The sequence below is a fragment of the Notothenia rossii genome, assembly GCF_949606895.1.
Source record: "Notothenia rossii genome assembly, chromosome: 1".
Taxonomy (NCBI): Eukaryota; Metazoa; Chordata; class Actinopteri; order Perciformes; family Nototheniidae; genus Notothenia; species Notothenia rossii.
In genome coordinates, this window is record NC_136912.1 from 63209970 (window position 1) to 63318913 (window position 108944).

General features: G+C 40.6%; 5 protein-coding genes and 3 long non-coding RNA genes across 15 annotated transcripts; 4 read left to right on the forward strand and 4 right to left on the reverse strand.

Annotated features, from left to right (window-relative positions):
* The first annotated feature begins 315 nt into the window (after nt 1–315).
* LOC307040565 (uncharacterized protein) lies at nt 316–7873 on the forward strand. 3 transcript variants are annotated; one of them, XM_079683531.1, is made up of 18 exons: nt 316–578; nt 1364–1622; nt 1752–1884; nt 1986–2060; nt 2229–2624; nt 2812–2916; nt 3025–3257; nt 3337–3515; nt 4105–4198; nt 4280–4515; nt 4733–4847; nt 5249–5366; nt 5447–5538; nt 5992–6109; nt 6207–6308; nt 6407–6580; nt 7046–7222; nt 7450–7873. In XM_079683531.1, the coding sequence occupies exons 2-18, from the start codon at nt 1554–1556 to the stop codon at nt 7770–7772; spliced, it is 2739 nt and encodes a 912-aa protein (XP_079539657.1). In that variant the 5' UTR covers nt 316–578; nt 1364–1553; the 3' UTR covers nt 7773–7873. The 3 variants fall into 3 exon arrangements, with proteins under 3 accessions (XP_079539657.1, XP_079539658.1, XP_079539659.1); XM_079683532.1 differs by having other exon boundaries at nt 1511–1622; XM_079683533.1 differs by having other exon boundaries at nt 7424–7562.
* A 5019-nt stretch (nt 7874–12892) lies between these two features.
* On the reverse strand, nt 12893–14905 carry LOC307013289. Of its 2 annotated transcripts, XR_013800923.1 has the most exons (3): nt 14764–14905; nt 13890–14502; nt 12893–13002 (listed from the first exon to the last, which is right to left on the reverse strand). It is a non-coding gene; the product is annotated as an uncharacterized lncRNA (long non-coding RNA). The 2 variants fall into 2 exon arrangements; XR_013800924.1 differs by having other exon boundaries at nt 12893–14502.
* Nucleotides 14906–23878: 8973 nt separating this feature from the next.
* On the forward strand, nt 23879–65431 carry LOC307019328 (meprin A subunit beta-like; the record flags this gene model as incomplete). The annotated part of the gene is made up of 15 exons (XM_079650125.1): nt 23879–23890; nt 37169–37196; nt 37479–37529; nt 37621–37664; nt 38258–38336; nt 38427–38544; nt 39569–39747; nt 40152–40370; nt 45002–45151; nt 55663–55878; nt 56377–56633; nt 60314–60524; nt 60602–60778; nt 63170–63426; nt 63563–65431. Coding segments are annotated over 15 exons (2031 nt in total), but the record flags the coding sequence as incomplete, so codon positions are not given.
* Nucleotides 47786–49920, reverse strand: LOC307032916 (uncharacterized protein). Its single transcript, XM_079671194.1, has 2 exons — nt 49658–49920; nt 47786–48791 (listed from the first exon to the last, which is right to left on the reverse strand). Exons 1-2 carry the CDS (start codon nt 49826–49828, stop codon nt 48210–48212), a joined length of 753 nt encoding a protein of 250 aa, XP_079527320.1. The 5' UTR covers nt 49829–49920; the 3' UTR covers nt 47786–48209.
* Nucleotides 52201–55419, reverse strand: LOC307032961. Its single transcript, XR_013806391.1, has 2 exons — nt 54283–55419; nt 52201–52384 (listed from the first exon to the last, which is right to left on the reverse strand). It is a non-coding gene; the product is annotated as an uncharacterized lncRNA (long non-coding RNA).
* On the reverse strand, nt 65071–82528 carry uhmk1 (U2AF homology motif (UHM) kinase 1). Of its 2 annotated transcripts, none has more exons than XM_079671091.1 (9): nt 81528–82523; nt 80964–81084; nt 80030–80216; nt 79329–79526; nt 78937–79031; nt 77696–77772; nt 77510–77608; nt 77303–77391; nt 65071–75140 (listed from the first exon to the last, which is right to left on the reverse strand). In XM_079671091.1, exons 1-9 carry the CDS (start codon nt 81832–81834, stop codon nt 74994–74996), a joined length of 1320 nt encoding a protein of 439 aa, XP_079527217.1. In that variant the 5' UTR covers nt 81835–82523; the 3' UTR covers nt 65071–74993. The 2 variants fall into 2 exon arrangements, with proteins under 2 accessions (XP_079527217.1, XP_079527218.1); XM_079671092.1 differs by lacking the exon at nt 65071–75140 and adding an exon at nt 76352–76934 and having other exon boundaries at nt 81528–82528.
* LOC307032866 (uncharacterized protein) lies at nt 77714–105801 on the forward strand. Of its 4 annotated transcripts, none has more exons than XR_013806382.1 (10): nt 82907–83897; nt 97344–97711; nt 101259–101603; nt 101739–101856; nt 101933–102024; nt 102133–102250; nt 102582–102698; nt 102816–103007; nt 104398–104597; nt 104766–105801. XR_013806382.1 is itself a non-coding variant. In XM_079671145.1 (9 exons), the coding sequence occupies exons 3-8, from the start codon at nt 97610–97612 to the stop codon at nt 102686–102688; spliced, it is 882 nt and encodes a 293-aa protein (XP_079527271.1). In that variant the 5' UTR covers nt 77714–77837; nt 79389–79550; nt 97344–97609; the 3' UTR covers nt 102689–102698; nt 102816–103823. The 4 variants fall into 4 exon arrangements, 1 of the variants encoding a protein (XP_079527271.1); XR_013806384.1 differs by lacking the exon at nt 82907–83897 and adding an exon at nt 96505–96816; XM_079671145.1 differs by lacking the exons at nt 82907–83897; nt 104398–104597; nt 104766–105801 and adding exons at nt 77714–77837; nt 79389–79550 and having other exon boundaries at nt 102816–103823.
* Nucleotides 91544–93446, forward strand: LOC307018668. Its single transcript, XR_013802471.1, has 2 exons — nt 91544–93126; nt 93347–93446. It is a non-coding gene; the product is annotated as an uncharacterized lncRNA (long non-coding RNA).
* Nucleotides 105802–108944: the final 3143 nt, after the last annotated feature.

Genomic DNA, 108944 nt, shown 5'->3' on the forward strand with positions numbered 1-108944 from the left:
CTTTTCTGAAATGCTGTTGTGTTTTGTGAAATGTTGTTGTGTTTTGTGAAATGCTGAGGTGTTTTCTGAAATGCTGTAGTGTTTTCTGAAATGCTGTAGTGTTTTCTGAAATGCTGTTGTGTTTTGTGAAATGCTGTGGTGTTTCCTGAAATGCTGTTGTGTTTTGTGAAATGCTGTGGTGTTTTCTGAAATGCTGTTGTGTTTTGTGAAATGCTGTTGTGTTTTGTGAAATGCTGTTGTGTTTTCTTAAATGCTGTAGTGTTTTCTTAAATGCTGTAGTGTTTTCTGAAATGCTTTGGTGTTTTCTGAACAGCCTGTCCTCCTACAAAAAACGACCAAATAGGTCGATTGTTTAAGCAGTGTTGATCACGATATTACGACCCATAGCCACGTAGCTTTCCCATTATTCATTTCTAGCAGCAGTTTATTACAACCTTTTGTCACGTTTTGTCACGATCGTAATCCCGTGAACTTTAACCTTGCGCATCAATAAAAGTGCGACGAGCCAAGAAGATGAAGATGAAGAAGAAGATGAAGAAGAAGAAGGATTGTTAAAGAGCGTCAGAGCTTTACAAGTGGTAAATCTGATTTCTGTATTTCATTTGATTTGTTTACGCTTTTAATTAATCCTGTCGTTTTTCTACTAAGCATGTTTAACCACGATATTTCAGTTTTACGTTTTAGGGCTGGCCCGTGGCGGTGGCATAGGCAGTATAGGCGAATGCATGTTGTTAGCAATAGCATGGCTGTAAAGGTTAGCGCTTAGCGCTTAGCTTATATGCGCTAACAGATATGTATTGCAATATAAGAAGGTTCGTCTACAACAAGTTGTAGGGAGAGTTTTCTCCTTCGCACAAAAGGAGCTAAAATCTTGCCTAAAAACAAAACCCTTGGTAGCACGTGACATAACACATAACAATGGCAAAAGTATGTATATTCAGCTAACCATACCAGGACATGATATGAACGTAAACAATGCGAAAGGAAATGGCACTTTAATAATAATAATAATAATAATAGTTGACATTTACATGGCGCTTTTTATAATGCACACACTTTTTCTTTCTTCGAAATGTCACCTAACATGTTGCATTAATGATAGTTAGGGTAAGTTCAACACTTGAATATCATCAGGTCATAGTTGTTTTACTACTTTAAACATTCGCTAATTCAACTTAAGTTTTGTGAAAGCATCACATCTAGTTAAAAAGAGAAATATATTTCCCTGTAATTACTGATTTACCTGGGACTTGATTGATTTTGGTGCCTGTAGTTTTTTTTTGGCGAATGCTTATTTATGAAGCAACAATTAAATTACATGGTAGCACAGCTAATCTGAGTTCATCTGTTTGGTTTTTTTCAGGTCATCTATCAATTCAATTATATGAAGTAGCCTATTATCATAAAAAAATCAACGGTTCTTTTCAGAGCCATATTCCTCTTCCTACTCTCTTTCACCCCTCTCGTTTTCTTGTCTTTTGTTTTGTTTTTCTCCCTCCCTGTATGTCAGTTCATCCTTTGTTTGTTGTTGCCCTTTTTATCCTCACTTAAAAATGTCATCCAAGCAACTGAATGAATGGCTAGAGATAGGGAATGCCCTCGCAGATGAGTTGGCAAATAAGGCAAGTACAACATTATCCAAAAATGTATTATAACATTTACTCAAATGATAACAGACACACACATTACAAAGATGTGTGTGCAACAATTAAGGGAAATATATAATCTCTTTTATATATTTATATATTAAGATACCAAAGAAACCAAAGAAACCGAAGATACAGAAGATACCAAAGAAAATAACGCAAGGATCAAATGTTTCCTGGAGGAAGAGGGACCTGGATGGGAACATTATAGCCCAACATTGGAATAAGAATCGATCTGGTCTGTAAAATATAATCTAGTTCTAGTGTTTCATTAAGTTTTAATGTCGTTGGTCGGTCCTCAATAATGTTTCCCATAAATTCGTACTTTGTTTTATGCAGTTAAACCTTCCAGCTCTCAGAAGTCCCCAGAGGTCGAGGAGACACATGAGATTCCTCTACAGGTCCCAAGTCTTGGTATGCACAATGAATTCTTAAATTATCCTTCAACTTGAAATGTAGGTAATTGTTTGTAGTATGTAATAGCTTTGTTCATGATACATTGTAAAGTGAAAAGCCATGTATGGAATATCTTTTTTAAATTAAACTAAATTCCATGATTTGTTTTATATTTTGTTATTTTAGATCAACATCTTCAGACACTGAGAAACCTGTTGGGTTCTCTCACTGTCCCTGCATCATCAGAAGAAACACCCACTGCATCAACATGGACCCAAAGACAGTTGAAACGTGAACAAAAATTCAGAGCTGCAATGCCAGAGCTCCTTAATTTGAAATTGGCTGCAGAGATTGTCACTACACGTTCCTGTCTCCAATGCAAAACTGCTGATGCTGTGGTCCGGTGCTTGGACTGTGTTCCACCAGGAACTCCCTTTCTTTGTCCGGCATGTGACCCTATTATCCATGGTAAACATGTCTTCCATGACAGGGAAGCCATGTTTGATGGGTTTTACAGACCTATTCCTCCCACATCCTTAGTGGTTGTGGATGAAAGTGGCCAATATGGACTCTGTGAACAAGGTGGGTTCAAATAAGGTATTACATATTCCCTTACCATGGTTTCCTAATGTGCACTACATATACAGCGGCATCATTTTCACCATGTCGGAAGTTTGCTTTAACAGTTAAAATGTCTCAATTTGTATTGACTACATTTCCTAACATGTCCTAACATGCATATGAATCTCTGAAATTGTCTTTGCTGCAGTGTGTCTGCTTCCAATTCCTCCGCCATCCCAAATCTGCTTCTGTGGTCCAAGCCAAGATTTCACCATCATCCCAGGAAAGCAGACCGTGTTGGTGACTATCAATGGTTTGTTGCCACCAGAAGACGATCAAGCAGAAATACAGGATTACTATTATACTTTTGTCCTACATTGCATAGATAGCTGTCAAATTGCACATTTATATTTTTTCTCAGGTCCATACAACGTTCGTCTGCCTTCTGTGTGCTGCCCAATTTGTTCCGCCAAATGGTCCCCGAGCATAGGTGACTTGCTGGGATACAAATACTGGCCAGCAACCGACAGCTGCAAAATTATTTTTAACTTTGATGTGTTCACATCATTCGAGCAAATGAAATTGGCCAGCCCAGCATTATCCCAGCAAGTATTTATAAAAATGCTTGAACATCGATCGTTTTCCACAGGAAGGGTAAGAATAAAATGTGGTTTTCAAGATTTTTGAATACCAAACTTTTAATTAACCAAATGAATACCATTCTTTTTTCCAGACAGGCAGAATCTGTAGCGATATCTTCCACAGAGTCTTTCGGGAGTTTGCCTTCTGTAATTACAGACAAGAAGATCTATGCCTGGTGGAGCCCTTTAAATGCCCAGCATGCACACCTGACATGCTGGCTATTGCTGTAGATGGCAATAGAAAGCATTATCGCTTCAAGAAGTCCAGAGGGTCAGTGAAATCATATTCTCATTTTAGTTGTTGTTTTATTGACTAAGCTGAATGTCTTTGCTGAAATGTCTAACTTTCCCCAACTCTGCAATTTCTTTTTCCAAAGTTTGTAGACCATCAGAAAACAATAGTTGGTTTGAAATTACACATAATTATATAAATCCAATTCATAAAAATTATTATATATGACGCCTGTAAAGTTAACTCAACTTTAAAATGTTAAATGGTTGACGTTAGTTGGATATGTTGGAGCTAAGAACCAGTTTTGGATATAATCGCTTCATGAAAAATGTATTAAATTGCCCAGGAACCTTTTTCTATGCCTTCCTCTGCCCTATTCCATGCCCATCAATATAAAGGATGTACTTTTATTTTTACCTTTTTACAAGAAGTCAGTAAACTTTTCACTAATGTTAAATAATGGTGGCAAAAGACTTTACACAGAATTACAGATCAAATTCACAAAGACCTTTTCCACATTTATGAAAATGTTATGGCAAAAGCAAATTGGCCACATTAAATAGAGGACACAATCAAACTTATGTATGTATGATAATGTTGCTTACAATGTCTTTCTCGAATTTCGCAGGACAGATGAACCGTCTCTATTTGATGGACTGTTCATTGCCCAGGACAGTAAAGTGTCTGCCTTTGTCGACAAAATCAGGAGCCAGATGACGATTGTAAGAATCTATTCAATCCCTTAACCCTTTATTTATTTTTCTTAGCACAGGGTTAAATGTAACAGATTGTGTCTATTTCAGAAAAGTGGTCGTGATGTTTGTGGACCGGCAACATTCACAGCTTGCAGAGAAACCTCACACAAGTCCAGGGCCAAGGTGGATGAGGAAGGACTGCAAATAGCTGTGTGCAGACATGGCATCTTACTACAAGGCCTAAATCACTACCGTGGTGAAATATATGCCTACCCAATGTTCCTGCAGAAGGAGCTGGCTGAAGTTGCGAATGCAAGATTCTTTTGTATGGATGTTGCCTGCAGGTAGTTATAACTATTGCAAAATTGGAAGTGTTTGTGGGAAACGTGTTATCTATTTAATTCTTGCACATCCAGTAGATGTAAAGCAAAAAAAACATTCATTTGGATAAATGCTGATGTTGGTTACAAGGATTGTACTGGTAATTTTAAGGACCTGGTTTATCTTTTTACTATTATGCCATCATGCAACTGGAAAAGCTAATTGATTTTGTCATTACAGGTACTGGCCTTATTTGGAGAAGATGGCAGCAAAGTTGCCTGAGCTCCAACCACTTACAGAGATGAAACCTTTTCTCTCTGTAATGCACGCCAAGGCCCACACAGGCAAATGCGAGGTACAGTATGCAAGTTAAACATTTGTGTCACTAGATTCAAATGTTTTAGAAATTGTAGTGCACATAAGAATATCATGTAGTATATTCTATTCAAGCCTGTGGAATAATTGTAATAGTTACAAATGTTGACAAAATTGTTACAAAACAGACTGTCACAAGGATAGGCTTCCAAAACCCATTATGTTTATTTTAGTAAATATATCCGCACTGTAGAAATAATGAATGAATAGAGCTTCAAATAACTGCAGTTGTGACATTGTAGTTCAAAGCATAATTCAATATCAGAACATTTTAACTTTCTGAAATTGCTCCTGACACTGATGATAACTAAAGATGTACAGTACAAGAAATTATAATATTGAACTAAATAGCTAGATCTCATTGTTTATGATTCTGAGCAGGTGAAGTGGGGTGGCAGAAGCCAGGAAGGTGCTGGAAATACTGTCGGCGAGGAAGTGGAACAGGTTAACAGCTTCCTCTCAAGGGCAGCTCTGACAACAAAATACATGACCAAATCAGGTTGGTAGAGGAAAACAAATAGTTTTAAGTAGTGCCACATTGTAAAGCTCATATGAATTTTCATGTTTTTGTGTTTACAGCTAGAGCAGATATGATAACCGTGCTGGCTATGCAATGGAACCACAGGAAGGTGGAGAATCTCCACAAGACACTCTCAAAGAGATTTGTCAAAGTAAGACGTCCATGCTGCATTTCAAAATGTATATTAAGACTATCCGAGTTTGTTGTTGTAGTAATTTAACACCATCCTTAGCTACATGTTGTTGAATTGAATGTATTCTGCAATAATTTCATTATGATGGTGCTGCCATGGCACACTGTTCTGCCAAGAGAGTCTCTGTTCTGTTTGTTTTTAATAAAGCACTATAGGTTGATTCATCTGAATTTCTGGATAATAATAATAATAATAATAATAATAATAATAATAATAATAATAATGTTAATCCTGCTTGATCTTGAAAAAAAAGGGACACTAAGGTGATACTTGCCAACCTTGAAGAGAAGGTGTTTAGCATTTCATGTTGTTGTCTGGTCAGTTAATGTGCATAAAGGAATTCAGTAAAAAACAACCTTCTCAACCAACTGGAACGCATATTCACTTTTTCCTTTTAAACATTCTAACCAGACTACACAGAGAGCACAAACTGAAGTGGACAATCTTGAGAGTCTCAAGCAAGAGCTGAACATCTCCCTGGAGGACACGGAGCAGTGGGTGTTGGAGGTCAAGCAATGGGCAGCCACTGGTATGTTATATGATCACTGTGGTATAGATTTGGTTCCATATTTCCAAACATTTGGCTTCATGTTTTATGATTACACCTTGTTGTTTCTGTTTTCAAGAGAAACATGGAGCCCAGAGTAGCCAAGAGGAGCTCCAGAGAGAAATAGATGAAATTATTTATTCCCTCCGAAGAAAGAAACACGACCTCTATCGACAAAATGGTATTTATTATTACGTTATCTAGAAACAATATTTGTTTCTTGTTGTTGTTGTTTGTATTATTAATATTAGTTTATTTGTATTTTGTTTTACTTTACAGACAGCAACCAAACAAGGCAACGCAAACGGAGAAGACTGACAGAGCTCAAGAAGAAACTCAGAGAGAGGATACTGCAGTACAACACCATTGATGCCTGTTCAGAGAAAATTGACACAGAAGCAGCATGCGGTCTGTCTGAGGATGTCATTCTGCCCTGGGAGGCGCAAGGAGATGGTAAGAAACAACTTGTTTTTGTTTGCCCTAGATATTCCATAAATTCAGTTGAAGTACTAGAATACAATCACCAATGTAACACAGAGCTATCAACATAGGTGTCACAAATCATCATGATCACAACAAATCATTTAAAAATAATTATATTGAAAGGTCTGTATGATGTTGCCCTATCAAGTCTTAATAGTCTAGTCTCACTGGGACAGGCATATCTATGGAAACAGTAAAACCCTTCCTGACCACCCTGAACTGCATACTAATGTTGAATCTCAAGACATACTGAATGTAATTCTGCCAACATAGACAGAATTGAAAAAATTCAGCAAGCGGCGAGGTTGAATTTTTTTTTACCAGATTTTAAGGTTTTGGTCAATTTAATTAAAAAAGATTGAATACAAACTGATATTATTTGTTTTATTAGCCTTACCATTGTGGTTGTTATATTTTGTGTTTTTTCCATTATAGTGGTGAACCTGCGCACAAAGAGGCGACTTTTTGACCAGGTTATGCTGGTCAGGCGTATGGAAGAGGAGAAAGTCATCATTGTGAAGGAGATGACCCAGCATTGTCAAAATCTGAGGCAGGCACTGGACAAACTGGACCGCCTCCTTCATCAGACAAAAGACGACATCAGAAACCAAAGTATGTTCCACAAATACCGATTTATAACATTTGCCACTGCCCCCCTCCCAGTGTCAAATGTCTATCACTGAATAGCATCTGTAATGATTGCATTTTTTCTGAATCACAAATCTTTTTAGCTAATATACAGCCTCGGAGTTAAACATTCAAATTGCTTATATGGAACCAACATCAATGCTAACTAAAAGTTGCCTTACATAGACTGTCATTTTGTCTTTTTATTTTAGTTTCTCCAAGCGATATAACAGAAGAGGGATACAGGGGACTGCACTGCTGTATTTTACACCATCAATATCTTCTGGAGCAGAAACTGAGCAGAGTCACCAGCACCTACAGCTGTATTGGCTCGGACTCGTCTTTTCTCATGATGGAGGAAGACATTGAAGACGGTAATGAGGACGACGAACAGGACGGTGATGAGGACGGTGGTGAGGACAACGAACAAGACGGTGATGAGGACGGTGATGAGGACAACGAACAAGACGGTGATGAGGACGGTGATGAGGACAACGAACAAGACGGTGATGAGGACGGTGATGAGGAAAACTAACAGGACGGTGATAAGGACAACAAACAGGACAACGAACAGGACTTAAAAAGTCTATTGTGTTGTATGCATGTCAACGTATTAAAACGAGTATTACGATTTAATGGCTTGTTTATTACCTTTTTTTTTATATGATCCTGCTTTGCATTTACTATGTCTGGTATTCAAGTAAATGCCATTAGCAGTTATCAGTCACCTTCAGATCCGAGTTACCTCGAGGGCCAGAGGTTCCCCACCCCTGGTATAAGGTTTTGGTGATCACCCTTATTATCATCATGTCATTTAATCATGATCTGTTTAATTAGCCAATGCTTACATCCAAAGAATGTGTCTAGACTTTACTCCTACAGACACACACTAACAATACAAATTGAGCTAAGTAATACACTCACGAGCCACTTAATTAGGTACACCTTGCTAGGATGGGTTGGACCCCCATCTGCTTTCAGAACTGCGTTAAGTCTTCATGGCATAGATTAAACAAGGTACTGGAAGCATTCCTCAGAGATTTCACTCAATATTGACCTGATCGCATCACACAGTTGCTGCAGATTTGTCGGCTGCACATCCATGACGCAAATCTCTCGTTCACCATATCCCAATGGTGCACTGTAGGATTTGGATCTGATGACTGTGGACTGTGACATTTGAGTAAAATTCATTGTCATGTTCAAGAAACCAGTTGGAGAATATTTGAGCTTTGTGACACGGTGAGTTATCCTGCTGGAAGTAGCCATCAGAAGATTGGTACACTGTTGTCATAAAGGCATGGACATGGTCAGCACAACCCGGTATCACGGCAAGACGTGAACATGTGACGATTTACCATGATGGGAGACGTGAAGCTGTCACGATTTCGTCCCTTCAAACGTGACAATTACACAGTATTGTTAACGTGGCCCAACCAGTGGAGATATACCCGGAAATGCCAAGCAAATGCTACCCCGACGGTCGGTTGTTATTATTATCAATATTAATATAATAATGATTTCATTTGTAATAGTCACACTCAATTTCGCCAATTTTCTGTTGCCCCAGCTGGTCGGCACCTCTTTTAGCAGATACAAAGGCTATATTCATTTATTAAATCGATGTGTGTGGATGTGGAATTAACGGACGTGACGTTGCACGATTGCGTTACCAGGCAACAGCTTCGGTTCATGTTAATTTATAAACTCTTCAACTCGAACCGTAGTTATATTTTAAAACATTTTAGAAAGCCTCATGAAATATTTTAATGTACATTTTAATTTAAATGTGAAGGAATGTGTGTATAACAAAATACATCCGTCAAAAACAATACCGGAAACAGACGTAGGCAAGATCCTCGGTTATGGCTAGAAAGGATCCTTCTATTGTAAATATGACGTCACGTTCTCGTTGTAACTCTCGTTGTAATCGGAGCGGCTCGGAAACACATCTACAGCAGTAACATGATGCAACATACACATTAATGCAGCAGCAATATTAATAGAGAAACATCAGACATAATAGTAAAACACTGCAAGGGAACATTTTATTGCACCAGGAGCTATCTTGGGACTTTTACTGCGACAACGTTGACTTGCCTGTGAATAAAAAATAAACCATAGTGTTGGTGATCTACAGTGTTGTCATTCTTCTTTGAACACCAGCAAGACCGCTTTTCAACGATCACACTCCCTGTCATTGACATAATTAATAGATAGTTTAGCTTCTCACCATCATTTGCTGTGGCCAACTGATGTTAACGATCCTAACTGAAAGGCTGCCTGCCAAACGTAAACATTCAGCCACGTGACATTCAGCCGAACTCTCGCGAGAGTTTTACACAAGACGGATCCTTTCTAGCCATAACCAAGATCCTCAGCTCGGTGATTCATGGTTTAGCCGCAATGCACGTTGGGAAATGGTGTTTATACGATGTGAAATCCGAAAACATTTTAAAAAATAATAATAATACTTTATTCCGAGTTTGCTTGCTTTTCTCTTTGGAGCTAATCACATAACGGCATTGTAATACATGGTTCGGCTGCATTACATATTACATATCTGCCGTAGTTATCTATTTATAGAGCCCTGATGAGAAGACTTCTATACAAACAGGAAGAACTGCCGCCAAAACTGAAAACGTGACGTGGATCACAAATATATCAGCCATTTAACAACATCTTAGATTTATTTTCACACAATATGTCTCCTTGCAATATCAACAGTAATTCGGCTGACTTTTATATTGGATCCAATTGGTAGATAGGCAGTATTTACACCATAACGGTGCACAGCTGATAAACGGGCACCTAGTGGTTAAAGCATGTTATTGAATTTTATTATTATTATTAACTAACAGAATAAGAGACCTGACAGGTGATGGTCAGACGTTGACCTGGCTGCACAGTCACAGAAGCTGGCTGTGTCAACTGTTCACACTTCACACCTGTACAAATACAAAAAAAAGTTATATGACAGATTATCCTGTTAAACAGCAGTATAATAAGTGTTGACTCACTTCCAGCTGCCAGCAGCAGCAGCAGCAGCAGAGAGAACATGATGATGATGACTCTCATTTCATTTAATTTCAAACCTTTATTTATACAGGTGTATCCCATTGAGATCATTGATTTCTTTTTCAAGGGAGACCTGCTCAAGTAGGTTCCACACGAAACATAAAAACATAAACAGAACAACAAAAGGACATCATACAGCACCATTTACATAACTATCCACATAAACAGGTACCAATAGCTTCCGATTGAGTAGCATCCAACCGAGCTTTAAAAACATTTAGTGGCACCAGATTGCTCAGTTTCCATTTAATTTGCAGACTATTCCAAGACAGAGGAGCTGCGCATCTAAAAGCTGTCTTCCCTAAGACAGTCCTAGCAGTTGGCACATTTAATAAAACCACAGCATTCGATCTCAGGCAGTAGCCACTTACAATTTTCCGTGAGATCAGGGAGCAGATATAAGATGGAAGTTTCCCTAACATGGCTTTGTATATAAAAATGTACCAGTGACTGAGCCTCCGTACAGTTAGTGAAAGCAAACCAGCCCTTGCATACAGGGTACAGTGATGGGTTAATGCTTTACAGTTTGTCACAAATCTCAGTGCACTGTGATACGCAGCATCTAACTTGACCAGGCAATTGGCAGGTGCATTCATATAGATCAAATCACCATAGTCCAGCACAGGTCAAAAGGTCACAGTGACTAGCCTTTTCCTGGCCTCAAGCAGAGAAACAGGACTTGTTCCTGTAGAAGAAACCTAGGCTAACCCTCAGCTTTTTAAGCAGGTTATTGACATGAAGTTTAGAAATGTGAGACAATCATCAAGCCAGATACCAAGGACTCTGAGAAGACGTGAGCTCCTGATCCCCTTTAATCTCCACTGACAGTCTCTTGTGAAGGCCTTATAACTGTATCACAATGGATATTACTGAGTTTGCATAGAACCAAACGTGTTCACGTGTGAATGTGAACATTAATAGAATATCACCTCCCATCTTCAGAGCAATCTGACTATTATAACATTAGCGTTAAGAAAGCTTAATTAAATATCTGCCACAACATAAGTAACTGGATCAAAGTAACAGTACAGTCCGCGGCATCACATCATAATGTATCATATATCTCCTTATCTGAGTCAGCTGAGCCGTATCTGGCCGTGCAACACTTACAGTGTCACATACTGTATGCAGAAGTATTATTTTAAGCAACACATTACGAAACACTCGAGTCAAATGTAATTAAAGTCAGATCGTGTCTTAGACGGGGCATATCATAAACCTGTTAATGTACGCATTCAAACACTTTTTCTTTTACCAGCTGTGTTCACCTTGCAGGTGCAGCTATTTGGCTTTTATCCTGGATAAAGTGTTTGAGTCATGGATGTTTAAAGTCTTCATATTTGTCTAATTATATAGTTGACTTTTCATTCAGGAAGTATACGCGCTGCGCTGTCAGTACGCTTCTCCATGTTTGTGATTGGTCGAATGCTCCAAATACTACCCCTTTTATGTGAACGCGCACCTAACTAGATAGGCACGGCTGGCTTGAGCGATCCACTTGATAACCCGTGTCGTAGTGCCGTTTAGCGAGAGGGCGTATGTTTTGGATTAGGCCAACCGGCTAACTCAAACATATCCAGGTTAGGTTGAACCAGTTTCGTGGTATACCCCCCAGGTCTTGTCCTGACTGAGCACAGGCACCTGTAGCCTTGGCTACTGTGCTCTCAGTGTTTTGTCTCCCTGTTCCTGCCTATTGGCGTCAGCTGATAGAGGTGTTGGTTTTATCTTGTTATGCACAATGTTGATTCTTCTCTCAGAACTAGCTAAATATGGGTCTGGGGTAGAGATCTTCAGAATTGGTTTGGCATCTTTTGTGTCAATTCGTGGCACACAACATGTCTTGTGAATAAACCATCAGTTTGCCATCAAAGTTCCTGCTCTCCTCGTGTCTCTCTGACTCCTGTTTCCATTGCTTCAGAAGTTTCCATCGCATATGAAAGATTTTCACATGTTTGTAAATTATTTTGGTTTCAGTGTGTGTGTTTCACATGGGTGAACAGTATATTTATATGTTATGGAATGAAATACAATGTCAGATTAGGGGAAAGTTAGGGGAGTGCATGTTAATGTGTCTGGAGGTGGCGTGTTCCAAAAGTGTTTGGGTTTGTCTGCCGTGTGTGGGCTGCGTTCCATTTCAAATTGCCGCCTGTACAATGTATGCACCAGTCTGTGATATGCCGATGTGCAGGCCCGCCCCTCCATACACGCCGATCACACAGACTGCGTCTGCCTCTCGCCCTCATCTTGTGGAGGGAGCCTCATCTGATGCGCAAATGCGGCGCAATTGAGCGCGCCACAGTTTCTGCTGCGAGGCTCCACTAGCTGTAATCGGCTTGGTGTGTCCAGGGTTTACACACCACCCCCCCGTCGACGCTCGCGAGGGCCTCATCACATCACAGCCCTGCCGATGTGATATAATGTATAGGACCTTTTTCCTCATGGGTGTCATTCACAACAGACCAATCATGACAGTTTTAGAGAATGAGTTTGTATGGATACACTTAAAACATATTTGTATTTGTCTTGGCTTCAGCTCACTGATAACATAAGAACACAAATAGGCACAACACTTACATAGATGTTTTTTTATATGTATTTTATTACTCCAAAATAGAAAAAAAAAAGTCAGCCATATTTAACTGGAAAAGTTTTCCTTTGGCTCCCAGGAATTTTTCCACTTCGCCCCACTGTAAAACAGAAACAGTCAATCAATCAATCAATCAATCAATGTTTATTTATATAGCCCAATATCACAAATGTTACATTTGTCTCAATGGACTTCACAGTTTGTACAGAATATCAGTATGACAATACTGACACAGCAAAAAGTATTACTTTTTGGAATATGTAGTTCTACAGTATGTTGACAATGCTATTTCAAATGAGAAGATATACTAAGTCACTCAAAAATATCATGATGAAAGTGCAGTATAATGTATATATTTATATATAACACGTACATCATATATAATACAAGGTACATTTTTTATTTCAAAGTCAATGTTTCATTTGACCAACTCTTTGAATTTGCTGTCTTATCAATGCCCAAACATACAGCACTAAACTTAGACAACTGCCTGCAAGACTGCACACAGAAATAATACTACTTATTACTACTAACTATACTTATAGTATAATTGTTAAGAACAAATGTAACAAGTCAGTAATTACAAAAGAGATCAAATACCATCCAGCCTCACATATCAATCATTTAACCTTTAGTGATATTGATCAATGATAAACTCTATTGTATATTTTAATTTCTATTTCAATGTAGGCTACTTCCCTGCTTATGTGTTACAATCAGACAGCGTTTCTAGGGCGCGATGTCTGAATGACGAAGGGCAGAGAACTTGGATGTCTTACTTTATGGCGCAAACGTCTGATAGAGCCATTGATGACATGGCTCCCCACCCCCATGTGATCAACTAAATTCAATTTACTGCTGAGGAACCCAAAATGTTTAAGTTAGTGATCTCAGGGTTGATGAAGTTGGTTGGTAAGACTACTTTGTGGCCCCTGTTCTGCCAGACCCATCAGCTACACTGAAGGAAACTTCAGATTAGATACATACCATCCAGAGCAAGACTGCCACTGCACCAACACCTCGGTATGGCCCTGAGTAAAGAAACACAGATTTTAGGTAAACTTCATTTTTTTCAAATGTCATACATGTAAATACAAAAAGTCCAGTGAAATCAAATGATAATTTGAAATAATAGTAGGTACGATTAACTCAAACATATGAAGGACTGTAACATAGTCAATAGCATTTTCCCCATCAGTTTAATATTTTGGAATACTATTATTATTTAAAAAAATATTTGTACTGCCAAGAATAGGAATTCACCTACAAAGGATTACAAGAAAAAATGTAATATATAAATAAATGGCTGGACATGATGCATTAATGCGACATGAAGCATTACACAAGTACCTCAACCTTAAATTAATAATAAATTATTGTTACTGTAATTTCAATATTTACATTAGCAGTCATGCTTAAGACTGAAACAGTCCTTTTAAACAAAGTATACGAAAATCCAATAAGATAAGACTTGGTTCCACGGAAACATTATTGTCATTGTTTATTTATTTAAAAATATTTTCTAAACAAACCTCCCTGATTCGTTCCCTCAGTAGTTTTTTGTAGGGGAAAGTGTCTGACCCTTGATGAATGGGACATTCTGCAAGGAATTAAAAGATGGTAATAAGTTGAAGTTCAGCAATAACCTCCTAAACATTGCCTAACATCACATTGTGCTCAATTAAACTGTTCAAAATGGCACTGAGACTTTTGATACTGCAAAGTCTTAAACAAAACAAAAGGTGGTGTATTCTAATTGTACCGATGATTGTTTTCTCTCTCTTTAACTAATTCAATGTGCAAAATCAAACACAGTTTCAGTCGATGTAAATAAGATAATTACTAATTAACCCGCACATACCATTAATTGCCACTTTATTCCTCGTTGGTCTTCTTTTCTGTGAGGAAGACACTGAGGAGAGAGCAGGAGTCAGCCCGGAGGAGAGAGCAGGAGTCAGCCCGGAGGAGAGAGCAGGAGTCAGCCCGGAGGAGAGAGCAGGAGTCAGCCCGGAGGAGAGAGCAGGAGTCAGGCCGGAGGAGAGAGCAGGAGTCAGCCCGGAGGAGAGAGCAGGAGTCAGGCCGGAGGAGAGAGCAGGAGTCAGCCCGGAGGAGAGAGCAGGAGTCAGGCCGGAGGAGAGAGCAGGAGTCAGCCCGGAGGAGAGAGCAGGAGTCAGGCCGGAGGAGAGAGCAGGAGTCAGCCCGGAGGAGAGAGCAGGAGTCAGGCCGGAGGAGAGAGCAAGAGTCAGCCCGGAGGAGAGAGCAGGAGTCAGCCCGGAGGAGAGAGCAGGAGTCAGGCCGGAGGAGAGAGCAGGAGTCAGCCCGGAGGAGAGAGCAGGAGTCAGCCCGGAGGAGAGAGCAGGAGTCAGCCCGGAGGAGAGAGCAGGAGTCAGGCCGGAGGAGAGAGCAGGAGTCAGCCCGGAGGAGAGAGCAGGAGTCAGCCCGGAGGAGAGAGCAGGAGTCAGGCCGGAGGAGAGAGCAGGAGTCAGGCCGGAGGAGAGAGCAGGAGTCAGCCCGGAGGAGAGAGCAGGAGTCAGGCCGGAGGACACAGGAGTGAGGAAGAGAGTGAACTCAGTGTCAGCCTCGGTGGTAAGAGGTACAGACAAGTCTGATCCTGGGTCTGCGGCCATTTCTGCCTGTGTGGTTGAAGGGCCCTCAGGTTCAACTGCCAAAGTCACTATTGAGAAGAAAAAAAAGTAGACGCATGGTGAATAAATGACCAAGTATAATCCGCCATATACATTTATAATCTGAGTAATTACAGCTAAAAATGAAACAGCGGAACATCAGTGATTCTGTGTTACAATGGCGTTTGTTAGCAACCAGGAAATGACACCAGTAAGGACAAACAGATGAGAATGCTGCGTGGGGTCTGGGTGCCGTGTTGGCGGGACGTTGGGGGGCTCGCTGCTCCGCCCTTTGAGGCTCGAGGAGCAGACAGTGTGAGCTGGATTACTGGTGTTGTTTCCTGGTTGCTGCGTGGGGTCTGCGAGACAGCGAGGAACTCAGCCTGAGCGCACACACACACACACACACACACATCCAGGCTGTGAGTGTGAGTGCGTGTGTGCGTGAGGAGATCCACGGAGCCTCGGCTGAGAAAAGATAAGGCTGAGTGTGTGTGAGCCGGTACGTCACTATGCCCGTTACATCACTATACTCAGGAAGAATTTTTTTTGAAAAAGAGCAGCATAGACAGGTATTTTCTGTGTTAGAGTTTTACTCGCTACAGGGTGTACTTTGAGGGTTTGTGACTCTGCAGACCGTTTACATGCAGGAAAAGCTTCATAACACACAAGGGGACGGGTAATAACCAGAAAAGCATGAGATGGGCCCTTTAACTGACAAAACAAGACATAACGACATATTTTTACTACTTGGTAAACAGTGATTCACATTTTTTTACATTTAAAACCAGATAACTGAGCAACTAATTTACAAAAAATGTTAACAGATACATTGCTGAAATATAGCATGCAGATTTGTATACTTTACCATTAATAAGGCTTTCGTAAATCCTCTTTATGGTAACAAGTGCATTGTTACCATCTTCTGTCTCGATTTGCCATGGACAGATGCAATCGGCCGCAAAACCATTTGTGCCTCTCTTGGCAAGAAGGAGGATGGGACGCCGATCTAACATTTTCCATTTGTGGAGCTGGAACACAATGGACTCAAAAAAACAAGAAATATTATGTACACAACAGCTCTAAACATTTTCACACACCTAAAGCTATTATAACTCCATTTATTTTGCATAAGTGAAAAATGCACTGATGTGATACGTGTGCACATTGAGGAAGGCACCCCACAATTAACCAGGTGTGATTTTAGACCCCTTTTAGGGGAGCCCCTAAAAAAGAACTGTAAAAAAAAAAGAAGTTTATCGAGCTCGGGTTCACTTTGAGTTTTTTTTACATGGGCATAGTTCTTTTTATATGGGTTAGGGATGCCAGCGATTATTCTATTTTTCGAATATTCGTTATAGTCTCCATAATCGAAAATTATTTTTAAAATTCGATTTTATTTATATATATTTTGATTATTATTTATGTTTTTCTTTTTTTTCCTGGCTTAGTTTCAATTCGGCGGCGAATAATCGATTAATATTCACCAGGGCTGTCCGATTTTGATCATGGTCAGTTTCTGGCATCCCTAATATGGGTCCATTTAACTCTCACATTCAGATATCTGAATAAGCTACATTTAGCTTTGAAACATGTCAGCAAGCTATAACCTATATCATTTCAGGTTCAAAGTTCTGCATTAACAGCACTTCAGATGTAAAGCTGGTGTTACAGGGGAATTTTGAAATGACTGTTCGAACACGGCTCAAAGTCAGAGACTCTGGTAAGCTTAATGAAAGTGCTTTTAAGGGCCTCTTTATTAATACTAACTCTTTCCAGGTAGGGATGGGGCCGATCCGATCCAGTATCGGTATCGGGTTCCGATATCAACGTAATTCACGTATCGGAAATTTCCGATCCATACCCCTAGATTTCCGATCCACACATTATGCTGAAAAGATTCTCCGTGCACGGTTCTGGTATGTTGCTTTGCTACTGCAAGATGTGGAATGGATTTCCTAAACGGGGCCATCTCAGTGATCACAGTAGCCTAGGCACGCCCCCGTTCAAGAATTCCATGCCATAGTTGGTCTCTGGCCGGGTAATTAGTGCTAACTATTTTGTTGCTAACTATCAATATGTCTGCTGTATGGCAATACTTTTCTCTCGATTCACTGCAAAGCAATACAGCAACATGTAATGTTTGCAAAGCCGTTATATCCAGAGGTGGACGCTCCGTTGCGACATACAATACTACAAACCTAATAAAACACCTGCAGAAGCACCACCCTAAAGAGCACGATGAGTTCTTAGCCGTGAGGGGGCTGAAAGCACAGACTAGCCGTCAGGAGTCACTTCTACAGTCATTCGAAAGACAAGGTAAACTCTCACCAGACAACGTGAAAGCTAAAGAAATAACTGGGAAGGTACTGAACTTCATCGTACTCGATGACCAACCATTATCAGTGGTCGAAAATGAAGGTTTTCGCGGCCTGATGGAACATTTGCAGCCAAGATATAGTTTACCATCGAGGAGATATTTGTCAGAGACTGCGCTACCTGAACTTTACAACCGAGTGTCAACCAAGTTAGCCGACAAGTTAAAGGGAGTCCCAAATCTGAGCTTTACGACAGACATTTGGACGTCAGATGTCTGCCCAATGTCACTGATAAGTCTTACAGTGCACTGGATTGACCGCGAGACATACAGGCTTTGTAGTGCCGTGCTCCAAGTAAAGAAGTGCAGAGGCTCCCACAACCGTGCAACAATCGCAGCATCCATTACAGAAATGCTAAACAACTGGGGGATCCCACTGGAAAAGGTACATGCTATTCTGCGAGACAACGCGAGCAACATGAAGGCAGCAATGCAAGACATGTCCGTTTCTAACCTCGGCTGTTTCTCTCACTCACTGCAGCTCGTTGTGAATGAGGGTCTCATATCACAGCGCAGCGTTAGCGACGCCTTGGCAAACAGCCGAAAAATCGTAGCTCACTTTAAGCATTCACAACTTGCACAGTCTCGCCTGGAAGACCTGCAGCGTGAAATGCAAGCGGGAACAGCGACGAACCCTTCTCGCCTGGTTCAAGATGTGCAGACTAGATGGAATAGTTCCTATTACATGATCAAGAGCATCTTGAAAGAGAAACGACCCCTCTGTGCCTATGCTGCCGACCACAACTTACCAGCAACACTGTCAGCCAACGACTGGGCTTTGCTTGAAAAAACAGCGACTGTGCTGGAGCCCTTCGAGGAGTTAACCAGGAAAATCAGCTCGGCGACCTCCACTGCAGCCGAAGTAATTCCAGCCGTCACAGTTTTACAACGCCTGCTCGCAGAGAATACCAATACCGACAGCGGCATCAAAACAATGAAAAGTACGCTTCTCCAAGCTGTCAACCGGCGTTTCAGCGACATCGAAAGTGAGCCACTCTATGCTCTTGCCACTTTAGTGGACGCTCGATACAAGGACAGGTAAGGCATTTTTTGTTGCAATTTAATCAAAATGCTGCTGAATCAAGTGTTAACATATTCCTAACTTTAACGTGAATATTTCTTAATGATATTAACTTAATGTAAACTAAAAGTAATTGGATAACGGGGAAGTGTGTGTGTGTGTGTGTGTGTGTGTGTGTGTGTGTGTGTGTGTGTGTGTGTGTGTGTGTGTGTGTGTGTGTCTGCCTGCATGCCCAGCTGTATAACTTGTACTCAATGTTTCTTCTTCTGTGTGTGTGTGTGTGTCAGATTCTTTACAAGTGGAGAAGCTGCCAGGAGGGGGAAGGCTCTCCTGATTCAAGAGCTGGAGAAGATGGAGCAAGCACTCACTGATGATGCTGGGACAACGGTGGCTGAGCCAGCTAAGAAGATTGCTTGCATGGAAGCTGGGCCAAGCACTGGTGTTCCTCCAGGCAAAATGAAAAGCAGCTTCAGCAGTCTATATGACAAAATTTTGGAGGAGCATGATGAACCTGCAGGAGGTAGTGGTACCCAGACTGCGGTCACACAAATGCAGATGTTCTTAAAGGAACCAACTATAGGTGAGGCAGACAGCCCTTTTCAATACTGGGCAAACCACCATGCTCGGTTTCCCCTCATTGCTGCAGTTGCCACAAAGTTCCTGAGTGCCCCTTCAACCAGTGTGGAAAGTGAAAGACTTTTCAGCACAGCATCCAATATCGTGGATGAAAAGAGAAATCGCCTGACAGCAGAGCGGGCAGAAATGCTAATCTTCCTAAAAAAGAACCTGACAATGTTTAAGTGAAAGTGGTTGATCCTGGCCTCACTGTTATTTTATGTGTTATGTTATCTCAGATAGTGCTGCTGCACTTCATTTGTTTGTTTTGTTAAGACAATGTTTTACCCATTATGGGTTGCTGAGGTGAATAAATATTGAAGGCCAACTTGAAATCCTGCTTGCGTGTAGTTTGTTAACAGTAAAGATGATGATCATGTATGTCCTCATAAATGTAAGGGCTATTTTTTGGAGGTTTAGTAGGCTACAACTTCTACTTAAGTGCTTCCTGTGCCAGTATACTTTGGTCTATCATCAAGTGGCTGGTATAATTTGAAAGATCAAGACTGTTATCAGAGATATCGGAATAGTATCGGTATCGGCAGATATCCAAATTTAGTTATCGGAATCGGATCGGAAGTGAAAATATGTGTATCGGTGCATCCCTATTTCCAGGTCTTGATTGTCTTTCAAGCACTATATTAATATGGGCTGGTTTTGATTCTGTGACATTCTTGGTTTTACCATTTATTCAAAAATGTATATAATATTTCATTTATTTTACTTTTGGAAACCATAGTCACATAATTATGTGTTTTTCATACTATGAAGTTCCAAAATAAAATATAAAACACCAAAATGCAGGTTTTTTTGTAAGATATAATTAGAAAAACATGTACATTGAAGCTCTGATTCTAGGAATAACCACTGGCCTGAACTATGTTACTTCTGGTTAAGAAATAATGTTTTACTAAAACTGGGTGCTTGCAAGTACAAACACTATCTAACATCAGTTCGAAAAAATGTGTTATGCCTTTACAGATTTAAATACAACGGTGACAACAATTTTGCTTAACACATTACATGAAGTGCAGTAGGCATGGGCGGTATCATTTTTTTCATACCGTCATACCTTGCTGACATCATACCGTGGTATACGGTATAAGTCCCAATTTAAGGGGTAATTTCTCCCCAAAAAATGCTTTTTACTCACTATATCAACAGCCAGCCCCACCAAAAATATTTTCCACCAGCCGCCACTGACGGTATGACTTGGGTCGACTTGAGTGAGGTGGCGTTCGGCGGCAAATAGATGTTTCGAACGGTATATTATATGTTCGGTGTAAAATGCAGCCCGAGCCGGTAGACGCTCGCAAAGTGCCGCGACGTGCGCGCAAGTGCAAAACAAGGGCTGCATACATGACACATTGTGCAAATGGCACATTTTGAGATCGGATACAGGACGCGTTTGTAGATGTCCGACGTTGTTTCCATAATGAGCTAAGTTAACAATATATCATCATACATAAACATTTTCCGGGAGTAAATACTTGACTTATTGAATAAAGTTTGCTATATTCACTAACTAGTTTGGCAATATTATTCCGTGCATGTGTTAAAAACCTTATTTCCATTTGATTCATTGGATTACTCGTGTGAATGTTTAGCACGTAAATGCTTTCGTTTTTAAAACCGTCCGACCTCGACTACAAAACCATCAACCAGTTGCATAGGATTAAAAGATGTCAACACTCACTCACCCCGTCTTAAACATTCCCAAAGAAGTGCCTCTGTCTCTCGTTGTGCTGGATGAAGTCACTGGCGACGAGTAAACCCAAAATAGTCCCAAACAGGCGCAGAGGCATTTTTCTTTTTTACTAGTTGTCCGAGTTCGGGGCCGGCAAATGCTGCCGCCATCTTGCTCAGCTCAGCTCTGTGCTGAGCTCTGAGAGCGGGAAAGACGGACTGCCCTCCCATGCCCTCTGCTGGCGCGTGCTGTGCATTACAATCAATGTCGTCCCTGTCAAAACTCCGTGTCAGTGTAATAGAATGAAACGCATCTGTGATTTGGCGCACAGTCTGTGACGTCACGGTATTGAAAATCATACCGACGGTATTTCGAAATACCTTGGTATACCGTAATACCGCCCAAGCCTAAAGTGCAGTACTCGTGCACTAGTCTGTACTTCTCACATAAACTTAATTAAGAAATTAGGATTATTTAAAAAAAGTAAATGAGGGCGACTGTTGGAAAGTATAAATCAATTAAGTAATTTAACAATTTGTATAAAAAGATTAAGATCAGGGATTATTTACACACTTTTTTATGATAACTGACATCTGCAAGAGAAAAAAGCTTACCAGTAAATGTGTCGAGTCATACACTTTGTGGACACTGTGGTTTTTCTTTTGCGTGGCCTTCCACTCCTGTGCAACCTTTTCTTTTTGCTTGGAGAGTTTCTCTTTGTAGGGTTGGATGGCACCACATTGTTTGCATTTTTTACTTGCTACTCCTATGCTTTCCCTGCATGTCTGGCACACTTTTTGAGTAGGCATCTGTAACAGAAACACAGATAATGTCAGGGAATACCAAAAATAAGAATACTATACTACAAATGTTTACAGGATTCATGTATTTTATTATATCGTGAAAAATCTTGTTAAAACAATGAACTCATGTTTTTTTTATCTTTTAGATAGGATGAACAAAAATCACAAGAGTAAGGAAAACAATGTTATACAGAGTCAGTCACATGTTTAAAGTGACTGTTATGGACAACCCTAATCTGTCAATATCTGGTTGATCCAAAAGTTGATGCTCCATCATCACAGAAAATAAGACTAAAATCATCATTACCAGGGGTGTATTGCTAATTCTATAAGTTCTGCATGCGTTCACGCGCAGTTGTGGCTCGTTTTGAAGCTTATGTAACTACTGTCAATTAACACTCCAGCCAGAATCAACAAAGAATGGTCATTTATTAATTCTGCATTATTGAATAAATGTGTGATTCTTACAGTAAATGCTGCACACAGCTGCGTGATAGTTAAGTGATCAGTGAAGGACCTTTATAAACTAACTCCCTCCTGCTGAGGTACAAAGGTTACTATATAAAAAGTGTGCACATTTATTTAGTATCCTATCCATGTGAATATGTTTTAAGTGGGGGTGGACCTCATGTCCTCTAGGGGGGTCCGGAGGCCCCCGGGAAGTTAAATGCATCAATCTTGTGCACTTTGAGGGCAAAATTAACTAAATCTATGGATACATCTGTCAACACCCATATGAAACTTAACTGTATACATTTCAATAATTAAAAAAAAAGATAAGAATAATACTTTTTTTAAATGTATCTTTGTGCATATTTATCTATTTACTGTTTTTTTTTTTTATGCATTTGTTGTATGTCCAATAGTATGAATTGTAATGATTTCATCGATGTTTTAGATTCATTCGATTTTTTTTAGGGTGCTGTGTGACGTTGAACCTGCTACCTGCAACCTGTGACCTATGAACCTGTATTTGTATACTACCAAAGGAGCTATTGAACCTAAGAACTTGAATTTCCGACTCCTATTGTGGAACATTACAATAATATAAAAGTGTGCCTTGGAAATATGTATTTCCATATATGGTGACCAAACTGTTTCAGACCCACTGAGATAACTTAGACTAAAGTTAACTGTGTAAACATTACATTAGGTACATTAGCCTCTTAGCCTATCCGTTATCATAGCTAGCTAGCACCAGATGCTAACAACCATCCCCGTTTTAGGTGCCGGAGCGGTGTTCCGGCAGTATTACACCCCTGGTCACTCTTCACTTAATAGATAAATAGTATTTAATATAGTTATAAAGAATGTGACGTGTGATAACATTTGGATCAACCGCATGAACCGATGGATCACATAACTTCCATGCTCACGTTAACGTTAGCTGATTCTACTTTTGGCTAATTTAGCTTTGCTATCATTATTCCTAGGTAAACATAGTAATCTTTGTCACTATACTAGACGACAAAATAAAACAACATAATACATATCCCAAAATGAATATATTTTTGATATCTGACTACTCACGTTTATTAGCTTGTCTGGGAAATAAATGGATGTTGTCAGTGATACAGTAACGAGTCCAAAACCCCGGTGAGTTAGCATTTTACCACTTCCGGTTCCCTCGCCTCAGAACCAATGAGATTTCTCCATAGGATTTAGGAAAATAGCTTGAAATAAGGTCTGTGGTCGACACAAATTTAAGAGACGGATCACGTTTTGTTCTACGACAGACAGCCGTGATTTTTGAAGAGTGTACGTGTCTGAAAAACGATGGTTGTTAACGGAAGTTGTCGAGGACGTTGTACGTCATTACGCCGCCTCCCGTTGATTTAAAACGCGCCCGTGGGTCGTAAAGGTATACAGGCTGACGCACCCGTTGATTGAAAACGCTGCTCTGGGTCGTATTAATGGGTCGGAAAACAAGGAAAACAATCGACCTATTTGGTCGTATTAGTTGGAGGACTTGTTGTTTCTGAAATGCTGTAGTGTTTTCTGAAATGCTGTTGTGTTTTGTGAAATGCTGTTGTGTTTCCTGAAATGCTGTGGTGTTTTGTGAAACGCTGTTGTGTTTCCTGAAATGCTGTTGTCTTTTCTGAAATGCTGTTGTGTTTTGTGAAATGTTGTTGTGTTTTGTGAAATGCTGAGGTGTTTTCTGAAATGCTGTAGTGTTTTCTGAAATGCTGTAGTGTTTTCTGAAATGCTGTTGTGTTTTGTGAAATGCTGAGGTGTTTTCTGAAATGCTGTAGTGTTTTCTGAAATGCTGTGGTGTTTCCTGAAATGCTGTGGTGTTTTCCGAAATGTTGTTGTGTTTCCTGAAATGCTGTGGTGTTTTGTGAAACGCTGTTGTGTTTTGTGAAATGCTGTGGTGTTTTGTGAAATGCTGTGGTGTTTTCTGAAATGCTGTAGTGTTTTCTGAAATGCTGTTGTGTTTTGTGAAATGCTGTAGTGTTTTCTGAAATGCTGTGGTGTTTTGTGAAATGCTGTGGTGTTTCCTGAAATGCTGTGGTGTTTTGTGAAATGCTGTTGTGTTTCCTGAAATGCTGTTGTGTTTTGTGAAATGTTGTTGTGTTTTGTGAAATGCTGTGGTGTTTTGTGAAACGCTGTGGTGTTTCCTGAAATGCTGTTGTGTTTTCTGAAATGCTGTTGTGTTTTGTGAAATGTTGTTGTGTTTTGTGAAATGCTGAGGTGTTTTCTGAAATGCTGTTGTGTTTCCTGAAATGCTGTTGTCTTTTCTGAAATGCTGTTGTGTTTTGTGAAATGTTGTTGTGTTTTCTGAAATGCTGTAGTGTTTTCTGAAATGCTGTAGTGTTTTCTGAAATGCTGTTGTGTTTTGTGAAATGCTGTGGTGTTTCCTGAAATGCTGTTGTGTTTTGTGAAATGATGTGGTGTTTCCTGAAATGATGTTGTGTTTTGTGAAATGCTGTAGTGTTTTCTGAAATGCTGTGGTGTTTTCCGAAATGTTGTTGTGTTTCCTGAAATGCTGTTGTGTTTTGTGAAATGCTATGGTGCTTTCTGAAATGCTGTTGTGTTTTGTGAAATGCTGTTGTGTTTCCTGAAATGCTGTTGTGTTTTGTGAAATGCTATGGTGCTTTCTGAAATGCTGTTGTGTTTTGTGAAATGCTGTTGTGTTTCCTGAAATGCTGTTGTGTTTTGTGAAATGCTGTTGTGTTTTGTGAAATGCTGTTGTGTTTTGTGAAATGCTGTTGTGTTTTGTGAAATGCTGTGGTGTTTTGTGAAATGCTGTGGTGTTTCCTGAAATGCTGTGGTGTTTTCTGAAATGCTGTAGTGTTTTGTGAAATGCTGTGGTGTTTTCTGAAATGCTGTAGTGTTTTCTGAAATGCTGTGGTGTTTCCTGAAATGCTGTTGTGTTTTGTAAAATGCTGTTGTGTTTTCTGAAATGCTATGGTGCTTTCTGAAATGCTGTTGTGTTTCCTGAAATGCTGTGGTGTTTTCTGAAATGCTGTGGTGTTTTGTGAAATGCTGTGGTGTTTTCTGAAATGCTGTTGTGTTTTGTGAAATGCTGTGGTGTTTTCTGAAATGCTGTGGTGTTTTGTGAAACGCTGTTGTGTTTTGTGAAATGCTGTGGTGTTTTGTGAAATGCTGAGGTGTTTTCTGAAATGCTGTGGTGTTTTCTGAAATGCTGTGGTGTTTTCTGAAATGCTGTTGTGTTTTGTGAAATGTTGTTGTGTTTTGTGAAATGCTGTTGTGTTTTGTGAAATGCTGTAGTGTTTTGTGAAATGCTGTGGTGTTTTGTGAAATGCTGTGGTGTTTCCTGAAATGCTGTGGTGTTTTCTGAAATGCTGTAGTGTTTTGTGAAATGCTGTGGTGTTTTCTGAAATGCTGTAGTGTTTTCTGAAATGCTGTGGTGTTTCCTGAAATGCTGTTGTGTTTTGTAAAATGCTGTAGTGTTTTGTGAAATGCTGTGGTGTTTTCTGAAATGCTGTAGTGTTTTCCGATATGCTGTTGTGTTTCCTGAAATGCTGTGGTGTTTCCTGAAATGCTGTTGTGTTTTGTGAAATGCTGTGGTGTTTCCTGAAATGCTGTTGTGCTTTCTGAAATGCTGTTGTGTTTCCTGAAATGCTGTGGTGTTTTCTGAAATGCTGTGGTGTTTTCTGAAATGCTGTTGTGTTTTGTGAAATGCTGTGGTGTTTTCTGAAATGCTGTGGTGTTTTGTGAAACGCTGTTGTGTTTTGTGAAATGCTGTGGTGTTTTGTGAAATGCTGTGGTGTTTTCTGAAATGCTGAGGTGTTTTCTGAAATGCTGTGGTGTTTTCTGAAATGCTGTAGTGTTTTCTGAAATGCTGTAGTGTTTTCTGAAATGTTGTGGTGTTTTCTGAAATTCTGTTGTGTTTTGTGAAATGCTGTGGTGTTTTGTGAAATGCTGTAGTGTTTTCTGAAATGCTGTAGTGTTTTCTGAAATGCTGTGGTGTTTTCTGAAATGCTGTAGTGTTTTCTGAAATGCTGTAGTGTTTTCTGAAATGTTGTGGTGTTTTCTGAAATGCTGTAGTGTTTTCTGAAATGCTGTAGTGTTTTCTGAAATGCTGTGGTGTTTTCTGAAATTCTGTTGTGTTTTGTGAAATGCTGTGGTGTTTTGTGAAATGCTGTAGTGTTTTCTGAAATGCTGTAGTGTTTTCTGAAATGCTGTAGTGTTTTCTGAAATGCTGTGGTGTTTTGTGAAATGCTGTGGTGTTTTCTTAAATGCTGTAGTGTTTTCTGAAATGCTGTGGTGTTTTGTGAAATGCTGTAGTGTTTTCTGAAATGCTTTTGTGTTTTGTGAAATGCTGTTGTCTTTTCTGAAATGCTGTTGTGTTTTGTGAAATGTTGTTGTGTTTTGTGAAATGTTGTTGTGTTTTGTGAAATGCTGTTGTGTTTTCTGAAATGCTGTAGTGTTTTCTGAAATGCTGTTGTGTTTTGTGAAATGCTGTTGTCTTTTCTGAAATGCTGTTGTGTTTTGTGAAATGTTGTTGTGTTTTGTGAAATGCTGTAGTGTTTTGTGAAATGCTGTTGTGTTTTCTTAAATGCTGTAGTGTTTTCTGAAATGCTGTGGTGTTTTCTGAAATGCTGTAGTGTTTTCTGAAATGCTGTGGTGTTTTCTGAAATGCTGTAGTGTTTTCTGAAATGCTGTGGTGTTTTGTGAAATGTTGTTGTGTTTTGTGAAATGCTGTTGTGTTTTGTGAAATGTTGTTGTGTTTTCTGAAATGCTGTAGTGTTTTCTGAAATGCTGTTGTGTTTTCTGAAATGCTGTTGTGTTTCCTGAAATGATGTTGTGTTTTCTGAAATGCTGTCGTGTTTTCTGAAATTCTGTTGTGTTTTCTGAAATGCTGTTGTGTTTTGTGAAATGCTGTAGTGTTTTCTGAAATGCTGTGGTGTTTTCTGAAATGTTGTTGTGTTTTGTGAAATGCTGTTGTGTTTTGTGAAATGCTGTTGTGTTTTCTGAAATGCTGTAGTGTTTTCTGAAATGCTGTTGTGTTTTCTGAAATGCTGTAGTGTTTTCTGAAATGCTGTAGTGTTTTCTGAAATGCTGTTGTGTTTTCTGAAATGCTGTAGTGTTTTCTGAAATGCTGTGGTGTTTTGTGAAATGATGTGGTGTTTCCTGAAATGATGTTGTGTTTTGTGAAATGCTGTCGTGTTTTCTGAAATTCTGTTGTGTTTTGTGAAATGCTGTAGTGTTTTCTGAAATGCTGTTGTGTTTTGTGAAATGCTGTAGTGTTTTCTGAAATGCTGTGGTGTTTCCTGAAATGCTGTGGTGTTTTGTGAAATGCTGTTGTGTTTTGTGAAATGCTGTTGTGTTTTGTGAAATGCTGTAGTGTTTTGTGAAATGCTGTAGTGTTTTCTGAAATGCTGTTGTGTTTTGTGAAATGCTGTTGTGTTTTGTGAAATGCTGTAGTGTTTTCTGAAATGCTGTAGTGTTTTCTGAAATGCTGTTGTGTTTTCTTAAATGCTGTAGTGTTTTCTGAAATGCTGTTGTGTTTTGTGAAATGCTGTAGTGTTTTCTGAAATGCTGTTGTGTTTTGTGAAATGCTGTTGTGTTTTCTGAAATGCTGTTGTGTTTTCTTAAATGCTGTAGTGTTTTCTGAAATGCTGTTGTGTTTTGTGAAATGCTGTAGTGTTTTCTGAAATGCTGTTGTGTTTTGTGAAATGCTGTTGTGTTTTGTGAAATGCTGTTGTGTTTTGTGAAATGCTGTTGTGTTTTGTGAAAAGCTGTTGTGTTTTGTGAAATGCTGTAGTGTTTTCTGAAATGCTGTTGTGTTTTGTGAAATGCTGTTGTGTTTTCTTAAATGCTGTAGTGTTTTCTGAAATGCTGTTGTGTTTCCTGAAATGCTGTAGTGTTTTCTGAAATGCTGTTGTGTTTTGTGAAATGCTGTTGTGTTTTCTTAAATGCTGTTGTGTTTTGTGAAATACTGTAGTGTTTTCTGAAATGCTGTTGTGTTTTCTGAAATGCTGTTGTGTTTTCTGAAATGCTGTTGTGTTTTCTTAAATGCTGTAGTGTTTTCTGAAATGCTGTGGTGTTTTCTTAAATGCTGTTGTGTTTTGTGAAATGCTGTGGTGTTTTCTTAAATGCTGTTGTGTTTTCTTAAATGCTGTTGTGTTTTGTGAAATGCTGTTGTGTTTTCTGAAATGCTGTTGTGTTTCCTGAAATGCTGTAGTGTTTTCTGAAATGCTGTTGTGTTTTCTTAAATGCTGTTGTGTTTTGTGAAATGCTGTTGTGTTTTCTTAAATGCTGTTGTGTTTTGTGAAATGCTGTAGTGTTTTCTGAAATGCTGTTGTGTTTTGTGAAATGCTGTTGTGTTTTCTTAAATGCTGTAGTGTTTTCTGAAATGCTGTGGTGTTTTCTGAAATGCTGTAGTGTTTTCTGAAATGCTGTTGTGTTTTGTGAAATGCTGTTGTGTTTCCTGAAATGCTGTTGTGTTTTGTGAAATGCTGTTGTGTTTTGTGAAATGTTGTTGTGTTTTGTGAAATGCTGTTGTCTTTTCTGAAATGCTGTTGTGTTTTGTAAAATGCTGTAGTGTTTTGTGAAATGCTGTAGTGTTTTCTGAAATGCTGTTGTGTTTGGTGAAATGCTGTAGTGTTTTCTGAAATGCTGTGGTGTTTTGTGAACTGCTGTAGTGTTTTCTGAAATGCTGTGGTGTTTCCTGAAAGGATGTTGTGTTTTGTGAAATGCTGTAGTGTTTTCTGAAATGATGTTGTGTTTTGTAAAATGCTGTAGTGTTTTGTGAAATGCTGTGGTGTTTTGTGAAATGCTGTGGTGTTTTGTGAAATGCTGTGGTGTTTTGTGAAATGCTGTTGTGTTTTGTAAAATGCTGTAGTGTTTTGTGAAATGCTGTGGTGTTTTCTGAAATGCTGTGGTGTTTTCTGAAATGCTGTGGTGTTTTGTGAAATGCTGTTGTGTTTTGTAAAATGCTGTAGTGTTTTGTGAAATGCTGTGGTGTTTTCTGAAATGCTGTGGTGTTTTTTGAAATGCTGTGGTGTTTTCTGAAATGCTGTAGTGTTTTCTGAAATGCTGTTGTGTTTCCTGAACTGCTACGGTGTTTTCTGAAAGGCTGTGGTGTTTCCTGAAATAATGTTATGTTTTGTGAAATGCTATGGTGCTTTCTGAAATGCTGTTGTATTTTGTGAAATGCTGTTGTGTTTCCTGAAATGCTGTGGTGTTTTGTGAAATGCTGTGGTGTTTTCTGAAATGCTGTGGTGTTTTCTGAAATGCTGTAGTGTTTTCTGAAATGCTGTTGTGTTTCCTGAACTGCTACGGTGTTTTCTGAAAGGCTGTGGTGTTTCCTGAAATAATGTTATGTTTTGTGAAATGCTATGGTGCTTTCTGAAATGCTGTTGTATTTTGTGAAATGCTGTTGTGTTTCCTGAAATGCTGTGGTGTTTTCTGAAATGCTGTAGTGTTTTGTGAAATGCTGTTGTGTTTTGTGAAATGCTGTTGTGTTTTGTGAAATGCTGTGGTGTTTCCTGAAATGCTGTTGTGTTTTGTGAAATGCTGTGGTGTTTCCTGAAATGCTGTTGTGTTTTGTGAAATGCTGTGGTGTTTCCTGAAATGCTGTTGTGTTTTGTGAAATGCTGTGGTGTTTCCTGAAATGCTGTTGTGTTTTGTGAAATGCTGTGGTGTTTCCTGAAATGCTCTAGTGTTTTGTGAAATGCTGTGGTGTTTTCTGAAATGCTGTTGTGTTTTGTGAAATGCTGTGGTGTTTCCTGAAATGCTCTAGTGTTTTGTGAAATGCTGTAGTGTTTTCCGAAATGCTGTTGTGTTTCCTGAAATGCTGTGCTGTTTCCTGAAATAATGCTATGTTTTGTGAAATGCTATGGCGCTTTCTGAAATGCTGTTGTGTTTTGTGAAATGCTGTTGTGTTTCCTGAAATGCTGTGGTGTTTTCTGAAATGCTGTGGTGTTTTCTGAAATGCTGTATTGTTTTGTGAAATGCTGTGGTGTTTTCTGAAATGCTGTTGTGTTTTGTGAAATGCTGTTGTGTTTTGTGAAATGCTGTGGTGTTTTGTGAAATGCTTTAGTGTTTTCCGAAATGCTGTGGTGTTTTCTGAAATGCTGTTGTGTTTTGTGAAATGCTGTTGTGTTTCCTGAAATGCTGTGGTGTTTTGTGAAATGCTGTGGTGTTTTCTGAAATGCTGTTGTGTTTTGTGAAATGCTGTGGTGTTTTCTGAAATGCTGTAGTGTTTTCTGAAATGCTGTTGTGTTTCCTGAAATGCTGTGGTGTTTTCTGAAATGCTGTGGTGTTTTCTGAAATGCTGTGGTGTTTTGTGAAATGCTGTGGTGTTTTCTGAAATGCTGTAGTGTTTTCTGAAATGCTGTGGTGTTTTCTGAAATGCTGTAGTGTTTTCTGAAATGCTGTTGTGTTTTCTGAAATGCTGTGGTGTTTTCTGAAATGCTGTTGTGTTTTGTGAAATGCTGTGGTGTTTTCTGAAATGCTGTGGTGTTTTCTTAAATGCTGTGGTGTTTTCTGAAATGCTGTAGTGTTTTCTGAAATGCTGTTGTGTTTTGTGAAATGCTGTTGTGTTTTCTGAAATGCTGTGCTGTTTCCTGAAATTCTGTTGTGTTTTCTGAAATGCTGTTGTGTTTTGTGAAATGCTGTGGTGTTTTCTGAAATGCTGTGGTGTTTTCTTAAATGCTGTGGTGTTTTCTGAAATGCTGTAGTGTTTTCTGAAATGCTGTTGTGTTTTGTAAAATGCTGTTGTGTTTTCTGAAATGCTGTGGTGTTTTCTTAAATGCTGTGGTGTTTTCTGAAATGCTGTAGTGTTTTCTGAAATGCTGTTGTGTTTTCTGAAATGCTGTTGTGTTTTGTGAAATGCTGTGGTGTTTCCTGAAATGCTGTTGTGTTTTGTGAAATGCTGTGGTGTTTCCTGAAATGCTCTAGTGTTTTGTGAAATGCTGTGGTGTTTTCTGAAATGCTGTTGTGTTTTGTGAAATGCTGTGGTGTTTCCTGAAATGCTCTAGTGTTTTGTGAAATGCTGTAGTGTTTTCCGAAATGCTGTTGTGTTTCCTGAAATGCTGTACTGTTTCCTGAAATAATGCTATGTTTTGTGAAATGCTATGGTGTTTTCTGAAATGCTGTGGTGTTTTCTGAAATGCTGTAGTGTTTTGTGAAATGCTGTGGTGTTTTCTGAAATGCTGTTGTGTTTTGTGAAATGCTGTTGTGTTTTGTGAAATGCTGTGGTGTTTTGTGAAATGCTTTAGTGTTTTCCGAAATGCTGTTGTGTTTCCTGAAATGCTGTGGTGTTTTCTTAAATGCTGTGGTGTTTTGTGAAATGCTGTGGTGTTTTGTGAAATGCTGTGGTGTTTTCTGAAATGCTGTTGTGTTTCCTGAAATGCTGTGGTGTTTTGTGAAATGCTGTGGTGTTTTCTGAAATGCTGTTGTGTTTTGTGAAATGCTGTGGTGTTTTCTGAAATGCTGTAGTGTTTTCTGAAATGCTGTTGTGTTTCCTGAAATGCTGTGGTGTTTTCTGAAATGCTGTGGTGTTTTGTGAAATGCTGTGGTGTTTTCTGAAATGCTGTGGTGTTTTCTTAAATGCTGTGGTGTTTTCTGAAATGCTGTAGTGTTTTCTGAAATGCTGTTGTGTTTTGTGAAATGCTGTTGTGTTTTCTGAAATGCTGTAGTGTTTTCTGAAATGCTGTTGTGTTTTCTGAAATGCTGTGGTGTTTTCTGAAATGCTGTTGTGTTTTGTGAAATGCTGTGGTGTTTTCTGAAATGCTGTGGTGTTTTCTGAAATGCTGTTGTGTTTTCTGAAATGCTGTGGTGTTTTCTGAAATGCTGTGGTGTTTTCTTAAATGCTGTGGTGTTTTCTGAAATGCTGTGGTGTTTTCTTAAATGCTGTGGTGTTTTCTGAAATGCTGTAGTGTTTTCTGAAATGCTGTTGTGTTTTGTAAAATGCTGTGGTGTTTTCCGAAATGCTGTTGTGTTTTGTGAAATGCTGTTGTGTTTTCTGAAATGCTGTGCTGTTTCCTGAAATGCTGTTGTGTTTCCTGAAATGCTGTTGTGTTTTCTGAAATGCTGTGCTGTTTCCTGAAATGCTGTTGTGTTTTCTGAAATGCTGTGGTGTTTCCTGAAATAATGTTGTGTTTTGTGAAATGCTGTGGTGTTTTGTGAAATGCTGTTGTGTTTTGTGAAATGCTGTGGTGTTTTGTGAAATGCTGTTGTGTTTTGTGAAATGCTGTGGTGTTTCCTGAAATGCTGTTGTGTTTTCTGAAATGCTGTTGTGTTTTGTGAAATACTGTGCTGTTTCCTGAAATGCTGTTGTGTTTCCTGAAATGCTGTGCTGTTTCCTGAAATTCTGTTGTGTTTTCTGAAATGCTGTTGTGTTTTATGAAATGCTGTGGTGTTTCCTGAAATAATGTTGTGTTTTGTGAAATGCTGTGGTGTTTTGTGAAATGCTGTTGTGTTTTGTGAAATGCTGTGGTGTTTTGTGAAATGCTGTTGTGTTTTGTGAAATGCTGTGGTGTTTCCTGAAATGCTGTGGTGTTTTCTGAAATGCTGTTGTGTTTTGTGAAATGCTGTGGTGTTTTGTGAAATGCTGTGGTGTTTTGTGAAATGCTGTGGTGTTTTGTGAAATGCTGTAGTGTTTTCTGAAATGCTGTTGTGTTTTGTGAAATGCTGTTGTGTTTTCTGAAATGCTGTTGTGTTTTCTGAAATGCTGTGGTGTTTTCTGAAATGCTGTGGTGTTTTCTTAAATGCTGTGGTGTTTTCTGAAATGCTGTAGTGTTTTCTGAAATGCTGTTGTGTTTTGTAAAATGCTGTTGTGTTTTCTGAAATGCTGTGGTGTTTTCTTAAATGCTGTGGTGTTTTCTGAAATGCTGTAGTGTTTTCTGAAATGCTGTTGTGTTTTCTGAAATGCTGTTGTGTTTTGTGAAATGCTGTGGTGTTTCCTGAAATGCTGTTGTGTTTTGTGAAATGCTGTGGTGTTTCCTGAAATGCTCTAGTGTTTTGTGAAATGCTGTGGTGTTTTCTGAAATGCTGTTGTGTTTTGTGAAATGCTGTGGTGTTTCCTGAAATGCTCTAGTGTTTTGTGAAATGCTGTAGTGTTTTCCGAAATGCTGTTGTGTTTCCTGAAATGCTGTGCTGTTTCCTGAAATAATGCTATGTTTTGTGAAATGCTATGGTGTTTTCTGAAATGCTGTGGTGTTTTCTGAAATGCTGTAGTGTTTTGTGAAATGCTGTGGTGTTTTCTGAAATGCTGTTGTGTTTTGTGAAATGCTGTTGTGTTTTGTGAAATGCTGTGGTGTTTTGTGAAATGCTTTAGTGTTTTCCGAAATGCTGTGGTGTTTTCTGAAATGCTGTTGTGTTTTGTGAAATGCTGTTGTGTTTCCTGAAATGCTGTGGTGTTTTGTGAAATGCTGTGGTGTTTTCTGAAATGCTGTTGTGTTTCCTGAAATGCTGTGGTGTTTTGTGAAATGCTGTGGTGTTTTCTGAAATGCTGTTGTGTTTTGTGAAATGCTGTGGTGTTTTCTGAAATGCTGTAGTGTTTTCTGAAATGCTGTTGTGTTTCCTGAAATGCTGTGGTGTTTTCTGAAATGCTGTGGTGTTTTCTGAAATGCTGTGGTGTTTTGTGAAATGCTGTGGTGTTTTCTGAAATGCTGTGGTGTTTTCTTAAATGCTGTGGTGTTTTCTGAAATGCTGTAGTGTTTTCTGAAATGCTGTTGTGTTTTGTGAAATGCTGTTGTGTTTTCTGAAATGCTGTAGTGTTTTCTGAAATGCTGTTGTGTTTTCTGAAATGCTGTGGTGTTTTCTGAAATGCTGTTGTGTTTTGTGAAATGCTGTGGTGTTTTCTGAAATGCTGTGGTGTTTTCTTAAATGCTGTGGTGTTTTCTGAAATGCTGTAGTGTTTTCTGAAATGCTGTTGTGTTTTGTGAAATGCTGTTGTGTTTTCTGAAATGCTGTGCTGTTTCCTGAAATTCTGTTGTGTTTTCTGAAATGCTGTTGTGTTTTGTGAAATGCTGTGGTGTTTTCTGAAATGCTGTGGTGTTTTCTTAAATGCTGTGGTGTTTTCTGAAATGCTGTAGTGTTTTCTGAAATGCTGTTGTGTTTTGTAAAATGCTGTGGTGTTTTCCGAAATGCTGTTGTGTTTTGTGAAATGCTGTTGTGTTTTCTGAAATGCTGTGCTGTTTCCTGAAATGCTGTTGTGTTTCCTGAAATGCTGTTGTGTTTTCTGAAATGCTGTGCTGTTTCCTGAAATGCTGTTGTGTTTTCTGAAATGCTGTGGTGTTTCCTGAAATAATGTTGTGTTTTGTGAAATGCTGTGGTGTTTTGTGAAATGCTGTTTTGTTTTGTGAAATGCTGTGGTGTTTTGTGAAATGCTGTTGTGTTTTGTGAAATGCTGTGGTGTTTCCTGAAATGCTGTTGTGTTTTCTGAAATGCTGTTGTGTTTTGTGAAATACTGTGCTGTTTCCTGAAATGCTGTTGTGTTTCCTGAAATGCTGTGCTGTTTCCTGAAATTCTGTTGTGTTTTCTGAAATGCTGTTGTGTTTTATGAAATGCTGTGGTGTTTCCTGAAATAATGTTGTGTTTTGTGAAATGCTGTGGTGTTTTGTGAAATGCTGTTGTGTTTTGTGAAATGCTGTGGTGTTTTGTGAAATGCTGTTGTGTTTTGTGAAATGCTGTGGTGTTTCCTGAAATGCTGTGGTGTTTTCTGAAATGCTGTTGTGTTTTGTGAAATGCTGTGGTGTTTTGTGAAATGCTGTGGTGTTTTGTGAAATGCTGTGGTGTTTTGTGAAATGCTGAGGTCTTTCCTGAAATGATGTTGTGTTTTGTGAAATGCTGTAGTGTTTTCTGAAATGCTGTTGTGTTTTGTGAAATGCTGTTGTGTTTTCTGAAATGCTGTTGTGTTTTCTGAAATGCTGTGGTGTTTTCTGAAATGCTGTGCTGTTTCCTGAAATGCTGTTGTGTTTCCTGAAATGCTGTGGTGTTTTCTGAAAGGCTGTGGTGTTTCCTGAAATGGTGTTGTGTTTTCTGAAATGCTGTGGTGTTTACTGAAATGCTGTTGTGTTTTGTGAAATGCTGTTGTGTTTTGTGAAATGCTGTGGTTTTTTGTAAAATGATGTTGTGTTTTGTGAAATGCTGTGGTGTCTTGCACTTCAGGGCCACCGTACTTTTTTCAGGTGAAAAATGTATTCATCATGATAACCTGCCAAATTCGAATGTGAGAGTTCAAATACATTCCACTGGGGGGCCTCAGATTGTGATTTCAAATAACATCCATCTGGCGTGTTTTGTATGTATGTATGTATTTGTATGCAAAATTAACCCAATAACACAACCATCCTCTGTCAGTGACACAAATGTCACATAATGTATGCATTACTTTCTATGGATCTAGCACGTAGTTATATGTTTATCCTTAATAATAAATTAACAATATCATCATTAATGTTATTACTAATATTATTATTGTCTGTCTGTCTGTCTGTCTTTGTAATCCAACCCTCTGCACCAGTGTATTTGTATAAGAGTGGCTCTAAATACAAGATAAGATAATCATGCTTATTGAATTAATAATTAATTTGACACCCGTGTGATCTCCTCGTTGTAAAAATCAGATCATGTGAAAGTTCCGTGCTCTGCACTGATTATCTGTGCTGAGCAAAAGCAGCAACATTTGTTCAGACAGCAGGTCTGAGGCAGGTCACACCAGCACAGTGTTTGTTAGTTTGTGTGTGTGCAGCTGCAGCCATGGCACTCCGATGGATCGTTCTGTTCTTTGGGCTGGGACTGGTAATTGTGAAAAATTAACAATCGTATTGATCTCCAGGGCTTCAATTAGAGTCACTACAGTTATATAGGAAAAATGTTAAAATATTAAATATAATTTAAATAAAATAAAATATTTAATTACAATGGGACTTTTGGTTATGTCTTTTGCTTGCTCTATAAATCACAATATGCTGCCAGGAACAACTAATTATTTTTGGGGTAAAAAATGTTCTATAAATCAGGTTATGAACAATTTATGAGGAAACCCCTCTGTGAAACGTCCAGATACATTGATACAGTGGCTTGCAAACGTATTTCACCCCCTTGAAATGTATCAGAGATGTCTGGATTACAAAGTATTCTTAGAAATATATCCAGTCCGTTTTTTTTAAAGAAAACTCATATGATCCAGCAGTACATTTTCAACGCCAAAATTAATGATCTGTTAGCCAATGGGGTAAGTATCTACCAGCTCGGCACACTGTTGGGGGGATTTCGGACTTCTTTGCAGATTTGCTCCAGGTTCTTCACATTGGTTGCATGACTCTTGTGGATTGCAGCTTTGAAACAGTACCACAGTCTCTCAATGGGATAGAGATCTGGACTTTCACTTAGCCACCTGTTTGTTGTGATTGACAATGTCATTATTAGTATGAAACGTTTTCTTACATGTTGTGTTTTTATATGCAAATAAGCCATGATGTAATGCTGACTGTGGGTGAATTTAGGAGAAATCTACAGACCAAAAATAGTTAGTAATCACCTAAATGTGTATGTTGGAAGTTTTCAAACTAGTCTGAAAGAATGAAAAACTCTTAAAATTGACCAGTGCATATAAAAACATGAAAAAAGAAGTTAAATTGTTGTCAGTACATTTCTTCAATCATGTCATGAATAATCTTGATTAATTTATTTTCTAATGTATGTATGTTGTTTTTAGGCAGCAGCTAAGCTAACAGGAGATACAGGTGAGGCACATATTATGATGTTTTTGGGTTTAAATTGTTTTAGTCAGGTGGGGTTAAGATGACAACACACACACACACACACACACACACACACACACACACACCACATTTATATTCAACCAAATGTTTTAATATGCTGTTGTTTCTGAGTGTGAAAATATATGTGACATGTTTAAGTTAACATGCCTCAGGTCTATGCTAACTGCACCAGTACATCAATAATTGCGTTAATAATATCGTAATGTAATCCCATATTTGAGCTTCATATTATTGACTTTACAGAAACTGATGTGGATGAAGGCCATGACTGGGACATCTTTAACATCAATAAAGGTTTGTGGACACATTTATTTGTTTTGCTTTGTTGTATAATTTGTCCATGTCTCTGAGGATTTTAATATGCCAATACCATTTATCTGTACAGCGGGGGGGCTGGATCTGCTCGAGGGAGACATCGATCTGGAGGAGGTGAGCTTGTCTGAGTATGACTTTATATCTGCACGCACAAAATTATATACTGAAAAGAGAGCATCCATACTCAGCTTATCACCGATAGCAATCAGAAAAAATATAAATAGATTTATTTTCATATTATATTCACATATATAGGGCTGTCACCATATCAGATTTGCACTCCATGATTATCATTGCCAAAATAGTAAAGGAATATTGATATTATTGTGATATTTATAGATAATTTAAAACAATGATGAAATTGTTAAATAATGATATCAGGCAAAAACTGCACAAATGTTGATTGTGCATTTTCCCTCTTTTTTCGGCAATTCATTCGACTATATTTGCTTAGAATTATTTATATTTTGTTTATTATTAATCATTTGTATATTATTAATAAAGACAAAAAAAAAATTCAGTGATTCTGCTCTAATGAAGATCATAAGGCTTTAATGTAACAGAATACCCTCCAGGGGAATCTAATTTGCATGCAATCTAGCAAAGCTAACTATTTAAGAACATCATTTAAAGTGAGAATGTTCTTGTTGGTGCTTTTTCTTTATCTATTTCTATTGTTTACATGTTGTTCTCTTCATTGATATCAGTCAGTCAACAGAAACTCCATTATAGGAGACAAGTACCGCTGGCCAACAACAATCCCCTACTACCTGGAGGACAGTCTGGGTAAGACACTCAAACACATAACCCTGTCATGTCATTATGGATATACAACAAAATTGGAATGTTTTTTAATCTTTGTCTTATACTCTGCAGATATAAATGCAAAGGGAGTAATCCTGAAGGCATTTGACCAGTACAGACTGAAGACCTGCATTGACTTCTCTCCATGGAAAGGAGAGGAGAACTACATCTCTGTGTTCAAAGGGAGCGGGTGAGCGCTGTGTTTGGTCCATTTAAACAAACCAGAACTATCTCAGTGCTGATTCCATGCCTGCTGGGGAAATGTGTCCCAACATATGTCAAGGCAAACACTACATTCCCAACAAATGTTTGAGATACCCTGATACTTTTAGAAATGCCATAGGCCAAACAAAAATTAATGTGAAGGAGGTTTCTTGTGACAAACCCAGAGAGAATCCCTTAGATAGATAGAATGGGAGGGATCAACCCCTCTTTAATGGTCACACATGCAGAGCACACAGCACACACAGTGACATGTGTTCTCTGTATTTAACCCATCCTAGTACCAGGAGTCTAGTACTAGGAGCAGTGGGCAGCTATTGTACAGCGCCCGGGGAGCAATGGGAGTGGGGGGGGGGGGTTGTCCGGTGCCTTGCTCAAGGGCACCACGGCAGGGCAGGAGGTGAAGTCCACACTCCATATTTGGTGTCTTAGTCTGGTCGGGGACTTGAACCCTAGCTCACAGTCCAAGCCCCTACTGACTGAGCTGCTGCCGGATAGGCAGGTCTAACAAACAGGACTTTCAGCCGGGACTTTCACTGTTTGTCTCATTTGTGAAACCAAAAGCCAACTTGTCAAATGTTGCCCAGTAGGTATGAGAATGTGTTGGTCCGTCAGTGTTTTGTTCACAGTTTGATCTGCTTTCCCCAAGTGGCAACATTTTTTATATCTGCTTTAGGCCACATAGAATTTCAACGGAAACCTAATCAAAGTGCAGAATAATTTCCACGATTATTATACTATTATTTCAGGTTTTTGCACTAATGTCAGTCTTCTGATACTGGATCACTGCATGTCTTATTGAATATTAAATATACATAAACATGACAAACAACCTGACTTTACAAACAAAAGAGCATATACATTAAAGTAATACAGTATCTTCTAAGCTAGGTCCAGGAGAGCTTCCCATGTTTTGTCATCCTCCTAATGTCAGATGTCTCCCTTCGCTTCAAAGACTATAAAGTGAAATGTGCACGTTGTGTTTTCCGTAGATGCTACTCCTCTGTAGGAAACCAGCGAGTGGGGAAGCAGCGGCTGTCCATAGGTAGAAACTGTGATCGCCTAGGAACTATTGAGCACGAGTTCCTGCACGCTCTTGGCTTCTGGCACGAGCAGTCCAGAGCTGACCGCGATGATTACGTTGACATCATGTGGGATCGCATCGAACCTGGTAACATTCATCTGCAACACCTTTAACTACAGCTCGCTTAAAATGGTGGATACTCATACAGGGACTTTATACAATATGAGTACACAAACTATAAAGTGGTGCAGATATGAGCCCTGTTTTTGGTTTCACGTCCATGACATTTGACATGTATTTGCGCTTAAAACATCAGATAATGTCTAGAGAATATTCTGCTTTTCTTATTTTCTGTGATCTTCTGAAATCCAATGGAAAACCAAATTGCCAGAATTGCTTTTTGTCGAGGGAACCCTTGTGATGCTAAATTCCGGGTAGGTCTACAAAAATACGTCATTTATACGTTATTTTCTCCTTAAACATTCATGCTACCTGAATACAATTTCAAAAACAAAGGGCTGAATTCAGCCTCATCTTCTTCAATTTCCCAGGTAAAGAGCACAACTTTAAAACATACGACGACACAGTGTCGAGCGCTCTGGGCGTTCCCTATGACTACGGCTCTGTGATGCACTACAGCAAGACTTCCTTCAACATCGCCTCCGAGCCCACCATCGTCACCAAGATCCCCCACTTCATGGACGTGATTGGTCAGAGGATGGGCTTCAGTTCTAGTGACCTCACCAAGCTCAACCACCTCTACAACTGCAGTGAGTCCATTTGGCCGTCAAAGTTTAAATTAAGCATAAAACCTGACCTTCTACAGTTCAACAATCAATAACCCAAATTAGGTCATACAATATGATTTGTGTGAGGTACAAGTAAGGTCAGACTTATCTGGTGTACACTGATGCTTATATACTGTAAATAAATAATTGTAGGCAGTCATCTCTAATTGTTAGCCCTTAGTACGAAAGCCATTTGTTATGATTTGCTCGTCAGCAGTATTGAGGGATTAATCAACCCAATATTCCCCGGCATAAATGCAGTAATCTGACTCTAATTTTGAAAACTACTGGCCCTATTTTAATTTAACTTGTTTAAATTATGCAGCACTGGCTAACATGCAATCAATTTCCCTTTTTGAAAGGGCATTGGTGGTGTTTTTTTTAATCTTTCACTCATGGCCTTATTTATGCAGAAAGTTTTCAGATGTCAGATCAGAACAGAGTCGCTCTGAACTCTTGAAGCTCTTTTCGGTTCAATGTGTTTTTCAGTCCAAGTGAACCTATGTTGGGAGATGATGTAACAACATTGTGTCAGGGAACTTCTGTTCTCTACCAGCATATCAGCCCTCAGTTATCAAGCTGGCTGATGCACTGATGATATCACTCCTTTCATGCAGGGTAAAGAAAAGCTGGCTATGTGATAACATATTTGATCAAAGGTGTCCTGATTCAAAACTCTTACATAAGAGGTTTCCAACTAAAAATGAATGATATGCTGTTTACACGAGAACGCAAACGGGTTGAGACCGCTACTTTTCTCTTTCGTATAGCCCGTTCGTCCACACAAGGCCGTAACGGAAACGCGGAAACGGACCCCGCAAACGATAACGGGTCCCAAGGTGGATAGATCTGATGCTCTGGGGGGGCCAAACGGCTCCGTGTGTACGCCCTATACCAGACCTGGGCACTGTACGGCCCCCGGGCCACATACGGCCCTTTGGTTGACTCTGACCGGCCCGTGTAATGTTAATTGGAAATTACAAAATAAACATATTTTCTAATTTTACCTCATGCATGGACTAAAGCTGCAATGCTTTTATTTTGAAGTTGTTTTTTATTCACGTACATAATGACGCAATACGTCAAATCAAGACGTGCGCGTTATTGGATAATTGTCACAAGACGACTTTAGCGCTCAAAAATGTCAGCTGATGCTAAAAAAAGAAAGGTAGATGCCGAATGTAGGGTTTTCGACAAAAATTGGACTGCTAAGTATTTATTTACTGAAGTCGGAGGTAAAGCCGTGTGTTTAGTTTGCGGGGAGCAGATCGCCGTGTTCAAGGACTACAATTTGAGTCGGCATTACGAGACGAAACACGCGGAGAAATACAAAAACTTGACTGATGCTGAAAGGGCGCGCACATCGAACGCTTTGCTAGCTAAGCTGCAAAAGCAGCAAGGCTTTTTTACCAAGCTTCACACATCCAAGGATGCAGCAACCAAGACCAGCTTCGTGATATCCCACAAAATAGCTAAACACAGTAAGCCATTCTCAGAGGGGGAGTTTGTCAAAGAGTGCTTAGTGGACTCTGCAGCACTAATATGCCCTGAAAAAAAAGAAGCCTTTGAGCAAGTCCCGCTGTCCAGGCGAACCGTGACGAGAAGGATCGAGGACATTGCGGGGAATCTGGAGCTTCAGCTGCAACATGAAGTGGCAAGTTTTGACTTTATCTCCTTGGCTTTGGACGAGAGCTGTGATGTCCGCGACACAGCGCAGTTACTCGTATTTGTCCGTGGGATAACGCCGGACTTCAAGATTACGGAGGAGCTGGCAGCAATGCGGCCGATGAAAGGGATGACGACAGGGAGCGATCTGTTCACGGAGGTAAATGCGTGCATGGACACGCTGGGACTGAAATGGGACAGACTGGCAGGTGTCACAACAGACGGTTGTCCAAATCTTACAGGTAAACATTTTGGACTTTTGAAACGTATGCAAGATAAAGTGACTGAAATCGACGCAGATCAGAAATTGGTATTTTTGCATTGTATTATACACCAACATGTGTTGTGCAAGTCAGTGCTAAAAATTCACCATGTTATTGATGTTGTTACTAAAATAGTAAACTTCATCAGGGCACGGGCATTGAATCACAGACAGTTTGTTGCACTTTTGGAGGAGCATGAGACTGAGCATAGTGACATCGGCTACCACACAGCTGTCAGATGGCTCAGCCTGGGCAAAGTGCTAAAAAGAGTTTGGGACCTGAAAGCAGAGATTCAAGAGTTTTGTGAGAAGAAAGGCAAAGACATCCCAGAGCTCTCAGACGAGGACTGGATGGCAGATTTTGCATTTGCTGTTGATGTGACTGCACTGATGAATGAACTGAACACCAAACTGCAAGGCAAGGGCCTTTTTGTTCATGAAATGCACAGCCTGGTGAAGGCTTTCATGAGAAAGATGCAGTTTCTTTCAAGCCAACTGGAGAGCAACACTCTCACTCACATGCAAACCCTGAAAGAAGTCACACCACCAGCTGATCACCTCCGCAGGTACTCATCCATGTTAGGAGCATTGCATGGTGAGTTTTCAAGGCGATTTGAAGATCTCCGAACAATCGAGGATGAAATGCTCATGATTTCCTCTCCCTTTACCTGCAGTATGGATAATGCACCCAGTGATGTTCAGCTGGAACTCATTGACCTGCAGTCTGATGCAGTACTGGCAGAGCGCTTTAAGTCAGGATCTCTGCTGGATTTCTACTCTTCTCTCGAGGAGGAGAACTTTCCAAACATGAGGAGACATGCTCAGAAGATGTTGGTTCTCTTTGGCTCTACCTACATATGTGAACAAACATTTTCAAAGATGAAGTTTATGAAATCCAGGTATAGATCCTCTCTCACTGATGATCATCTGTCAGCTGTGCTTCGCATCTCCACCTCAGACATTCAACCTGACTTCGATGCACTCGTTAAAGCCCAGCAGAGACTAGATTTCTCTCACTGAACAAGAAAAAAGAACTTAAAAACACCAAATGAGGTGGTTAGACTACAAATGTAGGCATGTAAAGGAACCAACTAGCAGTGAACTGGGACACTTTCTTTGGAAGCCTTTTCTCAAAATCACAGTTCAGTGATGTTCAGTGACAGTTCAATATGATGTATCTTGCTGAATGTTTGGAGCACAAAGACAATGTTGTGATGTCTTAAGAATGCTAAGAACCTTTACACAACTTTCCAACAGTATATGAAATTCAAAATGTGTTTTGTAGTGAATGCGACTGAACATTTTCACTAATATGAGTCAGAAATGGTGAAAAACGTTCACATTTTGTTTACCATTGTTTTGGGAAATTTGATTGAATAAATTACATTTTTTGTAAGGCAACCTCACTTTTTCATTGCTCAACTATAACATATACTCTTACCGGCTTGTCAAAACAATGCTATTTACTGCTTTTTATAAAGAAATACAATTAATATTATGCAGAATTGAGTTCAGCCTTTTGGCCCGGCCCTCCACAATATTTTTTGTTTCTCATGTGGCCCCATGGAAAAAATAATTGCCCACCCCTGCCCTATACGATCATTTCCTGATAACAATTAAGCCATAGCCCCACCCCTCCCCACCTCTGCTGCTCACTGCTGTAGCATGGTCAGTAGCTACTGTCAGTAGCTACTGACCATGCTACAGATGTTAGTGCAAAATCGACAGCTCCTCTACCAAAACCATCAGCAAAAAATGGACATGGAGAATTACATGAACTACATGTTGCTAAATCCACGAGGGGCATAAACAGAAGGGTAACCATGGCAACCATGCTCGGGGGTCTTCTTCGCTGCTTTTGGTGTATTTTGTGGCAGAAGTGCAGCGCCACCTACAGGCCCGGCATATGTACTACAGCTTCTCCAGCGCTTTCGAGCGGTCTCGTGCGGAAGTACAGCGCCACTTACAGGCCCGGCATATGTACCAGCGCTCCTGAGCGGTCTCGTGTGAACGGAAGACTTTTTTTATATCGTATTCGGTTCGTTTGCGTTTCGTATGCGTTTGCATGGAAATGGGGTCTGAGTATGTGCTGTGATGCATACTAAATGTTATAAGTGTATTCCTCTGAATGGATCAAACAGCAACTACCTCAACGATGAAATCTTAACATTGGAAGTATTAAGTTGTGCATTATACTATACTTGGGAGATTGCTTTAAATGTTACAACCTGTGCATCTTTTGGAGAGAATTGATCTAATGTATTGCAAAGAGCAATGGCTATGGCAATTAATTTGTTAGACGAGTTTGTCAGGGTTTTAAATATATTTCAAAAGTCTGTGATTCTTGGAGTTGAGGAATGAGGCTGCTTCTGTTATTATTTGGTTTAATTATAAATGGTCAGATAATGCTAAATAACTGACAGTAATAAAAAAAGACTTTGTTTTGCAGATTTTTCCTATTCTAAAGAATATATTTGTTGCCTACAGTAAGTGGAAGGATGGATGTGATTGCCTGCGTTATTTTTTATCTATGCATACTGTATTTATCTTTGCAATACTATGTACATTTTGGTAGCATTCCAGGATTATGACAGCACTTCTGATCAATCAAACAAGATTATGTCTTGGTTATTCAAGGCTGCTGCATCTCCATTTTCATTCAAATATTACTGTTTCCTCTCCATAGGGAAGTCCTCAACCTTTGTGGACAGCTGTAACTTTGAGGAGGAGAACATATGTGGCATGATTCTGGGTCCTGGTAATGCAAAGTGGGAGCACCGCAGTTCTGTGAGCGGAGGGCCTCAGACTGATTTCTCCAACCTGGGTCAATGTAAAGGTGACTGTCAATCAAAAGTGATGGTGAAAAGTCTTAGATTTTGCTTTTAAAATCTACTTTGGAATCAGAACGCTTTTAAAGGAACCAAATATGTCACAAAATATCTAAAAGTCTCAATTTCAGGGAAATAATGCAGTCACAAAAATGGCCTCTTCAGTTTAAACAGATTATTTGGAAGTGAAATCCTGGAAAATGCAGATAAAGAATCTGTTTATTTAAAACTAAACAATTATCTGTGTTGTTGCACAGGTAGCAGTTATGACAAAGAAAGCTAATCATTTCTTTTTTTTTCTTATCTAGCCTCATAGTTTGCTGGCCTTGGTGTTGACTGATTTATAACATAAGCTGTACAAAGTACGGGCTGGCAGTGAAAAACACTTTGATTATTTTTTATTAGGATTGTTATTATGATTAGTTTTGATATTGTTAAGCTATATAGCAATATATTGAGGTTTTATTAGATGCAATCAAGTGTGGCTTTTGTAATAACTTTCAAAAAAGAAAAAAAAGAAATGTTCTTGGATTCAAGCTCAGAGAGCTCTGGAAATCAAATGTTTGAATTCTGATCTAAATGTTTTTTTTCTACTGTGTTTATTCAATAACAACAGGCGTTAATATTTATATTTGAAAATGTAAAATGAATGTCACATTACTATTTAATTGCTATAACAATAGAGTGGTGCAGTGACGAGTCCTAAAACCCTGAAGTGAGTTAGCATTTTACCACTACCGGTTACCTCGTCTCAGAGTCAATGGGATTTCTCCATAGGATTTGGGAAAATAGCTGGAAATAAGGTCTGTGGTTGACACAAATTTAAGAGACGGATGACGTTTTGTTCTACGACATTAAATATATCAGCAGTGACCCCACTGGTTATTTTTCAAGAGTTTACAATGGTTGTTAACAAGTGGCTGAATAGGACTACAGAAGTTGCCGAGGACGTTGTACGTCATTACCCCGAACACGTAAACACTCCCGCTAAGTTTGTTTGCCCCTGTTCTGCTTGAAAGCCAGCATCTGCCTCCTGCTTCAACTTGTACAATTTTGAAACTGTAGTTTTGAATCTTAAGTTGGCGTGACGTTGAAGTCGTGCGACCCTGCTTTACTCGGCTGAAGCTCGTTTATAGCATAACGTTAGCATTTTGCTTCTGGCGATTAGATAATTTTTTTTATAAAAGTAGGGTAGATGGATATTATCCAGCTGAACAAAACTTGCATTTATCAAACAGGGTCGTTTTCCACAGACCTTAATCAAGTTATTTTCCAAAATCCTATGGAGGAATCCCCCTTTTTTGTCGAGGGAACCCGTGTGCAGTTTAATTTACTTCTAAATACATAATCCCTGCACCACTCTATAGAGAGGCGAAGTCACGCCCATCTACTTCCGGTCCATGGGACCCCGGAAGCGAAAAATTATACATTGAATTCAATGGAGAGAGAAAAAGTATCTTTTGATCCCGTTTGAATTGTGCCACGAACTACACATATGATGTTTGTCAAACTTAAACAATCATTTCCATGTCAAAAAAGTCACATTTTGTCGTAAAACTGTTGAAATATAAGACTATGAAAAATAAGCGACTACAAAGACTACAAATCCAAAATCCCATTCTGGTTCGCGTATGTGGTGTCACAGGCGATAATGCTCCAAGTGGTTGCGACTCGTAATTAAAGCGAAGAAGAAGATTTCATAACTGATTTATTCCCTCCAATAAATATAAGAGATTGCTCAAATAAATTCACTTTTACAAGATGCCTGTGTGCTTTGTACCATGTTGTAATCACAAAAGTGATCATACCACTTGCTCGTTCTATCGCTTCCCGTCTGATGAAAGGACCAGGAGTCGCTGGATCAGACATATCAGGTAATATCATAGGTAATATACATGTTGTGCATGGAACATAGTCAAGTTAGCTACCTAGCTAGTAGCGACGAGTAGCGAGCACGTTAGTTAGCATTACATTACTTAGCCTTGTCATTTTTAGTAGCCTTACCATGAAGTTATTATTTTCTTACATGAAGTACACCAAAATGTTAAACAGTAAGAGTAGTCATCATGGTAAGTATTTCGTGAAACATTTGAAGAGTAGCCTATCGCCCCCTCCACCGGGTGCTAAGGAAGCAGTTCAGGGAGAGTCGAAGGAAGGAAGGCAGGGAGCTTTGCATGACATTCTTCTGGACATGTGTCATTGTGATGACATTGAGGGTGAGTCAATCTGTTTGTTGGAAAGACAGTAGTTGAGTGATTACTGAGAGAAAATTATTAAGAGAGATAATTATTCAGTGTTGTTACTTTAAAGTGTTGTTACTGACCTTTTTCTCTTTTATTTTCTTTACCTCACCTGTAACTGCTGAGACCCTGAGGAACATGCACACTGACCTGCTCTGGCAACCTGATTTCCACTGTACGTAATAGTATTTGGTTATGGTATATTATTTATATACATCAAAGGCACAATGCACCCCCCAGAGACACACATGTATTGAGTGTGATATTTTGCATTGGTCATGTGAAATCATCTTTACATACTAGTAAACTGTAGGAGCGGCAACTTGTTTTGAAAATTGAATTTTTAATATCAGATAATAAAGTCGATCTGTTTTCTTTATCCTTCTCTCTTCCCAGCTCCATCCATCACCGTTCTCTGTTCCTGCAGGTCCTGCTTGCTAATCAATGCTGATATGTTTTTACACAATTACAAATATAGTCAATGTACTGTATGACATGAAGTTGTGCTTCATTCTGAGTCAATAATAAATTCATTCTGCCTTCAACTGCACCAACATCCATGTAGCTGCCCCCAGTAAGATGAACCAGGCAAAGTTGACATAGTCAACATACAGCTGTGCTCTTAAGTTGACATGAAGAATTTGTGAAATATTGGTAATTATTTGGAAAAAATGACTGACGATGCAGAAAACTTTTTTTATTTAGGAACAGTGGTCAGGTGAAGCATTTATCACTACATATGTGTCACACTTCAAAGGCCAAACACACTGGCCAAACATACCTCGTTTACAACTCCCCAGTTGACAGCCATGACTCCGTCTAAATTCTACCCCCCAAGCACCCTCTTCATGAGGGACGCGCATGGAGTGGATGAAAGTCCCGACCTCAGCACAGCACCAAAATTGCTGGCTGTCAACCTGCCCTGTCTCTGTAACTGCCACTGAGGATTTGTCCGCTGTCCTACGGTGGCTGTCTGGATGGCAGCTTGCTGGTCTCTGCTCAGTCGCATTGAGGCAAGAATTGCCTCAAGCCCCCGACCCCCATGCTCCTTCACCAGCTCCGGCACGGTGACAATGGCCTGATGTTGAGGCTGCAACTCTGGCTCAGGTGACAAAAGCCATGCCATGCCACACTGTGTGCCCCTCAGTGCAGACCTGAACCAGTCTACATCCTCAGTAGCGATGTTTCTGGCCAGTGGGTTGTATGTCTCCTCTTGCTGTTGGTAGAGTTGAGACATCGGCTGGACTACTTTTGAAGTGCCAGGCTTCCTCCACTGGCACTCAACTTCTGTGGAGCTGATCTGCCACATGGCAAATATTGCCAATGCTGCAGCGTGGCTGCATTTGTACATCCCCCGTGCACAACCACAGACAGCGCTCTGCATCGCGTCATCCTCTCCCATGTAAATCTGTACAAATAAAGTAAGTACCATTTGTTAGCCTGCTATAATAGATTGAATGAGCAATAATACAAGGATGGTCCGGATCTGGGGGTGGGAGGGTTTATTTTTCCATAGTTTTGTCCTCTTGTCTGATTGTTGTTATTGTTTGTTTTTTCTGTATTTTTTGTAATTTGTGTTGTATTGGTTGTGATTGTACATTGTATTTTTTTTAATGTGTATTACATTTTTGAAAAACATTTGATAAAAAAAAAAGGATTTGGTCAGGATCTAGACTCAGTGTGTAGTTTATTAATTAATCAATGCTCTCTACATTAGGAAAACACATACCAGTGTACCAGAGGGAGTCACACACAGCTGTGCCTAGATAACCAAACAAATTGACAAGATAACCAAAATCCTTGAATCTACACACAGCAAATAAACTCAAATGACACAACGAGATGTAAAAGGAGATCACACATATAGTCGATATAAAACTGGCCGCTTCAATCTGAAGAGCAACTAAAACAAAACAGGGGAGTGTACCTTGTTCTTGTGAACACTAATGTTATCCACAGCATACACACCCGTATACAGTACACCCGTTCTAGGTTCTGATTGGCTCTCTAGGTTGGCATTCTAGCTTCTGACTGGCTGTCCAGGTTGTCAATCACAGCCGTGGGCATATTATACTAGTCGACTCGTAACATCGCTAAACTTTTTTTCTTGACGGTTTTCTCAGTCAACTAATGCTATTGATAACAGTAACATAAATTAACACAGCCCTGCACACTTCAGTCATTATATGCCGGGTCTGTGGTTCATCATCTTCTTTTTCATTCTCCTCCTTGTTGACTGACATTAACGTTAAACATTGCACTCATGTTACTCACCGAAACCTTGTAAAGCCGGTCCCGCATGCTGGCTCTTACAGAACCGACTAACTCCCCTTTCGTGTATGTACAGCTCTCAACGTTCCCGGACTTGTAGTGATTTTCAACTCGTTTTATACTTTTACTCTCATTCTGAAAGAATGAGGTGAAATGTGCCAACGTGACGGCCATCTTTGTGTTGGTGACGCGTATTGTGCGGGACCAGAGACATGTAGTTCACTGAGCGGCTTAACACAAAAAAATGTGTTACTTCACAGTTTTACGACACATTTAAAAAATGTTGACTTGCAAAATGTTCTTTTAAATTGACAAACATCATATGTGTAGTTCGTGGCACAATTCAAACGGGATCAAAAGATAGGTTTTCTCTCTCCATTGAATTCAATGTATAATTTTCCGCTTCCGGGGTCCCATGAGCTCCCCCGGAAAGGGAGGGACTTCGCCTCTCTATAGAGAGGCGAAGTCCCTCCCCTTCCGGGAGCCTCCATGGGACCCCGGAAGCGGAAAATTATACATAGAAGTCAATGGAGAGAGAAAAGTTATCTTTTGATCCCGTTTGAATTGTGCCACGAATGACACATATGATGTTTGTCAATCTTAAACAATCATTTCCATGCAAAAAAAGTCACAGTTTGTCGTAAAAATGCTGAAATATAAGACTATGAATAATACGCAACTAGAAAGACTACAAATCCCAAATGCATTCTGGGTCGCGTAAGTGATGTCATAGGCGATAATGCTCCAAGACTGGTTGTGACTCGCAAAGCAAAGAGGAAGAAGAAGACTGATTTATTCCCTCCAATAAATATAAGAGATTGCTCCAATAAATTCACTTTTACAAGATGCCTGTGTGCTTTGTACGAGGTTGTAATCACAAAAGAGATCATACCACTTGCTCGTTCTATCGCTTCCCGTCTGATGAAAGGACCAGGAGTCGTTGGACCAAACATATCAGGTAATATACATGTTTTGCATGGAATATAGTCAAGTTAGCTACCTAGCTAGTAGCGAGCATGTTAGTTAGCATTATATTACATTACTTAGCCTTGTCATTTGTATTAGCCTTAACACGAAGTAAACCGAAATGTTAAACAGTAAGAGTATTCATGATGGTAAGTATTTTGTGAAACATTTGAAGAGTAGCCTATCGCCCCCTCCACCAGGTGCTAAGGGGGCGGGAGGTAGGCTAACCCCACATTAGTATCAGCGATCTTTTCTACTTAATGCTATCTGCACAAATGGTTAACATTGACCATTAAAAGATCAGGCAGTTCAGGGAGAGTCGAAGGAAGGAAGGCAAGCAGCTTTGCATGACATTCTTCTGGACGTGTTTCATTGTGATGATAGTGAGGGTGAGTCAATCTGTTTGTTGGAAAGACAGTAGTTGAGTGATTACTGAGAGAAAATTATTAAAAGAGATAATTATTCAGTGTTGTTACTTTAAAGTGTTGTTACTGACCTTTTTCTCTTTTATTTTCTTTACCTCACCTGTAACTGCTGAGACCCTGAGGAACAAGCACACTGGACTGACCTGCTCTGGCAACCTGATTTCCACTGTACGTAATAGTATTTGGTTATGGTATATTATTTATATACATCAAAGGCACAATGCACCCCCCAGAGACACACATGTATTGAGTGTGATATTTTGCAATGGTCATGTGAAATCATCTTTACATACTAGAAAACTGTAGGAGCGGCAACTTGTTTTGAAATTGAATTTTTAATATCCGATAATAAAGTTGATCTGTTGTCTTTATTCTTCTCTCTTCCCAGCTCCATCCATCACCATTCTCTGTTCCTGCAGGTCCTGCTTGCTAATCAATGCTCATATTTCTTTTACACAATTACAAATAAAGTCAATGTATTGTATGACATGAAGTTGTGCTTCATTCTGAGTCAATAATAAATTCATTCTGCCTTCAGCTGCAAAATTATTGTGGACTGCACTGACATCCATGTAGCTGCCCCCCCCCCCCCCCCAGTAAGATGAACCAAGCAAAGTTGACATACTCAACATACAGCTGTACTCTTAAGTTTACATGAAGAATTTGTGAAATATTGGTAATAACAGGTTTAAATGATTATTAGTAATTAATTATATAATTTTCTCATCGTAGATGAGCAGACAGGGAGCAGATGAGAAAAGCAGAATATGCAGCTGCCATTTTCCACATGGAAAAGAGAAAGGGCCAAGTGTATTTGAGTGGACAAAAGAGAAATCCCAAATACGAAAAATAAAATTATACAATTTACAGATATGTATACAAATATATATATATCCTATATACACTATCATGTATAATGATGGTGTATGATGTAGAAGGAAGTGTGGTAGATAACAAGTAAATATAGAGTTACATACAGATCCATGTTACAGCAAAAGATGGAATAACTAAGAAGCACGCAGTATAATAATAATTACACGCAACAATTAAATAACTGCTCAGCATCTCCACCACAATCCCAATCTGCTGTGTCCTGTTTTCCTCCCCTCTGCATAACACCCCATCACACATACGAAACACAACGCAGAGTCCGAGGGTGTTAAGAATATGTTTATTTAAATGTCCTCCTCTCTACTGGCCAACACAGGGAGCATATGCTGGGTGTAGAATTGTTCCAGGAGGAAGAGATTTCCATGCCATGCAGGGTCTTTGGGGATGGGGAGGATGATCGCCTCCATCGTGGTCCACAGCAGCAGAGACTCCGGTCTGTGATGTGCAGCTGTTATATAATATACAATACATTTTTTTGAAAAACATTTGATCAAAAAATAAAGATTTGGTCAGGATCTAGAGTCAGTGTGTAGTTTATTAATTAATCAATGCTCTCTACATTAGGAAAACACATACCAGTGTACCAGAGGGAGTCACACACAGCTGTGCCTAGATAACCAAACAAATTGACAACAGGGATGCAAACTCATCAGGTATGAAAAAGGTGACAAGGATCCGAGCCCCCTGACCCCACAGAATATCGGCTTTAAAATTAGGAATAACAGGATTTTAGCAGTCAGAACAACTAAAGCAGCAGTGTTAATATTAACAGAAACGCCATAGTGTCACATCTAGTAGAAATATATAAAAAGCATTTATTTTAATTGTGTAGCAGTCAGTTTATAATTTTGGCAGCACTGTTGAGCATTTTGAAAATGTATTTTCATGCCTCTGTGCAAGGCTTAGTCTTTCTATCTTTATAGCCACTGGTGTAAAGTAACCAAGTTCATAAACTCAACAAGTACTATACTTGGGCACAATTTTGAGATACTTGTACTTTACTTAAGTATTTCAATGTTTTGCTACTTTGTACTTCTACTCCACTACAGTTCAGAGGTAAATGGTGTACTTTTACTCCACTACATGTATGTAATACCTTTAGTTACTTTACAGATGTGGATGAATGATGTGAAATATAATCAAGTGTTAAATCAGACTTTAGTTCCACCTGGAGTAAATCCAAAAGCTACCCTGCCTGCAGTATACAAAGTCATTCAAACTAGCTGCACCTTTACCAGCTTTGATAACACTTTAATGATCAGTCATTATAAAACATATCATATTATTCTGAAATGGACCAATCTGCAAAATGACTACTTTTACTGTCGCTACTTTCACTATATTTTGATAATAATAATTTTCTACTTTTACTTGAGGAACATTTGGAATGCAGGACTTTTACTGTAACAGAGTATTCCTACACTCTGGTACTTCTACTTTTACTCAAGTACAAGAACTGAGTACTTCTACTTTTAATCAATTTCAAGATATATACTTATACCACCTCTGTTTATAGCCTATGAAAAAAACGATTAGAAAACGAAGGCTAAAGCTAACGTTAGCAGATAGTGACAATGTATGCTAGTTAGCTAGCTCAACGATAATATTGCGACGGGGAAAAAAAACTTTTCAGTGCATATCACGCTCTGCCGCTCCGACAGGGAGCTCTACTCTGAACACCTGAACGGCCCGTTCTAACAGCTGTTCACCAGCGGTCCAGTCTGTGCCACAGTGACTCCGGACGCACAGTTAATATTAACGAACGCACCGTAGGTAATGTAGCTGCTGAAGCTGCTAGACCATCATCGCCGAGCAGCAGAGGCTTATTATACATCATGAGCAGAGCCGACAGGCAGGAAGACTCGAGCACACAGCTCGCGCTTCATTATAATATATAAAAAAAAGCTCGCGGCCGCACATTAATCCGGGTCCCAGACCCCCTCCCATACCCCAAAAATATTTTTATTGCAGATCTACAGGAATCATAAAAACGACCTATTTTGGATTCAAAACGGAGAATTTCGCCGAAAGGTGACAAGTTTGCATCCCTGGACAAGATAACCAAAATCCTTGAATCTACACACAGCAAATAAACTCAAATGACACAACGAGATGTAAAAAGGAGATCACACATATAGTCGATATAGAACTGGCCGCTTCAATCTGAAGAGCAACTAAAACAAAACACGGGAGTGTATCTTGTTCTTGTGAACACTAATGTTATCCACAGCATACACAGACACCACAAAGTTCTTAAGGAGAAAACTAGTTGCTAAAACAAAACACGTTAGTGTACCTTGTTAGCTAGCTGACATTAACCTTAGACATTGCACTCATATTACTCACTGAAACCTTGTAAAGCCGGTCCCGCATGCTGGCTCTTACAGAACCGCTCCCTTTCGTGTATGTACAGCTCTCAACATGCCCAGACTTGTAGTGATTTTCACCTCTTTTTATACTTTTTCGCCTCATTCTGAAAGAAACAGGTGAAATTTACTAACGTGACAGCCATCTTTGTGATGGTGACGCGTATTGTGCGAGACCAGAGACCTGTAGTTCACTGAGCGGTTTCACACAAAAAAAATTGTAACTTCACAGTTTTACGACACATTTTTATTTTTTTGACTTGCAAAATGTTCTTTTAATTTGACAAACATCATATGTGTCATTCGTGGCACAATTCAAACGGGATCGAAAGATGACTTTTCTCTCTCCATTGACGTCAATGTATAATTTTCCGCTTCCGGGGTCCCATGGGTCGGAAGTAGATGGGCGGGACTTCGCCTCTCTATTGAGAACATAGTGTTGTGGAGCACCTCAGCCTCTAGTGGCCAAAATGACTATTACAACAACAAACAATGAAAGATTGTCCAGACAAAAAGTTGTATTTCTCCACCTGTTTCCCAGATGAAGACTTAACATTCAGAAATATTAATCTGACTGAATCTGTTTCACAGTTGTTGTTGTTGTTGTTGTTGTTGTTGTTGTTGTTGTTGTTGTTGTTTTTAATTTGTAAGGATTATTTTCCAATGACAATCTATTTTAAACCACAATTAGAAAATAGATCCCAAGTATCCTTTATTTTTGCCTCTCAGAGCTTTAGTCGTCCAACCCTTACGGTAGCTAATAACTTTAACCTCTCATAGTCCAGGCAGTATGATTTGGAGGAGACTTTAAGCCTACTGAATTGTCAATGATGAACGGAGATGCCATCCATGGAGGACCTTTACTCCCAGCGGCTCAGGAAGAAATCCCTCAGGATTATAAAAGACCCCCCATCACCCCAGCCACAAACTGTTCTGCCTGCTGCCGTCTGGCCGCAGCATCCGGACTAAAGCCACCAGGCAATAAGACTGTTAAACACCTGAACTGCTGAAACAACATCCACAACATTCATCTGGCTGTAACTTAAAAAATATGTATCTATTTACCTAATATATCATATTTCAATGACTTGAGTTGCATATAGACTCTTATTGCACTATTTCACTTTTTAAAACTATGTTCTTCTTGTATTTACTATTTACTTGCACTATTTTTCTGTGTTTTGTGTTGCACTGTTGGAGAAGCCTGTGACACAAGATTTTCATCGACATAGCTACACAGTAGCTATGTTCGTTTGACAAATAAAGAACCTTGAAGTTTTTAAATAGGCAACCATAAAAATGTAATATGACAAACCTCTAAAGAGCCAACTAAACCAGCGTTGTCTCCCGCTGCCCTCAGGAAAAGGTTACTTCATGCACTTCAGCACAGCCTCTGCTGAACCTGGTGACCGTGCCTTCCTGGAGAGTCGTTGGCTTTACCCCAAACCCGGAGCCCAGTGTCTGACCATCTTCCTTCATAACAGCGGGGCGGTCGATGATGTTCTCAACATCTGGGTGAGAGAGTATGACGAGGCCAACCCCGGTGGCAAACTGAGGCTCTTCAAGAGTATTTTAGGTAACAAACGAAAAATTACATATTATGGTATGGTTTACATGTAATTACAATTGAAGCTTCTGTCTGCACAATTTTGAAGTTTGTGACTGCACATATTTTCACCGGCTTACCATGTAATCAGATCAATCAAAAATAAGCTTCAAAATGCACCAACAACCTCAACCATAGGAAATAATTTTGTTATAGGGCGACTGTGGCTGCGAGGGAGTGCGGTCGTATTTCAACCAGAAGGTTGTGGGTTCGATCCCAGCCCATGCAGTCAACATGTCAATGTATTCTTGGGCAAGATAATTAACCCTGAGTTGCTCCCGATGGCATGGCCAACGGTGTGTGAATGTTAGGTCCTAGAGTAAAGTACACTGCTCTGTGTGAATGGGTGAATGACATGTACTGTAGTATGTAAAAGCGCTTTGAGGTGTCTTAAAGACTGGATAAAGCGCTATATAAGTACAGTCCATTTACCAGTCCATTATAAAATCTACATTATTTTTCTTACAGGACGAGTCATGGGCTCCTGGAAACTGCATACCATCAATGTGAATGTGATGAAGAAGGCGCGTGTGGTGTTTGAGGGCGTGAGGGGGAGTAGTCCAACCAAGGGAGGTTTCTCTCTGGATGACATTAACCTGTCCACCACAAAGTGCCCTCAGCACATCTGGCACATTCGCAACATCACCCGCCTGCTGGATACCACCCCTGTAGGAGAGAAAGTGTACAGCCCGCGCTTTCTGTCCCCTGCAGGCTACTCCTTCCAGGTAAACGCCTATGAAATATTTAATCTTGGAACAATCAAGAGCTCAACCGTTGAGTTAAGTCACAGTTGTGGAGTGGTCGAATAAAGCACCAGGGTGTAGGGCATCATATTTTATTCATATCAAATAAGTATCAAATATAAAATATATATTTGTTATGATAATTTATCATCTAATTTGACTTGAATTGATATGACCAACAGTGAGTCTACATAAACCTTTTGAAAAGTACGGTGTAACACAAGCAAGCTATGGTATCTCACAAAATTGGTAAGCATAATTAGCTTATTAGCTCTTCCTGATGGAGACTTTTTGCGTGACTGCTGTAAGAGTTGTTGGAGATTTGGAGGATGTTTAAAACCAACCTCGTCTCCGAGTGTCGTTTGATAAGCTGGGTAAATTTGTAAAAAGGAAGGGATTAAGAAACACCAGAATGCAAGTGAAACAATAATCTTGTTTTAATGATACAAAGTAACAATACAAATACAAAGGAATCACGAAGCACTCTGCAGAGTACTCCGGGCTCAGGTTCTACCACGTGTGAGACAGGTCTCAGGAACGGCCAGTCAAAAGCAAGAGCGTGAACCAAAGGAAAACACAGGCTTTCATACTAAAACACAGGAGGAGGTGTGTGCGTGCTTTCCCCCAGAGGTCATCTTATTGGGAGAGACCATCACATGGCCTGTCGCCCCCAATCAGTGCGACACAGCAGAAGAAACCCGGAAACCAAAAGTCTCTTTCAGTTTGACGAAAACCAGACACCTTTTGGTGTCTGGTACGAACCTGCTCTTATTTCACATCTTGCAGCCCGCACACACACATCCCCTTTTATGGCCCTTTGTCCCTGAGTCCATCTTCCCCCCGTCAGGTTACCACACACAAGTTAAAAGTATGTTTTAAGATATAGTTGTTATAGTTGGCTAAATATACGTAATACATGTTAATTACTTTCATATCAATAATAACGAGGAACACATGACCTATGCTCTTAAACAGTACTAGAGATGCTTTTCAAATAGTCAAACTTCACACAGGCCTAATATAGAGAACACACTCGTTTGTCCTATAGCCCCTCCATTTGTTTGAGCTATTGTTCACATCTTTACTTCAAATAAAAGGTTTCACATTGTATATTTCCAGCTTCCTTTACACATACTGTTATTATTAATACAAAGTAACTAACCACACACGTCTATTGAAAACAAGTAGATTTCTCTGATAATTGACATGCTGAAAAACTTAGGAAGAATGTTCCCTCCCCCAGCTCTCTCGTCCCTGTCATAAAAGCTGCTTCCATTTCATATAGAGTAATAAAACATGTTTAAGCTAATTTCTCCACAATGTTTGTAGCCATTTAGTACCCACACATGAAAGAATAAAAACAGAGGTATAGTTGAACAGTAATCATGTAGCACATATATTTACTGCAATGAAAACACACACATTTGCCCTAAGCATGTGTAACGCACCCTCTTCTTTTATGAGGGAAACATTCCAGAGTTTTGGAGCTATCCCCAAATTAGGATGTCCCCTGCTTGCATCCCTCTCTAAACACACATGAATATATATAAGGTGACATTAAAAGGAATATACCAGATTGAACTTTCCTGCCATAACACGTTACTTTAAATACTTCAAATAATTCAAATAATCCTTCAGAGTTGGTGAGGACCTGATAATTTATTCCGGGAAATTACTCAGACCTACTAATTGACCTAACCAAAGTTATTGAGTCTATTTAAGTTTACTGGTTGGCTCAGATCCACCAACGTCAGCAAGATCTCACCTCTATTAACTCCCCGAAGAACCAGGTTCAATTAACTACTGTTTCAATTCAGACAACTCAATTCAATCTGTTTAAGCGATCCCAAAGGATTTTGATATCAGTAAATAAGGTGTGGCCCTACCTAAGAGTGAGTGTGGCAGGGTGCAATATTACCTTTGAAGCAAGAGAGGAGAGCGCAGATGTCTTTTAAGTTGTCCCAATCCAAAAGGTGGGATCAGTTTATTTGAAGAAAAATAGGTCCAAACTAATACAGGGTTTTTACCTTCTCTCTTTATAACATTATAGTTATACGAAACATATCATGCTGGGTTTGTTTTCTAATCTAAAACTTAATTCACAGTTTTACATTTATTACCAAAATTGTAATTTCAACTGCCCAATTCAGTTGTGATTTTTAAATCTCCCGATAGAATTTAGAGGCATCTCCTCATAAATGACCGGTGATAATAAAAAGTACATTCAAACTTTCATTTTTCACCCACTCAATTCACACCTTTTTTCCGACACAGACGGCGGGAATAACATTCAAAAACCCATACCTGTCCGCATGAATTCGGAGGAAGATTCCTCACAGCTGGCGGGCCTAATATTCACAACCACACTCCTATATTCCAACACCGATGGTGGGATTAACATTCAAAAACCCACACCTGTCCGCATGAATTCGGAGGAAGATTCCTCACAGCTGGCGGGCCTAATATTCACAAACAAATCACCCATCAAATCATTCCACTCAGTTCACAAAGTAATTCACTCAGCATTCAACCAAGACATTTTGAGAGATGTTTACCAAGTCTGAGAGAACCTTACCGAGAGCTATTAACCCAGCTCTGAAGCTCTCACTCTCTCACCCAATGTCTGTATGCTAAAAAACCGGATAGAAAACCCCAAAAACACCTCCTCCACACCCATATTTGTGGAAAACTGGGCATGGCCTCTGATGTACAGGACTGGACATGACCAGACATATTCTATTGGCTATGGCATAAGACACACCTTCCCATGTTTGTGTAAAAAGGACATGACCCCTGCAGGATTTGCAAAATATTAATCTTGGCTATGACATAACCACCTTTTTGAGGCCTCAATGTATTTCTCCTTAAGTCCGGAGCCCCCCTCCCTGTGTACTGCTGTGAGAGGAGAGGGAAGAAACTGCCTTCTCCCTTATCAGTGACACCCATAAATCATTATAGGTCTTACCCTCAACTTAACCAACAACTTGGTTTATACTGTAAATATAGAAAAACATAACATATGAAACATTTTCATTGTGAGTTATTCAAGAATATAATTGATTATAATTAACTCTTGTTTTAAATATTCATCATACTATGAAGATCTCAACACTGCTTAGTAGAGGTGGATGATTTTGTATTACCTCAATATCACAAGTCCTGAAGCACCAAGTAATTTACACTTTGAGATACCCCTAGTTCAGGATTAGTGGATTTTATTAACGGAACACAATAACATGTATAACTATAACTTCATAAGTCTATGATCACCTGAAACCTTGTTGTTTTTTTTGTTAACTTAAGTCGTTCATATCTTCATATGGGGAGGTCCTCTTGCATGGAGTTCACCACTGTATGTTTCTTGGCTATGTTCCTACAGTAGCCCAGAATGGACAAACCAAAATCTGGTTCTACAGAGGGCCTTTGAGATTTTTAGTTACCCGAAGGACACCAAAGTTCTCTGACACCCTTAGTAAGTGAGGGTTGCAATCTGAAACCTCACTTTGAGATGCAACTACCACACAATACTTATTTAACTCACATTTCCGTAGCATTCTTGCACTGATGTCTGCTGCAACAATGTTTTCGAATCATCTAATCATGAAGTTAAAGTAAAAAAAAAAGTACTTTAAAATGACTTCATTCTGTTCTGTGATCTGTAGGTCGGTGTGTACCTAAACGGAAAAAGCAGCAGTCCGGATAACATGGGCACATACTTCTACCTGACCTCCGGCCCCAACGACCACAAACTCAAGTGGCCGTGTCCATGGCAACAGGCAACTATGGCCCTTATGGACCAGCAGTCTGACATCAGACAGCAAATGAACATGCACAGAATGGTCACCACCGACCCTGACAAGATGTCCTCTGATGGTAAGAGAAGGATGGAAACTCCTTCCACAATGAGTTGTTTTTTTGTCAGAGAATGACAGTGGGTCTGTTTCTCCCAGGCACTGAGTTCTACTGGGACGATCCCCGGAAGGTGGGCTCGAAGGTGATAGCGTCCGATGGCAGCTATTACTATCGAGGCCCAGGCACCGGAACAAGTTCATTCATCACCCACAGTAGACTCAAGAGCAGGAACTTCATCAAAGGAGACGATGCCTACTTCCTATTCAGTCTGGAAGGTGTGGAGTCAGATGACCCCAGTATATAACATTATGGCGGTAGGGTGTGGCTATGGAGCTGTCTGGTGGCGGAGAGACCTGCATGACTCGGTCGGTGATCAGACAGCTGGATTGAATCAGGTGATCAGTTAGACCAGGGGCCTGCAACCTTTTTGACCAAAAGAGCCATTTTGCTAGTTTTTCCCAAAAACAATTGTCCGGAGCCGCAAAACATATTTCATAGCTTGATAGCTTATAAAGTTGTATTTATTGTTGTATCAAACAAAAACTACAGTTTTTTTGCATTTATTAGGCTATTTATTACATTATATAAAACGGTTAACCTCTAATAAGAAACAAAGAACTAATAATAAGGAGAGAATTACAAATAATACACAGGCCTACTTTAAAATAAATTAAACACAGCACTTGAGGAGTCCTCTGCACATTTGAAGGAAAACAAATATAATTAAAATGTTCCCACTTTGAAATAAATAAAACATATAGCTGCACCCTAAAAAGAGTTAACGGTAGGGTAGGTAAGAATGGAGAAACCAACTCGAGTGCGCTAGAATTTGAAAATACACAACCGGAAAAAAATCTGTCTCTTCCTCCAACACACACGAACGCGCACATGACCAATGAGGGCATGAGATAAGTTTGTGCACAGATGGAAGGCTTACAGGCAGGTAGGCTATCCAGTCATTTTAGCCGGGCCGGCTCAGATGATTGGTCGTGCTTTTTACAGTGCTACGGCTTCCAGAGATACATTTTTTTATGTATTTATTGTCAAAGCATTTAATATATTCATTGCTATCGGGACATTAAGAGCATTCCATGGAATATAACAAAAACTGTTTTCTGAAATAAATTACATACCCCATTGAATTATGACTGAAGATCGTCAGCTGTCATCCTCTCCTGTGTTGTTCCTCGATACGTAAAGGCTGCAGCACCTTTGACAACTTCTCTCTACATATCAAACATACCGGTAAACCAGCTTATTTTGCTATGAAAACATATAACTCTGTCCACGTAGAATTAAATCTTGTGTTCCTCCGATACTTTTCTTTGATGTATCCATAGTTCGCACATCGAGCCGGGGTCAGGTTATTCGCCTGCAAGAAAAGACGCTAGCGCGGGACCGTAGCACGATGTGACGCATATTTTAGTTGACCTAATTAAAACCGTTTTGTTTTTTATTTATGTGTCAAAGTATCACCTCAAAATACAAAATACGAAACATTTTCAACCATGCAAGAAAATATAAATAGTCCTACAAATACTTTTATTTTATTTCCTTCTTATTTTTGTCTAAGCTCAAGGGAGCCGGAGCAGAGGGCTTAAAGGGCCGCATGCGGCTCGAGGGCCGCGGGTTGCCGACCCCTGAGTTAGACAATCAAAACATGATGGTAACCTGGTTCTTGCATGGATGTATAAAGATAACTGGATACAGTGTCATCTTTAAAAAATGTGCTCAGTGCCGCATAAAGCCAAAAATTGACTGACTGTAGGTACAAAAAGGATCTGGATTATCCAGGGACTCTGGCTCATAGAGCATGTGCACTTACGTTTTCCGAAAAACTCTGCCTCGGATCCTGGCCCAAGCAAATAAATGGAGAAAGAAAATAACTCTAGATTTGGCTTTGAGTGCATTTTAAAGCTTTTAACCCTAAATATTTTAATAAGGGCTATAAAAGTGTTCATACTGGGTAGTTGATCTACCAGACCTCTTTTTATCAATAGAATCAATAGGGAGAAGTATTTTGGGCCTATGCAGTCACAAACTCAAACGTAAGTGTGGTACAGTATCAACTTTTGCCCACAATGGAAAATGTCCAACAATGGCCAGCATACTTCCAGGGGTCTTGGGTTATCGTCTCTTGCTACAGGCTGGGTCCTGATGGGAGGGACGTGTTCGGCATGGCAGTCTCTTTGCTTTAGGTTTTTTTGTTGGGTAAGGCAAGGTTTTGGAATACAAACCTGATTGTTTTTCTCAAATCCTCTTGTCCTTTCATCGTGTTCCTATTGAGGAGCCACTGTCAGAATCCCTGCTTACACTGCAGTTCAAACTGATTATGATTGAAGGAGAAGAGGATTTGACAAAGACAAACCGGGTTTCTTCCCAAAAACTAGCCTTTGGACTCAACGTCACTCCCCAAGTCCAGATGTTACTACTCCAAACACGTCCCTCCTCTCAGGAATCAGCCTACAGAAGGAAACAAGAACCAAGCTCCCATCATGCTTTTATCGCCTGACTGATCACCTGATTCTGCCAGCTGTCTCATCTCCAGTTGAGTCACTCCTGTCTCTCCACAAGCAGCAATAACCGCACCCCATGCCAATAACAAACATCTCTACTGTCCTCCTAAGATCTCTGAAACACCATGGTTGTTGTCTCCTTGTCCTCAGATATATCGGACCTGCTGGTGTCACAACCTCTTCCCCGCTCTGCAGTCCATGCTCACCCCAGGCTGGTGAAGGCTGCAGACCCAGGTGCTCCTGAGGGGCCCGTTAAGCACACGCTGGTGGCAGCGGTGGCAGGGTGCGTGGCAGCAGCCATGATGGTGGTTTCCATGGCGATCGTAGGGAGAGCGTGGAGGAGGAGACAGCAGGAGAGTGACGGGCTGGTGATCATCCAGGACATGCCTGGATTCATAGAAGTGAGCGTAAGTAAACGTGGGACTCAGCAGTATTTCACATCATGGTGATTTAGGTTAGCATTCATTTGTGCATCTGAAGCAAACGTATGCCTTTAGTTTGTGTTTGAATATCTGCACTAAATGTGTCTCTATTGTATTACAGGAGCACCCAACCAAAGATTTACCATCTCCATGATGTCCCGATCAAAGGAGAGAATCAGCATTTAACAGAAAAAGAGAGAATTCATTATTAAATTATCTTAGATTTTTATTTAAACATTCAACAGATTTTCATGTATGATTTGAATAAGTATGTTAGAAATAAAACCTCCGAGAGCATGCATGTTCACTTGTTCAAATCATTCATTCATTCATCAAGTCAAAAAGTGAGTGTTTCAGTACAGTGCTTACTTTTTAAGTAGGCATGTCACAATTATCCTGTATGCAATTATGTGATTCCTGATAATATCCTGATAATCATTCAAATATGATTAAAAGTGTCAATGACACTTAAACATACTGGAGTGACTTGCAACCTTACATTTGTTAAGACACTCACATTTGTTTCACTCCTCTAACATGATAACTGAGGCCTTTTTTCAGTTATTGTCAGATTATGTCAGTATACTACAAATATCCTGATAAACATTTTTGAAGAAAATGTTTTTAAAAAAACAAAAACGTTGTGGAGGAGAGCCCTCTCCTGTCAGACTGAGAGGCTCATTGAGCTCAAGGACTCTCAGTGTTATCTCAGTGGGTTCAAATGTTTTGGTCACCATTAATGGAAACAATTATTTCCGAGGCACACGTTTATATGATCATTATAGTTATAAAAAAATAAGAGAATAAATGAAAAACAGGTATGAAATACTATATGGCAGTAAAACAAGAATACAGTTTGAAAGAGTGATTTGTAAAATATCCATAAAGAAAAAGTAAATCTGTTTACAGTTCTGTTTCAAATGAGTGTTGAGAGATGTATCCATAGATCTCTTCATTTTGCTCTCAAAGTGCACCAGATGCTTTTAACTTCAATATTTAAAAATAAATCTTCCCGGGGGAGCTTGCCCCCGGACCCCACTATGTGAGGTCCACACACCACCTATAAAAATAGCACTTTACCCCTGCTTACACCTATATGCCGTGAGCTGATTATCGAGCCTTCATTGCAACAGTCGCGGGTACACTGTGTATTTGCGTGGGGAGTGTTGCAATAGCACATTCCACTAGCGACCGGTACATTAATGAGAAACCCTAAATGTTTGAGCACCCTCGATGAAACGTCAAGCTACCCCACAGCACCCCCAAAATAAATATCTGGTGCCGCCACTGAGCGTGACTATTTGTGTTGGGGAGGCCCGAATTTTTTTTTTCTCCAAAGGGGGGGCCTAACAAAAAAGTTTGAGAACCACTGGGTTAGACAGAGGTACCCGTTAATACAATATTTTTCATCTATCCTGGCTACGGCCCTGCATTCAATCAGGGCTAGCTTGGAGTGCATTATCATTAGTGGAATAGCCACATATCTGAAATGGTAGCATGCAACATCGAAGAGCATCGTTGAACAACCAAAGGGTCACACAGAGAATACATGTACTATATGATACCCGTTTCATTATTCTGTCCATCAATCAGTCCCTTTTTGAGCCACAAACAGCAGACAAACATCAGTTCAGGTCAATCATAATTTTTATTACGAGGTTTTCAAATATAACAGCACAAGTGTCATGATTCACTCTCCATTGGAAGGCTGTAAAACACGGATTAACTCGCACAGCTTTACACGTTATATATTTCCTGCATACAGAAACCTTCTCACATTGTCCGTCCCTTCATCAGAAATTTTGAAACAGAAATTATATAATAATTTGCTTATATTCCATTTGACCTGTCGGACATTTGATTGCGACAGTAACGTTGCAAAATCAAATAATTTTGCTTTCGGTTGCCTGACTGATTTGGTATAGGCGTGTGCAGCTCAACAGATATAGTTCCATTTAATGTTCTCAGTTATTCCGCTTGGGGCTTATCGGACCCATTTTTAGGAAAATGCCAATCTTGAACCTGCACTTATTCATAATTTTACATTAGCGATGGATCAGAGTATATTGAGGAGAGGGTTATTGGTAGAGCCAAACACAGAGTTATAACCCAATTTTGCATGCTCAATTTTACAGAGCTTTTTAGTCCGTTTAGTTTTTTTTGCTAAATGCATGCAACATCTATGAATAAATGCAGCTTTAAATCAGAGTCGGTCATTTGGTATTGATAGAAAATCACAGCTTGTTTATTCCACCAGTAAACACTTTTTATAGGCATCACATTCACCACGCTTCAAAATGGAATTGAAATTTAATGCGTAATCACTGCTGTGGTCCGATTGGTCTTATATGGTCAAGCTGCATAGCTCAAGGCCCCGCCCACCTCGTTCTTCAGACCAGATGCAGATTGAATAAGCCACCAAAAACACACGTGTAAACAGTGCAACCTTAATATTTCAACGTCAAGTAACGTTAATCAGCATATGACCTGTGCTAACCTTACGAGTGTGTTCATGTTAGTTTTAGCCTGCATTCCCTTCATAAACTAAGATTAGCTGAAATCATAACAATAAACTTATTGCAGTTTTTATCGTTGTGCTAAAGTTGACATTAGTTTGCTAATGACCTGAGCATAGCTAGCTTACGTTAGTGAAATCATTACAATATCCATGTTGCAGTTTATATTATCATTGTGCTAATGTTAACATTAGTTTGATTACAACACTAGCTTATTTTAGCCGACATCATTATAATATTCTTTGCTTCTTGCTTCTTTTTCCTGTTGTGCTAATGTTTCAATCAGTTTGCTAACATCAATAACATCACTAGATAGAGTGTAAACAAACTGATAAGGCTAGTACAAGTTATTTAATGTTTAATGTTACCTGACTTAAGTAATAGTTCTATAGACTTGAGGCTGCATTGATATCCTTCGGTTACAGGTGAGGGTTATGCTGCGTGGATGTGATATATATTAAATAAACGCTCAGAATGCTACTCTATTTATAAATGATAAGTGTGAGAAAACCAAACATTGCTCATTATAATACAGTGGAATTTAAACGTTATGTATTAATAGAATGCATGTTTAATCTTATCACACATGATTTCCCACCATGGGTCCTAGCGTTGAAGGTGGGCCTGGAGCTCTGCAGCGGGACGCTTTCGGACTTCAATTATTACAATTTGAGCAGAGTGTGTTGAACAGAACGAAGCAGTTGATAAATTGTCTTAATATTTGATCCTTTCATCTTTTGTGCGGTTAAGAACTTTAAGATTAACCTAAATAATGTGTGCTTTATTCAGAGGAATGGATAGCACACACACACACACACACACACACACACACACACACACACACACACACACACACACACACACACACACACACACACACACACACACACACACACACACACACACACACACACACACACACACACACACACACACACACACACACACACACACACACACACACACACACAGATGTACCATGCTTACAGGTAGACAGCTCTTGAAACCTAGTAACGCTGCCCCCAAAAATGATATTGACATTAACTGCTACTTCATTCTCTACACGTGCACACACACAGAGACGCAAGCTGTCCACGTTATAGACACACACTAATGCACAAATGTGCTGAGCGCTTAGTAAAGTTGGGCTGAGAGGTCAGGTGCCATGAAATTAAAGCACAACCCTGAGTCTGACAAAGACACAAAATAAAATGTCTCCGTAGATGATAGAAAAATAATATTATGACTTATACAATGCACTTAAGCTCATTGGTAGACCCAAATGTGCAAAGAGAAGGAAGTGTTTGAAAAGTACTACAACACTCTTGGATGCCAGGATGCTGACAAAGAATACATGGGCTGAATCATGTGCCAGGTGGTGCCTCACTACAGACTATTGTCAATCAGCTGGAGTGTAATATCAACAAAGTTGAACATAATATCATATACGCTAACAATAAAATCAAGACAATACTGTGCTTCTTTCTTACTCATGTTGATGTGATTGATTATGGTGAGCAAGTAAATATGTTGCATTAGTGCTCAACCATTAACTGATAAGTCAATCAACACAAAGTTAGTGCAATCTATCAAGAGTAGGAGCTGCATTCACATGATACCCGATTTGCTCTTTACTCAACGCGAAGATGGGTGCAGAGCATTGCGGTGAAAACAGCTAGTTAGCTTGTGCAGCTACATACAGCTGTCATCTGATTCTTTTCGAGTGGAAAAGGTCAGTGGCAATCAAGGTCAAAGTGGAAATTATTTTAACAACTTCTACCGGTGCGCAGCACCGAGGGTAGTGCTTCCCCCCTAGTCAGGCTCTCTCCATAGGAAACCGACACATCGTAGCAGAGCTGTTTTACCGCTTTTCATGTGAATGTAGCAACAAAACACTGCACCCTCTACGGCAAGAGTGATTGAACACATTTTAAGGTTATATGAGCACACAACCATAAAATCATAAAAGTAACAATCATTGTGTAAACAAACTAGAAAGAAAAGCTAGCAAGAAACGTTTTTTCAGGATTTGACTGAAGTGAGCTACAGGATACAGCAAACAAAGTGTTTTTCTCACATTCTCCTTTTTTAGACTATTCTTTTTTAATTGTTTTACTTAATTGAGAAATAACGTACTTTTGGCAAACGCAGTACTGATTATTAAGCATTCTTATTGTTCCATAAAGACAGGGCGGTCACATTATTCACTTTTTTTATTTACTTGTTTGTGAAGCGCTTAGAGCACCAGGAAAAGCGCTATATAAATAACATGTATTATTATTAGTATTATAATTCTGAGGTGTGAGCCAATATTGGGAAACCTGCAGTGCCGTTTAGTATGTAAACTACTTACATCCAAAGAAATTTCACAACTTAAACTAACATTAATGCACACCAAGCATAGGTTTTCCATTAACAGAATCAGTAGCATTGTCCAGTATGTGATACAAGATGACAAATAAACTAATTAATCATTTAGAAACTGATCATGTTGCAGTGCATTTAACTATGGCAGTGTGGCTCTAACAGTGGATTCCTGCCAATGGCAACGGAATAAAGTCATCTGCTGTCTTTTAACTGTCATCTCTTAACTTTTCCTTTGTGATTTTGTTTTTATTAGCCGTTTGTAACTTAGTGGTCATGTCCCAAAAAGGAATTTTTGCCAACTATAAAACTATATTAAGTATATGAGACAGCCCACTTAGGCCACCTGGGAAACCAACAGACGACCACAACGTCCCAGGTTCCTTTCCAGCCTTGGGCCATTTGTGGCATTTCGTAACCCTCCTTGTCTCCCCACTCGTCTCTGTTTCTACACTGTCAAAGACGGGTAAAAGAAAAGCCACACAAAAAATCATCAGGTTGTGACAGAAACTCACTCTTACTTGGATTCTACGACTGGTATGGCCATTTTTAAAAAATAGTTTAAAAAACAAGCGATTATTTCATGAATATTGCGCATACATTTGCCATGCATTATTCAACACAAGCAGAAAGAAAGTTCTCTTGACAACTTCCAATCCTTCCAAATGCTTGTAATTTGATAACGTACAGTAAACCTATGCTGATTTTGTTCTGTCAGTAAAAAAACGGCCAGTGAAGCTCTCTAGTGGAAACTTCGAAATTCACATTACAGGCTCATTAATTAACATTTAGTTGAAAAATATATTTGTTGTAGTACTACGACAGAAAAAACTACAACTACCGTAGTCGTTTTATGTTTTGAAACGTTTATGAACTTGGACATACTTTCTTTGAGTGAAAGGAACACATTATTAAATGAAATATAGGTCTCACAGAGAGATGGATTTTTATTGTTTTATGTTACGGAGTCAGTTTCGACACTTCATGAATGTGTTACTGTCACAATTGCTTAGCATTTGAGCTAAATGGAACTACTAAATGAAAAGTATATTATGTGAAACCATAATATAGCATCAGAGACAGGAAAGAGAGACTATTTCCTCTACCTGTGTCACTTGGGTTTCAACACATTTGCAGTAGAATAACAGCAGGTGAACGAGAGCACAGATTATAACTGATTGTTTTCCCAGAGATTCAACGTATATATAGGGCGCATTTTTCACAAGCCACGTATATTCAGAGCATTCTGACACTTATGTGGCGTTTTTATGTATGCCAAATTAGATGAAATTAAACTTAGTTTGAGACTAACCGATTTTTTTATCTCAGCAACACTGATCATTTATCATCAGTGAAACGGTGTCAACATTTTAAGCTAACTGACTCTCGCTAACACCCTAGCTAACTAATATTCGTAATTCTAAATAGTTTGTTTGATAGGTAAATATCAAAATAAAATAAATATATATTAGACCACATCTATTTAGGAGACAGGAAGTGTACATGTCATACCATTGGCGCTAAATATAATGTGCTATCTTTAGTTATAGAACCTCTTTAATAGCATTTGTATCATTTAGCTAATACCATCCATTTAGCATTCACAGTAGGTAATACTAGCATTAGCAATATACCTTCGCTGTCAATTGTAGTGGCATTGGCCACAGTTCAATTACATAGTCTGACTTTAACAAGAATACAGTGAAAAAGATCAACAGCTTTATAAGGAAGCATAGAAACATGGCGGCCCCATCTTGTTGTCTCAATAAGATGTTATTGAGTTGAACTTTTTGTACGGGAAGGGAATGATTTTCTAAAGGCATCTGCAAAGGCTCTGGCTACTCAAGAAATTAAAGCATTGTTAGCGTGTGTTCACATCAAACACTAAGATGTGTGTTTGTGCCTGTGAAAGACATCCTTGGTTGTAGTGTGGGCACCTTTCATCAATAATAAAAATAGCCAGTTGGTTTATATAAACCAAACTTTTTATCTGTCTATCACAATAAATTGTAGCACACTAGATTGATACAGCCATATGAAGTAAGGCAAGGAAAATATTATCTTCTTTTTTAGTGTGAACATAGCATTATAGCAGCATTTTGGTTATTTGGCTAGCTTGAATGTCACAGGGCACTTGTGTATATATAAATGAGTGTGACAAAATGTGGGATTAAATGGTACTGCAGAGCCACTGTTATCACAAAGTGGAAGCAAGGGAATCAAAACCCAAGATAAAATACTAATTTATAGTTCTACAAAAAAAAAAGTAACATTCCACTGCAAAAAAGTCCAAGCTTGCTGACTCTTTTTCTCATTACTAAAACGGTCTCACTACCCTGGTATAACAAATATAATGTGACACAATTATATGACTTTGTTTCTAACAATAACACTTTCTTTCAACAAGGATATTTGCCACATTATTTACTATTATTTATTATAGCCACTGCAGAATCTCTCTTCACATTTCATATGCATAGTTCTACACAACCCTTAAAGCTACTATGTGTATCTTTGAAATTGTCCAACTTTGGCTAAACACAAACTCCTCCAATTTCCACCAGGGCACGACCTAAGCCATTAGCAAACATGTGAAAGATGCTACACATGTTACACACCGTAGCTTTAAACTACTCCTTGTAGGCCTACTGTCTACCTTGTTTTTCTAGACTATAATTAACTAGACCAGAGGTGCCCAGTACGTTAATGCTGGTAGATCGCGAGTCATTCATAAAAAAAAAATCCAGCTCCGTTAAAATAGACAAAACAGGTTTTGATCCCTCCTCCCTTGGCCTCCCTGCCACTTAATTCAGGAGTTTACTTCATTGACAGAAAAAGCGACCTATCGCTTTCCAGTCTGTTAACCCAGAATGCAAAGCCATACAAATTCAGTCAAGTGCCGGGAAAACTCAAATTAAGAGACGAACAAAAAAAAGGGGTGCGGGACCGAGCAAAAAGCTAAAAATATACGGAAGAATATTTTTTTGTGAAGTCACATTCAAAGGTTATTTGCCTTATTTGTAAAACAAGCGTCGCTCTGCCAAAGAAAGGTAACGTGGAGAGGCATTATCGGAGTGTTCACAAGGCATATGACAGCGACTTCCCTCCGAGTAGCGAGTTGAGAAAGAGAAAGGTCATGTATTATTGCTACACAAACATTATCTCGCAGTCTTAGTGTCGCCAACTCGTTTCTAACATGCAAAAAGACAAACAAATGCGTCTATGGTCGGTGTGTTTTCGATCTTTCCAATCGAGACGAGATCTCTCCCCTGTCTGTGTGGGAGGGGGCGGGCAGTTTACACACACACGCAGCTGCTACATGCAGCAACACACGGAGGGGATGCGGAGAGAAGCGCTCCAAGGTGTGGTTAAATGTTACCCGTCTTGAGGAGGACAATGCTCGTTGCCAATAGTGTTTAGCATGTAAGGGCGGAGCAATTTGTCTAAACATTTAGCAAACGTGCACCACATTCAGACGGAGGAATGCACCGGTTTCGACTGTCTTTCAGTGGCGTTTTCTCCCGGAGGCCAAGGGAAGCCAGGCTTCCCCTGTTTTTTCTGATTGTAGTTATAATTTAAATAAATAAATAAAAACGCTTTGTTTTGTTTCGGTAATTCTCCTTTGCTGTGTGTTCCTGCCGGACCGTCTCTCCGTCTCTCTCCCATTCTCATTGAGTATTTTACAAAGAGTGAAACAGCGCCCCTCTAGATGTTATGGTGAAACAGTAGATTGCATTCAGTGTTGCGAGAGGAGGCCAGCCAAATCTGGCTTCCCTTGGTAAAAAAAAATGGAGGGATTGACCAATCAGATGAGGCCCACGTCATGCCCCTGCCAATCTGTGATTGGTCAGGTCCATGCCAAGGGAAGCAGGCCGCCTCCGGCTTCCCCTGGAGGCTGGCGATTTGATTGGATTGTGAGGCAAAATCCCTTTCCTCACAATCCAATCAAATCGCATCGACATCAGTTTTACTACGTAGTACTGTAACTGTCATCACCGCCGTTAGAAATGATCAAGCAAATGAAGCATGATGGAGGGAGGAGATTTGGCATACTTAATTAAGCATAACTTCACTAAACTTCCGCTACAGCAGCAACTAAAAATTAAAGCAGATGAAACTCCATACAAAATGACATCATTGAGAGCATAGCTCGTTGTATCCAGGATGAGACTGATAAAGAAATACAGATTTGTCCTTTCATTGCTGTACAAGTGGATGACACATCAGACATCTCCAATAAGTGCCAACTCACTATCATAATCAGATACGTGAATGAAAAAGGCAGTGTGTGTGAACGTTTCCTCTGCTTTTTTGATGTCGGCTTAGAAAGAGACGCAAAAGCTGTAACATCAGTTGTCATGAGAGCCATCGGGAACTACAGTCCAACAAACAAATTGATTTGTCAGACTTATGACGGAGCTCATGTCTGCATGAGCGGACAGCACGGTGGCGTTCAGGCTTTAGTGAAAGCACACTGCCCCAATGCGCTATTCATCCACTGTTATGCTAAGGCACAAACAACATTCAAGCAGCCAAACTGTTTTTTGCCAATCTCGATGCCTTCCACAATTTTTCTCACGTTCATGTAAGAGATCAGCACTACTGTCTGAAGTTGATCGAGCTGTGCCGGTACCAGGGGGTTCTGCTGTGAGGTGGAACTTTAAAAGCCGCGCAGTACAGGCCATCCATGAAGGACGCGGCTCGCTCTGTATCGCTTTTGACAGGATAATGACAGAGCAGGGATGGGACAAAGAGACCATTGCACAGAGTGCTTCCTTGAAGCAGAAACTTGAGGATTTTGACTGCATACATTAATAAGAAATGCTTAAATTAATAAGACGAGAGAGTTTCAGCTGGAGAGTGCGTGCGGACCTGTCGGTCAGATAACAGGCGTGTAAAAGTCCTGCATCTGTATGATACAAATGTGTGTAAAATGTTACCGGGCGCTGAAATCACTCATCTGGTTACGTTATTGACCACCCCCCCCCCCCCCTCCAAAAAAATTGGCTTCCCCTAAATTTTTTCCCACGCCACGCTACTGCTGTCTTTCTAATAGCTCTGTAGCCACCCCATCCACGAGAAACGTTTCCACGTCAGGTGTTATGTATGCTAGCAGCAACACACGGAGTTAACACAATTATACAAACATGGGTTAATGATTAGAGGTAACAGAGTCACTCTTTATTTTGTTAAAGTTTCAGCTATTCTGTTCACAGTTCTGTCATCAGATTATTTAATACGATTTGTTAAAACATTGTTTCTTTTGATGTGAAATATTATGTATTTAATTTAAATAAAAATAATGTTAATTTTGTTCACAATTTGTTTATTTAATTTAATAATATATGTATTTTTGAATCAAGTATTCATCTTTATTTTCTTCATTGTTAGTTTCCCCATGCCTAAAACAACTTCAAGCTAAATCTAAAAGTTGATGGCTAAATAAAAGCGTTTGAGAAATTGTGCAAGGCATAATAGTCCGAATAGTCGATTAATCGTTTCATTAATCAATAGATTAATCGATTATCAAATTATTCGTTTGTTGCAGCCTAGTTGTCCCATGTATAAATAAAACGTGTTATTCAGCAACCCTTGCAATTTGGGATTTTATTTTTGGTTGGTAGACCTCTGTGAGATGGTCATTTCAAAAGTAGCTCACCAGCCAAAAAAGTGTGGGCACCCCTGAGCTAGACCATGAGTAGGAGGTCCTATGAACAAATGAAAGTGTATTTTGTTTAAGTTATTTATAATTTATACTGCAGAGGCCTTATTCAACTTGCTTTTGGTACCAAGTGCTTTTCTCTATTTATTTCAGTACATTATATTGTACCCCATCAGTGTACAATGGAAGGCATGACAATTGACTAAATGACAAGACAAAATTGCAGTCACGATCGACGACCGCTTTTTTTTTTAAAGGCCAGGTGATCGCAGGATGTCCCTTGTCGCAAATTGTGATGTCACTATGTTACTGAAGTAAACAAAAGAGTCCAATGGAGGCGTTTCAGAGAGGAGGGGGGGGGGGGGGGAGGGAGTGTGTGGGAGAGAATCTCCCTCTGTATGGAACACATGGATTTGAGCCTTTGCAGACCATTTACACGCACACATACCGCATAACGCATTATAGGGCCTCTCTAAGGTTTGTCAGACATAAAGCTCTAGACCACTTGGAGATCATGTTATCTTGCTACATATTTCTTAACACATCCCTGACTCAACTGATGAGATAAGTGTTCACTTTCACATATAATGTAGAGTACAGATTCTCAAACGTTACATTTCATTTGATAAAGGCTTTTGCTTTGTCCACCCACATCAGAGAAGATTTAATTTTTCTCTCACTACACATTGTAGAATGAGAGTGAAATGGAAGCTAGAACAGGAAGTGCTGTACTCAGTGAGTTAGTTAAAGATGTATCTGCAGCTCACCTTGAAGATGGATGTGCAATGTGCAGACTGGAGGCTCAGTTCAATCAACCCTCTGCATGTAACACAGATTCAAACCACATGAATGAAATGCAGAACTTTGAACTACACTCATTAATAACTGAATAATATAAAGTCAAACTACAGGTTAAACCCTCCGGGCTTTGTGTTGGCTGTAGATGTTTTCAAAGACTCCCCTGTGTTTTCATGCTAAGAGTGCAGAGGTGGGGAATGAGCTTTAGGGCTTCACTGCACAGTCTGGTATAAGTAACCTCTTTTATAGGCGCTGAGAGGGTAAAAGGTGGCCACCACCAGCTTCCCATCAAAGGTGCGGCCCGTCAGCAGCCTCTGAGCCTCCTTGGAGTCAGATGAGTTGGCGTATTCCACGAACACCTGAAGGAGAGACACAGAATAGTAGGTGAATGACTAGGTGGTGAGGTGATTGTTCTTTTAGGTAAAAATGTGTAATCTTTTGTTTAAAGGAATCTAGAGGCTTGGAAGAGAAGTTTTTAACAGCTTCAGTTTCCCTTATATTCTAAATAAAACGTACAGCTAAACTAATATTAATGTTTGTACGTGTCTAAAATACGCCCATTTGACTATAGAAAAGAACCCCATACAACCGAATATATTTGTCCTTATCTTTCTCTCATCACACAAACAAGAATAATTTGTTTCCCTGTATTTTGAGAACAAATTAATTGTGTCATTAAGTATCACTTTCAAGTACAGCATCCATAACTGCAAGCATTTCTTAACAACCAGCAGTGAATTGGAGAGAATCATTTCCAGCACCAAAGTGCAGTGACATGCAGTTGCACCCAGTGGACAGTTAAATGATCACAGGAGAGAACACTAGGCTCATCTCAATTGAATATTTCACCTCCTCCTTTCCCTCACTTGCATCCCTTCCTTTCGTCTTAGCTCCGCCTCCGTAAGACGCGAGCGAGAGGCACGAGGAAAACAAAGGAGTCCTCAGGTATTAATTGGGATGTCCTCGTTCACTCCAGCGTCCCCAAAAACAACACCCTTTACTTCTAGTGCGCGGTTTTATCCCCTGTCACTGGACTTCCCTCCACATCAATCTCTTTAAACCTGGGGTTTAGTTTCACATTGAAATTATTTCATCCATCTCTTCCATTCATCTCTTTTATTATAGTTTTCTATGTATTATTTTTGGTCCTGTATTGGTTTTTCCAGCTATAACATTCCATTTAAGTTATAATTATAATCATAACAATAATAATAATTGATGGATTCATTTTATTATGGTATTTGAGCTTGTTTCAAATCAACTTTTGTATTGAATGTTGTTATGAAATTTGTCCTACAGAAGTGAGACACAAATCACTAAAATATGCATTAGTTATGCTACCCGTATTTGTATATAGAGTGGGGCAAAAAAGTATTTAGTCAGCCACCAATTGTGCAAGTTCTCCCACTTAAAAAGATGAAAGGCCTGTAATTTTCATCCTAGGCATACCTCAACTATGATAGACAAAATGAGGAAAAAAAAAAAATCCAGAAAATCCCATTGTCTGATTTTTAAAGAATTTATTTGCAAATCATAGTGGAAAATAAGTATTTAGTTACCTACAAACAAACAAGATTTCTGGCTCTCACAGACCTGTAACTTCTTCTTTAAGAGCCTCCTCTGTCCTCCACTTGTTAACTGTATTAATGGCACCTGTTTGAACTCGTTATCAGTATAAAAGACACCTGTCCACAACCTCAAACAGTCACACTCCAAACTCCACTATGGCCAAGACCAAAGAGCTGTCAAAGGACACCAGAAACAAAATTGTAGACCTGCACCAGGCTAGGAAGACTGAATCTGCAATAGGTAAGCAGCTTGGTGTGAAGAAATCAACTGTGGGAGCAATTATTAGAAAATGGAAGACATACAAGACTACTGATAATCTCCCTCGATCTGGGGCTCCACGCAAGATCTCACCCCGTGGGGTCAAAATGATCACAAGAACGGTGAGAAAAATCCCAGAACCACACGGGGGGATCTAGTCAATGACCTGCAGAGAGCTGGGACCAAAGTAACAAAGGCTACCATCAGTAACACACTACGCCGCCAGGGACTCAAATCCTGCAGTGCCAGACGTTTCCCCCTTCTTAAGCCAGTACATGTCCAGGCCCGTCTGAAGTTTGCTAGAGAGCATTTAGATGATCCAGTGTCTTGATCGATTTCCGGGTCAAGTCCCGGAGGAGGGAGAGAGGAGAGACATTAAGATGAACCTACTGTGTCAGTGTAGTAAGGGTACTGCAAATACTGAAGTCAATAAACAGAAGTAAACTGCTAAAAGTCCTCTTTATCATACTCAACTACTAATAAGGGGTATATTGCACCGCTTTCACCATAGTTGACCTAAAAAAAGTTTTCATAAAAGTTGGTATACTAGGACCTCATGAGGTCTTTAAATATGGAAAAATGGATGATAAAAATAAGGCTGTAGTAAATGTTTTTTCTTTCTCCCTCCTAGCAAACTCCATTTTCAGTTTGATTTGAATTATCTTTAGATTATGGGTTGACAGATCGGTCTCACCTGTCCTTTTCCTGGGTTCTCTTTGGGGATGAGCAGAGACACCACGGAGCCATACTTCTGGCACTCCTCTTTCATGTCCTCCAGGATTTCTGGGAGAAACAATGACAGATAATTGGACATACTTTCACTCGTGCTCACTTAGAAGAATCGAGAAATCAACGTCAAAATGAATTTGGTTAGATTAAGTTTAGGAAAGAAATGGTGTACCTTCATACTCTTCTTCATTGTGCAGATGGCTATCATCAATCAGGTTGAGGAGGCGCAGGACAGGAGTGGGCAGCAGGACCAGGTCTTCAATGTGAGGAGCTGACACACACATTCACACACATTCACACACACACAGGTAAATATCACATGTTACTCTTGGACGATGTTTTATATATTTCAACATACCGAAGGGAATACTGAAGAATGGGCTCAGCAGGGCAGTTTCAGCAGAGCATCTTTGTTTTGGGTTGTTGAGCAGCATGCTGCGGACAGAAACAAACATTATCAACTCTTCAAACTTTAACAAGGCCTATTTTCCACTTTTCAGGTAACTGCACATTCTTTGTGACTTTTATATTTGTCAGATATGCTAGGTTTGACATATGATCATTGTTTAGCAGTTCTTCAATTGTGATTTCCAAATGTTTTTATATAAGACAGGATGATCCTTTTTACCTTATTTTTTTACAGAACTAAATATGCCTGAAAGAAATGCCAATGTTAATGTTGTCAAGAGCTTGTTTCCCCTGTATTGTTTATTAAATATACATTGGGGGGCAGTGATTTTGAGTGTCTTGAGTTTTCTGCTTATTTTTGTGCACTTTTCTGTTCTTGTATTCTAAATGTCTGTTTTTTATCCTCCTTTCTTTTATTCCCCTTTTTCTTTTGGTTAAGTCCTTAGTTCAAGGGGAAGTCTGTGGTAGTTTTCTAAAATTGTTACAAAATTAATATAAACAAAAGGCGCTTTCACACCGGAGTACTTTTCCCAGGAATAGTTCCGATAGTTCATAGATAGCAGGGACTTTCCTGGGGAGAAAAAGGTTCCAATTTCTGATTGGCTGGGCGAATTGCAAACCACGCCCCTTAAAACTCGGAAAAGTTTTGTGAAGCTGCCATTGTGTTTGCTCGCATTAGCATTAGCCCAGCGCACCAACGGAGAGAGACTAACTTATGGCAACACAAAAGAAAACATGGCAGCGGTGGAGATGAGGAGATGTCGGCGTTCTGGGCGATTTACTCGGAAGGCTTCAGTAGAAGCTGCTGGGAGTCCCAGCAGCTTCTACTGAAGCCAGTCCCCAACTCCGGGTACTTCAGGCCGGGGACTTCGGGTGGCAGTATACACCGTGAAGTTGTTTGCGGCCTGCCAGTAAACCCAAAGCAGAAGAAGAAGAAGTGACGTCAGTGGCTTAATTTGTGTAATCCTCCCTCAGGGACTTATTCCGTAGTGAACGCGATCTACTAGACAGTTCCGGAACTAAAGATTTCAGGGGAACTAAGTTCCGGGAACTATTCCTGGGAAAAGTACTTGGTGTGAAAGCGCCTATTAGACTGCTTACACAGGAAAGCAGGTCAATACACAGTATAGTTAACAGCACAGTTCACATGTGAAAGCAGTGTGAATTCACGGCTGTATGTGTAGAGCGTACCTTTTGATAAGGTCTCTGAGGTGATAGACAGGGATGGCGGGGCACACAACACTGTTGCTGGTAAAAACCTGGTCGACAATGGAAGCACTGTTTTCCTGAAGAAGAGGAAAACAGGTTGAAGGAACCAAAGCTTCTGCTTGCTCAGATAATGGCAGAGAGTACGTGCTGGTTGGGGATGGGGGGGTCACTTAACCCCAATGATCAAAGGTTCAACATAACAAATAATATGTATACATTTAAAGAGGATTTAAAGGGGCCCTATTATAGTCATTTTCAGGTTCATATTTGTATTTAGTTATTTATATACTCTGACTTTAATTCAAAACATATGGAGCTTTGGCAAACTTCCTAACACAAAGATTTGTATGGAGAAAAGTTTTGTCATACAGTACCTTCCACTTCTGTGAGCGGACGGTCTCTTTGAGTTTGATTCCTGAGAACATCTCCAACAGGATGATGCCCAGGCCCCACATGTCCACAGCGGTGGTGCAGCCCGAGTCCCCATCCACCTCCACCCCCGCCTGAGCGAGGCTATTTTGAAGCTCCGCCTCCGGGGCGCGGTACCCGTCTGTCTGGATGTACTTGACATCCTGAAGGAAGAAGTGAAGCAAGAGGTGAGTTCGAAATTCATATATATCACTATCTTTCAATCATCTTTAATCTAGCTCTAAATATGTTTTTATTTTTTATCATGCTTTTGGCTTTAGGGCATACAATAAGGAATGTTTCTTGTTTTATTCATATTGCATGTAAAAACATGTGTTGATTTTTAAAACAAAGTACATGTATGAATAAACTAAGTCAAAGTTCAAATCAACCCTGAAAACTCATCTGTTCAACAAAGCCTTCCAACAATAACTCACTACTCCCCCCCCACCCACTGCAATGTTACACCTCCATTTCTGCCCCCTGTGTTATGTTTATGTTTTGATGTCTTGTCCTTATATGTTTCTTTGTAAAGCGACCTTGAGGTGATGAAAGGCGCTATATAAATTAAAGTTGTTGTTGTTATTATTATTATTAATAAAAAAGAAATCCAACATTTATTATCCTAGCTGCTCCTTAAACTGGCCTCAGACTCCCAGGCACCCACCTGGTTTCCCTCTTTGAAGCTGAGTCCGAAGTCGATGAGCTTAAAGCACTCGTCATCGGCGCTCCAGAGGATGTTGCGTGGCTTGAGGTCGGCGTGGACGTAGCCTTCCTTGTGGAGGAAGGCGAGAGCCTCCAGGATGTCTCTGGCACAGTGCTGCACCAGCCACATGGAGTGGCCCTGTTGGGGTCTGACAAAAACATCAAAAATCAAGTTAAACCGAGAGAGCATGCTAAATTAAAGAAAGCTTCACAGTGACTGCACTCACCAGCATAATCTTTCTGAACCTTTTTTTCGTTTGTGATTGCGTTTGCCTTACAATTACCTGAATGCCCCTTGTCACATTTAAAAAAAACTGAGTTCAAGATCAGCAGTATCTCAGTCATAAATTAATAGTCATTGCAACTAGAAATATAATCTACACTGTATCAAGTTACTCATTTTACTTTTGTATTCGTGTTAACTCAGTTGCAACTGACTAAGACCTGCTGATACATGTTCGGCCAGGTAAAATTATTGTTTTTGTCAATGGATTCAGATGGCTTTGAAGAGAGCATTGAAAAGTACTTAAGTTCCCCGTCGGAAAGAGCTGTCTGACGGCAAAGGTTTTCTAGATATAGCGTACAATTGACTGATATTGTTTTTTAAGTGTGTCGGAAATACGTTTTGCCATTGCCCCAATCAGTTAATTGCTTATCTTTCTGCGGCACTCCTGTCTGTATCTCCATACTGGGGGTGTGCCAGCATATGTGCTACATTGACTATGAAGTACCTCAAACAACTCCAACAAATCAGAATGTATCCCTTTTAATCAATACAGATAACAGTGCAAATTATAACCCTCAGATCTAAAAATGGTGGAGCCAATCTGATGAACTGGCAACCTGCTGCAGTCAGATGAATACTGTATGAGAAGCAGAGACATGACTTCACTTACCTTCCACCCTGGGTACCACTGGTCAGCAGATCAGACACACTGACATCCAGGAGCTCCAGCAGCAGACAGCGGGTGGCAACACCCTTACAGCTGTGGTTGGTGAACACCCCGTAAAGTGTGACTGAGAGGAGAACAGAGCTGTCAGTGCAAACAGATAGACCTGATGCATGTTTTCATGTAAAAACAACCCTCTTACTGGACAGGACCATTTACAACAGGATAATGATAGTTCAATGTTTTAACAATAGGTCTTTAGAGCTTACAACTGTCAGCCAAAGCAGAACATCAGTGTGACACATTTAATAGCCTGATGTTACACTGAGTTCAGATCCTGTCATGTGATATCATGTGCCGAATTAAAAAGCCAGACCATAACTATTAGTGAATGGTCTTGCTGTATGTTCTACCAGGTGTATTCCACAGATGACAAGCACGTTTATATTAAATCGATAGATGTTTTAATAGAATTTGGCCTTTTTGCTCTATGTAAAAGACACATAAGAATTAAAAACCGTAGCCAGTATCATAAACCCTGCGATATTCTATTAAAAATAATGGTGTTACCTATATTTTTATGTCCCTGGATATCTTCCAGCACGGACCTCTCCTTGTGATACCCGTAGTCTCCTCCCTGAGTGTCGGCCTGAAACTCCTTGACAGCGGCGGTTGTGCTGGCTCTGCCCGAGCTGACCTGGTACACTGAGGCCGAGACTCCTTGGCCGAGCCGGGACTGGACGGTCCACAACTCCCCAAAGATCTCGAAAAGCACCGGCTTCATACCCTGGTCGACACTGCCCTGCACGGGCTTTTTGCTGTCGGGACGCGGTGCCTGCGCCTTTGCGCTGGGCTCTGCGGGGCCGCAGTGAGCCATGGGCAGGCGGCGGACAGGAGAGCAGCCGGGCGGCTAGTTGATAGGTGGGAGCAGCTGCAGGAGCATTGCGAACGACCCGGGTTCTGTCAGCGCCACATAAAACTACCCGGACGTGTCAACGACAGCTCGCACACAATTCAGCTACACCCGCAACCTTGTTAAAGCTGAGAACAGAGCGACACCTGGGCATATTAAAGTACTGCCTGCTAACCAAGACTGTCAACATGAATGTATGCTAGACAGGTGACACAAAGTTAGCTTATTTAGTTGCTACACATGCTAAACTAACAAACAAAACATTTCTCTAACGCGCAGGAAAATACTTCCCCCATAATACGGAATCGTATCGAATGTAATAACTTAAAAGTGTGTCAGTTTTACCTGGAGAAAAGTTTTGCCTAAATTGTAGTAACACAGGTTGTTGACATTAATCTTAGTTCCGGTTCTACGATACCTCTTGCAGGTTTTGGTGCATCTTTCCGGCAGCCTGCCCCCTGCCGATGAGGCGTGTCACTACACTACATTTACAGTTCATTGCATGCCATTTTTCCGATTCCATTTCAGGCCAGAGATTAACCACTGTCTTCTATTTAAATCACGCTGCTTTCAGTTGTTGTTTTACCTAAAGGATCAAACAATTGTATAGTATTTTTTAACATAGAACAGGTGAGGACTAACGATACAGCACAATCAACGGAAGATAACTGTCTGCTCCATATATTTGTTATCTTTTTTTTTTTTATGCCATTTTATTCTATTTCTGAAATATATTGGACTGTTTATTGCTGTGTCTTAGTTTCTATTATGTACATTGCCTTGTGTTTTTTATGCTGCTGCAAAGCAAACATCCATAAAGTAGTACCTATCTACAGTATCTATATATCTATCTCATTTCAAATATTTAATCAAATGTATTTAATCGGGTGAATCTCATTGAGATCCTCGATCTCTTTTTCAAGGGAGACCTGCTGCAAGTAGGTTCCACATGAAGACATAAAAACAGAAAAGAACAGAAAAACTAAAAGAGGCAGGGACTTACAATGTACATAACGACATTTACAGGTACCAACAGTATCAGATTGCATAGCATCTATCCGAGCTTTAAAAACATGCAGTGGAACCAAATTGCTCAGTTTCCATTCTTTTTGCATACTGTTCCAATTTAGGACCTTCGCACCTAAACGCTTTCGCCCCTAAGACCTAAGTCCTAGCACTTGACACATTTAACAAAACCACAGCATGGGATCTCAGGCAATAACTACTTTCATTTTGCCGTGTGATCAGAGAGCAGATGCAAGATGGTAGTTTAACTAACATGGCTTTGTAGATGAACATGTACCAGTGACTGAGCCTCCGTACAGTTATGGCGCATTTCCACCATGGCGCGGAGCGCGTTTTAAGCATGCCGTGTCGTGCCAGGCCCGTTTTTGGTTGCGTTTCCACTATGCCTAGTTCCGGCCCGGGGCTACTTTTTCACCTTTTTTCTGGCCCGACAAAATCGTGGTTCTATAGGGGCCAACAAACAGGGCTGAGTCGGGCTGATTTTGCTAAACTAGAGAGAGAATCGCTGGCAAGGGGGCTACAACTACAACAAGATGAACATATTTGACCGTGATTTAATTGTAATACACGTTTCAAAATGATGCCGAAGTAACAACATACTGATACCGGTTAGTAAAAACCATGAATTAATGCTTTGACAAGTCTGCAGACAGACGACAGGCAAAAAACATTTTAAAATGCGTGATGCATCTTCTTATTACAGACACATGCATTTTGTTAGAAATTAAAATCAATGTTTTAATGGGGAAATGTAGTTTAAACATGCCGTCAGTTTAATGCTCTTTTATACTGAAAAACCAGAAATTCTTGTGCACAAGCAGTTAAGCTTTTATTCTGAAAATCCTTCATCTACGGTTAGCATTTAGCATGTGGCTAATATACGATTTCCTGAAGAGGTGAATTTAGTAGCGAAATGATATGGAGTGGTGCAAACCGAAGCTACTGATTTAACACTACAACTATAGATGTCGAGATACTACCATGCTGAATATTAAATGAAGGTACAGTTTATTTGAATACATTATTGTTTACAGGCGAGAGTTACATGTGACAACATCCGGAATGACCGGAAACCAAACGAGCCGAGAAGTATTTTTTAGAGTATTGATTACAGCGTTTAGAATGTGTTAAATGAAAAGTGATGAAAGAGAATATGAGGAGAAACGGCGTGTTAAGCATATATTGAATGTGAAAAGAACCTATCCTCTGTTTAAATGCAATAACGGACATTGGAGACGAGGTGAGCCGGCTGGCGGGGAGGAGCCAGCAGAGGATATATAACAGCACCGGAGGAGAGATCCATGCTCTTCTCTTCCCTATCGAGGAGAGCCAGATCACAGCTGTTTGTCTGACTGAACAATATCATGCTTGTGACCAACCCGCACCTTTTTAAATTAAAGTACCCAATTGAACTTTCACAGAGACTCCATTTAGTCTCCTTTTAAAGCTTCTCTCCTGGACGGGAGAATAACGAACACAGTTAACAATCTCCAAACATTCGGTCTACCTACGCTGTAAAATGTATTATCTCTTCGATTTACACACGGCATCTATTGCACGTCTGTCCGTCCTGGGAGAGGGATCCCTCCTCTGTTGCTCTCCTTGAGGTTTCTCCCATGTTCCCCTTTAAACTGTGGGTTCTATTTCGTTTATTGCTTCGCCCTCTAAGGCTATCGCTATTGGGTAATCCCCCTGCGCACCCGCGCAGCACTGAAACACTTGTAATCCACGCCCACCCGCAAGGTGGGCCCCACCCTCGGGCTCCCTTCTGGTATAAATAGGAAGGAGGCCCGACAATCTGCTCCCTCTTTTCTTCAGCACACCGTTACTGAAGCACAAGAGACACTTCAATTGCAGAGTAAACATGAGTAACAATTGTGTGAGAGATTGTCCCTCATGTGGCTCTGGGTTCATAATGAGTTATGACCAGCAGAGATAAAAGCAGTATGTGAATCCTGCCTGGGGTCAGAGCACGCGTACGCGGCTCTAAACCAGCAGGTAGCATGCACACACTGTGCCCGTCTCCCCTCGGGCGACAGGCAGCGGAGAGCGGACGCTCTTGCTGCTGCGGCCGAGGAGGACGATTGGCCCGTCCAGGCTTACGAGCCCGCGGACGGGGGCCTCGTGTCCCTGGGGCCGAGTGACGGGCAGGAGTCCGACAACTCCTACCCCGCCTCCCTCCACGGTTCACCGTTCAGTTCTCCCCTCCCTCCTCTCCCCTGGACGGGGGAGACAGAGTCGGAGCAGGGTGCCGGCTTGGCGGCCGAACACGCTTTCCCCCTCTCCGTCTCCACAACGCTACTGGCGATAGGTGGCATCCTAGGGGAACTGCCGGAGATCATACGCAAGGCGGCCGCCTGCAGAGATCTCCCTGTTCCCCTAGCTCAGGAGAGGTGTGCTCCGGATGACATGACCGGAGTTTTTTCGCGGGTGCAGACGGTCAGGAGTGACCCGATCTGGCCATGCTTCCAGGCCATCAGGAGGTTCCAGGAGGGGGCGGCGGCGAACCCGAGGACCCTGAAGGCTCCGGTGGCCACATTTGTTCCCCTCACCAAGGTGGAGGGGTTCACAGATGCTGGTTTTCCAGCCGCGTTGAGTGCCCCCAGAGACCAGTATGTCGCCCGCCAGGCCGACCGGGTGCACCAGTCTGCCTTTCAGGCGGCGGCGAATAACATCGCGCTGCTCTCCAACTCGGTGGTGACTAGGGTGGCCATCCGTCCGGTTTTAGGTCGGACAGTCCGGTTTTCAATGTCTGTGTCCGTCTGCCGGCGCAGCCTTGAGCCGGACGCTCATTTGTCCTGCTTTTGAGGTGATCCCCATTTTATATTTTTAGGGTATCAAAAAAAAATAGACAATTATACAAAGAAATACAAAAAATAAGTTATGTGTAAGTATATATCCCTGTAAGACTTGTGGTCTTACAAATTATTGGCTGAATGTGATGTCAAATAAATATCTTGTATTTCATTGGTTAATAAACGTAAACAATTAGCCATGTGCTTCTTGACGTCACGTTCACGGCATGGCACTGTGGCACAGAGTGACGTTAGCGCTAGCAGACTAGCTCATGAGCCAACTCCGCCTAGTTAGCGGTAGGTTAAACCGCAGAAATGCCGAAACGAAAGACTTCATTTAATCCTGAATGGTCGAAAGAGCATGGATTCCTCACAAAAAGCCGAAAGGACGACTTCCATGCTTTTTGCACGTTGTGTCGTTGCGATGTGGAGGTAAGTAGCAAAGGAAAAGGTGCTGTCGACAGACATGCTAACACAGATAAGCACAAAAGCAACGATCAAAGCGCAGGTGCCTCTTCACTTTTATCGTTTTTCCGTGAAGCTTCATCGCCTCAAGATGACAAAATCTCCGCAGCAGAACTTTGTAAAGTTTATCATGCCGTCAAGCATCACCAGTCATACAGGAGTGTAGACTGTGGAATAAAAGTTGATCGCACAATCTACAACGACTCATCAATAGCAAAAGGGATGACCTGTGGAAAAACAAAAGCCAAAGCTTTGTGCGAAAATATCCTAGCACCCTACTCTGTCCAGACGCATGTGGATTACATAAAAGAAAATGAACTGCATTATTCAGTGGCAAGTGATGCATCAAACAAAGGTACGATCAAGTGTTTCCCCATTGTACTGAGATATTTTCACTTTGAGGAGGGCGTGCAACATGCACTGTTGGATTTTTACAGTGATAGCAACGAAAAGTCGGAAGCTATAACAAATCAGCTGCTATCTAAACTGGAGATGTCTGGACTAGATGTGAAAAAAATGTCAGCATATGCAGCAGACAACGCCAGCGTTAACTATGGAAAACACAACAGTGTTTATCAGAAACTGAAACAGGCTCAAAAAGACGTGCTCGCTGCAAACTGTTTAGCCCATATTCTGCACAATGCAACAAGATATGCAGCAAGCAACTTGGATATTGACATTGAAAATGTTGTGCTTAAGGTGTATAGCCATTTTAGCATCTCAGCTAGCAGAACGGCGCAGTTGAAGGAATTCTGCGAGTTTGTGGAAGTGGAGGAATGCAATCTGCTGCGGCACGTTGTCACGCGATGGTTGTCTCTGCTGCCATCTATTGACAGAATCCTGAAGTGTTGGAGACCCCTGACCAGCTACTTTCAGAGTCTAGGTGAGGAGGAATGCTCCAAGATTTTGTGGAAATGCTTTGGAGAGGATGGCAACGAAGTATCTGAGATGTATTTTCTCTTCCTCAGTCACATTCTGAAAGTGTTTTCAGACTGCATTGAAGCACTTGAGGCCAAATCATTCAGCATAACCTCTGTGTTTAAGGTAATGACTGAACTGAAAGGGAAACTTGAGAGAAGGTTAAAGGACACATTTTTTGGCTTTGCTGTGAACAACAAACTCAAGCAGCTAACCCCTGATCTGGCTAAGAAATGTGAGGCTGATTTTCTTGTTTTCTATGAAAGAGCCAAGAAATACGTGAGTGAAAGGTATGACTTCTCTGAGAACAGCTTTCATAGTAAAGTGTCAAAGCGTGGCCTCACAACTGCTGTGTCCTAAGGAGAATACAGTGATGCAGTCCAAGCCTGCAGCCTGAAAGACATTGACATGGATGGACTCTATGAGGAATATGGCATGGTGGAAGCTATTCTCAGCTCTTCAGAAATGGAAGGATGCCACAGTGAGGAGCGGTATCTGAAACTGTTTTCCAAAGCAGAAGTCCCACTTGTGAATCTGAGGAAGATCAGCGCCTACATCTTCTCCATCCCATGTAGCAATGCACATACAGAACGTGTGTTCTCAATGATGACCTCAGCATGGAGAAATGAGAGAAATCGTCTGGATGTGGACAGTGTCAAGGCAGAGCTGCAAATTTGTGTCAACTTCACATTTGAGTGCACAGACATGTACCAGAGACTCCTTACAAACAAAAAACTCTTGGAAGCAGCCAGGAAAGGGCAAAAGTATCGTAAATAGACATTCAACTTGTGGTTAGTACACTAGAGTCTTATTGTGTTTTGAGTGTGAAGGATTCAGTGAGGCCAGGATAAAAACTAAAAGATAATCCCAAAGTGTCCTCCTTTTTGGTGTTATGGAAATGGCCACCCTAGTGGTGACGCTGGTAGAGCGGTCCACCACCTTGGCCGCTGACGAGGCAGAGGAAATCAGCAAGGCGGCCAGCACGGTGCTCACTCTGTGTGCGTCCGTCGCTGTCTCCCAGGCGAGGATTTCCACGTGGGTGACACAGATCCAGCGCCACCTCTGGCTGCAGCAGGCGTTTGTTATGGAGACGGCCAAAAAGCCGTATCTCGTGTCTCTCCTCCGGTACACAGCACCGTAGTGTGGAGTTGCATTAGGTAACGCGAGATACGGCTGATACTTGCGCATTAGTTTCTGTTATGGATCAGTATCAACAGTCCTGCCAGTAACGTTACTACATTATCAATACTACGTTAGTTATAGCCTGATATATGATAGCTAACTTCACAATGTTGTGATGTGACGTTAGCTAACATTCTGTGGCTAACGCCGGTCACTCACCAAGATAGCTGCCCAGTTCTCCACTGGTTCTCCTCACACCACAGCTCAATTTCTCTCCGATGGCCGTTATTTCTTCTAATCCTTGGCTGCTCCTGGTCTCTTGGACGCCTAGCAGGCTCATAATTTTAAGGTTGTGGTCCGTCATATGCATTTGAATATTCTTCAACTTCTTCTGTGTCTTCTGTGTCGAAACTAGCATTGGGATCCATGTTTATTAATACGTTACACCGGCCGCTCTCCCCCTTGTTTCCCCCATGTTACGTCACACGCGGGAGGTCACGTGCCGAGGCTTTTTTATGCGGAAGTGAAAATGTCTTACAAAAACGACGCCAGATGTCACTGTAGTGTATATTTCTGTATATTTTTTTGAAAATCTAGTGTATTCATCATTTTCCTACACATTTACTCACAGGTGTCTTTAACCTGGAAGTTGCTCTTTAAACTGTTGTCAGCCAAAGTAGTATTACTTTTGGCTCTATCAGCGAAAAGTGATTTGTCTGCTCTCTCTGTGGCTCCGTCATGCCTCCGGATCCAAGCAGATGGCAGTTCAGCTGTTTTACGCCCTAACCCGGCTTTTATGGCAAAGGTCATCACAAGCTCTTTAGAGTCATGAGTGATCACCTTGGATGGCTTCTTTCCTCCTCCTCACAGGTCGGAGGAAGAAGCCGCGTCTCATCTCCTCTGTCCTGTGCCCGCGCTGTCCTGCTAGTGGCGTGCACGCCTGCCTTGCGCCATTCTCAGCGCCTGTTTGTGCACTACAGAGAGCGCTAGATCGGGCAGCATCTGTCTGCACAACAGCTGTCACACTGGCTGTGTGAAGCTGTGTCACAGGCATATGTCTCCTCTGGGGTGGATCCCCCGCAGAACATCAATGCGCACTCCACCAGAGGAATGTCCTCCTCCACGGCTTTGCACGGAGGAATGTCAGTGGAAGACTTTTGCTGCTGCATCTTGGTCTTCCCCCTGTTCATGTATTCAATTGTATTTAAGGGATGTCTTCCAGTCCTCTCTGACACGCCCTGTACGGAGTGTCTTGTCAGAGTGAGTGACGTCAGGGATCCAGCTGTGCGCCTCTCTCCTGCCTCTCGGCACGCGGAGAGCGGCCCTTTTCCCCTCTTATGAGAGAGATGTTTCCTTTTTTTCTTCTGACACATTTTGTACGAAGTGTCTTGTCAGAGTGAGTGACGGCAGGGATCCAGCTGTGCGCTCTCCTGCCTGTCTACACGCAGAGAGCTGCTGTTACCCCTCTTTTTGTCACTGGGCAAAGTTTGACCTTCGTCTCTACTTTTTCACAGCGGCAGGTACTGTATGTATTGTTCCCAGCCTTCGTCCCCTCATGGAAAATATTCATGTTATGCTATATTCCAGGGACGGTGATGCGCCATTACGCATGGCGCAATAGGGGTTATTATCTGAGCAGGTGTGTCTGTGCTTCTAGTACCGGGCGGACCCAGTGGGGCGCAGACTACATCATGCTTCGCCATGAACCCAATAGCGATAGCCTTAGAGGGCGAAGCCATATGAAATAGAACTGAAGTTACCTACTGTAACTCCAGCTTCTATGAGTATTAGCGTAGCCCTCTAAGTGCTGGGCCCCACTGGCTCCACGAATAGCTGAAGAAAGGTTATTTTGTATGGGAGCAGATTGTCGGGCCTCCTTCCTATTTATACCAGAAGGGAGCCAGAGGGTGGGGCCAATACTCATAGAAGCTGGAGTTACAGTAGGTAACTTCAGTTTTTCTCCGGAAGTTTTTCCTTGTACGATGTGAGGGTCTAAGGACAGAGGGTGTCGTTTTTTCTCATACTGATATTCTGCACAAACTGTGCTGTAAAGTGTCTTTACTGTAGGGCAGTGGTCACCAACCTTTTTAAGCCCAAGATCGCAGACCTCGGCCTAGGTGAAAGGCGAGATCTACCTATTGCAGAATTGAGTGAAAAGACGGCCCAGGCAATGCTTCCAATTTGAGGCCTTTTATATAGGCTAATTGCATCTGAATTACTGTTACAATGAAGGCTCCATAATCAGCTCACGGCATATAGGCAGGGGTAAAGTGCTATTGGGGTGCGGACCTCACCTCCTCTAGGGGGGTCCGGGGGGATGCTCCCCCGGGAAGATTTTTTTTTAAATATTGAAGTTGAAAGCATCAATCTGGTGCACTTTGAGAGCAACATGAAGAGTTCTATGGATACCTCTCTCAGCACCCATATGAAACAGAACTGTAAACAGATTTTCTTTTTCTTTATGGATATTTTACAAATCACTCCCCTTTTAAACTGCATTCTTGTTTTACTGACATACTGTATAGTAGGCTATTTCATACCTGTTTTTCATGTATTCTCTTATTGTTTGTATAACTATAATGATCATATGAAGGTGTGCCGCGGAAATAATCTTTTGAATAATTTGTGACAAAACCGTTCTAAACACTCAGAGAGTCCTTTAGCTCACCTGAGCCCCTCAGTCTGACAGGAGACGATTCTCCTCCAGCTTGTTGTGGTAACAGCTCCTTATGTCCGTTAGTTAGTTAGTGCAGCTAGCTAACCAGATGCTAACATCACGGTCCCCGCTAGCACCGGTCCCTCTCTCTCCCTCTCTCCGTCCCTCTCTCCCTCTCTCTATCACACTAAATGCGCTATTGCCACACACACAGAGCCGAGCTTGAATGACACAAGCACACGTGTATTTCCATGCAACTCTCTGATTGGTGTGGTGTCTTGCCTCTGTTGCGTTCAGTGAACACGGCAAATTACAGTCCTGCCGTTGTCTCTTGTGTCATGATGAGGTTCACGTAAAGCACGGTTAATGTATTATATTATTGAGGTGTCTCAAATATACGTTAATCAAGTGGCACCTGCTAACGGGGTGGTGGATGATAGGTTTACATCTAAAAACGTATTTTTCAAACATTATTTTAATTTAATTTTTCTTTCTTTTGTTACTTTTTTTTTTAACGGTCTGCGATCTACCCGCACCACACTCGCGATCGATCGACTGGTTGGCGACCACTGCTGTAGGGTATTTTTATTATATGTACAGTACTTTGGCTCTACCAAAAATCATTTAAATATGTGCTATATAAATAAAACTTGATTTGATTTGTTGTCTAAGTGGAGATTGGCTAAGCTAACGTTGTAAATGCTCCGACCGTCCACACTCACAACAGCGGACTATACAGACATAAATAAACCAGCGACTGTATTCGCCATGACACAGACAGTCTGTGGTTTGTACTTGTTTAACTTTTGTCTAGTTTCTGAACAGATATGAGGAGCTGTGAGCTTGACTGCTAACAGCTCACGGCTGATGTTGTTTTTCTGGGATGCTCATTGAGGTTGACGTCACGGCTCCGCCTACACTGCGTTACTATACTGCCCCAGCTCCTAAACTGTAACGGAAGCGCAGCATTAAAGTGAGCCGGGCCTAACAAGGCCTAACTATATCGTACTAAGTCGAGCGAGGCCTGCGGTGTAAATGCGCCATTAGTGAAGGCAAACCTGCCTTGGCATACAGGGTATAGTGATACTGTGTACTTTGATAGGCCAACCCAGTCTCACGGCATTTCGTGTTCACCAACACGATTTTTTATCTATTGATTCGTATTCACCAACACGATTTCCCCCTTTTTTTCGTGTTGCACAGCGCGATTTTAAAAGCAATGTATAGAGAGGTGAAGTCACGCCCATCTACTTCCGGTCCATGGGACCCCGGAAGCGAAAAATTATACATTGATTTCAATGGAGAGAGAAAACGTATCTTTTGATCCCGTTTGAATTGTGCCACGAACTACACATATGATGTTTGTCAATCTTAAACAATCATTTCCATGTCAAAAAAGTCACATTTTGTCGTAAAACTGTTGAAATATAAGACTATGAAAAATACGCGACTACAAAGACTACAAATCCCAAATCCCATTCTGGGTCGCGCATGTGATGTCACAGGCGATAATGCTCCAAGTGGTTGCGAATCGTAATTAAAGCGAAGAAGAAGATTTCATAACTGATTTATTCCCTCCAATAAATATAAGAGATTGCTCCAATAAATTCACTTTTATAAGATGCCTGTGTGCTTTGTACCACGTTGTAATCACAAAAGTGATCATACCACTTGCTCGTTCTATCGCTTCCCGTCTTATGAAAGGACCAGGAGTCGCTGGATCAGACATATCAGGTAATATCATAGTTAATATACATGTTGTGGATGGAACATAGTCAAGTTAGCTACCTAGCTAGTAGTGAGCACGTTAGTTAGCATTACATTACTTAGCCTTTTCATTTTTAGTAGCCTTACCATGAAGTTATTATTTTATTACATGAAGTACACCAAAATGTTAAACAGTAAGATTAGTCATCATGGTAAGTATTTCGTGAAACATTTGAAGAGTAGCCTACTGCGCCCTCCACCGGGTGCTAAGGAAGCAGTTCAGGGAGAGTCGAAGGAAGGCAGGCAGGCAGGGAGCTTTGCATGACATTCTTCTGGACATGTGTCATTGTGATGACAGTGAGGGTGAGTCGATCTGTTTGTTGGAAAGACAGTAGTTGAGTGATTACTGAGAGAAAATTATTAAAAGAGATAATTATTCAGTGTTGTTACTTTAAAGTGTTGTTACTGACCTTTTTCTCTTTTATTTTCTTTACCTCACCTGTAACTGCTGAGACCCTGAGGAACATGCACACTGGACTGACCTGCTCTGGCAACCTGATTTCCACTGTACGTAATAGTATTTGGTTATGGTATATTATTTATATACATCAAAGGCACAATGCACCCCCCAGAGAGACACATGTATTGAGTGTGATATTTTGCATAGGTCATGTGAAATCATCTTTACATAATAGAAAACTGTAGGAGCGGCAACTTGTTTTGAAATTGAATTTTTAATATCCGATAATAAAGTTGATCTGTTTTCTTTATTCTTCTCTCTTCCCAGCTCCATCCATCACCGTTCTCTGTTCCTGCAGGTCCTGCTTGCTAATCAATGCTCATATGTTTTTACACAATTACAAATAAAGTCAATGTACTGTATGACATGAAGTTGTGCTTCATTCTGAGTCAATAATAAATTCATTCTGCCTTCAACTGCAAAATGATTGTGGACTGCACCGACATCCATGTAGCTGCCCCCCAGTAAGATGAACCAAGCAAAGCTGACTCTCAACATACATGTGCTCTTAAGTTGACATGAAGAATTTGTGAAATATTGGTAATTATTTGGAAAAAATGACTGACGATGCAGAAAACTTTTTTTATTTAGGAACAGTGGTCAGGTGAAGCATTTATCACTACATATGTGTCACACTTAAAAGGCCAAACACACTGGCCAAACACACCTCGTTTACAACTCCCCAGTTGACAGCCATGACTCCGTCTAAATTGTACCCCCCAAGCACCCTCTTCATGAGGGACGTGCATGGAGTGGATGAAAGTCCCGACCTCAGCACAGCACCAAAATTGCTGGCTGTCAACCTGCCCTGCCTGTGTAACTGCCACTGAGGATTTGTCTGCTGTCCTACGGTGGCTGTCTGGATGGCAGCTTAATGGTCTCTGCTCAGTCGCATTGAGGCAAGAATTGCCTCAAGCCCCCGACCCCCATGCTCCTTCACCAGCTCCGGCACGTTGAAAATGGCCTGATGTTGAGGCTGCAGCTCCGGCTCAGGTGACAAAAGCCATGCCACGCTGCGCCCCTCAGTGCAGACCTGAACCAGTCTACTTCCTCAGTGGCGATGTCTCTGGCCAGTGGGTTGTATGTCTCCTCTTGCTGTTGTTAGAGTTGAGACACCGGCTGGACTACTTTTGAAGTGCCAGGCTTCCTCCACTGGCACTCAACTTCTGTGGAGCTGATCTGCCACATGGCAAATATTGCCAATGCTGCAGCGTGGCTGCATTTGTACATCCTCCGTGCACAACCACAGACAGCGCTCTGCATCGCGCCATCCTCTCCCATGTAGAGCTGTACAAATAAAGTAAGTACCATGTTTGTTAACATGCTATAATAGATTGAATGAGCAATACAAGGATGGTCCAGATCTGGGGGTGGGAGGGTTTATTTTTCCATAGTTTTGTCCTCTTGTCTGATTGTTGTTATTGTTTGTTTTTTCTGAATTTTTTGTAATTTGTGTTGTATTGGCTGTGATTGTACATTGAATTTTTTTAAATGTGTATCACATTTTTGAAAAACATTTGATCAACAAAAAAAGAATTTTTGGTCAGGATCTAGACTCAGTGTGTAGTTTATGAATTAATCAATGCTCTCTACATTAGGAAAACACATACCAGTGTACCAGAGGGAGTCACACACAGCTGTGCCTAGATAACCAAACAAATTGACAAGATAACCAAAATCCTTGAATCTACACACAGCAAATAAACTCAAATGACACAACGAGATGTAAAAAGGAGATCACACATATAGTCGATATAAAACTGGCCGCTTCAATCTGAAGAGCAACTAAAACAAAACACGGGAATGTACCTTGTTCTTGTGAACACTAATGTTATCCACAGCATACACACCCGTATACAGTACACCCGTTCTAGGTTCTGATTGGCTCTCTAGGTTGGCATTCTAGCTTCTGACTGGCTGTCCAGGTTGTCAATCACAGCCGTGGTTCATATTATGCTTGTCGACTCGTAACATCGCTAAACTTTTTTTCTTGACGGTTTTCTCAGTCAACTAATGCTATTGATAACAGTAACATAAATTAACACAGCCCTGCACACTGCAGTCATTATATGCCGGGTCTGTGGTTCATCATCTTCTTTTTCATTCTCCTCCTTATTGACTGACATTAACCTGTTAACATTGCACTCATATTACTCACCGAAACCTTGTAAAGCCGGTCCCGCATGCTGGCTCTTACAGAACCGACTAACTCCCCTTTCGTGTATGTACAGCTCTCAACGTGCCCGGACTTGTAGTGATTTTCACCTCGTTTTATACTTTTATTCTCATTCTGAAAGAATGAGGTGAAATGTGCCAACGTGACGGCCATCTTTGTGTTGGTGACGCGTATTGTGCGGGACCAGAGACATGTAGTTCACTGAGCGGCTTAACACAAAAAAATGTGTTACTTCACAGTTTTACGACACATTTTAATTTTTTTGACTTGCAAAATTTTCTTTTAAATTGACAAACATCATATGTGTCATTCGTGGCACAATTCAAACGGGATCAAAAGATACGTTTTCTCTCTGCATTGAATTCAATGTATAATTTTCCGCTTCCGGGGTCCCATGGAGGCTCCCGGAAGGGGAGGGACTTCGCCTCTCTATTTCTATTGGTAGTCTTTCCCCTTTTTTTTCGTGTTGCACAGCACGATTTTAAAAGCAATGTATTTCTGTTGGTAGTCTCACGGCATTACGTGTTATAGGAAAACCGGAAGCTGTGTGGTTCATAAAAACATGTTCTTACTCAATATCAAGCCACGATTATTGCTTTTATTTAAAATCGTATCATTTCGGAGTTTTGTTGCTGTCTGTGAGGAAAATAAATGGGGCTCATTTTTCCTTCTAATTTGTTATTCTTTTCAAAATAACACACTGTTATTTAGTCAACAATAACACACAATTATCCTTGTTTTTATTTATTTGTTTGATTCTATAATCTCGGGCTTTTTTGCCGTCCTTCAGGAACTGAATTTCAAAATAAAAATAACCGGAAACAGACGTAGGCCTATAAAGGACATTTCGAGCATCATCGAGTTTAGGATGGCCGAAGACACTACACTACCCATAATCCCCAGCTATCGTTTAGGACTACCGTCCCCGTGATTAAACTTCAAGTCGGGATTGGATGTTGGAGTGGCAGTGCGCCAAGGTTACGGAATCGAAGCTGGATCGAACGCCGCCCCCCCCCAACAATTAGAAGTTGCCAGTATTAAACACCAATTATTAACCAATTAAAATGAACCGATTAAACATCTCTCTGACAAAGTTTAAACGCATTTCAAGTGGACGAATTGTTCGTGTCTCCTCTTCGTGTCTCTGTGTGAAGCTGGAAGCTGTATTATTTTCAAAAAATAAAAAATAAAAAATATTTTTTTTAACCATACTTTACACAACATTGAGTCAAACTTATCCTTGTTTTAATCCTTGTTTTATTTATGTTAAATTGTTGTTGTCGGTTAATTTTCCATTTTATTTATTTTGGTTTAAGATATCATTATTTTTTATTTATTATTATCATGTTAGATGTTTAAACTTTTCTGCATTTTATAAGGCAATATATACTTTTTTGTTTTTGTCCGTAGGCTAATTAGGTTATTAAAGAGTTATCGTGTCAAAATATAGGAAATGTATTAATATTTTATTGTATAATCGGTACAGGAAATTACATCATTCAGAGCACCACCTATTGGCCAAAGACGCTGCCACCGGCATTGCGATCCATCCTCTGACAAAGTAAATTGGGTCACTAAAGTCTGATACATGTTTTGCTTAGATTTAATAATTGGGGATTTTTTTTAAGCCTTTACTCGCATGGTTCATCATACATACTGAACTGTTCTAAGTCTGAGAAATGCTTTTGCCATAATCAGCAAAGCAACATTAATGTGAAATTATTCTTGCGGGCGGCTAGCTAGCTAACTCACGTTCAACATAAGCTTAAACTAGTTTAGCTACATTTATATCAGCTCATAAGTGGTGTGTGAAAAATATTTGTCTTAATTACGGCTACATACGTCGGTGTTAAAGTGTGAGTTATACGTTATCTTAATCGCTTTTGTTTTACACATGACAGTACTAACGCTTGCCGACATTTTAATATATGTTTGGGGGGGAGGGGCATAGTCCATGTGCTTGTTACGCGTATGAAACAGGAAACACGTAAATTAACTCAGTCTGTCTAAAGTAGTTAAACCGTCACAATGTGCATTTAAAAAAGCTAGTTTCACTACATGATTCACTTTTTCTGTTCTCTCCTGCAGCTCCTGTACCCACACCACAAGCCCATACACTGATCTACACCATCATAAAACCAACGGCACTTTTAAGAGCCAAACTCAACCTATCTCTCTGTCTATCTACCTACCTTTCTTATAGTTATTGTCTCTACCTTTTTCTATCATTCATTATCTATTTCTTCATCTATCCATCTCAATCTTACAATCTGTCTCTCTATCTCTGTTTGTCTCATACAGCAGCTGTTGCATATCTGTTGTGTCTGTCTGTCTGGCTGGCTGGCTGTGTTGCAATGGCAACAAAACACAACCCAGACCCCAATAATCCCACATCCAAAGAAGGGAAACGCATGGCTCTTGAGCTGAAGCATGAACACATGCTAGCTGAAGCTAAGGTTGGTGTTTTAACCCATATGACCTCATTCATTTCCCACTTGAATTTGGCACTATCTGTTATCCAAAAAATGCTGAACAGGCCAAGAGTAACTGGATTTTGAATCAATGTATAGGACCTTTGCACAACGGTTCATCATTACAACATGGGGGGCAGAGGCTTACTAAATAAAGCTTGTTCAACTTGTTTTACTTCTTTAGTTGTATATGGTAGGAAAAACTTGAAGCAAAAATGTTCTTCAAGTGAATGAATTTACTTTTATTTGTCCACTGTCATATGGAATCAGTTTATCAGCAACATCAACCTTACATGAGTTGTTACTTGGTCACAGAAAGCAGCTGAGGAGAGGAAACAGGCGCGCTCTGTAGGAGACTGTTACGTGCCAGGCAGGCTGTACTTGTGGGGTTTTCTTTCCCTCCTGTGTTTCTCTCTTCTCCCTGTCTTCTGCACAGCTAATCAGCAGCTGATCGGAATCTGCCTGTGCACCTGAATCTGATGGCTGATTGGATCCTCTCACCCTCAGCTGGCCTATCAGCAGCCAGGGCCGACCATAAAGGAGGCACCCAGGAAGTCTTCTCTCTCTCACTCTGGGTCTGTTGCTGCTGAAGGAGCCTGCAGTGTTTAGCAACTCATTATCTTTGTATTGTCTGACCTTTTTGAAAGTGGGTGTGTTGAGCGGTGGAGGATTTAGGTAAGTCTGGGGTACCCTGTACATTTCTCACCACGTAGCTAACTAATGTTCAGACACACTAGGTTAGTGGATTGTTGCCACCCCTGTATATTGTTTTGTCAAATTCTTTGCAGTTTAGTTAGTGAGGGTTTTTTTGTTTGAGTTTTGGTTTCAAAGGATAGATGTAGAGATAGGCCTGGTTTTGTTATGCTTGTTTCTTTTTTTTGGCACAATCCTTTGACTCCTCCTCCTCCTCACCAACAGAGTGTTTCAATTATATGTCTGTTCGGATCTGGGTTTACACATAATAAACCTTTTGTCAACTGTTACACTGACTCCCTCATTTTTATTGGTTGTATGTTATTGTCTCCAGGTCCCCTAGAACTTAGTGGGGATGTAACAGACACTTTACAGTCCCCTAAAAGGGGCTGTGTAGGACGTGGCAAGCCGAGAGGGAGGCGTGGAGGGCGACGCCAAGGCTCAGCTACAGGTTGAAATCCCAATTATTTTACATTTTTATGAATTTACTAAGTAAATGGTTGTAAAATCGAATTTAAAACACAGTAATTGCTTGTTGAGGGTCTACAATAATTCCAATATATAAACGCATAGTGACACTACAGTCGGAGACATTCCCACTGTGGTGTCATAAGAACTATGCTTTTATTTAATTTTACAAGCTTTTAAACAATAGGTAGATAATACAAATCATCAGTTATCTGTTGTTAACCCTCTGTGTGATGTTTTACAGTCACATCCCCCCCGACTGAGGGCCTCCAGTCTTCCAGTGTGGAGTGTCTGCGTACTGAACCTTCAGCACAACACGAATTTGGTAAATCACAAAAATGACTTTAAGTTTAAAACTAAAATCAATTTTTAAATAAATTGTGTTGGTGAGAGAAAATAACCTTATACACTGACAGTTCAGGACTCGAACGAGGAATGTAATTCAGTAAAGATATTGGCCAGTTCCATACTGAGCAAAGAAATGATCCTTGATTTTTAGTGTTCATCTTAAATATAGTCATTTACAGTTAAAGTTTCCCATTCTGTTCACAGAAAAGAATATGGAGAGACTCTCTGACATTCTTTCCTCATGTCCTCTTCCTGAGCCTAAAAAAAGCTCTGCCTCATCCTGGTCTTTTCGGCAGCAGAAAGCCTCAGAGCGCTGGAAAGAAGCGAGACCACACCACCTACAATGCCTTCTAGAAAAAGAGGCTGTTGGTCATCCCCTGTGTGGCCTCTGCCACGAGCCAGCTGTTATTAGGTGAGATAACATTTACCTTTATTTAAATTACTTTACCTAATTGTAATTTTTCAGTATTAATGCTCAGTGCCCTGCTATTTCAGCGAACATGCATGACTTTTGGGATGTTAGAAAACTGGATACCTAGAGAAAACCCACATGAAAATGAAAGTAATTCTAGGATATTAGAATAATTTTGTATTTCCTCCCAAGGTGTAGAGAGTGTCTCCCAGAGGAGTGGTTCTGTGGAGAATGTGATGTACTTCATCACAAGAACCAGCCACTCCACAACAGGGACAGTTTAATGAATCTTTTTTTTTAAACCAATTAGTCCAACAACGTGTGTTGTTAGAGTGGAAGGTGGATATGACACCCATGACCAAGGTATGCTCTCTCAAACTTGCATTTTGATGTTCACATGTCTCTTCGGCCAGCATATAATGGTAATTAGTGCTTTTCTTTTTTTTTGACAGCTTGCATATTGCCAACTGTGAAGGCACCCAACTGCTCCTGTAAAGGCACAAACTTCACTTTGTTACCAGGCAAACCAGTGATTTTAATTAACATCAATGGTAAACAAATATATATATATAATTTGGATTTCTATTGAATTGTTGTTATATGTTTACTGTTGTGGGCTGAGGCATTGTGCTTCCACTTGGAGTAAAACCTTCATGTAATATCTGTTCATCTTTGACTATTTGTAGATGGAACTGTTGTAAAATGTGTCTTAATTATGTGTATTTACTTGTTCCAAGGGCGTTATGACTTGCATCTGCCACTATATGTCTGTCAAACTTGCCAGCAGCAGTGGACCCCCGACTTGAAAGTCCTCCTTAAGAGTGGATACTGGCCAGCTTCGGTCAGTATTTCCACACTTTACACCTTGGACCTCCTGAGCTCCTTTGAAGAGCTCAAGGTCATCTCTACGGGATTCTCCAGACAGGCCTTTGCAAAGCTGCTGGAGCATCGCACAAAGTGTGGAGGAAGAGTAAGTGTAAATATTCTTTACCATATTATACTTTATAACTTTTCCGTAAATAGACAAAATCACAGCAATATATGTAATTATCTTCCAGTCTGGATCTGTCAACGGAGATGCACTGCAGCACAGCTTTCTGGAGTTCTCCTATGCCTCGTATGAGGAAGACCAGCTCTGCTGTGGTGCTCCTTTCATCTGCCCTGCCTGCACGCCGGAGATGTTGGCTGTTTCTGCCGATGGAAACAGGAAGCTGTATCGCTTTCGGCGAAGTGGAAGGTGCTGTTTTTACAATGTTGTTATTTAACTTTTTTGATTACTGTTTATATTTCATGGATATATTTGCTTATCTTTTTTTCCTCAATTCTGATGGCAGCGCCTTTTTTAATGGGCTCTTTGTAGCAGAAGACAGGTGGACAGGTGGCTGCATTTGTCGACAAAATACAGAGATCACTGAAAAATGCAAGTTTTTATTCGTCATTTTACCTTATAGGTATATCACAAAAATAGCCATGTATATCCGACCCTGACTTTCTTCAAATTCAGCTACTTCTCCTTACCATCTACTCCAAAATCAGATAATTAGAACAAATGGTGTAGATCGTGATTCCATTGCTTTTAACTGATTTGTCATGATGTAATGTGTGTCTTAGACCCAGGGAAGAGGCACATGTGGGGACTCCCAGTGGACAGCAGCGAGGGAGACGTCAAGGAGGGCTTCGAAGCTGGATGAAGAAGGGATGGAGGTGGCTGTATGTCGCCATGGGTTTCTTTTGAAGGCCTTAAATATGTACAGGGGGGAGATATTCGCCTACCCCGTGTATCTTCAAAAGGAACTCATGCCAGCCAAAGCCAAGTTCTTCGCCATGGATGTGGCTTGCAAGTACTGGCCGTACATGGAGAAAGCTGCAAGTGTCCTTCCTGCTCTCCAGGAGCTGACCACCATGAAGCCATTCCTCAGTGTAATGCATGATCGAGCCCATGCTACCAAATGCGAGGTATGTGAAATATTTTTGTATCACTTACATTTTTTATATTTATAATACTGAAGTAGTAAATATCTAAGCTATACTGTTTAGTATAGTAGTATGTAGCCTCTTTGCACAACAATTCCAGAAACCTTTTACCATCAGATTATATGGAGTGGGATGAACCAGGAGGGAGCAGGGATGACCGCTGGGGAAGAGGTGGAGCAGGTCAACAGCTACCTGTCCCGTTGTGTCCTGACAACAAAATACATGTCCAAAGCAGGTGAGTGGAAGGTTTTGCCCTATTATTGCATACTTTTGTAGATGACACATCATAACCTCATTATTGCTTTCAAAAGCACGACTGGACATGCTCACAGTGCATGCAATGGGATGGAACGGGAAAAAAGGTGACTCCCTTCATCAGGCACTTTCCACAAGATATGTGAAGGTGAGCCTCCTATTAAAGGTGTTGTGTCCTTTGTCATTTGCACATGGCTTGTTGTTAATCATAGCAAGTTTTAATCTTGATAAATGTCCATCGTCTACTGTTTATCAGACTAGTAAGAGGCTCCTGGAAGAGACTGCAAGTCTTGAGGAACTCGAGACGGAGCTACATTGTGTCTCAGATTACATGGTGTCGACGTGGATTTCCGATGTGAAGGAATGGGCATCTGGTAAGCACGACGAGATAACACCAGCTACATATCATTGTCCATGACTGTTTGAATTTACAGATTTGATCCTAAAGAGCAGCCAATTTTAAGGCAATGAGGCTGATTTTTCATGCCACGTAATGGGACCCTCACTGGATTTCAGTAGACAGGGACATAATCTTCAAGCAATAGCAAGCCAACTATGTGTCCATGTTTATCTGATATGTTCCAGTTTCCATAGTTGTACCATCAATTTGTGTTAAAAGGTGTTAAATATGTTGCACAACTTTGTTTCTCAAAACCGTTACGTGTTGTGTAACAGTACATTTTACTGCCAATATTATTTCTACAGGAACATCAGAAACATCGGGTACTTCTGAAGACATCCTTCAAACAGCACTGCAGCAAAGCATTGAGGGGCTTTACCTAAGTGTGAGGCAGCGGAAGCAATCCCTTTAACGACAGAATGGTATAACAATATAATGTTTTAGGTTGCAGATTCAACCTACTGAATTATATATATTTTTTGCACTTGCAAATATAGTTTGTCACATATCCCTATCCCACTACTTCATGTCTTTTTCAGACAGCAGCAAGCTCCGCCATCGACTTCGAAGGAAGCTTGCAGACGACAAAAAGCGCCTTAATCAGGAGGTACTGAAGTACAACCAGCTGGTACACGACTCTGCCAGAGGCATAGATCTTGCTGTGGTGGAGCATTCCCTCTCTGGAGGGAGCATCATGTCTGCGCTGTGGCCGTGGGAAGTTCATTGCATGGGTCAGTTTTCAGATATTTCATAATAATTCATTTGAAACTCACTTAATTGGTTTAATTTAGAAATGGCTTCAGTTTATCATCATAACTAGGGATGCACCGAATATTCGGCCATCGAAAATTATCGGCTCTGCTTTCGGCCGAAAGGGTTTTAGCACCGAAAAAATATCACCGAATGTCAGAGAACAGGGTTACGTTGATCATACTCCGCATATTTGTCCGGGTGTTTTGATTTCAAGTGGTGGACTAATCCCGGAGTGGTAAGTCTTTGCAGTTACACCCCCTCGAGAAATGTCAGCTGAACCCGTTATACAAATCGCAATCCGCGCCTCTCTCTCTGGTATTTTTAAATATCTCCAAGCGGCAGACATGTTGGCTGTGAGCCAGCCGCGAGCATGGTCGCGCGCCGTGCTTGTCGCCGCGTTTTGATTACGTCATCACAACAACACGTTAGGTTACCAAAGTTATAGGTGCATTTGTTGTTGTTGAAGGCCTGGCTGTTACAGTCTTTATTTACACTATTTTGTTGTAGGCCTACTGGCCTAGATGTGTATGCAGTTTTAAAGCACCTTGGCTTTGTTCTGAATGCACTTTGTTGTAGTTATCCTACAGAGAAAAGAAAATGCACTTGACTTGGAATTAATGTACTGTATGCATTCAAAAGTGCTGAATAAATGTTTTATGGACCCATAATAGTGATTATTATTTAAGTTAGGTGTTGCCATAATCATGTCTTTTTCCATAATCAGGTAGCTGAACAACATTGGTAAAAAATGTATACATTATATATATCTATATTTCTATCTATCTATATATATATATATATATATATATATATATATATATTTCTATTAATAATTTTCGGCATTCGGTTTTCGGCCAACTGTTTCCTATTTTCGGTATCGGTTTCGGCCAAGAATTTCCCATTCGGTGCACCCCTAATGTATATACATAACTGTGATTGGATTTTAGCTAACTTTACAGCCAAGAAAAAGATACTTGATCAAGTCATGCTTACACGGAGACTGCAAGATGAGAAAGGCATCCTATTGTGGGAGATGGCGCAGCATTGCACATGGTTGCAGAACATGGCAGTTGCTCTAAAAAATAAGGTGGCTGAGGAAGGTAAGTTGAAAGCAAAACTTAACCTACCTTGTAAAGTATGAGTTTTAAAGGGAAAAAAAGTCAGCCCAAATCATTCTTGGTCACAGAAAGGATGGAGTATAATGGCCTTTGCCCATTCGACCCGGCCATTTTACATAATGAAGTCCCTTGACAGTGACAATCATCTTTATGTACATGGGAGAGATTATACTCCATTGAAGTGCTCTGGCCTCATGAAGCAATCTTACTTTATAGTATGTCCATATTACAATATTTTGTGTATTTTCAGATGTAGACACGGGGAATGGAGGACTTGGGTGCACCCTAAGAAGGAAGCATGCTGAGGTGTTGGAGAGGTTGCAGGTGGTACTGCAGCAGTACAAGACTGCTTTAGGTCCTGATGCTTGTTTCCTTCAACATGAAGAGGAAAGTCAAAGTGGCCTAAGCAGTCCAGACACCAGTGAAGATGAAGAAGGAAACATAATTTAGGTAATTTACTTATGAATTAATGTACAGTATCTTTGTTGATTTAGCCTCAACCTAGACATGTTGCTGTTACTTTTGTATTCATTAATGCTAAACATACATTGTGTATTCAAAAACCTCAAATTTGATTTCTGATCTGCCCCTCTTTTTTGTTTCTCTGTATTTCCCCAGATTGCTGCTGCTCTCAAGCACAAATATCGGCCAAGACTTGATGTGCTATCAGAAATGTAAATTACTTTACTGACTTTATATTTAGAGATTGTATTCATACTCCTCAATGGAAGATCACCCTTGAATATGTTGACCATATGACTTTTCCCTATGCCGCAGCATCAGGCTAAACATTTCACTTGTACACAACTTAAATTGTATTGAAGAAAATGCTCAGCGTCCCTGGAATGCATCCTGAGCAATGACCCATTCACTTTTGATCCTTTTTGAAACACTAGAATGTCAATTCCTAAATCTCCAAGTATATCTTGCTGGTTACCATACAACTTGGTGAGCACATCATTGTCCGAGAGCAGGAGGTCTTTCCCTTTTTTCCCAGAACGGGATGGCTATGCATTATTATTTTCGATCTCTTATAGGATTTACCTGTCATTAACTTTATATGACTTCACCTGTTACACCGCAGGCCAATAACAGCTTTCCTCTAATTGTTCATTTTTGTTTCTTTTGCGTTACTTGCTTTAATTGCTTTGTCAGTTATATTTCCTTTTTGGTCTCCAGCTATTAACCTGATTGATTGAAGTACTTCAATCAACATGTACAATGCACAGTCTTTTAGGATGTATAATTAGGGACATTGAGATAAACAACAAATAGTTTATTTGGTGAATCACCTCATTGTTGTTCTCAAAACCAAATAATACATTGTTATAAATTGTTATATTTGATTTACACATAGAATGTACATGTTTAATATACATAGTTAAATCATAAAAAAATGGTTGTTTTATGATTTCTTAATACTGTATGTTATAACCGTTTGCATAACTTGATTTTATGTTCTGTTGTCCATGCTTTTCATGTTGGACTAACCCCAACGCTCTAGAGTCAAGACATACACCCTTATGGTGGCCTTTTACTTGTATTGTGGTGAAACACATAAGTAAACCAGTGCCAGAGAGGACCATTTTATTGTTTTAAAAACAATGTTATTGATGTGGTTGGTTGATGAATAAATATAAATTAAGCATACGTCTGTGGTACTTTTTGTTGTTTACATCACACTGCATTATAATGCGTTTGGAAATAAATTCATTTAGAAGTAACAATATGGGTTAGCACTTGAATATTTTTGTAAAGAGATGATCCTCATCCGGAACACTGGTTGTTGGTTTAAGATAGAACTTTATTGATCCCAATTTGGGAAATCTTTGCGTTGCAGCAGCATTAAAACACATGGCATTATAAAATACAAATAAAAAGACAAGAAATAAAGAAGAAAATATGCATGTTGAATTTACAAATGAGCAATAACAAGATATGCAAGGTATTATATTTACATAACTATGTGACAGATGGAATATTAAATATTACACTGAATATGTCAAATGTACAGTGAAGAGAGAAACTATGGAGCAGAGAGTTCTCTTCCAGCCAGAGGTGATTTGTTGTACAGCAAAACGTTCTCAATCCCAACCCGTCACATGTTGAGGGACGGTCAGGGCCCCTCCCCGTCACCGACTTGCATAGAGCTCCCTGAACGTTGGTAATAGACACGTTGGGATCGCGGCGAAATGCTCTCCGCAGATCCATTCTCACAGCGTTTATCAACCTTTTTCTTACTCGATATCAAGCCAGACTTATTGTTTTTACTTCTTTTTAATTGAATAATGTAGGACTTTTGTTGCCGTCAGTTATGGGGAGAGTAGGGGCTCAGAATACTGAAATCTGTATTGTTTCATCGTTTTTTCCTTCTAATTTTGTATTCTTTTCTAAACCACACACTGTTATTTACTCAACAACACATAAGTATCCTTGTGTGTATTTAATTGTTTGATTTATAAACACAAGTTGGAGTCCGTCAGGACCGAGGGTCGGGGCAGCTCATTTGCTTTAGAGAATTTTACACCCGGAAGTAAGTATTCTCTCCGCTTCGCTTGACAAACCCATCCATGGACAAACGCCGTGATAGTCCTCAAGCTCTGATTGGATGTTTGAGTGTGCGCCGAGGGTTACGCCGAGCGTCGAACAGCACTTTGAAATGGGATGGTACCACGGCAGACTGTCCAAAACTGGATTTGAACGGGTCCACCCCCTCCCCCACCCCGTCCCCAGAACTACAAATGTAGTAACTGTGTAGTAACTATACACTATTGTGTGTTTCGCAACATGTTCTATGGCACGTCTCTGCTGGGAATTTTAGTTTTAAAAGACGTTTTCATATTTCCCATAATAAGAAGTTGCCAGTATTAAACTGTGTACATCCCTGGAGGTTTAGGGGATAGGAAACACTCACTTCTATTTCGTATATGGCTTTGCCCTCTAAGACTATCGCTATTGGGTAATCCCCGTGCGCCCCCGCGCAGCACTGAAACACTTGTAGCCCACGCCCACCCGCAAAGTGGGCCCCACCCTCGGGCCTCCTTCCGGTATAAATAGGAAGGAGGCCCGGCGGCAATCTGCTCCCTGTTTTTTTCAGCAAACCAGCACAGTTACTGAAGCACAGCAATTGAGAATCATCATGAGCAACAACTGCATCCGTGATTGTCCCTCATGTGGCTCTGGGTTCATAATGAGTTATGACCTGCAGAGATAAAAGCAGTATGCGAATCCTGCCGGGGGTCAGAGCACGCGTACGCGGCTCTAAACCAGCAGGTAGCATGCACACACTGCGCTCGTCTCCCCTCGGGCGACAGGAAGCGGAGAGCGGACACTCTTGCTGCTGTGGCCGAGGAGGACGATTGGCCCTTCCAGGCTTACGAGCCCGCGGACGGGGCCTCGTGTCCCTGGGGCAGAGTGCCGGGCAGGAGTCCGAAGCAACTCCTGCCCCGCCTCCCTCCACGGTTCACCGTTCGGTTCTCCCCTCCCTCCTCTCCCCCGGACGTGGGAGACAGACTCGGAGCAGGGTGCCAGCTTGGCGGCCGAACATGCTTTCCACCCCTCCGTCACCACAGCGCGGCGGCGTCTGTTACGGAGATGGCCAGAAAAGTGCTGAAGAAACACACTCCTCAATGTCAGTTTCGGTGATTTATTGACAAGGATGACGACACCCTAAAACAGAATAATGCAGCAAGATAAGCTGACAAAGTATTACATCCATGCAATTCAATCAACACAAATATATACCACGAAACAGAGTATAGTAGTATAATAGTATAATATATATATAGTATAATATATGGTATAATATAATAGTGGAAACAGTCTTACATGAATGAGTGGACGAACGTCTCAACTCGAGGCGGAGTGCATGAACAATGTTTGAACTAAAATGGCCGCTCGGCACTTCCGGGTCAGAGCACGGCATAACCGGGCAGCGACAGCAGTGACACTGCCCTCTAGTGGCCGGCGATAAACTCTTCATCCCCCCCAGACCGGAAAGCTATGGGCCGGAATAGGTTAACGGTCTACATCCCGTATCCAGCTGCCAGACTCGGGCTCGTAACGTGCAGGCGGCCTCCTCAAGCGGCCCGGCCGAGTCGGCTGGGGCAGCGTCGGCGGCGACTGCGGCACCGGGAGCGGTGCACCCAGGAAGGCACCCGTAGGAACAGCGAGGTCAGAGGACGCCCCATCAGCAGGCGTCGGTGGGGAAGCGCCAATAGCCGAGTCGCGGGGCCCGACAGCCGGCCGCTGAGCAATCCCCTGGGGCGTCGCCCAGCCCGGGTGGATAGGTGGGGGCTGATGACCCAGGGCAGCGGGCGGCGGCGACGGCGCAGCCGACTGCTCGCGGGCGCAGGGTGTGGCCGGCGTGTAGGCACGGAGGAACCGCCGGTTGCGCAGTGTCAGACGTCCCGAACCGTCAACCCTGACCCGTGGAATGAAAAAAAAATGAAAGAAAACGGTCAATTATATGTTAAAATAATCAAAAAATGAACTTTTAAAATTACATGGGAGAGGGGATCTGAAAAATTGGAGAAGGGGAAAAGTGTTCGGCGCTTCGGGACGAAGCGCCGAACACTTTTCCCCTACCCCGTTGCAAGGTACAACGGAGAGGGGAATCCAGACTTCCCCTCCTCCGTTGTAAAAAACCGTTCATGTTTTACAAGCTTTCTGCACGAAATCGGAAACCCGGTTTTTGAGAGGACTCAGAAAAAAAACGGCTGTGTAACTTCATGGAGGAATTCATCCGCTGTATGTGCACTTTGGCTCGGATACATTTTGTTGCCTGGAGACCCCCCA

Coding starts and splice junctions, on each gene's coding strand:
- LOC307032916 (XM_079671194.1), bottom strand. CDS start 49,828: ATGGCCGTCACGTTGGCACATTTCACCTCATTCTTTCAGAATGAGAGT. Junction 48,792..49,657: donor ACCGGCTTTACAAGGTTTCG/GTGAGTAACATG, acceptor TTATTTGTACAG/ATTTACATGGGAGAGGATGA.
- uhmk1 (XM_079671091.1), bottom strand. CDS start 81,834: ATGGCTCACTGCGGCCCCGCAGAGCCCAGCGCAAAGGCGCAGGCACCG. Junction 79,527..80,029: donor GCTTCAAAGAGGGAAACCAG/GTGGGTGCCTGG, acceptor TTCTTCCTTCAG/GATGTCAAGTACATCCAGAC. Junction 79,032..79,328: donor TCCGCTCACAGAAGTGGAAG/GTACTGTATGAC, acceptor CCTCTTCTTCAG/GAAAACAGTGCTTCCATTGT.
- LOC307040565 (XM_079683531.1), top strand. CDS start 1,554: ATGTCATCCAAGCAACTGAATGAATGGCTAGAGATAGGGAATGCCCTC. Junction 2,625..2,811: donor ATATGGACTCTGTGAACAAG/GTGGGTTCAAAT, acceptor TCTTTGCTGCAG/TGTGTCTGCTTCCAATTCCT. Junction 2,917..3,024: donor CGTGTTGGTGACTATCAATG/GTTTGTTGCCAC, acceptor ATTTTTTCTCAG/GTCCATACAACGTTCGTCTG.
- LOC307032866 (XM_079671145.1), top strand. CDS start 97,610: ATGGCAACAAAACACAACCCAGACCCCAATAATCCCACATCCAAAGAA. Junction 101,604..101,738: donor CCCATGCTACCAAATGCGAG/GTATGTGAAATA, acceptor TTTTACCATCAG/ATTATATGGAGTGGGATGAA. Junction 102,251..102,581: donor TGTGAAGGAATGGGCATCTG/GTAAGCACGACG, acceptor TTATTTCTACAG/GAACATCAGAAACATCGGGT.